The sequence below is a fragment of the Monodelphis domestica genome, chromosome 4 (assembly GCF_027887165.1).
Source record: "Monodelphis domestica isolate mMonDom1 chromosome 4, mMonDom1.pri, whole genome shotgun sequence".
NCBI classification, from domain to species: Eukaryota; Metazoa; Chordata; class Mammalia; order Didelphimorphia; family Didelphidae; genus Monodelphis; species Monodelphis domestica.
This window is the reverse complement of record NC_077230.1, coordinates 279361467-279505645: the sequence shown is the minus strand read 5'-3', so window position 1 is coordinate 279505645 and position 144179 is coordinate 279361467. Positions and strand designations below refer to the sequence as shown.

The 144179-nt window shown below is 39.0% G+C and overlaps 1 protein-coding gene and 3 long non-coding RNA genes across 5 annotated transcripts; 2 read left to right on the top strand and 2 right to left on the bottom strand.

The window, feature by feature from the left end:
- Window positions 1–35259: 35259 nt before the first annotated feature.
- LOC130458887 (uncharacterized) lies at window positions 35260–45642 on the bottom strand. The gene is made up of 2 exons (XR_008918256.1): window positions 45405–45642; window positions 35260–35835 (listed from the first exon to the last, which is right to left on the bottom strand). It is a non-coding gene; the product is annotated as an uncharacterized LOC130458887 (long non-coding RNA).
- Window positions 45643–83734: 38092 nt separating this feature from the next.
- On the top strand, window positions 83735–90896 carry LOC107648971 (uncharacterized). The gene is made up of 3 exons (XR_001622163.2): window positions 83735–83827; window positions 83961–84037; window positions 89183–90896. It is a non-coding gene; the product is annotated as an uncharacterized LOC107648971 (long non-coding RNA).
- Window positions 84590–132677, bottom strand: KCNJ5 (potassium inwardly rectifying channel subfamily J member 5). Of its 2 annotated transcripts, XM_007495120.2 has the most exons (4): window positions 132134–132488; window positions 129569–129661; window positions 91014–91957; window positions 84590–85626 (listed from the first exon to the last, which is right to left on the bottom strand). In XM_007495120.2, exons 3-4 carry the CDS (start codon window positions 91948–91950, stop codon window positions 85307–85309), a joined length of 1257 nt encoding a protein of 418 aa, XP_007495182.1. In that variant the 5' UTR covers window positions 91951–91957; window positions 129569–129661; window positions 132134–132488; the 3' UTR covers window positions 84590–85306. The 2 variants fall into 2 exon arrangements, with proteins under 2 accessions (XP_007495182.1, XP_001373231.1); XM_001373194.3 differs by lacking the exon at window positions 129569–129661 and having other exon boundaries at window positions 132134–132677.
- A 45-nt stretch (window positions 132678–132722) lies between these two features.
- On the top strand, window positions 132723–142739 carry LOC103093586 (uncharacterized). Its single transcript, XR_008911356.1, has 3 exons — window positions 132723–137325; window positions 141501–141554; window positions 141696–142739. It is a non-coding gene; the product is annotated as an uncharacterized LOC103093586 (long non-coding RNA).
- The last annotated feature ends 1440 nt before the right edge of the window (window positions 142740–144179 follow it).

Genomic DNA, 144179 nt, shown 5'->3' with positions numbered 1-144179 from the left:
CTCATCATTGTAATTTTCTTCATGAAATTATTAATTGTTTCTATGATTTGTTCTTTGACTAACTGGTTTTGGAGAATTGTATTGTTTAATTTCCAATTAATTTTTGATTTGCCTCTCTATGTACCCTTACTAATTGTTATTTTCATTGTATTGTGATCTGCGAAGGTTGCATTTATTATTTCTGCTCTTTTGCATGTGTTTGCAATATTTTTATGCCCTAATACATGGTCATTTTTTGTGACTATACCATGTGCTGCTGAAAAGAAGGTGTATTCCTTTTTCTCCCTATTTATTTTTCTCCACATATCTACTAACTCTAATTTTTCTTTTTTTTTTTAATATATTTTATTTTATCATTTCCAAGCATTATTCGTTAAAGGCATAGATAATTTTCTTTTCCTCCCCCCCCCACCCCCCATAGCCAACGCGTAAGTCCACTGGGCATTAGATGTTTTCTTGATTTGAACCCATTGCTTTGTTGATAGTATTTGCATTAGAGTGTTCATTTAGAGTCTATCCTCTGTCATGTCCCCTCAACCTCTGTATTCAGGCAGTTGCTTTTTCTCGGTGTTTCCACTCCCATAGTTTATCCTTTGCTTATGAATGGTGTTTTTTTCTCCTGGATCCCTGCAAGTTGTTCAGGGACATTACACCGCCACTAATGGAGAAGTCCATTACGTTCGATTATACCACAGTGTATTAGTCTCTGTGTACAATGTTCTCCTGGTTCTGCTCCTCTGGCTCTGCATCACTTCCTGGAGGTTGTTCCAGTCTCCATGGAACTTCTCCACTTTATTATTCCTTTTAGCACAATAGTATTCCATCACCAACATATACCACAGTTTGTTCAGCCATTCCCCAATTGATGGGCATCCCCTTGTTTTCCAGTTTTGGGCCACCACAAAGAGCGCAGCTATGAATATTTTTGTACAAGTCTTTGTGTCCATTATCTCTTTGGGGTACAGACCCAGCAGTGCTATGGCTGGGTCAAAGGGTAGATATTCTTTTGTTGCTCTTTGGGCATAGTTCCAAATTGCCCTCCAGAATGGTTGGATCATTTCACAGCTCCACCAGCAATGAATTAATGTCCCTATTTTGCCACATCCCCTCCAGCATTCATTACTTTCCTTTGCTGTTATGTTAGCCAATCTGCTAGGTGTGAGGTGATACCTCAGAGTTGTTTTGATTTGCATCTCTCTGATTATAAGAGATGTAGAACACTTCTTCATGTGCTTGTTAATAGTTTTGATTTCTTTATCTGAGAACTGCGTATCCATTTCCCTTGCCCATTTATCAATTGGAGAATGGCTTGATTTTTTGTACAATTGATTTAGCTCATTATAAATATGAGTAATTAAACCTTTGTCAGAGGTTTCTATGAAGATTTTTTCCCAATTTGTTGTTTCCCTTCTGATTTTAGTTATATTGGTTTTGTTTGTACAAAAGCTTTTTAGTTTGATGTAGTCAAAATTATTTATTTTACATTTTGTGATTCTTTCTATATCTTGCTTGGTTTTAAAGCCTTTCCCCTCCCAAAGGTCTGACATGTATACTATTCTATGTTTACCCAATTTACTTATGGTTTCCTTCTTTATGTTTAAGTCACTCACCCATTTTGAATTTATCTTGGTGTAGGGTGTGAGGTGTTGATCTATTCCTAGTCTCTCCCACACTGTCTTCCAATTTTCCCAGCAGTTTTTATCGAATAGTGGATTTTTGTCCCAAAAGCTGGGATCTTTGGGTTTATCGTATACTGTCTTGCTGAGGTCGCTTTTCCCCAGTCTATTCCACTGATCTTCCTTTCTGTTTCTTAGCCAGTACCAAATTGTTTTGATGACTCCTGCTTTGTAATATAGTTTTAGGTCAGGGACTGCAAGGCCCCCATCATATGTGTTTTTTTTCATTATTTCCCTGGATATCCTTGATCTTTTGTTCTTCCAAATGAACTTTGTTATGGTTTTTTCTAAATCAGTGAAGAAGTATTTTGGTAGTTCAATGGGTATGGCACTAAATAGATAAATAAGTTTGGGTAGGATGGTCATTTTTATTATATTGGCTTGTCCTATCCATGAGCAGTTAATGTTTTTCCATTTGTTCAAGTCTAGTTTTAGTTGTGTGGCGAGTGTTTTGTAGTTGTGTTCATATAGTTCCTGTGTTTGTCTTGGGAGATAGATTCCTAGGTATTTTATTTTGTCTAAGGTGATTTTGAATGGGATTTCTCTTTCTAGTTCTTGCTGCTGAGCTGTGTTGGAGATATATAGAAAAGCTGATGATTTATGTGGGTTTATTTTGTATCCTGCAACTTTGCTAAAGTTGTTGATTATTTCAATTAGCTTTTTGGTTGAATCTCTAGGATTCTTTAAGTAGACCATCATGTCATCCGCAAAGAGTGATAACTTGGTCTCCTCCTTGCCTATTTTGATGCCTTCAATTCCTTTATCTTCTCTAATTGCTACTGCTAGTGTTTCTAGTACAATGTCAAATAGTAGAGGTGATAATGGGCATCCTTGTTTCACTCCTGATCTTATTGGGAATGCATCTAGTTTATCCCCATTGCAGATGATATTAGCTGTTGGTTTTAGATATATACTGTTTATTATTTTTAGGAATGACCCTTCTATTCCTATGCTTTCTAGTGTTTTTAATAGGAATGGGTGTTGTATTTTATCAAAGGCTTTTTCTGCATCTATTGAGATAATCATGTGGTTCTTGCTAGTTTGCTTGTTGATGTGGTCAATTATGTGGATGGTTTTCCTAATGTTGAACCAGCCCTGCATCCCTGGTATGAATCCTACTTGATCATGGTGAATGATCCTTCTGATCACTTGCTGGAGTCTTTTTGCTAGTATCCTATTTAAGATTTTTGCATCTATATTCATTAGGGAGATTGGCCTATAGTTTTCTTTCTCTGTTTTTGACCTGCCTGGTTTTGGAATCAGTACCATGTTTGTGTCGTAAAAGGAGTTTGGTAGAACTCCCTCTTTGCTTATTATGTCAAATAGTTTGTGTAGTATTGGGATTAACTGTTCTCTGAATGTTTGATAGAATTCACAGGTGAATCCATCAGGCCCTGGGGATTTTTTCTTAGGAAGTTCTTTGATGGCTTGTTGGATTTCAATTTCTGATATGGGATTATTTAGGAATTCTATTTCCTCTTCTGTTAGTCTAGGCAGTTTGTATTTTTGTATATATTCATCCATTTCTCCTAAATTGGTGTATTTATTGCCATATAATTGGGCAAAGTAATTTCTAATGATTGCCTTAATTTCCTCTTCATCAGAGGTGCTGTCCCCCTTTTCATCTTTAATGCTGTGAATTTGCTTTTCTTCCTTCCTTTTTTTAATTAGATTGACCAGTACCTTGTCTATTTTGTTTGTTTTTTCAAAGTACCAGCTTCTTGTCTCATTTATTAAATCAATAGGTCTATCACTTTCGATTTTATTAATTTCTCCCTTAATTTTTAGGATTTCTAATTTGGTTTTCTGCTGGGGGTTTTTAATTTGATCGCTTTCCAGTTTTTTCATTTGCATTTCCAATTGATTGATCTCTGCTCTCCCTTGTTTGTTAATATAAGCATTCAGGGATATGAATTTACCTCTGATTACTGCTTTGGCTGCATCCCAAAAGGTTTGAAAGGATGTTTCACCATTGTCATTTTCCTCGATGAAATTATTAATTGTTTCTATGATTTCTTCTTTAACTAAACGGTTTTGGAGTATCATATTGTTTAATTTCCAATTGGTTTTAGATTTGGTTTTCCATGTACCATTACTAATCATTATTTTTATTGCCTTGTGATCTGAGAAGGCTGCATTCATTATTTCTGCTTTTCTGCATTTGTGTGCTATGTTTCTGTGACCTAATGAATGGTCAATTTTTGTGAATGTGCCATGTGGTGCTGAGAAGAAGGTGTATTCCTCTTTATCCCTATTTATTTTTCTCCATATGTCTATTAATTCTAATTTTTCTAAGATTTCATTCACTTCTTTTACCTCTTTCTTATTTATTTTTTGATTTGATTTATCTAAATTTGATAATGGTTGGTTTAAGTCTCCCACTAGTATGGTTTTATTGTCTATTTCTTCCTTCAATTCTCCTAGTTTCTCCATTAGAAATTTGGGTGCTATATTATTTGGTGCATACATATTGATTAATGATATTTCCTCATTGTCTATAGTCCCTTTTAACAAAATATAATTACCTTCCCTATCCCTTTTGATCAGGTCTATTTTTGCATTGGCTTTATCGGATATCATGATTACCACTCCTGCCTTCTTTCTATCAGTTGAAGCCCAGAAGGTCTTACTCCATCCTTTAATTCTGACCTTGTGGGTGTCAACACGCCTCATGTGTGTTTCTTGAAGACAACATATGGTAGGGTTTTGGATTCTAATCCATTCTGCTATTCGTCTACGTTTTATGGGTGAGTTCATCCCATTCACGTTCAAAGTTATGATTGTCATTTGTGGACTCCCTGGCATTTTGATTGCCTTCCCTAATTCTAACCTATTCTTCTTCGGCTCTACCTTTTAGTCCAGTGATTTACTTTGAAACAGTCCCCCTTGTCCCCTCCCTTGATGTTTCCCTTTTTAGTCCCTCCCTTTTTGTTCCCTCCCCTTCCCCCCTCTCTTTCCCTCCCTTTTTGTTCTCCCTCTCCCCCTCCCCCCCTTGGTTTTCCCTTCTCCTTACCCTTGTTGGGTAAGATAGAATTCAAGATCCCAATGGATCTGGATGTTTTTCCCTCTCAGAGTTGATTTCCCTGAGATTGAGGTTTAAGTAAACCCCCCCCCCTCTCTTCCTCTCCTTCTTATAGGAGTTTTCTTCCCCTCCCCTTCCCATATGAATCTTTGTGTGAGAATGATTATTCTATTTGGTCTTTCTTTACCCCCTATTTATACATTACATTTTCCCCACATATTAGTATACATAGGTTGATATAAATGTAGTCCTTATAGAAGAGAGTTTGAGTAAAAGAAGAAGATAACATTTTCCCCTTTCCTTAATATTTACCTTTTCAGGTATTCCTTGCTCTTTGATTTTCGGTATCAAACTTTCCACAGAGCTCTGGTCTTTTCTTTGCAAAAAGTTGGAAGTCTTCTATTTTGTTGAATGCCCATACTTTCCCTTGGAAGTATATAGTCAGTTTTGCTGGGTAGCTGATTCTTGGTTGGAGACCCAGCTCTCTTGCCTTTCTGAAGATCATGTTCCATGCCTTACGATCATTCAGAGTAGAACTTGCAAGGTCTTGTGTGACCCTGATTGGCATTCCTTTATATCTAAATTGTCTTTTTCTGGCTTCCTGTAGGATTTTTTCTTTTGTTTGATAGCTTTGGAATTTGGCAATTACATTCCTGGGAGTTGTCTTTTGGGGGTTTAGTGTAGAAGGTGTTCTGTGAGCTCTGTCAGTGGCTGTATTGCTCCCTTGTTCTAGAATCTCTGGGCAATTTTCTTTGATTATATTTTGTATCACCATGTCCAGTTTGGTGTTTATTTCTGGCTTTTCTGGGAGTCCAATTATTCTTAAATTATCCCTTCTCCCCCTATTTTCCAGATCTATCACCTTGTCGGTGAGATATTTTATGTTCTCTTCTAATTTCTTGGTATTTTGGCTTTGCTTTATTAATTCTTGCTCTTTTACACGATCGTTGTCTTCCAGCTGCCTGATTCTGGCCTTTAAAGCCTGGTTTTCCTTTTCAGTTTCATCATACCGGTTTTGTAGATGCGTGAATTTCTTTTGCATTATTTCCAACTTTTCCTCCCAGAAGGCTTCCATCTTTTTGGTCATTTCTGATTCAAATTCTTCATAGGTTTGTGGAGAGTTTCCATTTCCTTTGGAAGGTTTTGGAGCATTTTCTTTTATATTATCTTCTATCTGCTCTGTATTTTGTATTTTGGCTCCATAGAATGTGTCCAAAGTCGCCCCTTTCTTCTTATTTTTCTTGGTATTTTGGGGCTTCTGTGCTTCTGTGGAGTTTTCCATCTCTGAATGTGGAGGATTGGCTTTTCTTGTCTCTGTCTGGTGTTCAGAGGCTTTAGTTCTGGGCAGATGGTTCTATGACTTTCCCTGGGTTAAACTGAATATGCCTCACTGGAACTGGAATGGAAGGGTCGGACCACGTTGCTTTCAGGAAGTTGCCTTCAGAATCGCTGGCCGTGAGGCTGTTTCGTTGGCCTGCTGGGGGATGGGCTGCAGCTAACCCAAGCTCCGAGAGCAAGGACTTTCACTGAGACTTGGATAGCAGGATCCAGCCTGTGAGGCTGTCTTGCCCGCCCTGAGGGTTGCTGTTGTTTCGACCAGCTCTCTGTAGCGGGAGCCCCAGGCAGTAACTTTCACTGGGACTCGGGTAGAAGGCCCTGAGGGTTCTGCTCTCTGAGCTGGGCCGGGCTGCGGCTTCTGGGAGCCTTGGACTCTGCGCTCCTACCCCTGAGGTCCGAGTGATCTCGGGTTCTGGCTTTTGAGGGGAGCCGTACCTTTTGAACCGGGTCCAGGTCCAGGAGGAGGGTTCCCAGGGTCTGTGCTGTTGATCGTTTTGAATTTCGGCGCCTTAGGAGCTTATCGTTTGAGATCGGTCGGGAAGGGTTTTCCGGAGATCTGAACTTGAGCTTTCTCTAAGCCGCCATCTTAACCGGAAGTCTGCCCCCTAACTCTAATTTTTCTAAGATTTCATTCACTTCTCTTACATCTTTCTTATTGATTTTAAGGTTTGATTTATCTAGTTAGGATAGAGGAAGGTTCAGGTCTCCTACTAGTATAGTTTTTCTATCTATTTCATCCTTGAGATCCATTAGTTTCTCCTTTAGAAATCTGAATGGTATGCCATTTGATGCATACATGTTGAGTACTGATATTTCTTCATTGTCTATACTGCCTTTTATCAGGATGTAATTACCTTCTTTATCTCTTTTAACTAGAGTTATTTTTACTTTGGCTTTGTCAGATATCATTATTGTGACTCCTGCCTTCTTTTTATCAGTTGATGCCCAATAGATTTGCCTCCATCCTCTTACTTTCACCCTATGTGTATCTACCTTCCTCATGTGAGTTTCTTATAGAAAGCATATGGCAGAGTTTTGGATTCTAATCCACTCTGCTATTCACTTGAGTTTTATGGGTGAGATCATTCCATTCACATTCAGAGTTAAGATTACCAGCTTTATATTTCCCAGCATTTTGATTTCTACTCCTAGTCCTGCCTTTTCTTCTGTCACTATTTCCTTCTACACCAATGTTTTGGTTTTAATCAGTCCCCCTAATTCCCACCCTTATTTTGGTTCCCATTTTACTACTTCTCTTCTTATTCCCTCCTTATTTTCTTTACAGTATTTTTAAACCACCCCCACCCTCTCCCTCCCTTATACTGCTTCCCTCCCCACCCATCAGTTTATTACCCTTCTACTTCCCTTTAGGGTATAAATCAATTCTGTTCTAATGGATTGGATTGTTCTTCCCTCCTCGGGTCAATTTCAATGCAGGTCAGAGTTGAATATTTCCTATCTCCCACTTCTTTACCCTTCCAGTATATTGATGTTCTCCCCCCTCCTGCTATGAGCTTCTTTGTGACATATAAATTTATCCCCTTTTGTTTCTTTTCCCATTTATTTTTGTATTAACCTCTTTTTAGCTCTAGTTATATATATATACATATATATATATATATATACACACACATATATTTGTATTTATGCATGCTTATATCTGAATACATTTGTATGTCTTGATATTTCATCCTATACAGTTTGTCACTGTTCCCTCTATGTGTAATTCTTCTAGTTGCCCAGGTGATAATATGATTTTTAAGTTACCAATGACCTCTTTTCTCATAGGGATACACATTTTAACTTATTGGGTTTCTTTAAAAAATGTTGTTTGTTTTGTTTTGTTTTTCTTTTTTCCCCTCTTTCTTAATTACCTTTTGATGATTATCTTGAGATCTGTGCTTGGACATCAAATTTTCTGTTCAGGTCTGGTCTTTTCCTTACAAATGCTTGGAATTCTTCAATTTTATTGAATGACCATACTTTCCCCTGTAAGAATATAGTCAATTTTTCTGGGTAATTAATTCTTGGTTGTAGACCTAGTTCCCTTGCTTTCCAGAATATCATATTCCATGCCTTTTGGTCCTTCAGGTAGATGCAGCCAGATCCTGTGTTATCCTCACTGTAGTTCCATGGTATCTGAATGACTTCTTAGCAGCTTGTAATATTTTCTCCTTGGTGTGATAGTTCTTGAATTTGGCTATAACATTCCTGGGTGCTGTCAGTTGGGGATTAAGTACAGGAGGTGATCTGTGGATTCTATCAATCTCCACTTTTCCCTCTTGTTCTAGAATATCAAGGCAATTTTCTTAGATAATTTCCTGTAGTATAATGTCCAGGCTTTTTCTTTTGTCGTGGTCTTCTGGTTGACCAATGATTCTTTAGTTATCTCTCCTGGAATGATTTTCTAAATATTCTGTTTTTTTAATGAGGTGCTTCATATTTTCCTCAATTTTTCATTGTTTTGGTTTTATTTTATTGTGTCTTTCTGCCTTGTGAAGTCACTTGATTGTAGTTGTTGTATTCTGTTTCTTAAAGACTAGACTTAATCCCTGTCTTTTTTGGTTATCCTTCTCTTTCTGTTCTGATTTTATTTGGAGGTCATCTTTCATCTTCTTTGCCTCATCTTTCATCTCCTTTGCTTCATTTTTAAGCTGATTGATTTTGGCTTTGAAGACACTATTTTCCTGTTTTAGTTCAAGCCTCTGTTTCCATATGATTTATCTTAGTTTTTAAGTTCTTTTCCCTGTTGTCTTCAGCCTTTCTTAATTGTGTTTTGAATTGTATTTTGAGTTCTTTCAAAGCCTGTATCCAATTCGCTGGGGGTTTTGTTGTTTTACTTTGAGTTCCCTCACCCTTCTCTGTTCCATTTGCTTTTTGCTCATTGCCTGTATAGAAGCTGTTGATTGCAATTTCTTTTTTCTTTTTCTGTTGTTTGCTCATATTTACCCTTCTTTACTCCCTGCTGTTGCCTGAGTTCTTGCTCCTCTCATTTTTGTGTGTGTGGTTTTGGTCTTTTCTTTCCATCATCACCCTTGGCACTTTGTAAATATCTCAGTGCAGTCTGTGGGGGAGGGTTGTTGGAGCTTGAGCTTCCCTGCCCTCTGGAGGCTTTGATGGGATTAAGTCCAGCTGGGTTGCTGAATGTGCCCTGAGGCCAAAACCTTGGGAAGGGGGGCAATATGGAGTGTTTCCACTGATGCAACTATGCCTCCTACTCTGTGCTCTGCGTTTCTTCTCTAACTGCTTCCCCACTGCCTGTGTTGGACGCTCTAAGTCTGGCACAGCTTTGCCCACAAGGTACTTCCTCAGGCCAGCCCCTTTGCTCACCCAGAGGTTCCAGCTGCTATGGGAGGCTTAGAGCTCTAGGTAGGAGAGGGTTCCTGGGGCCTTTCTTCTTCCTTCCCCTTATACTGGAGTGCTCTCTAATTCTGGCTTTTGGGGTCATACCTTTTAAGTTGAGTCCAGCAGGAGTGTTTCTTGGCTCTGTCTTGTTGTTAGGTTTGATTTTCAGTCCCCTAGGAACATTTAGTTTGTAATTGATAAGGAAGGTTTTTCAGATGTCTGAACTTTTGCTGCCTGTATGCCGATATCTTGACTCCATTAGTGCAAGATTTTGAAATTTTTATATAATCAAAATTCTCATAAGTCCCTCAGAATTGTCCTGGATAATTACATTGCTGCTAGTAGAGAAATCCATTACATTCGATTGTGCTAGAATGTATCAATGTTTGTGTATAATGTTCTGGTTCTGCTCCTTTCACTCTGCATCACTTCCTAGAGGTCATTCCAGTTCACATGGAATCCCTGCAGTTCATCATTCCTTTGAGAACAATAGTATTCCATCCCCATCAGATACCACAATTTGTTCAGCCATTCCCCAATTGAAGGGCATCTCCTCATTTTCCAGTTTTTTTGCCACCACAAAGAGTACAGTTATGAATATTCTTGTACAAGTCTTTTCCCCTATGATCTCTTTGGTGGGAGGGGCCTTAGGATAGGGAAAGCTTCTCAGAAGAAGAAATGAAAACTTCAGGGTTGAATGAAAAATGCTCCAAATCCCCATTGGTTAGAGAGATGCAAATGAAAACAACCGTGACCTGCCACCTCACTCATGCCTATCAGATTGGCCAAAATGACCAGGAATGATCAGAGGGAAAATTGGGACACTGGGACACTGCCAGTGAAGCTGTAAATGGATACAATCATTCTAGAGCATAATATAGAACCAGGCACAAAGGGCCCTAAAACCATGCATTACCACCGATCACTGGCTCTATATACCCACGAGATTAGAGAGAGGGGAAAGGAGGGCCTTTCTTGTACATTTCTAGCTGCTTCTTTTGTAGGGGCATAGAATTGGAAACTGAGGAATGTCCATCACTTAGGAAAGGCTCAACGAGTTGTGGAATAACGTTGTCATAAAATGTTATTTCATAGTAAGAAATGAAGAGGGGGATGAGCTCAGAAAAACCTGGAAAGAAAACCCGCAGACAGGAGCGATCCCAGCTATAGCCAGCCACATGCAAAGTGAAATGAGCAGAGCCAGGAGAAGAGTGTATACAGAACAGAAAAATTGTGCAGCACTCCACAGCTCTTCTCAACAAAGCAAATTTCCAAGATGTCCACAAGGGGGCCGAATGGGAAAAGCTCTTTGCAGCTAAAAAAGGAACTCTTGGGTCTGAATGCAGATAAAGCCTGCCACTGCCCACCTTCCTGCATTTCTTACTGTAGGTGTCATCTGTATCTTCCAGCTTAGCAGGAACAGTAGGGAAATAGGCACTGTGTAGGGGTAACTGCCCCGGGAGGGAGAGAATCCGAATTGTAAAATGGCAGAAAACTAATTGAAAAAAATGTAAAGTAAAAAAACCCCAACATACTGTGTCAGACATGGGAGGGGCCTTAGGACAAGGGAAATGTATTGGTAGAGGCCAGTCTGACTACATCTAGAACAGAGAAAAGCAGAGCCAGAAGGAAGCCGAATCCTAAAAGGGCGGTCTGGGGCTGGAAGGGAAAATGGCCCAGCGAGAGTGGGGGATGGGGAATGAAGGTCTAAAGTGGAGTCCATGCAGCCTCCTTTCAGAGAAGCTGGATGGCCCTCAGCCATTTTGGCACAAACCCCAGTACCGAAAGCTGATCAAGGAGCCCAAAGACACTGCAACCTGGCTGGTCTGGACCGCCAGTGCAGCCTCCGCAGTGGACATCCAAAATTGTTCATTTTACCATTTGTGATCCTTTCTATCTCTTGTTTGATGATAAACTCTCCCCAGTACCTGGGTCTAACAAGTAACTTCCTTGCTCCTCTATTTGTTTATGACATCACATTTTATGTCTGAGGCACGCACCCATTTGGAGCTTCTGTTGGTAGGTCTCTATCTAGTTTCTGCTCCTCTGCTTTCTAGTATTCTCAATAGATTTTGTATAATAGTGATTTCTTTTCTTGGGAGCTGGGATCTCTGATTTTGTCAAACACTAAAATAGTTGTGTTCATTTACTTCTCTATCTTATGTATCTTATCTGTTCCACTAATCAGCATCTCTATTTTGTAGTCAGTACCAAAGTATTTTATTGGTCACTGCCTTGAAGTATATTTTGAGATCTTGTTCTGCTAAGACCCTAACCTTCCCACATTTTTTCATTAATTCTCCTAATAGTTTTTATTTTTGGTTCTGATATAACTGTTGGCTTTCAGGGGATGGGTTTGGATAAAAATTTAGGCCAGTAACCTGTTTTGGGAAGGCCATTCAAGCCCAGTGCAGGCAGAGCCAAACCCTGAGATCACACACACACACACACACACACACACACACACACACACACACACACACACACACACACACACACAAACACACACACACAGAACTCTAGGTTATAAATTACAGGCTTTTAATATGAAGATAGGTTGGAAGGAATTTGGATATATCTTACACTATTATAAATATCTATACCTCCCCAGATCTACAAATCTCTCCACAGAGATTGCTTCTGAATGGTTCCCTACTCTATTCCCCATACTCACTATATAAACCCCAAATTACTAAACTTAACTAAGCTAATGCTAACCTCCCTTGGATAATATAAAAGTTTAAGCTCTGTGTGCAAGTCTGACATGGCCCAACAATGGTCTCACAATCAGTTGTTAGTTGTCACAGTACAGGAACTCAGTAGGTGTCAAAAGACCAACAGGTACAGGATAATCCAAATGCAGTAAGATGTGATGAACAAGCAGTCAAAATGCGACAAGGAAAAGCTAATTCTCCTCACGTCCACCCAGAGGGGAAAAAAACACAGCCCTAGACTTAACTGTCACTCTCCAATAGCAGCTGCTCTTTCAGAATTCCAGAACTCTGCCCTTTGCTGTCAGTCTGCAAACTCACTATATTTAACTTTTACTCATAACAGTTCCTACAGATGAATTCTGTTAATAGTTTTCTAGTTCTATGAATTAGTACTTTGGTAGTTTGATTGGTATGTCACTCAATAAGAAAATTAATTTAGGTAGCATTACCATTTTTAAAATTATATTAGTTTGACCTACTATGAGCAATTAACATTTCTCTAGTTATTTAGATTTTTATTTGGGTAAGAGTATTTGGAAATTGTGTTCAATTCCCAAATATTTTATACTTTCAGTGGTCATATTAAATGGTTCTTTCTTTCCCTTCCTTTGGGTTTTATTGGTAATATATGGAAGTGCTGGTGAGTTATGTGAGTGTACTTTATATTCTAATTAGTTTTTTACAGTTCTCTAAGTAAAACATATTTGCAAGAAATGATAATTTTGTTTCTTCTTTTGCCTATGTTTTTTCCCTCAGTTTCTTTTTCTTATCTTTTTGCTATAAATAGTTTTTCTAGCATTATTTTGAACAGTGATGATGATAATAGATTATTTTTGCTTTGCTTTTAGTTTTATTGGAAAGTCCTCACATTTATTGCCATGGAAGATAATACTTTTTCTTTGTTTTAGATGAGGAAAGATCCATTTAGTCTTATGATTTTACAAGTTTTTAAGAGTTGTTTTATATATGCCAAAATTTTTTCTCAATATATATATATATATAAAATATATAATTTTTTTTGCTACTAACATAATCAATTGTATGCATAATTTTACCAATATTGAATCAGTCCTATATTTCCTGATATAAATCCAGCTTGGTATTGGTGTATAATCTCTCTGATATGTTGCTATAGTATCCATACTAAAATTTTATTTAACGTTTTTGCATCAATATTAATTAAAGGGGAAAGCTAGGTGGCTCGATGGATTGAGAGTCAGTCCCAGAGATAGGAGTCCTGGGTAAAAATCTGTTTAATTTTTTTTCTAGGATTACATTTTAAAATTTCTCTATTTTCTATTCTACTAACATGAACATTTTATATTCTTATAAATATTAATCTGTCTCACTTAAATGATTATTTTATTAGCACATGACAGAAAAATAATTTGAGGTAATTTATTTCATATTTATTGATTCTGTATTTGTCTTTTCCATTTTTGATATGGATTTACCATTCTTCTTTGTTTTTAAAAAGCAAGTTAAGGAACAGTTAAAAAACTACCTCCTAGTTTTATGTATCAAATCAACATTTTTTGCTTAATATCTTCTTAAATTTTCATGATTTATGTTTTGTTTTTTAATGGGGAGAGTTTGAATTTGTTGGTTTTACTGTTTAATTATTTTTAGTTGCAAGCCCAATTCATTTCTTTTATTACTGAAATGGTTTGGAGATATAAGATTTCCCTTAAGAACTGTGTTTTATGCATCCCCCCCCCGACCTCATTTAGGTAGATTTTCTCATTATTTTCATTCTATTTATTGAAATTATTGACTTTCTTAGTCATTCTTCAGGCTAAGTTATATAGTCTCTAACTGGTTTTAATATTTCCTTCAAAGACACTTTATTGAAAATAATTTTATTGGGGCTAGGTAGGTGACTCAGTTGATTGCGAGCCGGGCCTACAGAGAGGAAGTCCTGGTTTCAAATCTGATATGCGATAGCTGTGTGACCCTGGACAAGTCATCAACTCCCATTGCTAGCCCTTACCACTCTCCTGCCTTAGAACAAATATACAGTATTGATCCTAAGACAGAAGGTAAAGGTCTAAAAATTAATTTTATTATACTATGATGTGCAAAAACTTAACATTTATGGTTTTTTTGTCTCTGTTTATAGGGTTTTTATGCCTTATAACATAGTCCATTTTTGTGAAGATGTCATGCAGGATTAAGAAATATGTATACTGGTTTCTATTTCCATTCAATAATCCCCCAAAGCCCAAGCTTTAAGATGAAAGTCACTCTGTATATGGTATCATATTTGATCCATACAACTGTCTTGTGAGGTAAATACTATTATTATCTCCCTTTATAGATGAAGAAATTGATAACCAGAGAGATTGAGCTATTTATCCATCTCTATAAATCTGGATTCAAATTCAAATCTTCCTCATTCCAAATTCAAGATTCAAAGTCAGGGGAGGAGGTAGGACAATTAATGGAACAAGATCCTGAAGGAGACAAAAAAGATTGGGATTAAAAGCACAAGTAAAAAGTTTGTCTTCAGGATGACAAAAACCAGCTACTTTCCCCCTTAGAAATAGTAGTGTAAGGGGGACTTCCGGTCAAGATGGCGGTTTAGAGGCAGCAAAAGTTCAGACCTCTGAAAACCCTTCCTTACCAATCACAAACTGTATGCTCCTAGGGGACTGAAATTCAAACTTAACAACAGGACAGAGCCAGGGAACCCTCCTTCTGCACTCGGATCAAAAGGTACACCCCCCCAAAAGCCAGAATCCTAGATCACTTGGGTCTAAGGGGAAGGCAGAAGGAAGGTTCCAAGACCCCTCCCCCCCAACCCAGAGAGCCAAGACTGCGGCAGCAGGGGGAACCTCAGGGCCAGCTGTTCTGAAGGGCACACCTTGAAAGCAACCTGGGCCAGTCTTGGGGTGTCCAACACAGATGGCAGAGAAAGCAGCCTGAGAGAGACAGGGGGAGCCTGTAGCCCCCTGGCTGGGTCCTTCCATTGGAGTCTCACCAAAGGTTTTTGCCTTGGAGCACATCTAGACCAACCCAGCTGAACATAATCCCATCAGGAGTCCTCAGAGCTCAGGGAGGCCAGGACCCCTTCCCCCTTAGAGTGCAGGGCCCTCTGAAAGGACAGGAACCTCAGGGCCGGCACTGAGGTACCTTGTGGACAGTGCTGGGATTCCCTGGGAAGATAGCACAGCTGCAGAGAATGGACAATTTGCCTGGGGCTAAAGCCTCAGACCATCAGACAGATACACTAAGAGCCAGTACTCCTCACTCAGATTTCTTACTGGAAAGGGGAAGAAAAACCAGAGATGGCAAACAGTACAAAAGTGCAAAACCTCCAAACACCAAGAAAAGCAAGAAGAAGGGGGGTGACTTTGGACACATTTTATGGAGCAAAAATACAAAATACAGAGGAGATAGAAGAGGAAACACAAACAAATGCTTCAAAACCTTCCAAAGGAAATGGAAATTCTCCACAAACTCTTGAAGAATTTAAATCAGAAATTATCAAAAAGATGGAAGCCTTCTGGCAGGAAAAATGGGAAACAATGCAAAAGGAACTCAGCAATCTGAGAGACCAAAATATGCAAATACAGAAACAGTTCGAATCCCCAAAAAACAGGTCAGACCAAACTGAAAAGGAAAACCAGTCTTTAAAGGTCAGAATCAGGCAAGTGGAAGACAGTGATCTTGCAAAAGAGCAAGAATTAATAAAGCAAAGTCAAAAGACTAAAGAATTAGAAGATAACATAAAATATCTCACTGACAAGGTGACAGACCTGGAAAACAGAGGAAGGAGAGATAATCTGAGAATCATTGGTCTACCAGAAAAGCCAGAAATAAATAGTAATCTTGATATCATAATACATGATATCATCAAAGAAAACTGCCCAGAGATTCTAGAACAAGAGGACAAAATATGCATTGAAAGAGTTCACAGAATACCCTCTACACTAAATCCCTGAAAGACAACTCCCAGGAATGTAATTGCCAAATTCCAAAGCTTCCAAGCAAAAAAAAAATCTTACAATAAGCCAGAAAAAGACAATTTAGATTTAAAGGAACACCAATCAGGTTCACACAGGACCTAGCAATTTCCAGTCTGAACATGTAAGGCATGGGACACGATATTCAGAAAAGCAAGAGAGCTGGGTCTTCAACCAAAAATCAGCTATCCATCAAAACTGACTATATACTTCCAGGGGGAAGTATGGGCATTCCACAAAATACAAGATTTCCAAGCATTCCACAAAATACAAGATTTCCAAGATTTCTTTGTAAAGAAAAGACCAGAAATCTGTAGAAAGTTTGACATCCAAACACAAAGAGCAAGAGAAACATGAAAAGGTAAATATGAAGGAAAGGGAAAAGGAGAAAAATGTTATCTTTTTCTTTTAATTGAACTCTCTTCTATAAGGACTACATTTATATCAAATTATATATATTAATATGTGGGGAAAATGTAATGTATAACTCTCAAAAATTGTATGCATCATGAGAGTAGAAAGAAGAATCACACATAAGGAAAGTTTGGGGCATCAAGACGATATGGAGAAAGGGGGGATTGAAAGAAAAAGGGTGAGGGGAATCATTGATGGTACTAAGATATACTCAAAGAAATAGAAAAAAAACTAAATAGAAGAATCTTTCTCACACAATGATACACATGGGAAGGGGAGGGGAAAAATTCTCCTATAAGAAGGAGAGGAAGAGAGTTTTTACTTAAACCTTACTCTCAGTGAAATCAACTCTGAAATGGAAGAACATCCAGATCCATTGGGATCTTGAATTTTATCTTATCCAACAGGGTAAGGGAGAAGGGAAAACCAAGGGGTTTAGGGGGGTAGGGAACACAAAAAGGGAGGGAAGGAGAGGCAGGAGGGGAAGGGAACAAAAAGAGAGGGGCTAGAAAGGGAAACAGGTCAAGGGAGGGGACTAGGGGGACTGATTTTAAGTAAATCACTGGCTTAAAAGGTTATAGCTAAAAGAGAAAGGTCAGAATTAGGGGAGGATATCAAAATGCAAGGGAGTCCACAAGTGACAATCATAACTTTGAACGTGAATGGGATGAACTCACCCATAAAACGTACACGAATAGCAGAATGAATTAGAATCCAAAACCCTACCATATGTTGTCTTCAAGAAACACACATGAGGTGGGTAGACACTCACAAGGACAGGATTAAAGGATGGAGTAAGACCTTCTGGGCCTCAACTGATAGAAAGAAGGCAGCAGTTGCAATCATGATATCTGACAAAGCCAAAGCAAAAATAGACCTGATTAAAAGAGATAGGGAAGGTAAATATATTTTGTTAAAAGGGACTATAGAAAATGAGGAAATATCACTAAACAACATGTATGCACCAAATGGTATAGCACACACATTTCTAATGGAGAAAGTAGGAGAATTGAAGGAGAAAATAGACAGTAAAACCATATTAGTGGGAGATTTGAACCAACCACTATCAAATTTAGATAAATCAAATAAAAAATAAATAAGAAAGAGGTAGAAGAAGTAAATGAAATCTTAGAAAAATTAGAGTTAATAGACATATGGAGAAAAATAAATAGGGATAAAAAGGAGTACACCTTCTTCTCAGCACCACATGGCACATTCACAAAGACTGACCATACACTAGGTCACAGAAACATGGCATACAAGTGCAGAAAAGCAGAAATAATAAATGCAACCTTTTCAGTTCATAAGGCAATAAAAATATTGATCAGTAAGGGTACATGGAGAACCAAATAAAAAATTAATTGGAAATTAAATAATATACTCCAAAATCAGTTAGTTAGAGAACAAATCATAGAAACAATTAATAATTTCATCGAGGAAAATGACAATGGTGAGACATCCTTTCAAACCTTATGGGATGCAGCCAAAACAGTAATCTGAGGAAAATTCATATCCCTGAGTACATATATTAACAAACTAGGGAGGGCAGAGATCAGTGAATTGGAAATGCAAATAAAAAAACTTGAAAGTGAACAAATTAACCCCCCCCCCCAGAAGAAAACCAAACTAGAGATCCTAAAAATTAAGGGAGAAATTAATACAATTGAAAGTGATAGAACTATTGAACTAATAAATAAGACTAGAAGCTGGTACTTTGAAAATAAACAAACAAAATGGACAAAGTACTGGTCAATCTAATTAAGAAAAGGAAAGAAGAAAAGCAAATTAACAGCATCAAAGATGAAAAAGGGGGACATCACCTCCAATGAAGAGGAAATTAAGGCAATCATTAAAAATTACTTTGCCCAATTATATGGCAATAAAATACCAATTTAGGCAATATGGACGAATAGTTATAAAAATATATACTGCCTGGACTAACAGAAGAAGAAATAGAATTCTTAAATAATCCCATATCAGAAAATGAAATCCAAAAGGCCGTCAAAGAACTCCCTAAGAAAAAATCCCCAGAGCCTGATGGATTCACAAGTGAATTCTATCAAACATTCAAAGAACAGCTAATCCCAATACTATACAAACTATTTGACATAATAAGCAAAGAGGGAGTTCTACCAAATTCCTTTTATGACACAAACATGGTACTGATTCCAAAACCAGGCAGGTCAAAAACAGAGAAAGAAAACTATAGACCAATCTCCCTAATGAATATAGATGCAAAAATCTTAAATAGGATACTAGCAAAAAGACTCCAGCAAGTGATAAGAAGGGTCATCCACCATGATCAGGTAGGATTTATACCAGGGATGCAAGACTGGTTCAATATTAGGAAAACCATTCACATAATTGACCATATCAATAAGCAAACCAACAAAAATCACATGATTATTTCAAAAGATGCAAAAGAAAGCCTTTGATAATATACAACACCCATTCCTATTAAAAACACTTGAAAGCATAGGAATAGAAGGGTCATTCCTAAAGATAATAAACAGTATATATCTAAACCCATCAGCTAATATCATCTGCAATGGGGAAAAACTAGATGCATTCCCAATAAGATCAGGAGGGAAACAAGGATGCCCATTATTACCTCTATTATTTGACATTTTACTAGAAACACTAGGAGTAGCAATTAGAGAAGAAAAAGAAATTGAAGGCATTAAAATAGGCAAGGAGGAGACCAAGTTATCGCTCTTTGCAGATGACATGATGGTCTACTTAAAGAATCCTAGAGATTCAACCAAAAAGCTAATCGAAATATTTATTTATCTATTTAGTGCCATACCCATTGAACTTCTAAAAAATTTCTTTACTGAATTAGAAAAAACTATAACAAAGTTCATTTGGAAGAGCAAAAGATCAAGGATATCCAGGGAAATCATGAAAAAAAAATAAAAAGGAAGGGGGCCTTGCAGTCCCAGATCTCAAACTATATTATAAAGCAGCGGTCATCAATACAATTTGGTACTGGCTAAGAGACAGAAAGGAGGATCAGTTGAATAGACTTGGGGCAAGTGACCTCAACAAGAGAGTATATGATAAACCCAAAGAGCCCAGCTTTTGGGACAAAAATTCACTATTTGATAAAAAAAAAACTGCTGGGATAATTGGAAGACAGTGTGAGAGAGATTAGGTTTGGATCAACACCTCACACCCTACCTCAAAATAAATTCAAAATGGGTGAAGGACTTGAACATAAAGAAGGAAACTATAAGTAAATTAGGCAAACACAGAATAGTATACATGTCAGACCTTTGGGAAGAGAAAGATTTTAAAACCAAGCAAGACTTAGAGTCACAAAATGTAAAATAAATAATTTTGATTACATCAAATTAAAAAGCTTTTGTACAAACATAACCAATATAATTAAAATCAGAAGGGAAGCAAAAAATTGGGAAACAATCTTCATAAAAACCTCTGACAAAGGTTTAATTACTCAAATTTACAAAGCTAAATCAATTGTACAAAAAATCAAGCTATTCTATTGATAAATGGGCAAGGGACACAAATAGGCAGTTTTCAGACAAAGAAATCAAAACTATTAATAAGCACATGAAAAAGTGTTCTAAATCTCTTATAATCAGAGAGATGCAAATCAAAACAACTCTGAGGTATCAGCTCACACATAGCAGATTGGTTAACATGACAGCAAAGGAAAGTAATGAATGCTGGAGGGGATGTGGCAAAGTTGGGACATTAATGCATTGCTGGTGGAGTTGTGAATTAATTCAACCATTTTGGAGGGCAATTTGGAACTATGCCCAAAGGGTGCAAAAAGACTGTCTGCACTTTGATCCAGCCATAGCACTGCTGGGTTTGTACCTCAAAGAAATAATAAGGAAGAAGATTTGTACAAGAATATTCATAGTTGCGCTCTTTGTGGTGGCCAAAAATTGGAAAATGATGGGATGCCCTTCAATTGGGAAATGGCTAAACAAATTGTGGTATATGTTGGTGATGGAATACTATTGTGCTAAAAGGAATAATAAAGTGGAGGAATTCCATGGAGACTGGAACAACCTCCAGGAAGTGATAGAGAGCAAAAGGAGCAGAACCAGGAAAACATTGCACACAAAGACTGATACCTTGTGGTACAATCGAACGTAATGGAATTCTCCATTAGTGTCAATGCAATGTCCCTATATAATCTGCAGGGATCTAGGAGAAAAAATACTATCCACAAGCAGAGGACAAACTGTGGGAGCAAAAACACTCAGGAAAAGCAACTGCTTGACTACAGGGATTGAGGGGATATGTCTGAGGAGAGCCTCTAAATGAACACTCTAATGCAAATACCAACAACATGGAAGTGGGTTTGAATCAAGAACACATGTGATACCCAGTGGAATCACGCGTTGGCTATGGGAGAGGTGGGGGGTGGGGGGAAGGAAAAGAAAATGATCTTTGTCTCCAATGAATAATGTTTGGAAATGACCAAATAAAACAATGTTAAAAAAAGGAAATATAAGTGTAAAAGGTGGATATAGGTGTGAAATTGAAGTAGTGGATGAGGAGATGACATTTGGGTCTTGAAGAGAGTAGAAAATTTTGGCAGAGACAGCTAGGTTTATTGTATATTCATTGTATATTTATAGTATTTATTAGCTATAGTATAGTGACCATTGGAAGTTTTATTTGAGCCAACATTCCAAGCCATTTCTGAACTGCTAGGAGCTGAGGGGGAAGGCCCAAAAGAATTCTGAGGGCTTGGTTTGCCAAGGGAGTCATTTTGATCGCACCATGTGCTCCTGGCAGCCATCTTGGAGTGGCCATTTTAGAGAAACTGTTTTCTTTTTTTAATTTTGAAAAATTGTAACAACTTGTTCATTTTATGTATAAAGGACATTGTAATAACATTGTATATAATTCTTTTATAACAATGGATATAAACATGTCATCAGGTATGTTAAGCAATATATTGTTTATGATATGGGAATATATAATGTATATACCTTATGCTATATTTGTAAATTTCCCAAACTTTTGTCACTTTGTATTTGAAATGGAATGTATTAAACCTGTAATGGATATTATGTTACTTGATATAATGGCCCATGTTCCCCAACTGTAATATGTGGGTATGTCTTGTACAAGTCTCATGCCTCTTTCTGTGTTTGTGGAAATCAGCTAAAGGAACTAATTGCTTGGTTTAAAAAGAATTCTGACTTGAAAATTATGGTAATACACATGAAACAACAACTTGATACAATGGAGCACTTTATGAATAACATAACTATAAACCTGGGTTGTGGAAACATTGCTGGTAATGATAACAGCAATATTAGCAATAATGGTAAAAGGCTAAATAGATTGGAACAGGAAGAAGCAACTAGAATAGTGAATCTCTATCCCCTTAGAGACTTGCCAGTGGTTACAAAGAATGAGGTGCATTAAGTTAGAACTCACAAAATATTTTCCCTGGAGGGCCTTGAATCTATTAAAAGGAGAACCCCAAATTTTAGTGATGAGCCCAATAAAGTTATTAAGGAGATGTGAAGGGCAATTGAATTGTATGACCCTGATTTTAATGATTTTGCTCTCCTAATCAAAGAGGTCCTAACTAAGAGAGAAATAAGTTCATAAAAGAGATAAGATCACACCCTCTGTTACAATCATGGCCAGAGAATTTAAAATAGGATACTGCAGATGATGGGGTATATGAGATATTTATTGAATCAAGGGATGCAATACTGGAAGTTATGGGGAGATATACAAAGAGTCCCAATGCTTGGTCCAAGTTTGAGGTCATAAAGCAGAAAATGTCTGAAGCACCTGAAGTTTTCCTGGAAAGTATAACCAAGGCAGCTGAAACTCTTTTGGGAATAGATGCACTCGAAGGCACTATTGCCCACATCAAGCATATATTTGTGAAAAATGCAAGTCCAAGGGTCAGACAATTCTTTAAGTCAAATTACCCAGATTGGGAAGAGCTTGATCTGGAGGAATTAAGGAGAAAGGCTACTCATTTAATGAATGATCCAGAAGAAAAAGCTGATGATAGAGATTCCATTGTTGTAGATTTAAAAAGAAAACTAAGGGAAGCTAAATTGAAAGCAAAGGAAAGTGAAATTAAGGAAGTAAAGGCAGTAGCTGCTTTGAAATCTGTGCAGCCAAAATATAATAATAATAACTATAGGCCTAGTGAAAGGAGATTAGGTCCTAGGTGCTATTTCCTTTGCGACCAGATCTATACAGAGAATGCATGTTCAGAAACCAAGTCAGAAGTCAAATTAATAGGAATGGTAGTTTTAATAGACAATACAATAATAATTGAAGTAACAATTATAATAATTATAATAACAACAGATGGAATAACAATAATAACAATAATAATAATAACACATATGTTAATCAATGTCAAAATGCCTGCTGACAGGGCCAACAAAAAACAGATCTAGATACTATGCAATCATGGGTAAATTATGGACCTAGGCCAAAGTACAGCCAGGTAGTAAAAGGTGACCAGAGTAAGGGAGTCTGTAGCTTATGAAGATTACCCCAAGGGACATATGAAAATGAATCAAGAAATTAGTGTAGTATAAATGAAAATATGTTGAAGATAAATGAAATTGAGTGTAATTAAAATAAAATAGATTGTGACACAAATAAATTATTTGAATCAAAGGAGGATATAATTAATATAAATAATTGTACAGAGGAAAAACATTGTAAAATGAATTTAATAGAAAATCCTAATGAACATAGAATAAGAGAAATTAATGAAGAAGATAAACTAAATAATAATAATAATGGAATTGTAAATGAGAACAATGATAATAAAATGGAGAATTTAAGGACCAATGAGAACAATATAAAAGCTGATGATATAAAATCCTGGGAAAGTCATGTAATTCAATCAGATGTAGGCTTGGATGGACAGGAAATGACTGAGCTTTGTACTGATGTTACTATGCTTACACCAATTCTTGAAACCTTCCAACCTCCAAATAGCACTGAACTCTATGTTTCTGTAACTATAGGAGATCAGATATATGATCTTTTGGTTGATACTGGAGCCAGTAGATCAGTTTTGAAAAGTCTTCCTCAAGATTGTAAAGCTGTTGGTACTATGCAAGTGATTGGAGCTACTGTAAAACCAAAGAGAGTAGCAAAATTACAATCTAAAATGATACCTTTAGGACTTTTATCTGTGGAACATGCATTTCTTTGTATGCCAGAATGTCCAATGAACCTTCTCGGGAGAGAACTTGCTTTGTAAATTACAGGCAATGATTCAATGTACTGACACTGGGGATATATCATTACAACTCCCAGAAGAATCTCTGAAAGCTTTTCCATTGCTGTTCTTAGATTCAGTTTGCGCAGAGAATAAGTTGGATTCCATCTATTCTATTCCTGAGGATATACCAGAAGATTTATGGTCAAATTCTTCCACAGACCTATTGAAATCAGCTACTCCAGTAAGAGTGTGAACCAAGGATGGACCAGTTCCTTGTGTTCCTCAATACCCTTTGAGTAAAGAAGCTATAGAAGGGATAAGACCTATCATTGAGTCCCTAATTCAACAAGGGATCATAATACTGTGCTTCTCAGAATACAATACGCCCAAAACTCCAATATAAAAACCAAAGCTAGATTAATTTGGCAAAATAATATACAGATTCATCCAGGATTTGAAAGCTGTAAACAATCATGTAATAAAGACACATCCTATAGTACCAAGCCCAGATGATATAATTTCATACCTCCCAAGTCAAGCAAGATATTTCACTGTGGTAGATTTATGTTTAGGGTTTTTCTTGATTCCAATTCATGAGGATTCTCAAAAGATATTTGTTTTCACATGGGAGAAAACATAATGGTCTTGGATGTATCTCCCACAAGGATTTTGTGATTCTCAATTCTCACAAATTTTGAACACAGACCTTGAAACAATAACATTTAAGGAGAGTAAAATAGTACATTTTGTTGATGATATCCTCCTAGCATCTCCATCTACTAAAGTGTGTTTAAGGGATAGCAAGATTCTTTTATATATAAATGTGGACATAAAATCTCCAAGGCAAAACTTCAGTGGGTATTGCCTCTTGTTGAATATCTTGGTTTTGTGTTGTCAGAGGGTTCCGGAAGTATCACTCAAAAAAGAATAGCTGATATCCAGAAACTGAGTGCACCTAAGACCAAGAAGCAACTCAGAGCTGTTCTTGGAACAACTGGTTTCTGGAGGCAATGGATACATGGGTATAGTGAAATTACTAAATATTTAACAGATCTAACCAGGAATATAGAACCAGAACCTCTGAAACTCAAACATGAACATATGCAAGCCTTAAGTAAGCTTAAAGAAGTGATTTTGTCTACACCAGCTCTTGGAATCGCAGACTATACTAAACCTTTTCAATTATTTGTAAATGAGACCAAAGAAATTGCATCTGGTGTACTGACACAGACTTTAGGATGAAGTTATCATCCAATTGGATACTATAGTTGTCAGCTAGATCCAATTGCTGTAGGTGCAGTTCCTTGTTTAAGGGGTATAGCTGCTGCAGCTGTGTTAGTTCAAAAGTCATCAGATTTAGTTTTGGGATGTCCATTGATGGTATTTTGTTCACATCAAATAGAAGCACTAATGAGGACATTTCATACTCAAGCTTTTTCTGACCAACAAATATCTAAGTATGATATTATACTTCTAGGTAGTGAAAACATCGAATTGAAGAGAAATAGTGTATTAAATCCTGCTACAGTTCTTCCTAATTTGCCAAATAACGGTGAACCATTACAGGAATGTGTAGAAGTAGTAGATCTAGTGGATATGTCAAGGATGGATTTAAAAGACACTCCTATTGAAAATCCAGATTTGGTTTTATTCACAGATGGTTCTTCATATTTGTGTAATGGAATTTGATATACAGGTACTGCAGTTGTCACAGAATTTGAGACAGTGTGGTATGGATCATTACCTAGTAGCATTAGTGCTCATTTTGCAGAGTTGGTTGCTTTAAAGTAAGCATCTCTTCTGGCTGATAGTAAAAGTGCAAATGTGTATACAGACTCCCATTATGCTTTTTCAGTGTGTCATGCTACAGGAAAGATTTGGAAATATTGGGAAAGCCAATTGCTCATGCAGAAATAATAACTGAGTTGTTGGATGTTATCCAGAAGCCTAAAGAGCTAGTGGTAATCCATTGTAGAAGTCATACTAATAGCAGACATTCATTTGCTAAAGGAAATCATAGAGCTGTGTGAAGATTGGATTTAGCTATTTCCTGATTATAATAATGAAGATACTTAGCTCTTCCTTTATTGTGAAAATTAAATTGTAACCCCCTGATTGTAGCATTGAAGATACTTAGCTCTTCCTTTATTGGGAATATTGAATTGTAATCCACCATATATTTTTAGATTTTAATCCTCAAAAAGTGATAACTCAGTATTTTAAGTAGATCTGCCCATTTTAACTACAAAAGGTGTTAAGTAACTACAAGAGATGAACTAATCAAAAAAGGTGTTAAGTAACCCAAAAAGGTATAATCTAACCAAAGAAGGTGTGAACTAAAGAGTGAGCAGTCCTGGAGAAAAGCGTCTGCTGTGATTGGTAGAGGTGATATTTAGGGAGATGACACAAGAGAAAAAGATCTTTAAAAAGAGGATCAGAGGCTAGAAGACATATTCAAATCGAGATTTGATTTGAGGAGATCAAAGAGCTCTCTGACTTAGAGGAGAGACTGGAAGACAGACATTTGAGGAGCAATCTGAAGATAGACACTCAGGCTTCTTTCCAATTAGACAGTCACTGTTGGTGAGTGAAAGGCTGACTTAGGAACCCTGCCTTTCTTGGAGGTGTAGAACCTCTGAGAAAGGTCCATATCTTGAGATTCTTTTCCCTGATTAGGACCTTAGAATTTCTACCTGGCTCAGAGGAAGCCAGAGTTTCCTTTCTCTTTCTCTCATTCCTTAATATCTTCCCTCTATTGTAAATAAACTACCATAAATTCTATTTACTTTAGTAATTCATTTTGGGATTTAGAAATTAAATCCCTGGCGACCATCTACATAAATATTCAGAGTCCAACTACAGATTAAATTTAACAGCTGATATAACTGTGAAATTTGCTGCCAGAAATGCTCCAGTGTATGTCATGAACTTATCAACTATAGAATCTGATGATCTAGAAAAAGCTTATATATACTCAGAAATACAAAAATGGAAGGAGTCGTTTGGAGCAAGAAAAAAACATGGTATATGTTTAGCAGATACTGGAAAGCCACTGTTACCAAAAGACCTGAATACCTATTTGTGTCAAGCCATCCAGACAAAAGGTCAGTTTGGTACTCAAGTTGTAATTGACACCAAAAGAGACAATGGGTAGCTCCTGGAATAATCACTGTAGAAAATGAGATCTCCTCAAGCTGTTCTGTTTCCCAAAAACTCAATCAAGGGGCATTGAGACAGAAAGATTTAGGTGGTAGACCTTAAGCATATTGACCATTTGAGAGTATGCAAATTGATTACATCAGCATGCCAAAAGCTGGAAGACACAAGTTTTTCTTGGTAATTGTTGACAGATTGACCACAAACACAGCTAGCTTTGTGGTAAAAGTATTGATTAAGGAAATTCTACCTAGATTTGGAGTACCACTAACCATAAACTCTGATAAGGGATTGCATTTTACTCAAGACATCCTGAAAGAGATTCTTCCCATAGCTTTGTTTTACCTAGGTACGAGACCAAGAGCAGATTTACATATATCATCCTATGAAATGCTCTTTGGACATGCTCCACTATAGACAAAAACTCTTAAGACAGCCTATACATCTCTCTTAGGAAGAGATTATCAACTTGACTCTTACTAAAGTGCTTTACAACAAAGACTAAAAAGAATTACATGATATGGGAGTATTAATTCAAACTGGTCCTTTCCTGTGACAAAATAAACATTCCCTAGTCTCTTTCTGCACAGGTCTTGTCTTGTAACTTGGTATCTTTTGGGAACTAGGTTTTGTGTATGTCCTAACCGTGTTCAGATTTTTAATTTCTTCAATTTCCTTTTGTTTCAAATCATTCTCAGTCCTCTCTTACTTATTTTTCAGGTCTTGAACTTGCTTGGTTTGATCTGAATTGTTTTCAAATAGGCAACTTGCGGTGTCTCTCAATTCAATCAGGTAAACTGAGTTGTATTTAGGGAAATAGTTTTTGAAAAATACTTTTAAATTGGGTGTGCATCCCCTCAGAAATTGTCTATGGATGTGTCCAGCTGTATCTTCAGTATTGGCTTCTAGACCTAAGATTGACTCTGTCATCTCTGACAGACGGTCTATGTATGTGGCAGGATGTTCCCCTTTATCCTGCCTGATCTTGTCAAACTTGGCCCATGCATTTGGTTTAGGACAGCATTGCTTAATGGCATGTATTAAATCCTCCCTGCACCTTTTCAGGTAGGACATGCAGGTGGGATTTGAAAAGTCCATGTCCACCCTTTGCTCTACAGTTGACCAGCTAGTCAAATTGCTGTCAGATCTAGTTTTCTCCAAAAATTGTCTCTGTTCATGGGGGCTGAACAGTTCTGACAATAAGAACTTGACATCTTCAAAATCCAGATCAAAGATCCAAAGGAGTTTAAGCTCCTTTTGGGATTTAAAAGGATTGTCCACAAGTTTTGGGAAATGGTGCTTTATGGATTCCAGTTCTTGTGGAGAATTGTCTATGAATTTTTGAGTGTATCACAACAGCATTACTAGTAAGCTTGGTGACCTCCTTCAATGGACAGATTTTCTCAGGGTCACTAGCAGCCTGGTTCTCATTTTGATTGCCACCTTCAGTTTCCTGAGGTACATTCTTTGTTTGCCCATTGTCCTTGCCCATAACTATAACTAGTCATTTTTCTTTAATCAGTTGTTCAAATACAGCCTTAATCATGCCTTCTAAGTTGGTATCAATGGCCATAATCTTCTCTGCCTTAAGGAGTACTACAAAACTGAATACTTTTCTCACTTGGGTTAGAGTCCACAACATAGCCATAAAGAGTACATATACTTGTGCCAGGACTTTCCAGAGAACTAATTCATGTTGAAATGGCAATTGTAAAACAGTCAGTGTAACATTACCAATGTAATCCAGAGTCTCCACTACCATATGGGTTAGTTTGCTATATACAATGTGGTAAACCCAAAAGCAGGCAATTGCTGCCACAATCACAATTCCAAAAACAATTTGTCTGAACATTTTTGTTTTTGTTCCTTAACTACCCTGCCTGTAAGGAATGTGGGTACAGTCAGACTTGAGGTGCCAAATGAAATAGAAAATGTTAATCTGTTGTGAATTATTTCTTGTTGTTGCAATGGTACTCTGACAGACTAGAGAGCTGCTTGCAGGTATGGGGACACACCTGAGGGTTGCATAGTTACAATGGTGGAGATAGAAGTACTTCAGAGATGGAGATAGAGATGCTGCCACAGGGGAATGCTCTGGAGTTTGCCTATTGATCTCTACTGATGACTAATGGATCAATATTTTCCTAACCTCCTCCAACCCTCTTCCTCCCTCCCTCCCTCCCTCTCTTAAACAGCCATTTCTGGAAGCCTTTCGGTTTCCTCCCTCCCCCTTGAGTGGACTATAAAGATACTCTTTTTCCTTTCTCAGTAAGGGGTTTATTGGGAACAACAGGATGGGAAACTGAGGAAAGAGGGATGAGGGTTTCCCTAATCTATAATGAGGGAAAATTTGAGGGTTTGGGAAAGTAGTCTAGTCACAACTGTGACAGAGGGACAGTTAGAGAGATGGATGGATAACAACTGTTTAAAATCTTCTTTCTTCTTCACAAAGCCACCAAGGTCTCTCAGCATAATTTCAGAAGCCACCCTCAAGGGTCCTTCAGCCTGGGACAAAAGCTGACAATATCAGTTCAGGGCTTCTCTCCTTCAGCCAGCCACCAAGAAAAGTATCTCCTTCAGCCTGACTTTCCTCCAACTCTTGGTCAGTAAAATCCCAGAGAGAGCATAGGTCTCTCTCTTGGTCAGAGAGCCCAAAGCCAAGCCAGCCTCCCAAGGGTCCTTCAGCCAGCTTCAACTCTCAGCACCCGAGACTCAGTTCTTCCCCCTCCAGCTTCAACTGCCTCTTCTGGGAACATTCCGTTTGGAACCTTCTTCTTGATTGACAGACAGGTCCCCAACCTTGGTTCTTGCATCTTGGCTTGTCCTGCAAAACCTCTCTCTCTTCAAGTCTCTACCACAGTACTAACAATGTTGTAATTATCTCTAGATAAGTTAGTTACTAACAAAATGTAGTTAGATACTTAGATTTAGTTTAAGTATAGAAATCTAGTTAGAATAACTTTAAAGATAGGGATTAGTTAGGTAGGATTAAGTAGATAAGATAAGAAAATTAGGTACTGACTTGTACTACATCATACATTACACAACACAAACAACATATGACATTACATATCAAACAAAATTGTAAATAAATATGTAAATATACATAAATAGTCTGTATAATAGGACTATAAATTAATTGTATTATAGTGTATGTAAATGTGCAAAATATATGTAAATATGAAGTGTACATAAGTGTATATATGTACGTATGTATAGCATGTGTGTATATATATTGTATGTATGTAATATATGCATATATATTATGTACATAGCTCACTTATATATATTGTTACATGGATTTGCATAAGTGAGTTTAATGTTTGGTTTTGATTTTCAGTGTAAAACTTATGCAATGTTGTGTTTATTATAATTTTCAAAATTTTTCTCTAAGTTGAATGTTAATGTACTGCAATAGTAGCACAATGTTCTATATTAGCTGATAAGAGTATTTTGAGTTTGATGTTTGCACGGAAGTTATACTCATCTTTTGTTTGATGTTATTTGCTGTTTTGCTTTTGTTTGACATTTGTACTTGTTCATTAGTGAATTCCTTTTCCTCTTTCCTTGTTCAATTCCCTAGAATAGGTTAGTACTAGTTAGAGTAAGATAGTTGAGTATAGGTTGTTTGTTATTTTGGGTAGATAGCTTAGTTTAAGTAATTGGTAAATATTTTAGATTGTGCACAAATTCCAACACGATTTTTGCTTCATGCAAAAGGGGGGATGTAATAGGAAAAGGAAGTTTGCAAAAGGACTTTGCAATGTAAACTTCCAAGTGATTGACAGGGGCATGTGATAGAGAGTCACATAGGAGCCTGGGGTCAAAGATCTGGGTGAAGGTTCCACAATTCCAATTGAAGAAAGCTCTCTATCCTGAAGGAGGTTTGGAAATTGGAGGTTTTTCCATCCACATACCAGATTTCTGGCCTTTTTGGTGATACCAGCTGAAGAGAGAGGGATCTTGCTTGGACTGGCTGCTGGCAGCTAGACAGAGGACTAAAGACCCAATTCTCTACTGAACAGTTTTATCTGAAGATATTGGCTCAATATATTGGACTCCGTTTGTGAGATTTGTGTTGGGGAAAATTATTATTTTAGTTTAGATAAGTTATGTTTAAAATAGCAATTAATTTTGGGACTAATTATAATAGTTTTCCTTACTTTTTTCCCTCTTCCCCTCTCAACCTTCCCCAAAATAAACCTGATTATTTAGATGTTTCCTTCTTGTTCTTTCTCCTAACAAATCCCACTATAACAGAAAAGATATAGAGAATGTGATGAAGTCAACAAAAGTTAATTAAAAAGCATATTTTAGCAGCAAAGGTCCAGTTAAGTTTTCATAATTTGCATGTTTTTGGAAACTTAATCAATATAGTTCTTTCTACAATACAATACAATACTTTCTCAAATACCACTTAGCAGCCAAGAAATAAAATAGATGAAGTACGTATTTCCTCAGAGAGTGTTTCCAAAGCCAAAGAACTAAGAGGTTGTATACTAGTGAATTCTTCCTGGAATGGCAAATGACCAAGTTACAGGTTAGTTAGGCAGGCAAGTCAAGTCAAAAGAAAGGTAATGGAGCAACAGAATCCAGAGGCATCTAGATACAGGAAGTCATGAAGAAAATGAATAAGGGAATAAAAGAAAGAAGGGAAACAAGCTATGTTTGTAAAGGGAAATTTTAGCATTTAAGTTTTTTTGGGCTGAAGTTATTCCTCTTGATGCTGAGATCCTATCTGCAGCTCTGTTTGTGATTGAAGCACAGTAAAGAAGAAGTTTCTTGGTGCTTGGGCTAGGAAACCATGGAGTGAGAATGAAGGGACGTTGACGTTGAGGTCAATGAGGCAAAAGCATAGTGTTGGGGAGGTACATAAACTAGAGGCTAAAGACATCGAGGAAAGGAACATGTAGTTTAGACAGTGTTCTTTTTATACAAAAAAGAGCTTCAGTATACAACACTAATCTGGAAGCAGCAGCGCCAAAGAGGAGTGAACCTAACTGAAGGGAAATAGTTTTTGTCATAGGAAAGCAAGGATTCAGGTAAATCCCAGTGGTGAGGATATTGCTAGTGTAGAAGGTTATGTTGGAGCATTTGCTCTCAATAGAATAAGGGATTCTTAGGGCAGAATGGAAGAAGTAATAAAGGAGCAGATGAAGATACCACCTGAAGACTGAGTTGGATTGAGATTAGAAGGGGAGAGGAGAGAGTAATGGAATTAATTGGTTTCTAAAGAATGTGGATGACATGGATGATGGATTAAGAAGGTTGGAGGGGTCTTTTAGGGATAGGGAAGGAGAATGAACAAAAACTACCCAATGACACTTAACCTCTGCAGAGAAATTTCTCAGTCTCTGAAGTTTCCTAGAAATGCCACTTTAGGACAAAAGAACAGTACTTGCACCTAGGGGTTCACTTCCTACTTTTTTTGCTGTAAGCCACATTTTCCTTTCAAACAAGGACTATCTCTTCATTGAGACTAATTTAATCAACCTGACTCTTAGTGTTCATTAAAATATCTGTGGATCTTTTACCTAAATATGTGTATTTAGGCACATATATGCATATGCAGACATACATATGTATATATGTGTGTATGTTAGTGTGTATAGAAGTATCTGTGGTATCCACCAATACTTCTACCTTTATATTCTACCTTTAACCTAAATATCAAAACTAAAACCTTTCAGGTGGGTTATGAACAAGCTTGCATATTCAAGTTCCCCACATGTATTGGGCATTTTTATTGTACTCTGTTCTTCACTATATTCTCTTTTGACTACTCTGTTTGATAGCTGTTCAGTTGTCCAGGATGAGTACCTTGTTCTTAAGGTTTGGCTGTATATTTTGATGAGGGGAAGAACTCTAGTCAGTTTTATAATGTATAATAGAATTCTGGAATCCTAAGGCTAGAAGTGATTATCTTATCCATCCTTCTAGCCTCAGGTAGGACTACTTTATGAGTTCTATTTTATTACCAAATCTTTTTACCTTAAGTCTCTCCAAACTCCAATCCATCATCTACACAGGTGTCCAAGTGAATATCTTAAAGTGTAGGTATGACCATCTCAACCCACTATTCAATAAACTCCAATGGCTCCTCATTACCTAAGCAGTGATGGCAAACCTTTTAGAGACCAAGAGTCCAAACTGAAACCCTCACCCCACATGTGAGCTCCCTACTTTACCTCAGACAGGGGAGGGAAGAAGCACTCCCATTGGGCTGCTGGGTAGAGGGGTGGGTGATGTGAGAAATGTTCTTAGGCTCAGGTGGAGGGGGGAAGGGAGCAGTTCCTCTGGCATATTCTGGCACACATGCCATAGATTTGCCAAAAAGGACCTATAGGATCAAATAGAAATTCCTCTGTGACATTAATGCCCTTCATAGTCTAGCTTCATTCTATCTTTCCAGCCTTGATATAAATTACTTATGTTGACATGTAGTATGATCAAATCAAACTAGCCATCTATGTGTTCTTCATAGATGACACTCTACATCTTTTTGAGTTTTCCCTGGCTGACATACCTCATCCTCCCCGTTATACATTCCCTCTCTATCTCTGCTTCTTTGAATCCCTCATTTCCTTCAGGATTCAGTCCAAGTGCCATCTTCTATATGGTCCCCCCAATTATTAATACCTTTATCCCCAAGTTATTTTGTATCTAACATTTATTATGTATAGACTTATACATATGCACACATTTCTACAATTTATGCTTACATTTCTACATTGTAAGCTTCTCAATGGCAGGAGTTATTTGATTTTTTTTCTTTGTTTCTTGTATTCCTAACATAGTGTCTGGCACATCATAGGCACCTAATAAGTTTGATTGAGATGGCCTTATGTTGTTTTTAAAGCCTCCAGCAAAAAAAAAAATTCTATAAATCCCTTTCGTCATTCTTATTAGTAGCTAATAATGGATGTCCAATGTCAGAAATGTCTACCTCAGGTGTAATATCAACTTTTCCTGTGGCAGCTTAATTTCAATTTCAATTCAAGTCAACAAATATTTACTGAATACCTGTTAGGTATCCAGTGCCATGAGAGAATACAGAAACATATTAAGATTTCTTTGATGGAGTTTCTGGATTGGTAGATCAAATTTCACCTAGATTAAAAAAAATTTGACAAAAAATTTCTCATACTATTCTTGCCAAGAGGAATATGGGCTAGACTATAAAATAATTAGGCAATTTCAAAACTTGTTGAATAACCAGACTCACAGAAATTTAAAGGTCACTATTTTGAGATAAACTAAGAATAGCTTAGTGGAGTATCTCAGGGGTCTGTGCTTGACCCTGTGCTGATCAGCAATTATATCAATGTCTGGGGGATACACATAGATGGCATGTTTATCAAATTTGTAGATGATAGAAAGTAGTGAGGGATAGCTAACCTATTGGAGGCTGTCAGGATCCAGATTAATGTTGATGGAGCAGAGCAAGAGTCTGCAAATTATGACCCAGTAGGTCAAAATTGGCTTTCCACTTGTTTTTTTGTGCAGTCCAAGAGCTAAGAATTGTTTCCATTCTACCTTTAGAGTAAATTGGGCTAAATTTAGTAAAATATATTGGGTTAAAACTAGGAAAATGCATTTTAATGGTGAACAATATAAAGTCTTACAGTTGAGTTAAAAAAAAAAAAACTTCATAGGTATGAATTAGAGGAGACCATTAGACAGGAGTTTGTCTGAAAAAGAAAAAGATCTGAGTGTTTCAGTTTACTGTGAGATCTGTATGAAAAATGGCAACCAGAACATTTTAATATAATCTGAAGCTTCCCTGAGAGGGTGCTAGCTATACTCTGTCTTAGGGAGACCACATCTGGAATATTATATTCTGTTTTAGAGACATACATAATAATTATATATAACATTATTCCAGATATATAACATACTATAACAATATATAATCGAATATTTTAGAATTAGAAAGTCATCATCACAGAAGTGCAATGAGGATGGTGAGGAGGCCAAAGATTGTATCATCCAGGGGAAAGTTGAAGGAATTAGGGAGGTTTAGGCTAGAAAAGAAAGAATATAGAGGAGATAGAATAGCTTTTTCAAGTATTAGAGGTATTTTATAGAAAAGAGATTAGAGAGACTACACAAAGGGAAGAAGACAAAGATAGGACATAGAGACATCAGGAAATAGAGGCAGAAATTCAAAGCTGAACTCAGGTACTTAACAGTCATATAATGCTGGGCAAGCCACTTAACTTCTATATGCCTCAGTTTCTTCATTTGTAAAAAAGGGGATAATAATAACACCCGCTTCCCCAAATGATGAGGATCAAATGAGATATTTATAAAATATGTTGTGAATCATAAAGTTGCTAAATATATTATAACTTCTATTATTAATATTTGACACTGTTATTATTGATATTACTATTATTGTTGCTTAAAGGAACTTTGGAAACATAAGACCACAGTCAGGAATTTAATGGGAATCATAAAGAATTTTCTAGCTTTTTCAGATAGCTGTTTGGGAACAACAGACCTTGGGTCAGCACCAGACAAAAGGAATAAAAAGAACAAAGCATTCTTACAGGAGGCATTCTGATAATTCTTGTTGCCTCTCTCCCTAGGTGTCATAAGCCAAAGCCTTGGATGAGCACTGAAATCGATGAGCTGGCCTCAAGCCACTGCCCACTGAAGCAGAGAATAGATGGACCTGAAGGGCTCTCTGTGATCCAGGAGGTGGCAGCAGAAAGCATGTCACTATCTAGAAGATTAAAACTGATGCTTGGGAGAGACCGTGCTAACCTAGTCTGGAGAGGGGACATAATACAGAACAGGGGAGAACAGAATCATGACCTAACCGGATGATTTTAACAGTTCATCAGGGAGAGAGATTTGAAGGATGCTGGCCCTACTTGTCCCTATTTGTCTCCTCTTCAGGTTCATGTGTCTCCTCCATGGGTGCCTTTCATTTGTTTTCTTGTCCCACATTTCCTGGTCATGCACACTATTTGCCCTTTTCCTCTGCTGATGTGGGAACCTATGGGAGAGAAGAAGATCATTTTTATCCCAGAGTTGTTTGATGAAGTCTTTTGGTTTTAAAAAAAAAAAAGAGCATTCATCTTGGTGGACTTGCCCCTATTACTAAGTCACAGTGGATGGAAATTGTAGCTAGGTTGCACATAAGAAACAATTTCCTAATGGGGGTATGTAAAAGTGGGAATGGGCTGTCCTTGATGGCAATGAGTTCTGCCATCTTTGGAGCACATCAGAGATTCCTTTTCATAAATGGTTTGAATGCAATGATCCTAGAGGGTCCTTTATAATTCTTAGATTGTGTTGTTGCATGAATGTTTCAGATCATCCCTGAGGTTATTTCCATCTCTGAAAATCAATTATTCTGTAGATATTCCACCATAAATTATTCACACATTCTGAGAGAGCAGGGGCTGTCCATGTGATTCTCTTTGGAGATTACTTAATATAGTGCCACATATAGGCTTAAATGCTTTTTGATAGTGATTGGGATGATTACATAAGACCATTTTGTTTTGTAATTACTTCTTCAGCCTGAATCAAACTTTTTTATCTTTTCATATGATTATGCATCTGCAATGTTTCTCATATTCCTTCTCTCCTCTCTATTTATCCTGCCAGCACCCTAGCACAAGTCCTTGTTATCCACTTGCTTTTCAGTCATGACCTCATTGGGGGTTTTCTTGGCAAAGACTCTGGAGTAGTTTGCCATTTCCTTTTCCAGCTCATTTTACAGATGAGGAAACCAAGGCAAACACCTAACAATCTTGCTTTCTTTCACAGTTGTATTCTTCCCCATTTTTAATTTGATGATATCCAACTCAAATGGGGGCCACTAAATTGTAAATAAGCATACCCATTGACTTAAAAAAACACATTAACATTATCTATATTCTATTAAAATTTCATATTTGTTTATTTATTTTGTTCAATATTTCCCAAACAAACAATGGATATGAAACATACTTTAAGACTTAACTAGTTCAATTTTCAGCAGCATTGATTAAAAAAAAAACCTAGAAGGAGGGAGATTGTCATGTTCGGTAGCTAGATGGTGAAGGGATCTTCCTGAGTTCAAATCTGTTCTCAGACACATACTAGCTGTATGACCTCAGTCTTGCTACTAAACCCTGTTGGCCTCAGTTTCCTCATATATAAAATGAGCTGGAGAAGGAAATGGCAAACCACTCCATTATCTTTGCCAAAAAATCCCAAACGGCATCATGAAATGTTAGATACAATTGAGAGGAATGAACAACAATAAATTCTATTGTCATCAGGTCATTTCTGTATCATGTTCAGTTCCAGATGCCATTTGCCAGTGATGCTTAATTCTTGTTCAAGTAGCAGGGAGGCCTCTGAGTGAGAGTTTATGATCATTACTGGAGAGGAGCCATTTTTTCCTGTTCTCAGGAACAAATGAAAGCAGGTATTAATGAACAGCATCCTCTATATGATAATTGTCTCCATTTAGAGACATCTCAATTTAGGAAGGAAAGCATTGACTCTGGAGGTGGAGGGTTTGGGTTTGAATCTTGTCTCTTATGTTTACTACCTCTGTGATATTGAGTACATTCTTAACTTCCCTCAGCCTCAGGCTTTTCATTTGTGTAAAATGAAGGTGTTGGACTAGATGGCCTCTGTACAGTAGGGAGCAGCCTCCTCCATTTGGGTGAAAGGCCAGAAAAAATGGTTTTCCTACTTGTTTATCCTGAAACCCCTACCTGACTTTTCTGCTGATCATCCACAGCTACGTAGGCCAGTTGGAAGAGAAGGAGAAAAGGTTTGGGTGGGAGCAGAGGGAGAAGAAGTGGAGAGAAGGGAAGAGAGGAAGAGAGATGAGAAGGGATGAAAAGGGAATCCCCAGCCTTCTTTTACTGTCTTCAGATCCGAGGAGGCATTTTCTGATAAGACTCACATTGCTCAATATCTGAAAAGCTCTACATTTCTAAAACTTAGTTTTTTCTCTTCTAGTCAGCTCTAAAGCTCTGATCCAATATATGTTGCAAATGGAGGTAGGAAACTGCTCTTTGTACCAGTTTAGCCTATAGAACAAAGCCAGAAGGAGCCTTCTTGATCCCTTGAAGTCAGTGCTCTTGCTGGTGGGCCAGCTTTATCTAGGGAACTAATGCCTCTTCTTTTACCTACGGTGGGGTTGAGAGGTAAATAATCACAAATAATCACCTAAGGTATACACCAGGCTATTTGAGGCTAGCAAGCTAATCCTTTAAGCAGGGGCAGGATGCTGAGGAAATACATAAGCAGCTCACCAGAGACATTTCCTGTGTCTTTATAGCATATCTCACTGTACTTTAGCTGCTTTGATGACCTGACAAAAAGCCAGACAGGGAGCCAGAGAAATGGAAATGAGCCATGGGGAGCACAGCTTTCAGTGGCCCTGTGGGGATGAGGATGAAGCCTTCAACTCTTAACCTCCCTGACTTCTGTTCTTCAGGCTTCAGGGAAGATGACAGCCCAATCAATTCTAGGCTTCTTGCATTGATCCAAAAGGGGGGCAACTGAATCAAAACCAAGGAGGAACAGAATGCACTTGGAAACTTCCTAGGGAAAACTACTCAGAGTCTACATTTCTGCTCATTACTGAATTGCTGGTATCAAAGACTGAGCCTTTTGCAGAGGTAGAGGAAGAACAATAATCATGGCAGGAACATCAGAACCTTCATCCAGGACAGGAATATTTAGAGGAAACTAATAGCTATGAAACTCCTCTGGAGTCAGTACTAGTTGCTTTGTAAAGGTGGAGCCTGGTGGCAGGATGAAGAGAACATTTGAGAAACAGGTACCTATGGGCATACCTTGGGCTCTTTTTGCTTGGAAAAAATTGCTTTCGTATCTTTCCAGGGGAAATGACCTTGAGACCAAGGAAAGGATGAAAAATTCTCCTTCTCTGAACCTGTCAGGCTGTTTCTCAAGTCCTCTAAATTCTATCCAATACTTTGACACATTTTTATCGACAGGATATATGACAGGAACTGCTAAGCACTGGGGATACAAATAAGAAAAAGATAGTTCCTGCTTTCAAGGAACTTATAATCGAATGAGGAAAGACAATATATGAAAGGAAACTGGAAAGGAGAAAAGAGGAGAAACAGAAGATCAAGTATATGAGGGCATCTTGTTCATTGGAATTCGAACTAAGGAGAGCTTCAAATGTAAAGTGGAGAGTAGGTTGGAAAATTCATATCCCTGTCCCCTCTAAAGGAAGGTGTTGGGTGGAATTTTGTGTTCTACCCTCCAGCTCTCCAGTTAAAGGAGAGAGGAGACTGAGGGAGCTAGATGGTGTTGAGTATGTGAAGCTGAATTAAACCTCATGATGGAGATTTTAGGTAATTGGCTTATCCAAGACTGGCATCTTGTTACTTGGTGAGACCAGTGGTTGGTGATTGGGGTCTAGTGTCTACTGGGGTATCTGGGCATATCTCATAAAACAATTTACTAACAGAACTGGAAAAAGCAGTGGACCTGAAATCAAAGGAGCTAGATTTTGGTCTCTACTCTGACCTTTACTGTGGGCATTTGTTTGTCAGTCAACAAACTTATTAAGGGCTTATTATGTTAAAAATGGTAGAAAATCAAAGAAAAGCAAAAATGCTGTCCCTGCTCTCAAGGCTCTCTTGTTCTGATGGGGGACATAACATTCAAACAACTGTATGCCTATCAGAGATATGGGGGGTATACTTTGGGGGTAATCTCAGAGGGAAGAAGTGATAAGGAAGAGGATCAATAGAAGCTTACTGAAGAAAGTGGGATTTGTGCAGTCCTTGAGGAAGGTGGGGAGACCAGTCGGCAGTGGTGAAGATAGAGAACGTTTCAAGGAATGGACATAGCCTTTGAAAAAAAGTCAGGAAATGGACAATGAGATGCAAAGACCAGCAAGGAGGCAAATTTTGTTCATAGTCAAGCATAGAGTAGGAAGTAAGGTATAAGAAGCCTGGAAAGGCAGGAAAGGGCCAGGTTCATGGGTCTTTAAAAGTCAGACAGAGGATTTCATATTTGATCCTGGAGGTAACAGGGAGCCTCTGGAATTTACTGAGTATGAGGGAAGATGATATCATTTCCTCTTCTGTAAAATGAGACTATTGGATCTTGAGTTTGGGTGAGAGAATCAAATGTAAAAGAAGGGAATCATTCAGCAGCTGGGAAGTTTGAAAACTGGAGGTAATTGTTGAAGGAGTCTATAGAAAAATGAGAAGGTGCACCAGAGGGCAACAAGGTTGGGAATGAGAAGAGATTTTCTCTCCTCTTTCTATATGCCAACTTTGTCTTTAGAAGAATCAGACAAGTTGGAGAGGTTTGCATCCATCTGGGAACACACTCCAGACCAATATGGATCCAGAAAGGCAGTCACTGATAGGAGGAAGTTGCTTCAAAAACCATGATCCCTAGAAATTAAGGACAGTTAGCTATGAAGAATACTAGACCCTAGGAACTCAACATAAGGAACCCAGAAAGGAAGAAAAGAATTCTAGACCCAGTAGCACCAGGAGTTATGAATTTCCTTTGCCACACATGAATCCTACTTGGTATAATTACCATTGTAATCTCAATTCTAGCCCACTCTTCCTGTGGACATTGTGTGTATTTGTGGGAGAGCGTGTCTCAGGAAGGAATGTTTTCTGATTGTTGTTATTGCTGTGCCATTTGAGCAAATGCCTTTGTTAAGAGCTAAAATAAAGAAATATAAATAAAAATGAGAGAGCTGAACATTTCCCACCTAATTGTACTTCTCTAGATTTCTCCATCATGTCTCAGGAACATTATAATCCTAAAGATCACCAAAACCCTGGAACCCACACCTAAGTATGTAGCAGTGCCCACAGACGTCTCTGCCCCTTCCCAGCTAAATAGCCCCTTCTATTGACCTAATACTAATATGTCCTAAAGAAATAAGTAAGGAATAATTCAGGGAGGCAGGGAGGCAGGGAACTGTGCTCTGCTTTGAGAGTCCAATAAACTCCCTTCAGGGATCTGAGATGGTTTGCTGCAGGTGGAGGGAAGCAATAGTTGTGTATCTGGTGAGAGAATAGCAATGCTTGGAGAAAGAAGTAGGGTCTTCATGGGTGGCTTCAGGGATCCTTAAGCCTTCCCCAAAACTGGACTTTTTAGCTTCAGATCCCAAGGCAGAAGACCAAGAGGTTCTCCAGAATCTTCTCAGTCAACTGTTTTCCTCCCAGAAGTCTCTCCTCCTCAAATGTCACTCAACTTCTTTTAGTGCCCATCTAAAAAAAAAAATTCCAAATCTCCCTGCCGCCATCCTAACAAGTAGTATTCACTGTTCTCTCTCTTATTGGAGGATAGAACAAGGTGGCATAGTGGATAGAATACTGGGACTGAATACAGGAAGATCTAAGTTCAAATCTAATCTCAAACATTTATTAACTGTGTGACTTCGGCAAGTCCCTTAACCTCATTTTGCCTCAGTTTTCTCATCTGTAAAATGAAGATTGAAAATTGAGCCTACTTCCCAGGTTTATTATAAGGATCAGGATAATAGAAAAGTTCCTAGCTCAGGATCTGGTACACAATAAATGCTATATAAATGTTAAATATTATCATTATCCTTCCAGAACCTTCATTTAAGGAGAATTCTCTGGCCAGCTATCTCATTATTCCCTATCTGACCACTCTTCTCTGGACTTCTCCATCATGCTCTGTTGCTGAGTACCTTTCCCATTTCTTCAGATTCTTTTCATGTATTATCTTCCCTCATGAGAATGTAAGCTCCTTGAACGGAGGAATGACTTTTCTTTTTGTTTTTTAGTTGTATTCTCAGCACTTAGCCTAGTATCTAGAACATAGTAAGCACTTAAATACTTGTTGACAACTTGATCAAGGTAAATTTTAAGGTTCCTTCCAGTTTTTAATAGTTTGTGAGTCCATGAGATTTATTTGGCACCAATTCTTTTTTACTGTCATTTTCTTTATTTTTTAAATTCTATTTTAATCAAACCACAAAAGTAGCATGCATTTCTGACCTCCATCAGTTTAGTATTAGTTTTCTTCTGAAAATTTTTGTATTATGTTTTTCCAATTATGTGTAATGACAATTTTAACATTCTTAGAAAAAAAAGTTGAGTTCCAAATTCTTTCCCTCCCTCCCTCCTTTCCTCCTCTTCTTCTTTCATGAGAAGGTAAGTTATTTGATATCAATTATACATATGCACTCATACAAAACATTTCCATATTACCCATGTTGAGAAAGAAAATACAGAACTGCCTCTTAAAAGCAAGAAAAAGAAAGCTAAAAAATGTATGCTTCAATTTTTATTCAGAAACCATTAACATTTTATCTTTTGATAGCATTTTTCATCTTAAGTCCTTTGGAATTGTCTGGATTATTGTATTGCAGAGGATAGCTAAATTATTCACAGTTGATCATCATACAATTTTGCTATTACTATATGCAATGTTCTCCTGCTTCTACTCACTTCACTCTTCATCAGTTCACATAAATCTTCCCAGTTTTTTTTTTTAAGCCACCTTGTTCTTCTTAAAGCACAATAGTATTCCATCAGAACGAGTACTGTCCAATTGGTGGGTGTAAGGGGCAGAAATGTAAGGGGTTGGACTACATTATTTAAGAGGATGGTTGCCAGGAATTTAATCAATTCCAAATAATTTTTTACTAATTTATTTATAAAATATAGAAAGAGTGAAAGTAAGAAAATCAGAGAGAGGATAGTGTAAGATATCTAACCTACACACTAAGTATTTTGCTCCAGCCCCTGACTCAACCCAGGCAGAAATAATTAGTCCTCAGCCAGAGGGGCTCAGCCTTGAGCCCAGGTCTGGGAGATGAATAAACAAGAACTTCAGTCATGAAGCCTCTCTCAAGAGGGGAAGCCTCTCCTGAGGCTACTCCCTTCAGAAAATCTGGGAAAGGAGTCAGCCTTTTTCACTCACCCCATGAGGTAGTTCAAAGGGAGGGATTTAAGAACAGTCTCACCAAGTCTAAGGTCTTAGGTCCAGTAAGTTGATTCTTCACCAGCCTCCAATTCGAAATCAGAACTCCAAAGTATGAAGAACCCCTCACAGGAAGTTGTAACTCCTTTTAAAGATGCCTCTTCGCGTCACTTCCCATGTCTTCCGCTACTTTTCCCTGGACAAATTAGAGTCTATAGTTTTGCTTAGGACTGCCTGGGGCCAGTGAGTGGTTTCTGATTCATCACCCACTTTCACACATGTGGGTCACAGACCTCCCCCACTCAAGGGTAAGTGGGGTATATATGCTTTTGGTGATTAAATCTAAAAATGGACAGGGGAGAGTTAATCCCATCTTCACATGGGTCTCCATTTAATTTCCTATTCTTTGCCTCCATAAAAAGATCTACTACAAATATTTTTGTATAGATGGGTCCTTTTCCCTTTGACTCAAATTCTTCCAGAAATTAAAGTTGAGTTGAAATAAGTTCACCTTCCCTTGTGACCATGGTCAAGTTGATTTCCCCTTCAGGGCCTCAATTTCCTTCTTTGTAAAATGGAATTGGGTTAGATTTTTCTCTAGGGTCTCATCCAGTTCTAACATTGTCATCATATTTTGGCCTGGGATGGGGAGAAGTGATTTTATGCCCTCTTTTAGTCTTCCAGAATCTATCTGTTTGTAATAGGGGCTACCTTTCTACCCCAATCAGACAGGCTTGTTAAATGCTAAGTGTGAAGATAAAACTGATATTATCACCAAGTTAAAATAAGCAACTGTCAGATGGTCTGCTTTCTCTACCATGGGGGCATCTGCCCCCCTTTTGGTGGCTCAAGATCTTTTCCCAGGAGAGCTATATCCTATGGCCTCTGTACCCTTATTCCCTTGGGGCAATATTCACTCCACTTCCTCAGGAGACCTTTTGGGTCATTTACATAAATGAAAAAGCCTTTTAGTTATGACTCTGTATAAAGACAAGTCAGAGAAAGGGGGGCAGTGAGAAGAAAATTTAACTGTCTTTGTCTTCCTCCAGCTGGAGATGATCTCCTCAAATTTTCTTGCCTAACTCTATACCTTTCCTTTTTTAAAAAATATATTCTACCTTGTTTAAATTTATGTAAATGTCCAAATCCCCCTATTAGACTATAAGCTTTTGGAAGGCAGGGACTATGTTGGGTTTTACTTTTGTATCACTAGCACCTGTCTCTCCCAGATCCTATCTCTTTTACCACCCACAAACCTTCTCCATTACACTTTGCACCATTGCCTTACTAGAGGCATGGAGATGGGCATTATCAGCTTTTGAAGGTTGTTTCTAATCCTATTATCCCATTAGCATTTTGCCTCTGGATGTTGCCTGTATTATTATTTTTTTTTAAATTAGAAAAACTTCCTTACTTTCTTAGAATTGATACTAAATATCTGTTCCAAGGAAGAAGAATAGAAGAACTAGATAACTGGGGTTAAGTGACTTGCCCAGGGTCACACTGCTAGGAAGTATCTAAGGCCACATTTGAACCCAAATGCCTCCTGTCTCAATGGTTGACTCTATCCACTGAGCTACATAGCTGCTCATGTTGCCTATTTTCTTTAGGACCTCTAATGGTTTCTTCCTACAACTTCACTGATGGGTGGGGCACTTCTTTGGATGTGTGATGCCTGCACAGCATTAGACAGCCTCTACAAGCTTTGAAGACAGGCTCTAAGCAGTTAAGACAAGAGGTTTGTGACCTCACAGACCTTGGTACCTCACCATCTGCAAGAAAGATGTGGGTACTGGCTTAGAACAACTCCCTAGGGTTATGGGCTTACAGTTGCATCTACATAGAAGAGATAACAGGAGAAGGAAGGAATTGATGAGGCAAGAAGCAGACAGCTTGACAGAGGTGCTAAGGGGTGCTAAGCTGAAGAAGTATTTTTAGACCCTTGGTATGAAGCAGAAGAAGGGTGGAGATTATTATGAATTATTTCTCAATGGAAATTGTATTAACATTGGAGCCACATGAAGTCAGTCATTCATCCATTCATCCCTTTCCTACATTGTCCAACTCTTGCCTGGTTTTATCAGGAAATCTGCTCTCAGAGACTTCCTGGAGGAGAAAGGTCAGAATACAAAGCCCTGAGGAGGAAGATCTGAGTTGTTGCTGAACACAGTTGAACATAATCTTTTTCACAAAAAGATACACATGGGAAAGGGAGGGGAAGAATACTCTCATAAGAAGGAGAGGAAGAGAGTGCTAATAGGTAATACTTAAACCTTACTCTCAGTGAAATCAACACTGAGAGGGAAGAGCATCTAGATACATTGGGATCCTGAATTCCATCTTATCCTACAGGGTAATGGAGAAGGGGAAACTAAGGGGGGTGGGTTAGGGGTGAGGGTGTACAAAAAGGGAGTGAAGGAGAGGGGGGAGGGAACTTAACAGACCCTAAAAAAAAGAAGGGAACAAAAAGGGAGGGACCAGAAAAGGAAGCATATCAAGAGAGGGGATTAGGGGGATTGGTTAAAAGTAAACCACTGGTTTCAAAGGATATAGCAAAAGAAGAAAGGACAGAACTAGGATAGGATATCAAAATGCTAGGGAATTCACAAGTGACAATCATAACTTTGAACATGAATTGGTTGAACTCACCCATAAAACGTAGATGAATAGGAGAGTGGATTAGGATAGAAAATCCTACCATATGTTGTCTACAAGAAAGAAATATACTGTTCTTCAGAGGGAGGGTCTAGTCCCTTGGTGACCTGCCTTTGACATTCTGAGTGCTGTTTGATATGGGCTAGATCTTAGGTAAACCACTCTACCTCTATGTCCTCATGTTGTTTATCTGTATAATAAGGGGGTTAGACTTCATGACTTCTAAGCCTCTTCTAACTCACAGACTCCATAGTCTTAATGTGGGCAGATCATGGTGTAGCTCTTCCTCTCATAAACACTGTCATGAAAACTTGATGGGATTGGATTGCTATGGATATGCATGTACTATCAAGCTTGGTAATATTTTTGCTAGTAATTTGGACTTTTAGTAATTGAAACAACCCATGGAATAATGCTTTTTTTTAATTGAAAAAATATTTAATTAAGAATATTTTTCCATGGTTACATGATTCATGTTCCTTCCCTCCCTTCCTACCTCCTTGCCCCCAGTCAAGGCACAATTCCCCTGGGTTTTACCTGTGTCACTGATCAAGACCTATTTCCATATCTTGATATTTGCACTAGAGTGATTGCCTAGGGTCTACATGGAATGATGTTTTTAACTGTATGTTGTTTTTTTAAATTTTTAACCAATTTTTTCTTTTTTATTCTAAGCTTAAGGAATATCAAATAGAATGAAGACTTTCAATGGAAAAAATAGTATAGAAAAAGGGATTTACACATGAAAATGCAAATTTCTATTATTTACTACTTACCTACTGCATATAATTTTAATGGGAATTTGATGTTAATAGTACTACTAGATAATTACTTGTGATGTTAGGATAACCATTTTTTCTGTGTAGTGTACTGGTATTCATTATATTACTTATGATGCATATTTGTAAATATTATGTATCCCTCAAATGATTTTACCTGGTAAGCAAAATTTTTGGCTGCAAGGAGAAATGCAACTTCCTGCTCTTGGAGATGTTGCCAGGGAAATATGGCCAGTTTGTGTTGGGATGGGGGAAAGTTAGTGTCTGTATGAAGGTATATTATTTTTTTGCCCAGAGTTCTCCAAGCTTTTATTTTAAACCTTGGGCAGAGTTTCCTTCTGCTGACAAACTATACAGATAAAATGCAGAGAAGCCATATGGAAAAGTGGGGAAAGATGTGATTGGTCAGGATAATGATAGTGGCTTGGAGCAAAGAGCTTACTGGGAATCAGAAGCTTCAGAGTAAGACTGCTGGCATTTGGTCTACAGCATTTTTCCTCCCCCTATTTCCCTAGAGTGGACAAACCTTACTTTCTGGCTATTTACTTCCCATTTCTTTTAGCAGTAAAAGTAGAAAGTCATCATACTACACCACCATGACCTACAAATAGAAGCCTCTTCCTTCAGTTGTTCATTTGCATTTTTTAAGAAAATATTTTATTTTCCCAAATTACACAAAAAAACAATTTTCAACATGTTTTCCAAACTTATAAGATCCAAATTATCTTCCTCCCTCTTTCTCCTCCCCTTCTCCTGGAGAGGGGGGTAATTTGATATGGGTTATACATGTATTACATAATAATATTGGCCATTGTTGTAAGAGAATACTCATATAAAACCAAACCCCCCAATAAATACACAAAATAAATGAAAAGTTGTATACTTTAATCTATATTTCAACTTCAACAGTTCTTCCCCTGGAGGTGAACCTTGTACTAAATCTTTCATAATTGTCCTGGATCATTGAATTGCTGAGAATAGTCAAGTTTTTCACTGGTGATCATTGTACATTATTGCTGTTACTGTGTACAATGTTCTCCTAGTTCTCATTTGCATTTCCATTTTACTGAAATGGTGAGTTGAAATGTCAACTAAAGCCTATGGCCATTTATTATGATTTGTGTTGAAGCATCTATATGCATGGTTTGGGACTGAGAGAGGGATAGTAGCCCAAAAGGGAGAGAAGATCTTTAGTTGGGGATGAGACAGAGCAAGGGCCTCCTAGGGAGGGAATCTCTTAAATATTAATCACCTCTGAGGTATTCATGCAACAAACTACTTATGAAACCAGGGGTAAATAATTTACCAATGAGACATCAATAATAGTAAGATATGGAGGCTGATGTTTCTTTTCAGGTGTATTACATTTGTCATACAGCATCAAGTCAATGACCCATTTGGGCTACAATATTTTAGGGGTTTCCCACATTAGAGGAAACAGGGAGCCAGGTGACCATTAGCAACCTGGGCTCTTACAAAAACATGTAGACATAAGGAAATGCTGGGTTCTTTTCCCAAAAACATCAGTATAAAGAGTTTTTAGTGTGGGCTTTAAAAAGTGATTCCTGAAATGTGTGGATGTAATTCAAATATAGGAGTACTAACCTGGTCAGGAAGACTCATCAGGGACAACAGAATTTATTTCCTCTTGGTACCCTTAGTCCTAAAACCAGAGAAAGCCAGACATAATCTCAACTCTGAACCTTGAAAAAAATAGCCCTTTAAGATCTGGTCCCACTGAAAAATTGTGGTAGAATAGAAAGGGCACTGGATTTTTAGTCAGAGGATCTGGGTTGAAATTCTGACTCCACCATTTACTAATTATATGATCTTGGGTAAGTCACTTCACTTTGATGTATCTCATGTTCCTAATCTGTAAAATGAGCTATCAGCTCTCAATCCCATGTTCCAAATCCCCAACAAATGGTGGGATTATTGTCCAATCATCTCCCCCTTTTCTCCAGTGAAGATTTTTGCCCATTTGGGCCCTTCTGAGATATCACAGTTTTAGATGAACAGAGGATCCAGATGGCAGAGCCCGGATGGAGTTGCATTGAGATGAGTCTGGGCTTGTGGAAAGCCTACCACCTCTGGAGGCCAATCTCTAGTTGGCTCATTCTCAACTGGAGATGAAGCCAGAACCAGATAGATCCTGATAATCAACAAGGGAGGAATTGGCTAATCTTTACCTACTCACTCCAGGGAGAACTCTACTCTCACCAAAATGTGTAGTGCTGTTGAAGGGATTCCCCATATGTCATAAACTTAACTTGATTCAGTGACAGAACATTGGCTTCTAAAGTTCAGATGATTTGTTCCCAGCTGTGGGAGCCAAAGAGAAATTGTGAACAGTGGCTGACAGATTGCCTCCAAAGTGACTTTCCAGTCCACCTCCTCAAGAGTTTCCCCCTACTCCTGAAGGTTTTTCTTCTTGCTGAAATGACATAAATATGGGAGAATATTATCTTTCAGGGAAAGGAAAAAAGCAGTAAATTGCAGAAGTCATGGTTGGGTTTTCACCAGGAAAACCTAAACAGAAAAATTAATAAACCAAACATTTAGGGAAAATGACCAGTAGAGAGAGTTCTGGCCAGGATATGGGAGACATGTTGCCCTTTAAGTTTGGCCTGAAGGCTAAGAAGATCAAAGTTGAGAACATCTGTCCTGCATCTGTTTCTGCTTCTGTCTCTGTTGCTGCCTGTCACATTGATTCCATTTCTTTGTGAGGGTCAACCTCAAAGCAAGACTGCGGTGAAACCATTTCTAGGATGTCAGTGCCTTTATTTTAAGAGCGAGTGGTATAAATAATCAATATAAGACAGAGATAAGGAGAGTGTCTGCGGGAATGAGAATGAGGGGGATTGTCTACAGCCTCTGTCCTGCCCTGTTCTCTTGTGTATCCAACTTGATTAAAATCTGAGGAGGGAATAGGAAATGAATTAATGTCTGTTTTATTAGGAATGACCAGCATTCTTGGGGATATGAATTCTGTGCGGCATAAGACTCTATGAGAGGAAGCTAGGTGGCTCAATGGATTGAGAGCCAGGTCTAAATATGGGAGGTCCTGGGTTCAAATGTGGCCTCAGGCATTTCCTAGCTGTGTGACTCTGGTCAAGTCACTTATCCCTGCCTAGCCCTTACCACTCTTCTTCTTTTGAAACACAACATAATATTGATTCTAAGACTGAAAGTAAGGGTTTTTAAAAAAAGACCATATACACTATCCCCAACAGCAGAGGGGTTCCTGTGATCCCTATTCTTCCTGTCTCCCCAATTCTACCTAGGAAATCCTTCCTGGCACCTTTTCTTAATTTATTGTTTTTCTACAAGCATCTCTTTATCTGGCATTACATTAAGGAGGTCAAGTAGCATTCCCATTTAACGGATGAGATCACAGAGGCATGGAAGGGAAAGCATTTTGCCCAGAGTTGCTCAGCAAGTCACTGGCACAATGATTACTGAAATTTGGGTCTCCTGATTTACATAAAGTTCCAGGCTATTTGTTGTGAGATCTTACTGCTTCTTATGAATCTTTCTCTTCTCTATGGATGGCACAGCTCACAGAGTGGGTGACCCTAGGGATGTAGTTTACAACTCAGTCCAATTTGTTCGATAGGCATGTTTTAGTGCCTGGCATATAGTAGGAGCTTTAAAATGCTTATTAATTCATGGACCATTATCAACAACAACATTTGACTATTTAGGCATAGTTTCTTTTATAAATGTATTTTTTATTTCCTTAAATATTTTCCAATTATGTGTGAAAGATATTTAATGATCATTTAAAAAAATTTGAGTTTCAACTCTTCTCCTTTCTTCCCATCTTCCTCGTTGAGAAAAGAAATTTGACATAAGTTATACATGTAAAGTCATACAAAACATATGCCATATTAGCCAAAAGAAAACAGACAAAAAAATTAAACAAGAAAAATAAAGAAAGTGAAAAAAGTATGCTTCAATCTATATTCACAGTTCCTCAGTTTTCTCTCTGGAGGTGGACAGGATTTTTCCTCTTGGATCTCTGGGAATTGCCTTGATCAGAGTAGATAAGGCTTTCACAGTTGATCATTGTTACAATATTGCTGTTACTGAACTAGAAGGTACCACAGAGTCACCTAGTTCTACCCCTTATTTTTCATTTGAGGAACTGGAACCTACTGAAGTTAAATGACTTTCCCAAGGTCATACATGGAGTAAGTAGTCAGGTCATATTTGAACCCAGGTCTTCTGATTCCAAATCATAGTGCTAGTAAAGTTAAGTCAGAGAAGTAAAGAGTTTGTTCTTTTGAATTTCTCCCATCAGCAAGGTTCTTCTGTCAAGTGAGGTGTTGAATTGATAATCTCCAAGCTCTGATCCAGCTCTGATTTTCAGTAAATCTACAATTCTGCAGGTCAAGGTGACCTAGGATAACAGTATTCATATGGGAAAGGACTTTGTGCTGGAGGGGAAGGGGTAGGAGAAGGGCCAGAGGAGACTATGAGTACGGTTGCTATGTATTTGCTCACTGTCTCCTTTGCACTGGTGACCTTCAACAGCCTTTTGTTCCTTCTGTTCCAGTTTGGTTTCCATGGGAACCGGGATGGCAGCGTCATCGCTCTGGTGATGTCCCTGGGATGTCACAAATACCTAGGGGAGAAGATATTAGAGAGAGCCAATGAAGCCTGGCACAGAAGTGACGCTGCAGGGCACTAAATGCTGTTTTTCACTGTTCCTGAACAATATCAGGCTTTTAGCCTTGTTTCTCCAACTAGATTGTAAGCTCCTGGAGCACAGGGGATGTCCTTACATTCATTTGATTATCCCCTCAGTGCCTGCATGGTGATAGATGCATTCACACAAATAGGAACTTAATCGATCATTGCTGAAAGAATGTCTAAATAGGGAGAGAGGGAAAAGGCTGTTAGAAGAGATGGGTGGTCTCCCTCCTAAATAAGCCCAAGCTTATTTAGAAAATTTTTAATTTAGCCCTTTGAGCTTTAGCAGTAGGGCACCCTGGGCAAATGACTCAACCTCACCAAGATTCAGTTTCCACAGCTGTAAAAAGAAGGGGAATTATAATAACCCCTATTTCCCAGGATTGATGTGCCAAAAAAGAGCAATTAAAGTGCATTATATATATTTTGGTAGTCTTATGGCAATTCTTATTGTTAGAGAGAATTTTCCCTATTGTTCACTTGTGTCCCATTCTTTGTTTTTTTTGGGACTCCACGGACTATACCTGTCCATGATGTTTTCTTGGCAAAGATACTGGAATGGTTTACCATTGCCTTCTCCAGGGGATCCTTCTGTCAGGTAATCAGAGTTAAGTGACTTGCTCAGGGTACTCAGCTCTTCCTGACTTGTGCTCTGTCCACTGAAAAAAACCTACCCAAAATCAAGTTCTTAAAAAAGTAGCATAATATAGAGACAATTATGAGGCTATTTAGAGTAACTAAAAGTATACCCCCAAAACCTTAATTCTAGCTTTTTCTTTGGTTAAGCAAAACTCCCAAATTCTCTCTCTAACTTTCTCTCTTTCTGTCTCTGTCTCCTTCCCTCCTTCTGTCTCTCTGTCTCTCTGTCCCTCTGTCTCTCTGTCTCTCTGTCTCTGTCTCTCTTTCTCTCTCTCTCTCCCTTCTTGCTCTATCTTTCTCTGTCTCTCCCTCTGTCTCTCTGTCTCTGTCTCTCTTCCCCCCTCTTCCCCCTCAATTAACCCAGACCTTCCATATTGGCCCAAAGGCCAATGGTAAGGGCTAGGCAATGGGGATTTTGTGACTTGCCCAGGGTCACATAGCTAGGAAGTATCTGAGGTCATATTTGAACTCAGGTCCTCCTGACTCCAGAACTGGCTCTCTATTCACTGAACTCATTCTTAATGGTTGTAATGAGTTTTGAGGAGGTGTTCATGAATATTTGAGCAGTCTTTTAGTGTGTTGACTGTTCAAGGCAAACCCAACGGCGTTCTTTGGTTGGCTCCAGCTTTTGGGAGTGGGGTAAGGGGTAGTTAAGGTAGGTGGAGGGATTGACGATTGGCTGCTTCCTCTGCTTCTTTTGTGCTTGCACATGTTCAACAGAAATTTCCTGAGAGGCTATTATGTGCAAGGCACTATGGTTTTTCTGACAGAGGATAGAAGAGTAGTCTTGCTTCCATTTCCCTTCCCTTACTGTACTTTAATGGTACTTAACTGGCATGGGGGCCCTCTATGAGCTTAGTATTGAGGTCTTAGTAAACATCATTAAGGACTATTGCCAAGGATCTTTGGATTTCTGGATCACATGACCATTCTACACTGTCCTTTGGGGAAGCAAAGATGAAAAAAAAAAATCACCTCTACTCTAGGAGCCTGTCAGGAGGATACTAGCAAGTACAAATGATAAAGTAGAAGGAAATTGTGATGAGCCATAGGAAAGTACAAATCGTATATTATTAGAGAGAGGCAGAAGAGGGCAAGAGAATTTCCTCAAAGTCAATAAATGCTCCATTCAATTTAATAAGCATTTATTAAGCACCTACTTTGTGTGAGAGACTACTAAGTGCTGGGGATCAAAAGACAAAAATGAAATGTATTCTTACTGTCAAGGAACTTAATTGTTATTACATTCTCCAGGAAGTAATTTTTTTTTCATCTGGGGTAGGATGGCAACAAGTGTAAATAGGGAAGGGATTGTGGTTGAGGAGAAAAAGGTGAATACATTCCGGGCAGATGGAACAGCATGAGGAAAAGTTTGAAGGAAGGAGAGGAGGAGTGCACTCAGTGGATGGTGAGTAACTCAGTTTGGCTGGAGAATGTGGTGTGGTACATTAGAAAGGTTATTCAGGTATACACACAGAATGGGTTGGAGTGGGAAAAGAGACTAGACATGGGAGACCAATTAAGAAACTGTTGTATCACCAGCAAAGGATAATGAGTTAAAGAAGCCTTTTTATTTCTTTATACTAGATTTCTTTGTCTTGTATTATATATATTATGTCATATGTATTTTATATAATATATGCATTTCATATAATACATATATTACATAAATAGTCATATCTCTGGTCCTTAGTTTCCTCACTTGAGGAAGTTGGCCTATATGATTTCTAGGGTCTCTTCAAGCTCTAACTCTATAATCCTGTGATTCTCTATGGGTCTTTGCAACACTAAAATAATAAATGCTTCTGAACCAGAAAACAATATCCATAATAACTATATTGATGCCAATGAAATTAACAGTAAGAGGCAGCTGAAAAAAGATCAATAACAATGAATAATCTGGTTCCAGAAAACAGATGATACATCACACTTCCTTCCTTCCTTATTGGAGAGATGGGAGGGTCATGGGAGGAAAAGCATTGTATATACCATCAGACAGGGATGTTTTTACTTAACTTTTTTATTGTTGCTGTTAGAAGGGAGGGCTTATTGGTGGGGTATGTTTCAGGAAATTATTGTGATATAAAAAACAAAATGAGACAATAAACTTCAAAAATTTTAATTAATGCTTTTCTACCAGATGGCAGTGTGTAACCATGTTTTGTCACAGGTTGGGGTACTCTTCTCTCCTTATGCTGACATGATTTGGGTTAGGAAAAAAGTTCTTAATCATCCCCAGGATGTACTTGATGGCAATATAAATCCTCAATTTATTTTTTGTAGATTTAGCCCCTTTTACCTGTGTTCATCCTTTCCCTGTCTCAGGCACTCCCATTCCTTCCTCCTTATTAAAACCAATTTTCTGGAAAATATGACTAGATCATTTATAAGTTAGAGATCATAGGATCAGTGATTTAGAACTAGAAGAAACCCAAGAGGTCATCTAGTTCAACCTCTATATAGTTTTACAAAATTATTTTATTTATGTTTATATGTACACTTATTTTTAAAATTAGTTTTATTGTTTTGTTTTTTAGGTCATCATAATTTCCTTCAGTATTCCTCCCCTTCTCAGAGAACCATCCTGTAGAACAAATATTCATTTGTTTTTATAAGCATTTAATATCTTTTCCTCCCACTCTCTTCACCCTGTCACCCTACTCCCCCAGAAAACCTTTAAAAACAAACATCCATAGTCCAACAAAATAAATTCCCACATTGGTCATTTTTGGAAATGTTTGTCTCATTCCGGATTTTAAGTATATCACCTCTCCAGAAGGAGGTGGGTAGCATGATTCATCGTCATTATTCTAGACTTATAGCTTATTATTGCATTAATCAGAGTTGTTTTTCTCAATAATATGAAAATTGTTCTCCTGATTCTACTCACTTTGCTCTGCATTAGTTCATAGGGGTAATATCAATGAACCATGAAACTATCCTTTGATAATTTCTTATGACACAACAATCCTCCATTATTGCTAGATCATAATTTGTTTAGATACTCCCCAATAAGTGGATATCCCCTTAGATATCAGTTTGGGGTTACTATAGAAATAGTTGGTATAAATACAATTGTACATAAAGATCCTTTTTTCCTCTTTTTTTTTTGACCACTTTTGGGAGATTGTCCTAGACACAGTAAAGTTGTGTTAAAGAGTATGCAGTTTATTAACTTTGGGAGCATAGTATCAATTTTTTTTCCCAGAATGGCTGGGTCAATTAAAAGATCTACCAATGATGCATCAGTGTGCCTGTTTTTCTGCAGCCCATTCAAAATTTGCCATTTTTCTTTTTTGTCATCTTTGCCAATCTTTGCTTGGATTTTAGGTGAACCTTCAGAATTTCTTTAATATATATTTCTTTAATTATTAATGATTTGAAGAATTTTTCATATATAATTGATATTTGATTAGATTTCTTCCTTTGAAAAACTGGCTACTGGTATCCTTTGATCATTTATCTATTGGGGAATAGCTCTTAGTCTTAAACATTTAAACCAATCCGTTATTTATATTGGATATGAAAATTTTATCAGAGAAACCTACTACAACAATTTTCCCCACTTAAATGTTTCTATTTTAATTTAAAGACATTACATTCATATGTGCAGAAATTGCCCACTTTTCTGTGATTTGGTTGTGTTTTTTTTAATCACTTCTTTTATCTAGGTAATTTCTTCCTAGCTCTTCTTATCTGCTTTTGATGTCACTTTTTATTTCAAAGTCTGTGTCCTTCTGAAATTTAAGTTAGCATATGGCATGAAATGTTGGTCATTTCTGCCAGACTTATTTAAAGTTTTCCCAGTGGTTTTTGTTAAACAGTGAGTCCTTACTTCAGTAAGTGGAATCTTTGAGTTTATTGGACACTATGCTACTGTATTCACCTGCATTTAAAATATCTACAGGATCAAAAAATGTCTATGGAACCTCCAGTTGGAGATATTTAATAGGCAGATAGAAATATGAGACTGAAAAGTCAGAAGAGAGATTAGAGATGGATAAATCTGAAAATCATTAGCATAGAGATGATAATGGAATCCATGGGAACTAATGACATTTAAAAGTAAAATTGTATAGTGTGGAAAGGAAAACTAAAGCAAGTTCTGGACTTTCTGCCACTCAGTTGGAACCAACAGCAGTTGGAGTATGTGATATGGAAATCACTTTAAAAGACTGATATATATCAATTTAAGGTCTCCAAGGAATTCAGCTATGTAATTCCTAAATGAAAACTCAAGTGAGCTGCCAACCTTTTTTTATGTGTTTTAATTACAAACAGGAGGAAGAAAGTATTAGAGGGAGAGAAAGAGAGAGGGAAAGGGGAGAGAAGGAAATAGGGCTTTAATACCCACTCTGCTTAGGCTGAGCCAAAGCGGGCCCAAGGCCCTGGATAGCCAAGGCAAAGAAAGAGATCAGTCCCTATCACTCACGTGACCAAAATAGAGAAACAGTCTGTGGGCTCCTCCAACTCCAAACACCAGGCTCCAACCACCTCTCTCCCTCCTCACAGGAAGTCACGAGAACTCCTGAGCTGTCCTCTACCTCACTTCCTGTGTCTCACATGTGCCAATGGTGGCTCTAGCTTGACCTAGGACCTCCCAGAGGTCTGTCCTTTTTGCACATGTCTGTTGAAGGCCTGCCTTTGATGTTTCCTTCACTGTGTCTCTGAACTGGTTCTATTTCTCGGTTGAGCTTCCAGTGAGTGGTCCCTTGGCAGACAGCTTGTTGTCCAGGCAGGACTGGAATGTTTGCAAATAAGATGGACATTGTAAAATGCGCGAACTGTCTGGGCATGTTTTGGATGGTGAGGCGAAATGCGCATTTGAAGAGTCACTCTAACCAATCTGGGGGGTCTGTCCAGCATTCAGCTACTCTCATAGCTCTGGTGATCTTTACATCCTGGATGTCTCGCCGGCATACAATGATGTAGTCAATGAGATGCCACTGTTTTGATCGTGGATGCATCCATGTTGTTTTATATTTATTCGCCATTCTGAAATTTGTCCGCCATTCAAAGGCAGTCCTAGGCCCCAAACAACGCAACCACCAGGACTGGTTCGACAAGAAAAACACTGCTATTGAAGACCTATTGAGCAAAAAGAACAAAACCTTTATGGAGTGGCAAAATAACCCAAATTCTGCTCCTAAAAAGGACAGATTCAAGTCTCTCCAAGCCATGGCGCAGCATGAGATCAGGAAGATGCAAGACCGATGGAGGGAAAAAAAGGCAGAAGAAATCCAGCTTTTTGCTGATACGAAAAACTATAAACAATTTTTCAGTGCCCTCAAGACTGTCTATGGGTCATTAAAACCCACCACCACTCCCTTGCTATCCTCTGATGTTGACACTCTCATAAAAGATAAAAAAAGGCATCAGCAACAGGTGGAAAGAACACTTCAGTCAGCTTCTCAACCGACCCTCTTCAGTCAACCAAAGCGCCCTTGACCAGATCCCCCAAAACTGCACCATTAAACGACAACTTGACGTCCCTCCTTCAATAGAAGAAGTCCAAAAAGCCATTAAACAAATGAGTGCAGGCAAGGCACCCAGTAAAGACGGGATCCCAACTGAGGTGTATAAGGCCTTAAATGGAAAGGTGGTCCAGGCATTCCACATAGTGCTGACCAGCATATGGGAAGAGGAAGACATGCCCCCAGAACTCAGAGATGCCTCCATCATAGCCCTATACAAGAACAAAAGCTCACGAGCAGCCTGTGACAACTCCAGAGGCATCTCACTACTCTCCACTGCTGGAAAGATCCTCACCTGTGTTATACTCAACAGACTCCTGTCATCTGTTTCAGAGCAGAACCTGCCTGAATCACAATGTGGCTTCCGACCAGATTGTAGCACCATCAACATGGTCTTCACGGTGAGGCAAATGCAGGAAAAATGCCTTGAGCAGAACCTAAGTCTCTACATTGTCTTCATAGACCTGACAAAGGCGTTCGACATAGTGAACAGGGATGCATTGTGGGTGATCCTCAGCAAGCTCAGTTGCCCAGCAAAATTCGTCAAACCGATCCAGCTCTTTCATGTCGACATGACAGGGGAAGTCCTATCTGGTGGAGAGACTTCCGATCGCTTCAACATCTCCAATGGCATGAAACAAGGCTGCGTCCTTACTCTGGTGCTATTCAACCTATTTTTCACCCAAGTATTTTGACATGCAGTGATGGATCTAGACCTGGGCGTCTACATCAAATACTGACTGGATGACTCACTATTCGATCTTAGCCGCCTGACTGCAAAAACAAAGACAACAGAGAGACTCATCCTGGAAGCTCTCTTCTCAGATGACTGTGCTCTCATGGCCCACCAAGAAAATAATCTCCAAACCATTGTGGACAGGTTCTCCACTGCAACAAAACTGTTTGGCCTGACTATCAGCCTTAGCAAAACAGAGGTGCTGTTCCAACCTGCATCAGGGAGGCCAACTAACCAGCCATGCATAACTATAGATGGCACGCAGCTTTCTAATGTCAACACTTTCAAGTACCTAGGCAGCACCATCGCCAACGACGGGTCCCTAGACCATGAGATCAATGCCAGGATCCAAAAGGCCAGTCAGGCACTCGGGCGGCTGTGCTGCAAAGTCCTCCAACACAGAGGTTTAAGCACTGCGACGAAGCTCAAAGTGTATAATGCAGTGGTCCTCAGCTCGCTCCTGTACAGTTGCAAGACATGGACACTGTACCAGAAGCACATGAAGCAGTTAGAGCAATTACACCAATGCTCCCTCCGGTCAATCATGAGGATCTGATGGCAGGACAGAATCACCAATCAGGAAATCCTCGACAGAGCCAACTCCACCAGCATCGAAGTGATGGTCCTCAAAACCCAGCTACGATGGTCTGGACACGTCATCCGCATGGACCCACAGCAAATACCAAGACAAGTATTCTATGGTGAACTGTCAGCTGGACTCAGGAAACAAGGCCGACCAAAGAAAAGATTCAAGGATCAGCTAAAGTCCAACTTGAAGTGGGCTGGCATGACACCAAAGCAACTAGAACTCGCTGCCTCTGACAGAAGCAGCTGACGAACCCACATTTACCATGCTGCCACCACCTTTGAAGATGAGCGACGTCAACGTCTTGCTGCTGCGCGTGAATGCCGACACCAGGCCACAACCGCACCTCCCGTAACAACTGGCGTCCCATGCCCCATGTGCCACAAACTGTGCGCCTCAGTCTTTGGACTCCAAAGCCACATGAGGGTACACCGTAGATGAAACTGCACATAGACAATAGTTATTCTTGGTCACTGAGAGACTACCACTGTTGAAGGCCATATTCTCAAATAATTAAATCTTGAGTTTTTGCTGCAGCCCTTCCTAATCTTGTTACCCTGAGTAGGGTGGAGATTATAGTTTCCAAGACCTGATTCTGTTATTCCAAGTATCTCTATTGTTATTGATCAGGAAATAGCTAAATCCTATCTTCTAAAGAATGGTCTGAATAGGGTTGAGTAGTTTTGAAATTCACAAGTATTAGAGAGAAGATTTTGACAAGACTGATAGTTGGTGGGGGAAGGGGCAGCTGGGAGTGGCAGTTGGTCTTGTGACTAGCACTTCCTTCCTGGCCCTAGAACTGGAAGCGGTCTCTCTCTCTCTCTGTCTCTGGATAGAAGTGCCTATATTCCTGAATTTTCCAACTGTGTGCTCTACCTGGATCCCTGTGATCATGTTAATTGGACAGAAGGACTTAAGGGAAGCAGTTTGGACTATAAGGCCGGTCTTTCAGGCATCAGCCTGAAGAGGCAGGACCAACCAGCTCTGAAGATCAGAACTTTCTTCCTCTTGCTGTCTATTGCTAAGACTTTAAACCTAAGAAAATTAGCACAGATTAACATAGACAGGAATAACAGAAACCCTCCACCAGCCTGTGAGGCCTGGCCTCAGCTTAAAAGCTGAGAGAGACTCAAACCTTATCTAAGGAAATCCCTCTTCCACCTTCCCTGATACCTCCCCAATCCAAACTTGTTATTAAAATTTATCTTTATTTGAATATCACAGTCAGATAAGAGGACTATTATTTCAGGGGACATAAAGGGAGCTGAACCTCAGGACAGCCATTCAACTATAAATGGTCCTTATTGGACCCCTGATGGGTGACCTTGGTCTGGGGGGTGGCTTGTCCCTCAGGAGGGTCCGTGCTTACCTGCTCTGGGGTATCTGCAATATTAATCTATAGAGATAGCCCTCAGGCTATCATAAGTGGCCCATTTCTCAGGAACACCATTTTTTCAAAAATAGCCTCTCAGCAGGGGGCATCTCTCTCCTTTTACCTCACTGACAGTTATATTCCCTCTCTCCCTTCAACTCCTCATTTCTGTGTTACAAAAGCTTCCATATCTACCTGCTCCTCAATCCCCCCATTTTCCCAATAAATATTACAATACAGGAAGGAGAGGGGAGGGTCAAGTTGGGGGTATATAATATAAATTTTTAGTGTACCCATGGTTTTGTGATTTTCTCTAGTTTCATTAAAGAGCATGTGTATGGGATTGAAAGAAGGAAATGAACATTTATTAAGTGCCTTCTTTGGGCCAGGCATTGGGCTAATTGCTTTACAAATATTATCTCATTTGATCCTCACAAGAATATGGGGTGGGTGCCCTGTTATTGCCTCCATTTTACAGTTGAGCAAACTGAGCTGGATAGAGAAGACATGACTTGCCTAGGGTCATGTGGTTAAGTGTCTGAGGCTGGATTTGAACTCAGGCTTCTTGACTACAGTTCCACTGGGCCACCTCAACAGTGGATGGTGGTGGTTAGCCAACACTGAGGCTTATCAGGATGAGATTAAAGATAAAATAAGGAGGTAAAGGACCAAGACCAGAGAATAGTGTTGAGTTGAACAGGTCCCCAGAGGAGTAAAGATGGGGAAAGGAGAACGTAGGTGGTGAAGGATGGATGGCCTGGGAAATAGCTGAGTGGTCAAGAGATTGGAAGTCTTTGTGTGGTCTGAGAACAGAATGTGGGGTTGGAAAGCAGAGGGAGAAGTGGAAATCTTTTCTGGGGGAGATGGATCAGATGAGACAAATGGATCTCTAACCTTCCTTCGAGGCTTGCCCTCACTAGAATCCAAGAAGGCAGATGTTTCAACTGGGCATTTGAACTCTGCAAAAAGTATAAGGTGAAAATTGCCTTGCTGTGTCTCTGGGTGAAAGCGCCGACCAAACAGGGCCTGATTATCACTCTCCCACCTGCTATTTTTACTGAGTGACTGATTAAATCTCTTGTTTTGGGTTTGCTTGCCCGTTCTCAGGAGCCTTCCCTCCTAATTTGCTCTTAGCACCTCTTAATAGCTTCTGAGACTGGCTCCTAATATAGCCTGACCTCTTCAATAGAAGTATGTGTTTGCAGGGGGAGGGTTAGGTGTGTTACAGTAACCAGAGTTGTTGTCAGCAGCTCAGGCCCTTGGTCAGTTGACCGTTCTTTCTTCTCCTTTTCAATCTTCCAAAATTGATAACTTTGGGGATCAACACCTTGTTTTCTTGAGAACTAGACCTTGCAGGGCATCCTCTCAGACCTTAAGCTTTGAAACGAATGCTTAACTAACTCCCTGTGAAAATAAAAATGGGACTACAAATTGTCTTTCCTCTGGACCTGATTCCTCTCTGGAAGCAGTTGTACCCATTTTTGTTTGGTTTGTTTTCCCTGAGCAATTGAATTAATGAGTCAACAGATATTTAGAACCTACTTTGAGCAAGGCACTCTTTTGGGAATTATGGGTAATGCAAATAAAAAGAAAATAGTCCCTGTCGTCAGGGAGTAATTATGAGTAATTGGCAAGGTAAGATCTCAATACCCATACATGGAGACTCAATACCCATACTATGAAACTGTAAGTTCCCTGAGGGAGGGACTCAGGTCTTATTTATGTATAGGTATCTCCTGGTCATGCAATGGCTTTTCTTTCCTTGACTCTCTCCCTGCTCCAACTCGTGCACAGCTGTCAAAGTGCCTTATCTATAGTAAATTATATGTAAATGATAAAGTTCTGCAATATTTGTGGAATAAATGAAAGGTTGAGCATATAAAAAGACAGCCAATGAGAATAATACAGGTAGAAAATTGGTCAGGGAAAAGGAAGATCATTGTGGATGCACTGGGAAGGCCTAATAAGTGAGGTGGGAGCTGAACTAAGGCCAGAAGATTAGGCAATATTCAGCAAAGGTGAAAAAGGATTTCATGTGAGGAAACTGTGTAATCAAAGATGCAGTGACAGGATAGTAGAGCATTCTGAGATAGAGCAGAAGGTCTATGTTGGGGATAAGACTAAAAGACAAATTAAGTTTGGATTGCAGAAGGTCTATTGGTAGTTATTGGATTAAGAGATTCAGCCTTGATTCAGCTCCTAATGGGGAGCTGAAAAGGGGTCTCCTTGGATGATAGTGTATGTAACTGTTGCTTTTTACTCTTGAACACCCTCCAGATGTCATGTCCCCAAGCAAAAATTCTTGGCACAAATGGTCATACCTCTTGCTGATTACATTTGGCTGCAAGTTGACACAGCCTATAAATAAACATTTAATTTTTCTTCCCTCTCTAATATCGGTTTTGCTTCTCCTCATATAAAACTTAGATCTAAGGTTGAGATTCATGTAACCAACAATTTAGAGCTTGAAGGTGCCTCAGAAACCATTTATAGTCCAATCTCCTCATTTGACAGACACAGAAACTGAGGCAGAGAGAAGCAAAGTGACTTAAGTAATAAAAAATTCAGTTAGAATTCAAGCCATGTCCTCTGACTCTTGAGCAGAAAAGGCAACACACAATAGACTGGGCTACAACACTTGCAGGGGTGGTCCACCTAGTGCAAATATCAATAATATGGAAATAGATCTTGACCAAAGACACATGTAAAACCCAATGGAATTGTGCATTAGATATGGGAGGGAGTTGGTGGGAGGGGAGGGAAAGAACATGATTTTTGTAATCCTGGAAAAATGCTCTAAATTAATCAGTTAAATAAAATTAAAAAGTATAATTGAGAAATATTTAGGTAACTAAAAATAGATAAAATTATATTTAATACTATGTAAAATGCAATAGATAATAATACATAGATAATATGTTTTAAATCTAAGTGACAATAAAGCTTACAGGAATCCTTATGTTAGAGGCTCCTATCTCTTTTTGAATTTGACACCACTGTTCTAGGCAATTGCCCTCTTTCCACTGAACCAGGCTATAGTGACTGGCATTTAGTAGGTGCTTAATAAATATTTGTTGGTTTCATGACTATAATTATTTGCTTCTCTGAATACTTGGAACTTTCCTTTGTAAAGACATGGACTTTTTAACCAGTTGGGCATCAAGAAGACATACTGACTTTGGTGGGAATAGAATTTAATTCAGTAAATGTATTCACTTCTATTCTGCACAAGACTCTAAGCTAGGCACAGGACGTGTAAAATGAAAATTACAAGTAAAGATTCCTCAGTAATTTCATTAGCTCCCATGGCTTCAGCAATCTTGTCTATACAGATGATTCTGAAGACTAGTTTTCCATCTCCAGGTACTGCCTTTTGGACAGCTCTGTGTCATCTCTTTTAGACATCTCACATTCAATATGTCCAAAATGGAGTTCATCATCTTTCATCCTAAACTCACCCTTACGCAAAGTTTTCTCATTTCTGTTGGCCTCAGATACATACTAGATGTGTGACCCTAAGTAAGTCACTCAACTCTGTTTGACTCAGTTTATCCAACTGTCAAATGAGCTGGAGGAAGAAATGGCAAAGCATTTAGTATATTGCCAAGAAAACCTCAAATGGAGCCATGAAGAGTTAGATATGACTGAAAAACAGCTACCAATGTTCTAGTCAACCAAGTTTCAGAGCCCTCCTTGAATGTTCCCTCTTTTTTACCACCCCCTTCCCCAAACACTTCCAGTCAGTTGTCCCACCTTATAAAGTCCATTTCCACAATGTCTCTCACATATGTCCTCTTCACTCACAAGGGTCCGATTCTAGTCCAAACCCTCATTCCATTTCAACTATTTATTTCAGTAGCCCCCTAATTGGTTTCCTTGTCTCATCTTTCCAGTTCATGCTACATAGAGCTACCAAAAGAATTAACATTCCTAAAGTATAGATCTGATTTCGTCACCCTCTTACTCAACAATCTACAATAGCTCCCAATTACCTTCAAGATAAAATAGAAAATTCTCTTCCTGTCATTTAAAACCTTCCATAGCATGATTTCTTTCTAGTTTTATTTCCCATTCCTCACTTTTTCATAGAATTTTTCTTTTGAAAGTGGCAGCTGGTGTAATGTACAGAGAGACACAGCTTACATCATGCAGAGAATGTAAAAAGAGGAAAGAGGAAAGCTAACACGTGGTTAGAAATAACAAGTAAGCAGAATATGCTTGGGATCAACATTTAGGGTAGACACCAAACTGGAGATTATCTAGCTTGGCAGTGCCTAAAACAGGATCACACTCAACAGGCTCTGTAATATTTAGAAATCTGTCAAAAGGTAGTTACTGCATGACTCTTGCAATGCTGGGTACTACTCCTGGCTTTCAGTGAAGGGTCGTGAAAAGCATCCAAAGACCAGAAGTACAGAAGGAACAAGACTCAGAGCTGGTAAACTGGAGCTACTAGAATGAATGGTAATCACAATGCTCTAGATTTAGATCTAGAATGAACAATTGCCTTTTGTGTATGTCACCTATCCCTGTCCCCTCCAAGAAACTCAGGAGCCCAGGGTACTCCTGCAGTGCACAGGTGTTTCTCTTTTCCTTCATTAGATATGCCTCCTACAGGAGGATTCTTACAACTGAGAGCAGATCAGCCTCAGTAAAGAGGTAGGTGACAGGGCGACAGACAGATTCAGTCGGTGAAACCAGCCTGTCTCTCCTTTCAGGATCCTCACTTAATTTACAACCATTTACAACTTCACTATAATCATTATCAAATAGCATTTATGAAGTAGATGGCTCTGAACCAAATTCTGAACCAAGAGAATTACATAAACATGGTCCCTGACCTCCAGGAGGTCACACTGATGCAGACAATAAATAAAATTTAGACAATGTTAATAAGTCCGTCTTGTATTTTACTACATATGTGATTTCCTTTGTCCTTCAGAGTTTGTGCTCTTGATCTAGCCTACTCTTGCATCTCCTCTTGGAGGTTGCTTTTCCTCTCCCCAATCTCCAATATTTAGTCTCTCCTCATCTATCATCTCCTTTCCTGCTGCCTACAAAGATGCCCAGGTTTCACCAATCCTTAAAGCAAAACAAAACAAAACGAAAAAAACCTCCTCTTGACTATAGGAATCTCTCAAACTAGTAGCCAATATCTCTCATGTCCATTATGGTAAAATTGGCTCCCATCATTTTCTCTCTTCTCCTCTCGCTTACTTCTCAATCCTAGTTCAATATATCTTGCAATCCCATCCCTCAGCTGGAGATTGCCCCTCTGAGAATACCAGGGATTTCTTAGTTGGTAAATCACATGACCTTTTCTCAATCATTGTTCTTGATCACACTGCAGCTTCTGACACTACAGACCACTTTCTCTTAATGAATACTTATTTCTTAATGCATTCTCATTTCTCTTCTCAATATCTCCTTTGTGACCATGTTATCTCCTGGTTCTCCCCCTATTTGTCTGATACCTCCTCCGTCTCTTTGGAGGATCATGAGAAAACAATTCCCTACCTAAAAGGAGTTTGCATGCTGATGGGGGAGAGAATAATGTCATATTGTAAATATATACAATATCTATAAAGAGAATAAATAAAAATAGTTGCGAAGTAGTTAAATACAAAACAGTATGAGAGGAAGGACACTAGAGGTTTAGAACAGGAAGGTAGACAGTGGTGCTTGACATATATCATGAAAGAAGGGAGGGATTATAAGGAGTAGAAGTGAGGAGGGAGTGCATTCTAAGCCTTGGAGAGAGCCAGTACAAAGGTACAGAGAGCATTTGAAGTTTAACATACTAAAACCAGAACTCGTCTTTTACCCTAAACCCATCTCTAAACTTTCCTATTATTGTGTAGAGGAGCACCATCTTCCTGATAGCCTGGACTTAAAACCTTGGCATCATTCTCAACTCTTCACTCTCACTTCATGTTTTCAATTACTTGCTAAGTCATCATTTCTACCTTCACAATATCACTGGCATATGTTCCCTTCTCTCCCCCTCAGAGCTACTATGCTAGTTTCATCCTTAGCATCTCTCTTTTTTTTATTAAAACCCTCACCTTCCATCTTGAAATCAATACTGTAATGATTCCAAGGCAGAAGAGTGGTAAGGGCTAGGCAATGGGGGTCAAGTGACTTGCCCAGGGTCACACAGATGGGAAGTGTCTGAGGTCAGAGGTGAACCCAGGACCTCTTATCTCTAGGCCTGGCTTTCATTCCACTGAGCTACCCAGCTGCCCACCCCCCCATCCTTAGCATCTCTTGCCTGGTCTCCCTGACTCTTTACATCCCAATTCATCTTCCTCTACATTGCCATGATTGATCTGGAGATCCAGGGTTCCATATCAACAACTACTTATTGGACATCTCAGCAGAATGTCCATAGGTATTTCAAATTCAACATGTTCAAAATGGAGCTCACTGTCCTTCTACCCAAACTCCTAATTTTTTAAATTGAAGACAACACCATCCTTCAAGCTTCCCAAATTTGTAATCTCAAAGTTTTCTTTGACTCTTTACTTGCCCTCATTCCACATATGTTCAAATAAGTAGCTAAGTCTTGCAGATTTACCTTTATATTATTTTGTGAACTTGACCCCATCTCTGTGCTCACTCAACAACCATCCTAGTTCAGGTCCTCATTATTGTTCAACCCAGCCTCAACTTTGCAATAAACTCCTGGTTTCACAGAATTCATTCTTTCCCCTCTCTGTTCCATTCTTCAGGTATCAACCAAACTGACATTTTTAAAACATAGGTTTGACCATGTCCCCCCTTTCTTATGAAATGACACTAGTTCCCTATTGCCTCTAGGATATCACTTTGGCATTTAAAGCTCTCCATAATCTGATTGTGACATATCTTTTTATTTTTTTCTAAAACCCTTACGTTCCATCTTGTAATCAACCCTGTGTATTGGCTCCAAGGCAGAAGAGTGGTAAGGGCTAGGCAATGGGGGTCAAGTGACTTGCCCAGGGTCACACAGCTGGGAAGTGTCTGAGGCCAGAATTAAACCCAGGACCTCCCATCTCTAGGCCTGGCTCTCAATCCACTGAGCTACCTTAGCCGCCCCTTGACATATCTTTTTAGACAGATTTATCATAACTACAACCTCATACACTCTGTTATAGCCAGACTAGCCTTTCCATGTCTTGCCTCCTTGCCCTTATGAAGAGCTTTCCCCATGCCCAGAATTCATTCCCTTTATGATTCTGTCTTTTAGAATTCTTCAGTCCCTTCATGATTTAATTCAAGTTCCCTATTCTACATGAGCTCTTTCCTGATATTTTAAAAAACATCAGTGCCTCTTCTGTCCTTCTTTCCCCTCCTCTCCCTCATTGCTCAGGACATGTTCTGTGCATATTATCATTGCCTCACGAGGACACATAAATCCTTTCTTCCCTAATCTACACTGTGGTCTGTAAGCCTGAGGGCAGGAAATGTTTCATTTTTTACATTTGCTTTTCCATCACTTTGTATATAGTATAAAGAAGGTACTTAATAAATGCTTGTTGAGTTAAATCAGGTTATCAGCTTCTTTTCTCAATGAAAGGAACAGTATAACTACTTTGATAACTTTGGAGGTAGATAAGCATTCAAATTGGGAGTATAAAGCATAAACAGGGGAAATGGAAGGAGCAAAGTGACAGAGGCCAAACTTACCTAATTCCTCTAATTTGTCTCACAAGAGCCCTGAGGGTTGACCACTTTTTTTTTTTTTGCTAGTCGTGGAGAGAATGGTAATATGGCAAATATTATTGAACTTGAAGTCACAGCAAAAAAGTGGCTTGGTCAGGCCACTTATCCTTTCTGGGCCTCAGTTTCTCATCTGTAAAATGAAGGATTTGGACTAGATGACCTCTGAGGTCTTGTTGGCTCTGAGCCTTTGACTCTATGTGCCTGCATCACAAAGTGTCTTTACTCAGGTTAAGAAGCTGCTAGTCATCTGAGGGGTTTTGATGAATTCTATCCTTAGAAAACCAGCCACTCAACTGAATCAGGGACTTGTCAGTAGGATGCTTTGAAATGTGTTCTTTTTATTTTGGTATTTGTGAAGAGTCTGTCTTGCACATGGCATTGCATGGGCAGAAGAAAGAAAAACATGTTAACTCCTACTCAAAACAAGGGCTCTAACACCCCAAAGCTAGTATGAATGTGGAGAGCCTGGTTGGATAAAGGCCTGTGTGCATTGTATTGGGTTATGAAGATGGACTGCAACAATCATCTCAGAGCTGGGCTTGGATGCTTGGCCTTGGGATGCGTGAAAATAAAAGGAGATCGGCATTGGAAGAAGGAAATCACTTCCTATTCTGACTCTCCCTCAACACCATCGCTGCAGAGTCTAGATGCAAGTGGGAACTGGCCAAGGGTGAGAATGTAGCTTTGAAGATGGGTAAGGGCTAACTGGACTGTAGGTCTCCATAGATTCTGCTCTAATTTGTTGTGCCCACCACAAGAGCAATGCAGGCTTGTTTTTCTTTCCCTGAAGACAACCAAGAGGAAGATTTACTTCTTTGTTTTCTGGTGTTTTTTTAGGAAAATATTCTCTGTATGTGGAATAACAGGATCATTGAATGCCAGAGCTAGAAGGACTCTTGGGATTATCTCTTTCATTTTTTGGAGGGGCAAACTGACCCCATAATTCATCTGGAGAGTCTAGGGAACAATTAGGATGTGATGTTAGACCAATTAATATACAGTTAAAATGCTAAAATCTATCTGCAAGATGAGGTGATTATTTTATTATTTTGTCACATTACAACAGTAGAGACACAGGATGGATGTGAGCAGACTGCAATATCTCCCATGCCTAAAATGCACTCCTTCCTTCCTTTTTCCTCTTAGTCCCTGCTTTCTTTTCAAGTGTCTCTCCAACCTCATAGCCTACACAAAGCTCAACTCCTTGCTTGATTCCTCAAAAGAATATGATTCCTAATTCTCAAGAGTTAGTAAAGTAAGGATCACTTCCTTCTTTGTACTAGCATTCACAGCCCCCAGTATCATGCCTAGCATCTTGTGGATACTTTAAAAATTGTCAGTCACTGAATCAGTCATTCAGTAAATATTTACTCTGCACCCACCCTCAAAATCCTCCATTTAAGAGAAGAGTTTAACTCAAACATCTTCCCATTTCTCAATTAGCTACACTACTCTGGGCTTCCCTTACTTCTTCACCATGTCCCAGGAATCTTATTATCATTATCCTGCAAGATCCCATCAGCCTTGGTACTCCATCTCATGACTCTTCTTCAATTGGAGGATAAAGTAATGAACTCCAAAACTTCCCATTTAAAAAAGATTGGTTGAAATGAGGAGTTATGCAGGAGAAGTGGTTTAAAAATATAAACCCAGTAAAATAAATAGATGATATGTAGAGTAAGAACAGATAAGCAAAAAATAGATTTTGGTATCCATACAATGTGAAGAGAATGAAATGAAGAGCCCCCAATACATTGAGTGGAAACCCTGTGGTTAACTTATGGGAAGACATGAATGAGATTTTCATGTTGGGTGAGTTGAGATATCATTATAGGGAACATTCATAAGGATTTGATCACAGAGTATTGGAATGTAATGGTAGAAACATTATAGTCTGCTGTGATATAGAATAACTTGTAATGGACATCTGTTTTGGTGTATTTTTCCAAGTATTTCTTTCCACTAGATTTAAATAACCCCAATGAGGTCCTGAACAAATTAAGCTGGTTATCAAAATAGCCAGAGAAAGAGGAATGCAGTAGTAGACAGAGCTCTAGGTTTGAGTTCAGAAGAATTAAGTATTTGCTATGTGACTTTTGTGAACCTCAGAATCTTTTTTTTATAAAACAAAGGGGTTGAATTATCTGATTCTCCAATTTCTAGGATTCTTTGGTTCTAGGGGAGGAATTCATAGTCTTTTTGTGTGTGTTATGGACCCTTTAGTGTTCTGGTGAAGATTATAGACCTCTTTTTAGAATAATTTTAAATGGTTGAAACAAAATGCATCACTATACAAAGGAAACCAACTGTATTGAAATACAGTTATCAAAATATATTTTAAAAAAAGCACACAGACCCTTGAGAAGGAACCTCTGCTAAAGGTCTATTCAGCTTTTTAAGAATCACTTTGGTCCATCCAATACAGGGTATGCTGACCATTCACAGATTTTAGGGAGAAGGGGATATCTGTTCCACTTTTACAGAAGCTTCTTCCTTAGAGTCAGCTATATGGCACAATGGAGAGAGTGCCAGACTTGGATTCAGGAAGACCTGGGTTCAAATCTAGACTCAGACACTTACTACCTCTGTGCCCTTCACCAAATTATACAATCTCTGCCTCAATTTCCTTAACTATAAAATGTGGACACTAATGGAATCTTTTCCTCAGGGTTGTTGTGAGAATCAAATGAGATGATATTTGTAAAGTGCTGACTGCAGTGCCTGGAACATAATATTGCTTAGTCAATATTTACTTCTCTCCTTCCTTCCTTCCTTCCTTCCTTCCTTCCTTCCTTCCTTCCTTCCTTCCTTCCTTCCTTCCTTCCTTCCTTCCTTCCTTCCTTCCTTCCTTCCTTCCTTCCTTCCTTCTGAATTGGTGAGTATGGGAATAGAAGAAATTGAACTGGGTAAAGTGTTTTCCAGTATTCGTTACCCTATTGAGGGAGAATCTGTATACAGAGAATAACTTCCCTTTTATTCCATGCACATAATATGTAATTCTACATGAAAACCTGCTATTCACATAATGAATAAAAACACTGCTCCATTTGTGCCCTCAGAGCCCAGAGGTGAAAGGTATTTTTTTGTTGTTGTTTTTACCAGGGAGAAGAGAGAGAGAATTAAGGTTTGATATAGGTTCTGAAGAAGGCAAATCTGGGGCAGCTGCAGTGTTCAGTGATAGAGAACCAGACCTGGAGACAGGAGCTCCTGGGTTCAAATCTGGCTTCAGACATTTTCTAGCCATGCCATTGGGCAAAACCTCAATTGCCTAGAGCTTACAATGCTTCTGCCTTAGAACTGATACTAATTTTAAGACAGAAGCTAAAGTTTAAAAAATAAAGAAGGAAAAGGACACAGAAGGTAGAGAAGAGGAAGGGGAATAGTACTGCAGAAAGATATTTGAAGTTGAGGTCAAGTGACACTTGGGGGCTCAATTTCTGGCTCTAATAGTTACTAGCTTTGGAGTCACAGCCAAGTCCCTTTGCCTTTATCTCTATCTTATTTTCCATATCTATAAAACAGGGCTAGGAATACTTGCAGAGAAAAATCAATGAATAGTTGTTTGGTAGTTGGGTTGTTTAGTGATAGGATAGAGCTGAACTCTACTGTTTCCCTCTGTTCCATCATCTTGGTTCTCTGGTTAGAGAGAGGACTTTGGGGTCAGAAGTTCAAGACTTGTTTTCGACTTTTCTTCTTGCTTTTTGACATTCTGGCTTTGTAATCGTAGCAAATGACTTAACCTTACAGTACCAAAAGTAAATGCTTTAGACAATAATTTGCAAATAGTTGCAGATGTATATTTGGAGGGAGTTTCTATATCATTAAACTCCCATGCCAGAGAATTCACAGATTCCAATATCAACAAAAATATTTTCGACACTCACCTTACAGAACTGTTATCCTTGTAAGGATGCATTTTGAAAAATTTAAAATGATAGAGAAATGTAAATAATCACCAACTATGAGGAGACATGCACAAGAATGGAATCCACAAACTAAAACATCAAGTCAATAAGAATATGAATCATGTTCAGGGGACAGGAATCAGATTAGTTCATCCTGAAGTTAATTTTCCTGAAGACCCTTGAAGGAAAGTATCTGGATAGAAAAAAGGTGAGTATTGTGAGACATTGGGGCAAAGGGAATAGAACTGGTTGAAATAAGGGGAAGAGAGACCAGGCTGACAGCTTTGTATATGAGACTAGGTGAAGGGCAGAGCACAAGGAAAGAGATGATTCTTTTCTCTGCACCTGAGTACCACATGTTTCTCAATTCAAAAGCAAAGAAGCACTTGGGCCTGAAGAAGCTAAGACACAGAGGATATGGAAAATCAAAGGAGAGCTACAGTAATACAGAATTTCCTGCCTTTCTTTCCTGATTTCTTCCTCACCTGCCTTCTGGTAAACTGTTCCACAGGAGGCAATTGCCTTTTCTTTAGCAAGTTGGAAAATGCAAATCTGCTTAAAAAGAAACATGAAAATAGATTCTTCTAAGTAAAATGCAAGACAAACATTACAATAGAAATGAAAGAGATGACAAGAAGTATAAAGCAAAGCTTCAGAAATGCATATAGAACACTTAAAGGGCAGTAAAGACACTGAATTACAAATTTTCATTGTTAGAGGAATTAATTAATAATACTTAGAGCAAAAACTTCCCCTCTCCCTCTATTTCCATTGGGCTATGAGATTACTTAAAGAATACTAATGAAAATGAAAAATGGAAATAGCTATGTAAATGAACTCAAGAGAGATATATTTTAGTGTAATGTAAGAATATGAGGAGGTTGCCTTGTTTCTTTAGATCCTCAGAACTTGGTCTCAAAGTAGGATAAATATGGTTGGGCGCAACCAGAAAGTCACATTTGTGTTACTTAGAATCATAGAAACATTAGAATGTTATGGCTGAATGTGACTTAGAGATCATCTTCTCTAATAACTCATTTATAGATGAGGAAATTTAGGTCTAGAAATGTAAAGTGACTTGCCCAAAATTGTACTGTTAGTTAACTGAAATTCTGGTTTGCGAACCAAAGCCTTCTGATTCTCAGTAGAGTGTGCTAGGAATCCCAATGGTGTATAAGTCAATTATTTCTCTAATCCAGTTGGGTTCAGACACTAGCTGTGTGAACCTGTGCAAGTCACTTAACTTCTACCTGCCTTATTTACTACAGCTGTGAGATGAGAACAATAATAGCATCTCACAGGGCTATTGTGATGATCAGCTCAAACAACATTTGTAAATATTTAGCACAGTACCTGGAACATAGAAGGTACTTAATAAATTCAGTCCCTCCTCTTCTCTTCCCTTTTAATCTTTTCCACCTCTTAACTCTACTGAGGGTCCCCTTAACTCTTGTTCTCCATCATCCTTTAATGACAAAATCTCTTCAAGTAGAAAACTGCTCCAAATAGCATTTCTGGGAGAAGAGGAGTAGAGTCAGAAGGGTAACTGGAGAAAGATAAGGAGGCAAGACAGCAACCATTATGTGGTTCCTTAGCAACCCTTCCCCTGTGGGTCATGAGCTTCAGATTGAAAAATGCTGCCTAATACTGATATACTGCCAAACTACAGACAATAGAGGTTGGGAGGGGGAGGGGCATTATGGAAAGACTAGGGGTCAATGGTCAGTTAGGGTGAAGATTTTCATGTAGGACTTTTATTCCAGCCAAGATTCACCTTTTTACAAAATGCAAAAACAGAGAACTGGATCTTTAGCTGTAAGGGTTGAGAAGGACTTAGTGTATTTTTTTTTCTTATAAAACCAATTTACTATCTAGAAAAACCCCTACGCATTATTCTCAATAAAATTTTTGAACCTGATGAATGATCATAATCAATGCTCTCTTAAGACTGACTGAGTGCAGACCGCAATAGGTTGCTTGGCTTCAGCAGCTGTCCGTGGTACTATAAACACAAACAGAGTACAATGGAGCCAACAATAGGGGTTTGAAAGTGCTCAGATGCAATGGAACAGGCAGTCTTTAACTGATCTTTACTCCATATTTTAATATGCTATCTTTGGAATATGAACATGATATTGACAACCCCAGACTAATAGGTAAATCATGTATTTTATGGAGTCAGGAAAACTGCCACCAACACTTATCAGCTATGTGATCATAGACAAGTCACTTAACCTCTGCCTCACTTTCATCATCTGCAAAATGGTAATAATAAGAGAACTTATATTTCAAGGATGTGCTGAGAATAAAATGAGATATTTTAAAGTACTTTGCTAATCTTAAAGATTAATGCAAAAACTATTATTAGGTAGCTATTATTATTTTTCCAGTCATGACAAGGGATTTGCTCTAATTCACCCAAATATTAATACTATTAACAGTTAGCATTTATGTGGTGTTTAATGTTTGAAAAATACTTGTACATATCTATACAATATACATAATATATATTATATTTTTGTATTTTATCCTCACAACTTTAGAAAGTAAGGGCTATTATTATTCCCATTTTGTGAATGAGGAAACTGAAGCAAACTGCATTTAAATGATTGGTTCAGGGTCATACATCTAGTAAATGTATAAAGCTAGATTAGAACTCAGGTCTTCTGACTTCAGGTTTCTTCTCACTGTGCCACTAAGTTGCTCCATATTATCATCCCATTATGACTAATAAAGTATGTTAAATGATTATTGGAAAATGTGTGATCATGGAACATAGTAAAAAGCTAATTAACTCATGAGGATGATCCTCAAGATAAACTGAAAAACATTACTGGACTATTATTTGCATTATAATAGAGTGGTTTTTTTCCTTGAGAAATCTATGGAGAAAAATCCAATTATCCTAAAAACCCAACTTCTCCCCCCTAAAAAAACTACTGATATTATTTGACAAAGGATATTATTTGACAAAGCTAAAATGCATCTGTTGAAGATGGTCAGGTTGGCAGTGAAGGGATTTGAAACTAGGTCATATGAGAGTTGCTTTAAAAAAACTGGAATGTTTAACCCAAAGATGTTCCTTATATTTTCTTCATGTGGAAAATCACATTTATTTGAAAAAGTAGGATTATTATGGGCATACTACAGAAGACTTTACAGGAAATTATTATTATATCTTATTATTAATTATTAATAATATTATTGCTTTTTATATTATATTATTAATATTATGATTATCTTATTATCAGTATTATATCTGAAGGGTTATTAGGTGAAAGAGAGATTAGATTTATTTTATTTGGCCCTTTAAATGAGAACTTGGGACCAATGGGAATCAACTCAATATAGAGAAAAGCTCCCTAACAGTGTTTACTGTCCCAAGATAGAATGAACTGTCTCTACAGCTGCTGAATTACTGAAGATGTGAATTAACTGGCTGATCATTTATCAAGGCTGTCAAAGATGGGTTAGACTAGATGCTCTTGGAACTCCTTTCTGGTTCCTGTTGTTGTTAGTCTCTTTCCTTGAAGATTGTTTTCCATTTACTCTTTATACTTGTATATAGTTCTTGTCTGTCTTGTACTTGGTCCTTTGCTGACTGTCACCTCAATTAGAATGTAAGCTCCTTGAGAATTGCCATTCTTTCTATCTCCAGTGGTCAACACAGTGATTAATTAGCATACAGTAAGTGTTTAATAACTTCATCTTTCCACTTCTAAGATACTATAGTTTTCTGATCTGTCCTATCCTGAAATGTAGATTTATCTTAAAATGGATACAAATTTAATATATTCAGAAAGTGGTCACTAGTCTAATTTGACTTGGGATTAATCTTCCTAAAGATTTATATGAATAAAAAAATACAATAGGACTGTGATATGGAGATATAGTTGAAAGGGGGTGAAAGATGGTTGGCCAGTCTGGAAGTTTTGTATTGAAATAGAGTGAAGATGGGGCAGCTAGGTTGCTCAGTGGATAGAAAGTCAGACTTGGTGATGGGAAGTCCAGGGCCTCAAAAACTTCCTAACTATGTGACCCTGGGCAAGTCACTTAACCACAACCTCCTATCCCTTACTATTCTCCTCCCTTGGAACTGATGCTTAATATCAATTCCAAAATGGAAGATAAGGGTTTTTAAAAAAGAAAGAAAGAGATAGAGTGAAGGGAGAACATGAGTATAGAATAGGATGGGTAAAAAAGCTTCTTTATCAGCACCTGGAGAGCATATGCCATGCAGTAGTAGTGGAATTTTTGTGGATGCCTCACACAGCCATCCTACATTTCAGGAAATGCATTATATACTCAGAATGAACAGTGCCTCAAAGAATAAATGTTCCCATTTATCATGAAAAAAAAAAAACCCAAAGAGCTTTGAAAAGAGGCCGACTCTTTGAGATGTTGCATCAAAATACTCCTTATGTTTTGGAAGAGGAAAAAATGCTGTCTTTTTGAAATGTGCATACTGTCAAGGTTACTCAAGTGTAGCAGCAGGAGCCCTTTTCTTCATCAAATAGCTGGTGTAAAGCCTGGTTACAGTTGTAGCTACTTGTCTAAGTCTATTCACTTAGTGCAGATGAAGAGCCCAGCATGGAAAAGCCTGGCACAGTTTGGAGAACAGCAAGGTTCCTTGTGCCGTCTGCTCATCTGCATTGAATGACTTTAGGATGGTCCTATTCTTCCAATTTGAGGAGATGTTAGCAGTCCCTAGACAGTGAATTTGGAGTTATTTCCTATTTTTTAAGTGCAAGATTTGGTGGAACCCAATCCAGCTTAGGTAACAGGTGTCTCTGGACATCAATTACCCTTAGGAAGGCAGACTGTTGGAGGCATCTGGATTAATTTCCTTATTTTATAGTAGGAAGAAGAGGCCAATAAGGTTTTCCTGAAATCATATATAGTAGGGTCTTCATGATTGCAGTAATGTGGAAAACTCCAAGGTGGGAAGTCAGAGAAGAGCATATTACTTACCTGGGGCTAGGGATTTCTGTTTGCCATAAGGTCTAATCTGAAATGCCAGTCTGAGTGGTCACTAGAGGGCTGGTAGATCATCACTATTCAAGAAACTCAAATGAATGGACAAACTAGTTCCTGATTGGAGCTGCAGAAATCTATAAATTAGGGAGCCAAAATTACCTGAATTTTTAGAGAATTAGTGGTTTGTCTAACTCCACTTGATTCCCTAAAAGCTTCACTGTTTTTGTTTATTGTAGTGCCTTGCAAGCAAATCCCCTGTTACCACTGATGTGCCCATGGGGTCCTGGGTAGGACCCAACACATCTTCTTTTGACCTAGCATTAACAGTGGGCCTTAGGAAAGTATGGACCACCATTGATGAATGAACTATGAGAGTATAAATTCTTGTCACTATTAGCTCTGGTATTTGAGGAGGGTTGGATTAATCTCCACAAAATGAGTTAGATGAATGCCTGTGATACCATTCATCACTCCAACATTCCAGGTCTTCAGGCTAATGTTGCTATCCTTGCCCTCCTCTGGAGAAAGCATAAAGTTTAGGTCCATTCCAGGTCAGTGGATTATTTTTTTTTTAACCTGACCTTGAATGCAAGTGGTAGGATATGCCTTTAATTAGGGTAGGATATTCATTGGAATTGGGAAATAACAACTGAGAAAACTGGTAGATTTTGGGGGGTGGGAAGAATGGAATAATAAAAGAGCTTCTCTCAGTCCACTCACTGAATAGAAATGATGGGGGCAAACCACCCAGTAAAATGTCAACTATTTGAGGGTAGAGATGATAGTCTTTTTTGTCTTTTTACCCTTAGGATCCAGTTCAGTTCTTTGTACATAGTAGGCACTTCATAAATGTTTGTTGAATAGAAATTAATTGAACCAAATAGCCAGTTTTCTAACCTTAAGGGTTGAGTGGGCAAAGCTCTTTGGTCTGGACCCAGCATCTGGCATTTTCCTCTCCCTTCTTTGTCTGGGAGGGCCAGACACAGCTGAGCTCTCATGCGTGAGGGGAAACAGATGGTGTGTGAACTCATGAATGACTATTGGCTCAATTTTGAAGCAACTGCACTGTTTAGGGAGGGGACTGTTACTCCAGCAGGGCATCAAATCAGGCAGAGAGAAATGCTAATCTCTTACCTTAGCATCATATTTTATTTCAATGGTAGCTTTGAATATGACAGTGACATTTGCTTTCCATTTCATGGAGACAAATGTATTGTAAACACACAGAGGACAAGACTACTTTCTATCTGATTGCATCATTACCCCCCAATGAAGTTTGAGTCTCTGAATTTACCTTCTTTCAAACTAGGCCTCTGATTATGGAGTAATATAGGTCATGGTCCTTAGAAACCGCTTGAAAAAGACTCTAAACAAGTCTATTTTAGAAAGAACATTTTGGATTTCCTCACTAATGTTGCCAAAGAGTCAGTGACTTTTCCTTCAGTGAATTGAGCTTTTTTGCATCTTGGGGATGGGGAAAAATTTCTTTTAGAGAACATGGTCTAACATTTGGAAAGGACATTAGATTTGGAATCAGAAAGACGTGGGTTGACTCTGCATCAAGCACTTGTGACTTAGGGCAACTTCTTGTTTTATGACCATGGGCAACTTCTCTGAGTCATTTTCTTTATTTTTCAAATGGAATCAGCCTGATCTAGTGGAAAAGGTTCTATGTCAGCCTACAGGAGTCTTAGATTTTAAATCTGGCCTGGTGTGTGATCTTAATAGTTCTTTTACCTTTCTGAATCTCATTTTCATCTTGTCTGAAATGAGGGGTTGGATTAGGTGGTTTCTAAAGTCTTTTCTAGCTTATCTATCTATCTATCTATCTATCTATCTATCTATCTATCTATCTATCTATCTGCCTATCTGTATATCCATTCATCCATCCTTTCATCCATCTATTTATCCATCTATGTATCTATCTATGTATCTATGTATGTATCTATCTATCAATCTATCTACCTACCTATCTACGTATCCATGTATCTGTCTGTCTGTCTGTCTGTCTGTCCGTCTATCTATCTATCTATCTATCTATCTATCTATCTATCTATCTATCTATCTATCTATCTTTGATACTTTTATTATCTTGGAGGATTGCCATGAGGCTATGAGGCTCAGGGGAATCAATTTCTATAAAATGTCTTGTTAATGTAAAGGGCTACATATACATTATTTTAATGACAGCTTCAGTCTTGGAGAGTTAACGACTAATTGTGGTATAAAGTCTTTGAAATGAGACTAGAATTCAGTCAATGAATTCTCCAGGGGTCATGTGTGTCTATTCTATTGCGCTTTGGGTATTTTTCTTCAGTGTATCTAGCTTCATTGGGACCCAGTGAAATTCATTCTATGTTCAGTAACACAGTTAGGAGTCAGTGTACCAAGAGTCCTATTTTTTTCTTCCCCCCTCCCCCCACTTGGCCATTGATTGCAATGAACTGTGTGGAACTCTATGAGAGGTCTAGGGGGCCCTAGGGAATACCAATGTCTGTTGTAGGAAAACAGATGGCTGCTTGCTTAGCTTTCTGTTTCTTTAACTAGGCCTTGCATGCTCACCTCCAGGAAGGCCATTTCCTCTCCAATATTATTCCTGTGTTTGTCTAGTGTTAATTTAAAGATCTCCACCTGCTTTCAGCCCATGCTAGGTGTGCCAATATGTGTGTGAATCAAATGTTGTCCATTTATACTGAGTTGATAGTGGGGAGAAAGGGCGTAGTTGAACCAGACACTGGAAATTGTCCAGGTATCAGGGAAGGTCTGGTTCTTTGCAACTTAAAAAGTATTCATTACCCCCCCCCTTCCCATTTTTCTACTTTAAAAGGACCAGGCCAGACTAATTAACTTATTGAAAAGGTGTCTAGTTTTGGTGCCATTTAAATAGTGCTCTTTTGTAACTTAGTCTTTTGTAAACCTGAGCTTTTAAATTTGCCTTTGCACAGCAATAGTAAATTAAAAAGACAATCTCACATTCTCTCCTGCTGGTGACATTTTCCACATGAACTTTTGGTCTTAACCTGGAGAATCTCCAAGCACTTTGCAAATGTTAAGTCTCCCAGTCTCCTTAATGAGCTTGGTACTAGTGATCATTTTGCTGAAAGAAAAGATAAGATAAGTCAAAATGAAGGGAAGAGTTGATGATCTTATAGATAATTTCAATAACATAGAAAGTCAATCTAGATTATTTTTAAAGCTTTTTTTGTGACTCTGGACCCCTTGGGAAATCTGGTTAAGTCTATTGACTTCTTAGAATCATGCTTTGAAATGCATAAAATAAAATACAAAAAATTACAAGGTTAAGTGAAAATAACGATATATCTTTTTCCCTAACCAAGTTCATAGAACTCCTGGAAGTGATCTTTGAATTTCAGACTGAGAATCTCTGCTTTTTCAGGGCATAGAGAGCTAGGCCTGGAGATGGGAGGTCTGAGGGGTCAAACCTGGCCTCAGACACTTCCTAGATGTGTGACTCTGGGTAAGTCACTTAACCCCAATTTCCTAGTCCTCATCATTATTCTTCTTTGGAACCAATATTTATATTGATTCTAAGACAGAAAGTAAGGGTTAAAAAAATCCCAAGATAGAAAGTAAGTCTCTGTAAAAAAATAATCCTTGTCTTATTTAGAAAGTTTCCTACAGGTGCAGCTGGGATAGAGAGCCAGGCCTGATGACCAGAGGTCTTTGGTTGAAATCTGGACTCAGACATACTAGTTGTGTACCCTCAGCCAAGTTACTTAAACCTCATTGCCTAGTCCTTACTGCTTTTGTGCCTTTGAACCAATTCAGAATATTGATTTTAAGATGGAAGGTAATGGTTTAAAATTTTTGCTTAAGGTACTGAGATATTAAGTGACTTGTTTATGGTTATATAGCCAGTATGTCCCAGAGGCCAAGGGGGTGAACCCAGGTCTTCCTGGGTCCTCCCTCTATCCATTTTATAACACTGCCTTTCTCTTTAGGCAACTCTTTCTTCTAGACTATCTGCGAAGAGGATTTTTCATTTCATAGAATTATCTAATTTTTCCATTTTTCATCATAATCTGCATCAATTAGTTATTTGCTACTCTTTAGTGAACAGATTAGTTTCAAATATGTGAGGTCTCTTGAAGTGAATTTTTCCTATGAATTATCTTATCCAGTGAAATTGATTATTTTTAAGATTATATGATCAAAGAATTCTGTTTACTAGCAATGATCCTTTGCATATTTAGGGAAGTTAGCCCTTAGAAAGCATCCCAGTCCCAGAGTTGTAAAATCTGCCAGTGCTTACATCTTTGAAGAATTCGGGGGTACTTCCATGACATAATGAAGATTTGTGGTTGGGCTTTTCACCCCACTGTATGTATTATCTCCAAAGTTATTGACACTCCTTTTTATTTTCTGTACAAAAGCTAAACTTTGACCCAACACCAGCTTCAAAGCTGTATCCAATCTCTCACTCCGTGACTATGTTAATCACTAGCTCCTTCCTTCATTCATTTCCTTAACCTCTTTCTAATCTTAGTTTTATAGTAGAGCTATTCTCACTGACTTTTTTTCTTTAGATGATTAAAAGAGCAAGAGCATTAAGTCTCTCTGACATGTTGGAGTTGATATGTAATGCAAGTGGATGTCTGTTTATAACAAGAAATAGTTTTGGCAAATCAGATCCACTTCATCGTGAAGGATTTTCAGCCAACAGAATGGCATTTTCTTTCTTTAATAAGCAAGCTGAAAAATCTTATGTAGACAGAGCATCAGTTTCAGTGACTTCTTCAGCAAAAAACCAAGTCAGATAGGATGGCTGACTCCTTCCCCAGCAAGCCATTCTTTCCCATCTAATTGCTTTTCACAAATCATTAATTCCCCAGAGACTAGAAAAAATAGGTATTTCCCAATTATCCTGCCGCAGGGAGAACATTGCAGGTAGATCGAAACTGTGGCTCAATAAAAATGACCGACTTAATTGGAGCTTCCTAATCATAAGCCATGAACTCCTTTTATTCCTGACCTTACATGATACCCAACCCATTAGTTTTCTATGCCATTCTCTAGGTATGTGTCCATGATTCTTGGGCTGGGGTCGAGATTGTCTCTGGGTTTAAGGGTATGTTTGGATGATTTCTGCATGTAATTAAGTCCTTGTGACTTTAATCTCATACCATAGAATTCTAGGACATGGTGTGGTAGAAGGACATTGTGTAGCAGAAAGGGTTGTGGGTGGTAGATCTGGTGCTACCAGATCATGAACATATCTGAGTGAATATCCATTTTCGATCTAGTGTTACTTGACAAAATGATAAGGAGTTTTCCCACTTGGATCTGTTCAACATAAGTACAGCATGATCTTTCTCTTCTCTAATTTTCCATTTTGTCTGTCTCTCCTTTTTTTAAAAAAGTCTAAATCACTCCCTATCTTCTATCATATTTATTGGTCTATGTATCGTATTTTCTCTGTTAGACTAATCTCTTTGAAGGAAAAGTCAACCTTATTTCTGAATTCCATGCTGTTACAGCAGACATGTTATAAGTTTTTATTAAGGGCGGCCAGCTGTGTGGCTCAGCGAATTAAGAGTCAGGTCTAGAGATGGGAAATCCTGGGTTCAAATTTGACCTCAGACACTTCCTATCTATGTGATCCTGGACAAATCGCTTAACCCCTATTGCCTAGCTCATACTGCTTTTCTTCCTTGGAACCAATATACAGTATTGATTTTAAGGTAGAAGGTAAGGGTTTAAATATATATATTTGTTAATAGTATTTGTGTTACTAACATTATATGTGAAGCTACTGAATGTGAGAGTATTCTTTAACTCTTCAGGAACATAGAATGTGCAATCTTGAAAGGATTCTCTCACTTTACAAATGAGGAAGCCAATGTCCAGGGACTTGGAGTAATTTGCCCAAGATCATATCAGTAGCAATTAATAAAGTTATATATCAAACCCAAGGCATAAGATGTAGAGGCATCAAACTTACAAGTCTTTAGAACTCCTGAGGGTGGTCTACCCAGTTTAAAATGTCACTTGGAAATGTTTAATAAAATAAATAAAAATACATTGCAAAATAGATGATACTGGCTTCACCCCTGATAAGACAGATCAGAGACCTAGAACAAAATGATGCCTCAAATGCTCTCTAGTCTAATCTCTTATTTTATAAATAAGGAAACTGGGAGCAGAGGGAAGATAAGGAATATTCTGCTTCTTCAGAAAATATTTGAAAAAATATCCCACCCCTTTACCACTGGCAATACCTTTTGTTATCACAGGTAATTTCCAATATACAGAAGCTGAGGCCAGGGATTAGCTTCTGAAACTTTAAGAATGTAATAAGCTGGGTAATGTCTTGGGATCATGGAAATATTGAAATCCATTGTTTGTGTCTGGAAAGCCACAGACCTATTACCGAAAGCTGCATTCTCTGCATTCTCTCAGTTTTGATGCTAGGAGGACAAAGTGTCATATCTGAGCTGTGAACGTACAAGATTTTCTGTTTGGTGAGAGTGAGAGGGTGGGGGTAGGGGTAAGAGTTTGGCCTTGTCAAAGGCTATGTTGCCCTCAGCATGCCTTCTCTTCTCAATGGCTCCCCTATTTTATGTCCCATTTTTCAGGAAAGAGTCCTAGGGCTTTTCCCAGATATTTGCAGTCATTTTCACAATGCTTCCATGGAGACAGGTAACAAAGATCAGAGAGCCCTGGACTTAGTTCATAGGGTTTTGGTGAATTGTAAGACTTGAAGTAGTCTGTCTGTAACTATGATTTGTTATTATTTTTGTCCTAGGGAGACTGAGGACAATTTCCACATTACCGGCATTGGGTTTCATTGAGGGTGTCCCAGCAGCATATCATCACATACACAGGGTATGGGATCTGGCCCATGGTCTGAGGGCACTCTAGGGTCTAGTAAGGGAACTTATTGTTCTCCTTTTTCTTTACTGAGAGGAGAGGTTTGTTCAGAGTCCCTGACAAGCTAGAAGCAGAGCTGAGCGGACCCAGAGAAGTATCAGAACTGGGAAGAAAGAAAAGGCTACATATTCCAAGGCCATAAGTGGGGGGCTAGCTAAGAGGGGAGCAGCATCATTGGCCACCTGGAAAACAGGCAGATAAAATCATAGTTTAGGTCTAATAGAAATCAGGCATTACATGTAAGAGAAATTGAATCTCTTGTGCCTCACTTTCTTTCTGCTCCATTTTGGCTCAATTTTCACAGACTCTTTAAAAAGGAACTCTGGCTTTACAAGATGTCTGAATTTCTAGAGCTTGGTGGTAAAAGAATGCTAAGAAGAGGAGGAGATGGCTTAACAAGGTGGTGGGTGACAAGTGGAGACCAAAGAGAATTCTGAAGCTCCCTCTCTTTGAAAAACATTCTTCTAAGTCTGCTTTAGCCAATTAGAATTCCCCCCCTCCAACCAGTAGCAAATATTAGACATAAGGTTAGATGGGCAGAAATCATGCCTTCTCTCTCCCTTTCTAGGCTTCATCTGCTGAATAATCTCTGTGAGTTATGCATCGATCTGCATTCTCTCCTTACTGTCAGATGGAAAATAGCTAAATTCTTACAAACGGTAACTTTTTTTTTGAGATTCCCCCCTCTGTTTATATCTCCTCACCTCCCATGGATCTCTAATTCTTCACACATTTCCCATGGGGGGGAGGAGGAAGAATAAGAGAGTGAGCCCTGTTCCTCTTCTTTCATAGGGGTTTCTTGCAACTCCCTGAAGGCAATGGGACTCCCAATCAACAAGCTACAAATTCTCTTGAGAATGAAGCCTGAGGTTAGTTTCTGAAATCAAATGGGCACACAGTATTTCCACTTGCTTCCTTTGTAGGACCATTGCTGAAATTCTAGAATTCTTTCACACTGTCAAAACTTAAAACTGGGCCATTTGGCTCACCCTGGAGATATTAATTGCTTCGGTGAAAAGGTTTCCTCTGACTATCTCTTTGCATGTCATGACTGGCCCTAAAAATAGGAGGACTGTTGAATTGAGAATCAAGAGAGCCTGGAAATTAATAGTTGCAGAGGATCGTTAAAAAAAAATCCATAGTTTCTTCTCTTTCCCTTGTCCCTCTATCCCCTTTCATCTCTCCCCTCTGGTCCTCACAAAGTCTGCAAACCTCACTTTCTGTTGCTCCTTCCCTAGGCTCATTCTGGTATATGAAAGAAAAATCAGGTGAAGTTTAGACGTGCTTTGAGTTCCTTAGGCAAATGTTTTCTATGACAAAACCAGTGCTGGTGTTCCTTGACCTGCAGGTGTTTTGAGGAGCATAGCACAGCATGATAAAGAATATGCTTTTTTAAATGCTAATAAAAAACAAACTTCAACTGACAGTCCTCATCAGTTTTTACTAGGACACAGGTCAAGGTTTTAAGAGTAACTTCTAAGAGAGCAAATAAGCTACATTTCAAAAATAAACCCCAACCCAACCCACTAGCAGCTATGATCTCAGACAATATTCTTTCTTCAATGGCAGCCACACTGGCTGGCAAATGTCCCCAAATGAAGCATGCTTCCTCCAGTGAGCAGAGGTGATATCTTCTTCTGGAGTCTTCTGCAAGGTCCGATGAGCCTCCCGGAAGATCTGCCCCTTCCTCTCCAGCCCATGCCCTCCCTCTACCTCAACCCTTCCACAACTCCTGCATCCTTTTATGGGGGCTGCACAGACACCAAGTTCAGGGGAAAGTGTCAGGGTCAGCAGGAAGAGAAATGAGGGGCTGAGAACTGCAAAAAACAGAAAGCCCAACTTCCATGTTATCCCCTAGATGCCATTCAGGTGGGACAAGATGGGAGGGACAGAGCAATGAACCCCACAGTATAAGGAACAGCATCGTCTTTACAGGCAGGGTTATGGGTCATTGTGCACAGGACGGCATCACATCGGGAAAGGGGAAGAGTTTGCTAAAATATCTATCAGTTCAGAGTCTCTTCCAGGACCACCCAAATAATCCATCTCAGTTAGTTTGCCTCCTTGGGTTAATTTAGGGTTTCTGACTGGAGAGAAACCATTCGGAGGATATGTTCCATCCACTTGGGGCACTGGACTCACACAGAGCTACTACTCTCCCTGGCTCCACTCAGCCCCTCCGCTTCTTCTTCTCCTTCTTCCACCTTTTGGCCCAACCCCTCCTTGGTGTAGCCTCCTAGCAGTGTGGGACTGGAGAGGTACTGAAGGAGCCGCCCTTCACGTTGGGCTTCTGCCAGTTCCTTGGCACAACAGGTAGGGGTGTTGGTCTCGTAGGTATCATGGAAGGTGTTGTAGTCTACCTCGTAGAAGCCCTTCTCTAGAGTGAGGACAGGAGTGAAGCGGTGACCCCAGAGAACCTCAGTGTCCATATAAGAGCTGCGGGCCTGGCAAGTCATGCCTAGAGGACAGAGGAAAGAGAATTAGATACCCACAGGTATATGTCTATTCACATCAATAAATGTTTGTTGATTGACTGGTGTGTGTCCATAGGAGCTGGCAACATCTGTGTGATCATGCATCCCTGACCTTTACTGGGACTCTTTCACACACATACACATGCATGAAGCCATATCCATATGGAGACACACACACACATATACACCCTCTTGGAATTGAAACAGCCAGTTGGTGAACATTTTGTCATCATCTATTATGTGCCAGGCATAGTACTAAGTGAAGAGGTAATAGACAGGGTCTTTGTCTTGGGATATTCTGTTCCTCTGCTGGTTACTTTAATAAAAGATTGCACTTAGTCATACTACAAGGCAACACTATTTGCCCAGGGAAAAGTTGTTCTACCACAATGGCCAATACTTGCAATTCCATTTGGTTGGCTTAACATGTGCTATTGGTTACAAGGTAGTTGGGTTGAGAGAGTATGGATGGCTCAGTACAACCTTTCTCCACTTCTGGGAAAAAAGAATGTGTACAACCTACTGAGGATGGATCAATAGAATTATACATCTGTACTTCAAAGATTCATGATTTTATTGACGTTGGTACTCCCTCTGTAGACGCAAATAGCAGCTTCCTCAGTCTGAATGCCGACAGCTAATATTTATATAGTGTTTTAAGATTAAGGGTGCTTTTATAGAGATTATCTCATCTGACCCATGCAACAATCCTGTAAGATAGATACAATAAAGTCTCTCCATTTTACAGATGAGGAAACTGAGGCTGAAAAGGGTTAAATGAGTTGCCCAGGATCACATAGCTAATGTCTGAGGCTGGATTTGAACCCAGGTCTTCCTGACTCCAAGTCCAGCATCCTTTATCCACTGCACCTTTTTGGATGGTCTTCATGGATTTCCATTACTGAAGAGGAATTGTTCAAGGAATACAGGGTTTTATACCCAAACCTCTTTTTAAAAAATTCTTCATTGTATACCAAAATGTTAATGTTTGTTATTAATTGTTAGGTTCAGAGCAAAAAGGAAAGAAAAGAAAAAAGACATGCATTATTTGGTAGACAGCCCAGCGATAGACTTCTCTAAAATTAGCAAGTATGGCCCTAGGATGAAGGGCATATCATTGTTGCCAGCCTGTAATCAAAATCTTGGTTGGACCTACCAGAACTTGGGCTCCCCTGGCATTGCCTCTAAGAATCCTGGTTCCCCTCCAGACCCCAATAAGGTATCAGAGAAAGACTTCAGTGGAGTAGCCTCATGGCCATATATATCAAAAAAGAGGACTACTGTTATTATCAATAATTACTAGTCACCTCCCTAATCTGTATATTTGAATATACATTTTCTTTTAAAAGAAAGAAATATGCACACCCACACATCCTTGATCCTTTGCCAAAGGACACTAAATACTTCATCACCTCTTATTCACCATCAACATAACTCTGGCCCTCTTAGACTTTCTGTGCTCTCAGTATTGGTATTTTTAGATTTGGACTTCCCCCCAGAGAGGGAGGGAAGCTCTGTTTTATGGATGAGGAAGGCTCTATATTTTGGAATACAGAATACAGAATATAGAAAAGTAACCATTCAGCTCTCCATTTCTTTGGATTGAGGAAAAGTACTCTTCTGAGCATGGAAAAGAAATGGTTTTTGCTTGCCTGGTATCCCGATGGGACCTTGCATCAAGGGGATCTGGTTTAAAATCTGTTTTTTTGTTTGTTTTCTTGTGTGGTTTTTTTTTTTTTGCCAATTTGGATTTTCCTACATTATCCAGACCATTCAGGGTCCCAGGCCATGTGCTATCTTCTCTAAGAAACTGCTTTCCTGGGACAGGTCTCTTTCACTGGGATAAACATTGCCATGTTGGTTGCTGAACAAGTTGGAGGCAGGCTGACCGAGGACTCACCAAGAAAGAAAAGAATGATCGGAAGTGGCCCATGGCTTACTTGGTGTCTCATTATTTCTCTCTCTCAGCTTCTAGATCTCTTTTGGATCTGGTTCTTCACACTGGACTTTGGCCATTCCTACATGGACATTTGGGGGAAGTGGTCTTTCTTCAACCTTTTAAAATTCCATTTGGGCTATCTATTGTCTTGCTAGGCCAGACTGATATTGCTTAAGTGCTTCTTGGTGTGACTGTCCTAGAGGAAAGGTGTTAAGCTGCCTTGATGGGATGCCTTATACCCAACCTTGGTGGTGTCTGGGATTCTTGTTAACTCTGGTGCTATGTATTAGCTAAGTGGCACAGCAGATGGGAATCTTGGGAAGCTTGGAATTGGGAAGAATTAAATTAAAATTCTGCCTTAGACTTACCAGTTATGTTAACAATGGCAGGGCATGAGCCATCTCAGGCTCACTTCCTTCATCTCTAAAATGAGGATAATAACAGCACCTACTTTACAGAATTATGAGGGTCTAATAAAATTACATATATGTTGATCTTTGCAAACCTTAAGGCACTATATAAATGCTAGCCATTATTTTCTGTTGGTCAACATTTTACAGATTGAGTCTTCTTGTCTTCAAGTCCAGCACTCTTACCTATTGTGCTCCCTAGCTGCCTCTTATGACAACATGTCAATTGTATTTTTATAGCACTTCCCCAAATTCTTTTCAAAATACTTTCTTAAATGATAGTTCATTTGATCCTCATGACAATCCTACAAGGTGAAAAAGGTATGTAAGTATCCCTGAAAAATGTGTAGGAAGGAATGTAAGGAAAATACTAATTGCCACCCAGATAAAAGAGTCCTAAGAAATCTGCCAGAGAATGGCATGGCAACCTTAAAGTTTAAGCAGGTTCCATTTTTTTCTTAGTAACCATTTATCACTATCATCAAAACAATTTTTAATCCATTTAAAAATAGAGCCAATTGGGGAAATGAGCTCCAGGAAATCTATTATTCACTATCAGAGTACCATTTCCTGTAGCATAGGGAATCACGCAGGACCACAAACAAATGCTTTATGTTCCCTTTCAAAGATTGTTGAGTCTTGACTTAAGATGAACCCTCATCTGCACAATTAGGCTAATAGGGTTTTATTGTCCTATTGTTTGGAAGACTTCTGCATTGAGTCAAGAATGTAGCATTTTGTCACTATAGCAAAAATGAATAATGTGGAAATAGGTATAAAGTGATAACATTTGTACAACCCAGTGGACCTGCTTGTTGGCTTTGGGATGGGACAGAGAAGAGGGGAAGGAAAGAAAATGAGTCATGTAAATATGGAAAAATATTTAAAAATAAAAAAAATAAATTCATCTAGGGGAAAAAGAATGTAACATTTTGAGTAGTAAAGGAATCACGCTTGTCTTTCTTGGGTGACTTTGTAGATGCACCTTTAAAGGCGGAACCAAAGGGAGTTTGTAGGGGATCTCCCTTCCTACCTGCTACTCCCCTGGGAGGAGGCTGGTATGGTGCTGGGACTCTTTATGATGTCTTTGGAAAAAATAAGGGGATTGAGGTTGACTTGCCTTTACTACCTCCCTTTGGATAAAAAGGCTGATGGGGAGGAATATTATTCCCACATATTCTATTTTTTCAGGGAGAGAGAAGAGAAACATCCATCATTTGTCTGACTGGTATCTTCTAACACCTGTGATTATGTGTGCCCCCACTGGTTCCTGGGGCCACCACCATGTCACTTGGCATTTCACCACAACTCCAATGAGACGTTCAAGCTTGGGTAATTATATGGCCACAGAGTAAATCACGAGAGAGGTCCCATTCCAGCAGCCCCTGATACTCTGCCTGCCTGCCTGCCTATTATTCCACGTTTGGACTTGAAATATCTCTAGACCCAACTCCAAAGTCAGGAGGACTTGGGAATGGAAGCTTTTGTTGAGTTTCTTCCCCTCCTAGAGGAATTTCTATCCATTCATCCAGATCCAGCCTTACTCTCAGGTGATACCTTGGGTAGGTTTGGTCCCTTTCCTGATATCCTCAAATCAGGCACAGCAAGTGGGAAAAGGAAGAGAGTTGAGCTATGAGACAAAAAAAATCAGCGGTGGGAAAGGGGAGCGCAAGGGTTATTGGAATTTAGAATCCTAGGGCCTAAGTTTGAAACCTTTCTCAGCTACCCATTCTCTGGGTAAACTTGGATAAGATACAATCTCTCCCAGGTCTCAGTGACCTCATTTATAAAAATGAGTTGGTTAGGTTAGATGTCCTGAGATGTCATTTTTAGCTCTAAACTTCTGATCCTGTGAATCCTTATGATTCTCTGCTAGATGAAGAGGGGAAAGAGACTCTGGGGTCACTGGGGAAATGAGAGAGGAAAGAGTCAAGAACCATGAGCTGGTTTTTAAGCCATTGTCTTTTAAAAACTAAGTTGAGAGTGTGCTACATTGGCACAAGAACCAAGGACACTCATTGTCATCAAGTGTCTCTGAGCAGCAGCAGCAGCCCTAGGCTGAGGTGCCAGGCCAAGATACGAGGATGCTTTTCAATGGCACCTCTGGGTATTTATGTCTCATCTAGGATGCAGTGTTATGTGCAAGAGAAGAATAATGAATTTCCTGCTGCTTACTGAATAGGTAAACAGGCAAGCTTCTAGGAGCATTTAGGTAGGGTCCCATTTGGTGGTAGGAGGAGAGACTAAATCATACCTATAAACACTCTAATTTCTATAGCATTTTATGGGTTACACATGAGATTCCATTACAACCATCCTGCAAGGGAGGGGTACAAGTATACTCTTCCCAACCCTGTCTCCAATTTCTAGATGAGGAATCTGAAAGTCAGAGAGGTGAGATGATATACACAAGCTAGTTGGTATTAGGGGTGGGGTGCTAATCCCACTTTCTTTATCTCAAGTGCCACGTTCTTTCCATTATATCAAGGACTCTATGGATTTTAGTCCATATAACCTTTTTTGTTTCCTGCTCTTTGGCATTCTCAGAATAATGCTTTTTAGGTGAATAAAACAGAATAAAACTGGGATTAAAAGTAAACCAATTACACTGCAATACACGTATCAAAGTGTTTTTTTAATGGACTTCAGATTAAGAACTCCTGATTTAGTTCCTCCTTTCTCTGATGTGCTGAGATGTTTTAAAAATATAATTAAACTTCATAATCTGCGGTACAATAAGTTATGAGCTCTCCCAAGGACCTGGACTTAAAATTTTTATGTGGAGACTGACTTTCATGGACAAGGAATATAGTGACTGAGTAACACTATAGAGTTTTAGATTTAAAATATTTTTATGGTGACTGAATCCAAATTCTTCATTTTATAGAGGACAAAACTGAATCACAGAGAGATGAAATCACAACAGGTCCATACAGGTAGTATGTGGCAGAGCCAGGACATAGGAAAGTGACCTTAAAATAAGCTGCTTTATGGACTTTGAGGACAATTGGTAATATCTTACCTGTAGCTTCTACCATGCCTTCTAAGATGACTACCACCTCAAACTCTTCCTGATTCAACTGTGCCCGGGACATCTCCCAGAAAGGGCTCTTCTCATTGATTTCATGAGAGATGATGAGTGGTGACACCAGGAAGAGGCGGTCATCTCCAGTGTCAAAACCCACATTAATATCTGTCTGATTTAGGGGAATGAACTCCCCTTCTTTGGTCTGCCTGGACTTGATGAGCTTGGCTCGGATGGAGGCCTCTACGATGTGAGAATTGCGGAGGTCACCTACTCGGAACATGAGGCAAAGCTTCTCATCCCGCATAGAAATGACAGCATTGTTAGAAAACATGAGAGTCTCTGCCCTCTTCTTGGGTTGACTGATCTTGACAAACATGCAGCCCACCATGAAAGCATTGACTATGGAACCTAGGATGGCTTGGACCAATAGAAGGATGATCCCCTCTGGACACTTCTCTGTGATGACCCGAAAGCCATATCCAATGGTAGTCTCTGTCTCAATGGAAAACAGAAAGGCGGAGACAAAGCCACTGAGATTCTCAACACAAGGAACCCAGTTTTTGTCCCCAACATGGTCCAGGTCTCCCCGGATGTATGCAATGAGCCACCAAATAAATCCAAAGAATAACCATGTAATGGTGTACACCATGGTGAAGACAAGAAGATTGAAGCGCCACTTCAGATCCACCAGTGTTGTGAAAAGGTCACTCAGGTAACGATAGGTTTCCTGGACGTTACCATGATGTACGTTACACTTGCCACTTTTCTCCATGTAACGCTGGCGAGGCTTTTTGGCTTCTGCCAGGAGACGGGTCCGATCAGTAGTGATTGGGACATAGTCACGGGCCTGTTTGGGAATCTTCCTGGGGTCTCTGGGGGTGGTTCCAATCTCCATGTCTTGATTCATGGAATTCCTAGAATCTCCAGCCATAGTTTGGCTAGTTTGGGGTAAAAGAGACATATATCAGTGATACTAAGTTTTCTGTTTCAACTGAGTATTCCCTAAGTGGAGAAACCTAGCAAAATCTAGGGAAATGTGGAATTATAGTGACGAAAGGCATTTATATTATTATATGTAATATTATAAAATATTAAAATATTTTATATTTATATAAAAATATAATAACCCAACCCCCTCCATCTTTGCATATGGAGAACCTGAGACAAAGTGACTTGTCCAATTTTACTTACTGGCAGAGTTATACATAGAACCTAGTTCTCCTGACTCATGATTCTACCTCAAGACAACAGTTTTTATCTGTGTGGAGCAATTCAATTCCATAAACTTGTATTAAAGGCCTACTTTGTGGACATTATAGAAGGCATCATTGAAGTAAAGATACAGGTTTAGAGGTCCCTGCCCTCCTAGAGCTTTCATTCTATATAAATATGTAAAATGAATATAAATGTATATAAATGTATATAAATATATGTACACACATACCATGTAACTATGAAACAAAATAGCATGTAACTATAAACTATGAAACAAAGTAATACATGATACATGATACAGAATACATGAAACAAAATAATACAATTAGAGAGGTGTAAAATACTATGTAAAGTGCAAGAGAAGGTGGTATATGAGCAAGGCTTTAAAAGGAATTCCAAAGACAAATATTCCAATTTCAGGGTACTGTATGAGCAAAGGCTTGGAAATCATGTTCATGGATAAAGAGTGGTTGGGTTTAGCTGGAGAAAAACATAAGCGGCTGGGATTGGTGGGGGGAAACAGATATGGTGTTGCCAGGTTGTGCCAGGTCTAATGCTTAGCAAAAGTGTTTAAACATTAGTGGGTAGGCAATAGGAGACCACTGAAGATTTTTGATTAGAGGGGCAAACAGTAGGACATATACATAAGAAAGATTATTCTGGCAATGGTATAAAGGATGGATTGAAGGAGGAAGAGAATGAAGGCTGGAAGATCTGTTCAGTGGCTATTCTAATAGGAAGATGGTGAATAGGTGCTAGGGTGACTGGGGGTAGCACTACAGAGTTTTAGATTACATTGTGTCTGAGGCCAAATTTGAACCTATCTGCTAGGGTTGTGGCCATGGCAATAGATAGCAGGCAATGACATGACATATTAAAAATTAAAATTATAGAAATTCTAGAAAAATAAAAAATAGAGAATAACATGGAATGATAAATCAGCCCAAAAGTTTGAATACATCATAAAAGATGCCTATATATAGTCCTTATCACCACTACTACCACCACCAAAATGCCACATGCATGAGTGTAACCTTGCTTGACCTGCTCTTTAAAGATGCCCCAGATACAGTCCCTGCCTTCTAAGAGCTTGTGAACAACAACAACATATGGCAGGATGTTCATCAAATCACAGACTTGTAGTTCTGGAAATGACCTGAGAAATCCTTTAGAATGCCATGTTCTCAATATCTTTCAAATAGGATCAGATAACTTTGAAATGGGGTACATATTTCACCCAGCTAGCTTCATAGATATGAATGGCACCCCCTTTTCTGCAGCTTCCTAACCTAGGGAGCTTACAAGACCATTTCACATGTCACTGGAAAGAAATGATATTTCTACTATGATGCTGATCAAGAATATGAGGAGCTAGCTAAGTAGTCCATGATTTATATTTTGACTATTTAAGCTGCCCCCTCCAGGAAGTACATCAAATTTAATGTCACCTCAGGGGAAACAAGTCATTTAGACCCTTTGTCATTTTTATGAGCAGCCTTTTCTTGATTTTATAGACAGTCATCTCACTGAAGAATCAAGGCCTTTGTTTAAATAAATGCAAAGCATCCTTCATAAATCTACCAGCACATAAATCCATCAGTCTTTCCTGGATGTCATCCTACTATACCAGGCCCCTGACATCGTCTTCTTTTATCTCCTCTTGGACCAAGCCTAGCAAGTTCATGATGGCCTTCCCAAATTAAATGATGGGGTCATCCAAGAAACTATTTGCTTTGTACCTTCAGTGCACATGTCCTACTCTTTACCTGGCAGGCCTCTTACAAGGATAAATGAGACAATGTGATTGAAGGGCATAGAGTCTCTGCAGAAAAGGTGAATATCAAGTCTAGGCCTGAATGTAACTATTTGTGAATGATATTATCCTTTCATCAGAATCATTTGTTTGTTCAATTAGTATTATAAAGCACCCCTACTCTGCCAGAAATTGTACCTGGATATAACCAATGAAATAGTCCTTGACTCCAAGGGAGCTTACATTTGTGGAAGAACAGGCTGAAGGTAGAAATCCTGCTTTTCTGAAATAAAAGATGCTTAGGGATGGGCCAGACTTTTGACTCCAAAATAGATTTGATTCTGAACAATCCAAATGCTAGAACTTTAATTGGACAGTATTATGGAAATTTTAAATACTGGGATCTGGGATGCACTTTGTGTATAATGGTACACAGCTTTAGGAAGTACTTAGGAAAAGAGAGGACTTTGGTCTAACCCCCTCACTATGGGATGCTTTATGCTTATTTTTTGTTTCCTTCTTCTTATCCAAGTAACTCTTACCCCAAATTGCAAGATAAATCTTATGATATGTTTCAAAAAAATAAAAAGTTTTCTAGGCATTAACACACATATTTGAAATTTTCCTAAGGAAGGATTGCAAAGGAGTATTTTGATTATTAGTTGGCATTTTATAGCAGTTTGTATTTTCCAAGATACTCTATAATCACCTTCATTAATTATTACAATGACTTGATTTTATAATAATGAAGCTTATTGAGTGCTTTCCATACTATATATATATATATATATATATATATATACATATATATATATATATTAAAAAAAACAAAGAAACCCCTTACCTTCTGTCTTAGAAATAATATTGTCTATTAGTTCCAAGGCAGAGGAATGGTAAAGGCTAGGCTATGGGGGTTAAATGACTTACCTAAGGTTGCATACCTGGGAAGTGTATGAAGCCAAATTTGAATCCAGCACCTCCTATCTCTAGGCCTGGCTCTCAGTCCACTAAGCCACTTGGCTGCCTCCTACACCATATAGTATTTAAAATATATCAAATAAATATAAATATATATAATAGTAAGGTAAGTCATGCCACTATTTCTGCTCCCAATTTATATATAATAAAACTAAGACTTTGAAGAGTGATGTCTTACCCATAGCCATCCATCTAGTTAAGAGTTGGACCTCTAATTCCAATTCAGGTCTGATTTTCGGTTGATTCAACTATACCATGCTGCCTCTGTTCCTCAAAGCAATAGTCACAGAGTCCTTGCCCTGTTCCACAATTGACTTTTTCACTAACCTTGGGAAATCCCTTTATCACCTCAGTGCTTCAGTTGGCCCAACTATAAAGGAGGGATCAAAATAGCTGCCTTATAATGCTGTGATGAGGACCAAAAGAAACTATAAAGTTCTTTTCAATTTTAGGAAGCATTGAAAATGTAAGCGATCAGCTTTATTTTAGAAATGAAGACAGTGAGGCAAGGAAAGCCCAAATAATGTACCTAAAGTTAACTTATATATTATTCAGTCTGACAAGTGTTTTTTATAGCACTTACTAAATGCAAAGTGCTAGAGACAAAGCTAAAAATGGAAAACAAGCCCCTGCCTTCTAGGAGCTCACATTCTAGAGCTGGAATATATCTGGTGTTCAGCCTAAGACAAACCATGCCTTAGGTCTCTGAATTCTCTTGTTTCTCTTTAAGGATTTGCAAAAATTCTCATTCCAAAAGATTGGACCCTCAGAACTGAGTCTCCCTAAGGTCAAAAAGGTCAGCAGGGACCCTTCAAAACTCAGAATATTCTCTTTGGACTTGGGGGCTTTGATAAATTCTCCTCTAGAGAGATGTAGGGAAAGTGTCTGGTACATTATCAGCTTCCAGGGTCTTCTAGCTGAAGGATGCAGACTAAGACAATGACCTTAGCAAATCTTATTAAAATCTAAGCAAGCCCATTAGGGCTTTCTAGCTTTAATCTTCTTTTGAAGGTGAATGAGGAATGGTGCATAAATGTGATTAAAGTTCTAGAGAAAGGCAAAGTTTAAAGATCCAACAAAGCAACTTAATCTCTTTGATATAGCATAAAAAACCAAAGGGCAGACATAGGTAGGCAAAGGGAAAAGAGACTACATCTAAGCTGATTCACCAGTGAATCATAGTTTCTGGTTATTGGGCATAATGAACCTCTGTTTAAATGCCTCCCAGGACTATAGGATTCATCCATCCTGAAGTATGGATATTCCTATATAAGTTGTAGCTGCAGGAAGTTAGCTTAAAACAAATAGAGATGAGAGATTTTTTTTAAGTGTGTGCTAGATGTAAGGTGAATGGAGAGGGAAGTTCCATAGAAGGTATGTTGGAGCACAGGGTGAGAAAGCTATTGTACTGGGTACTGGGAGGTGGCCTTGATGTCCAGCCCAGAAAGGTGAAATGGGAGTTCAAGGCTTGGGTATACAAGTTCAATAAAGATAAACTATAATGGATTGCTGTGGCCTAACATGGTACTTCTGAAGTTATACTTTTATGAATAATCCTAGTATAGCATGTATCATTATTGTGTCTCTCAATCTATAAAAGTCAGGTTGATCATAGATTTGGAGGTGGAAGGGACTTGAAAGGCCATCTATTCCATCCTTCTCATTTTATAGAAGAGAAACAGAGGTTAAGTGACTTAGCCAAGATCATGGAGTGGCAAAGTTGGGATGTGAACCTAGCTCTGTTGACTCCAAATTCAGCCCTCTTACCATATACGACATACCCTCCCAACACATCTCACCACATATTTCTCTTGTGGGACTTGTTGACCACCATCTCTCCTTGGACTCTGATGGGGATAGCACAGGACCCTGGAACCAAGAGCCTTTGGAATATCAGTGCTGCCAGCCCTGTGCCTACAGTCATCATCCTTGGAAGCAAACCCAATGAAGATGCAGCTCCTTCATGTACTGTAGCCACCTTTACTGACAACCCAGAAAAAGTTGATGTCTTTGGCATTGTCAAGTGGTTTAACTTCAGAAACTGATATGTGGGATCATATTGTTGTGAGAATTATCAGGGTCTTTACTAGCTGCTGCCCAGATTAGCCAGCACAGGATACAGACAGACAGTTTATTTCTTTAGTCAAGAGTGTGACACACACCATCAGTAGGTGATGGAAATGTGTGTATGTTCACTTGGCAGATGACATCACCAAAGCTATGTGAGTCAGAAAGAGTGGCAAAAAAAGGAAAATGGGCTTTTTTCCCCCAAAAGCAGGTTGGAATTATGTTTAAACTTACAAAGAAAACCTCCCACAATTTTCTGCATTTTCAGGCCTGCTTGACCTCCTAACATCCATCTTTTGACACATTGGTTTGACTCTAAGATTGAATCCAGTTCAATACATTTCATTTCATTTAAATCCAAGTTAGCAAGCATTTATTAAGCACTTACAATGGTTTGTGGACAGCTAGGTAGGACAGTGGATAGAGTACTGGGCTTGCAGTCTGGAAGATTCATCTTCCTGGGTTCAAATCTGGTCTCAGGAACAAATTATCTGTGTGACCTAAAGAAAGTCACTTAACCCTGTTTGCTTCAGCTTCCTCATTATAAAATGAGCTGGAGAAAGAAATGGCAAAGTACTCCAGTATCTTTGCCAAGAAATTTCCAAAATGGGGTAGTGAAAAGTCAGACATGACTGAATGGCAACAGTGTGATGTGCCACGAAGTATTAGTACAGCAGAAAAAGTGTTAGACTCAGAAACAGGAAGATCTGAGTTCAAATCCAGCCTCTGATACACCCTGTTAGTTGATCCAGAGCAAGTTATTTAACTTCTCAATGGCCTAGACAACTTTCTTTTCTTTAAAAAACAAAACAAAACAAAAACAACCCCAAACCTCTTATCTTCTGTCTTATTATCAATTCTAAAGCAGAAGAATGGCAAGGGCTAGGCAATTGGAGTTAAGTGACTTGCCCTGGGTCACAAAGCTAGAAAGTGTCTGTGGTTGGATTTGAACCCAGGTCCTCCTAGCTCCAGGTCTAGCAATCTATCCATTTTGCTCCCAAGCGTGCCTCTAGATAACTTTCTCAGACTATAGATTGCAGAAAAGGGGGCCAGTGTGCACTGAGAGAGGAGTTTCACCCCTGGGAAGAGCTTAAGACCCTAGATCCTAGAGCTTGGAGAATAGTCGGGTCTACCCCTAACAAGATACCAGACCTACTTCCAGCCCAACCCTCACAGACATCATCTGAAGAAGCAACTCCTGCAGAGAAAAGGGCAGCCACCCAGGTCACCTGCCATATGCAAGTCAGACAAGCCAGCCTAGCTGAAGTAAGGAGGCATTCTGAGTAAGAGAGAGGAGGTACCATTTACTATATAAGTCAAAGCACTACCACCTTATTGACCACCATCTTCCCTCAGACCCTAATGGGAACAGCACAGGACCCTGGACCCAAGAGCCTTTGGAATATCAGTGCTTCCAGCCCTGTGCCTACAGTCATCATCCTTGGAAGCAAAGCCAGTGAAGATACAGTTCCTTCATGTACTGTAGCCACCTCTGCTGAACAATCCAGAAAGGAAAGTCCTTGCTACCAATGTCTTTGGCATTGCCAAATGGTTTAATTTCAGAAACTGATATGGTTTTATCAGTAGAAATGGCATTAAAGAAGAGGGACTATTATCTGTTTATCTGCTATACCCTAAGGACACTGGGATCTTTCCATCTGACTTTTGAGGGGGGTCTTTCTTTGCATCCCCAGGTTTTAGCATAGTCCTTACCACATAAATACTAGTTGACTGACTGACTGACTGATTGACTGGCTTGCAGTTGAAACCTTCCATTTAATTAGTCTCCCTCCACCTCCCACTAGAATGGGATCTCCTTGATTGCAGATTGCTTAGTAAAAGCATCGTTCATTCATTTGTTTCCTGCATCAGGATAAGGAGTGTCCTCATTTTTGTCATTCTTATTCTAAAGAAATCATAGATCTAGTCTGTGTGCCAGGCATGAGAGAAAAATCCAAACGGTCTTTCCCCTCACATGTTTCACAGGAGCAAGGGAGATGCTGCAAACTCTTTTTGTGTAATCTAGACCTTAGAATCCCCCTCACCTTGAATGCCATCTAGCTCAATTACCTGATTTTACAGATGAGGAAGAAGAAGCTCAAGGAGCCTTTCCCTCAGTCTAACAAGCAATGAGTGGGAAATCCTCTGACTCAAATCCCAGGGCTCTTCCCACTAGCCTCCCTGTCTCCTTCAGGGCTTACAGCTGTCCATAGCAGCTGCCTATTACTAACGACATTGTCTGCTCACAGCACCCAAGTTTGAGGTGGGGGGGGGGGCCTGAGAAGTAATTGGAAAAACAGAGATGGTCAAGTACTGGAGGGGAGGAGGGAGGGTAGAGAGAGAGGGTGCAGGAGAGGCTCGTGGCCTTGAAAGATCACACACAGACGTAAAATATCCTTGTGTTTTCAGTGCAGCAAGCATACCAAAGCAATTAGCTTGAGCAGGCAGGCTCCTCACGAAGAGATGGCACTACAAATTCAATTAAGGCATTGGGACTTTTTGTGAATTCCTTCTCCTCAGCAGGCTGCCTCAGGACATCCTGACTGGTGTTTTCAAACACTTTTCATGTCTCTTGCCTGGATTCTGGTCCCCTGACGGCCACCTGCTTTGAGCCAGAAACATAAAAAGTGAGGCACCGCTCTTATCATGGCCCAGGCTTCCCTTCTGCATCTGGATGCAAAAATAGCACTCTCCTGGTAGCAACCACCAGGCAGCTCAAAGAGGCCAGGAAAGGGAGCTCAGAGGCTAAATGGTCTCCCTCTCTCCCCTGGGAACTAAGGGAACATGGAAAGCCAGAGTGGTTCAAAGGTGATGATGAGTTCAGTCCATTAATCCTGAGTCTATTTGGGACCCTGGTACCTAAGAGGTTGCTGCTTGGCTGTCTGTGTTCCCAAGCTAGAGGTACACCTGTTCAGATTGTCAGCTAGGAGGAGGAAGCTGGGGGCTCCATCCCTCTCGCCAAGGGCATCCCCAGAGCTAGCCTCTTCATTTAATAGATCAGAAAATGGCTCAGAAGGTAATACTATTTACTCAAGGGACATAAGCTAGGTCCAATATGAACTCAGGCTGTTTACTTCCAGCCTCAGGTCTCTTTCCACTGTTTTCTTTTATCTCTGGGTGCTTCTTTTTTAAACTTGCCTGCTTGCTACAGCTTTTTAAACACACAATTAACTTTTGCTCCTTTGAAAAATGAATTTTGTCATTTTGCCCTCAATTTCTCCCAGACCTATTTATGTGACACCTTTGGGGAAGGGCATTTGTGACCTAGGATAAGGAACGGAATGAATGGAAAGGTTCGAGTTCCTATATCTCCTGGGCCGACCTGGAGATGTTGATCTGAACTCTGTCACTCAACTCTGTCACAACTTCCCTGATTCTAAATTGGAAACCACCATGCCTATTAGGTTATGAGTTCCTTGAGGGCAGGGATTGTCTTTTACCTTTTATATCCCCAGCACTTAGCACAGTGCCTGGCCCATAGTAGGTGCTTAATAAATATTTATTGAATTGAGCCTAGAGTGATAATGATAATGCTGCTGCTGCTGCTAGGGGTAGTACATTTGTCATGTCACCAAAAATGTTCTGTCCTAACAAAATAGGGTTGTGATCATGAGATAAAGTCATTTGGAATCACAGAATGTCAGAGATAGAAGGAACCTTCAAGATCCCCTTCATTTTCTAGATAAGGAAACAGAGATGCTGAGAGGTGTAGTCATCTGTCCAAGGTCACACAAATTATTTAGGAATAGATTTGGGTCTTGTGACACCATGGCTGGTATTCTTCCCCTCGTACAGCCTTGCCATATCAGTCACTTAGGCAATAAATAATCAATAACAACATTAAGTGGCCACTATGTGCCAAGCACTATGCTAAGCCCCAGGGATACAGAGAGAGGCAAAAGAGAGTCTTTGCTCCAAAGGAGTAATAATAATGATGATAAATTGTATTTCTCTAGTCCTTTTCTTTCTAAAGTGCTTGACTTATATTACTGAGTCCTCACCATTGGCCTATGATAGAAGGAGGAAACAGTTATTTCATTATTAGTCCCTTTTCCAAAAAGGGAAACTGAGGTCTACATAGGTGAAATGGCTTGCCTTAGACCAAGTCACTGAATCCTGTTTACTAGGAAGAGGGGATGAATCTGTACTCAAATTGTGGAAGATTTTGCAGCAAAAACAAACACAGAAAGCCTATAAACTATGATGTAACTGATGGCTCAGGCCCCAGATTAGGATGAAATGATCTCAAAGGTCTCTTTCAGCTCTGAATGTTATAAACTCCCATCCTGCCACCTCCAGAGTCCCATGCATCATTTTGACATGGCTTTATTTTTGTTTTTAATTTTTGCAGTTTTTTGGGGAAGGGCAGTGTTTGCCATACCCAAAGCTTAATGGCACAGAGCCTGAGTGATAATATATTTTTTAAACATCATCCTCTTCTCTTTCCTGGAAAACAAAAAATCCTTTAGAATCTAAAAATTCCCACTCTTTCAATATTTGTTCAATTTAATTAAACAGTCATTGAGTACCCATTATGTGCAAGGTACTGTCCTTGAAGAGGAGGATAAAATATTTATTATTAAACATTTATTAATATTGTTTGAACCAGCCTTATGAAGCTAGAAAGTTATCTCACCCAAAAGCTTACTGTAAACATCAACTGACCTCAGAGCTATCATGGCTTAGATCCCACCCAGGTCTTACTCTAGGTCCACGCAAAGCTCATGTTTGGGGCTCCCCAAATTAGATTGATTTACTTGCTGATTACACCATAAACTGCCTTTCTAGAGGCTACTTATTGCCTCATGAGGTCAATCAGGCAAATACCTGTATGTCTTTGTCTGAACTCTATAGACTATAACCTCAGAAAGACTCAAGAGGGAGGCACACCTTCTTTCCTGCTCTCTCCCTACAGAACAATCTAATATGTTCCTAAAACTTTTTCAGATTTTGGGTTCGTTCCTGCCAACAACCAATGGGATGGGACAAGAGGAGACATGGGTTCGTTCCTGCCAACAACCAATGGGATGGGACAAGGGAAAGAGGGAGAATCAAGGATGGATTAGAATCAGTCTAGTCATTAAGGGCCATACTCTTTTCAAAGAGGGATGGAATAAGTCAACAGAATGTAAAACAGCATATCTGTAATACCATCAGAACTCAATTAGTCTAACCCTATCCTTTTACAAAGCTCAGGGATGCAAAGTCAAGGGCACATAGAGAGTAAGCCACTGAGGCAGGATTTGAACCCAGACCCTTTCATTGAACCATAGTCATGAAGGCCAACTAACCTCAAGAAGTTACTAATTGTGTGACTTTGGTGAAGTTATTGAATTTATCTTGGACTTGCTTTCTTCATTTATAAGATGAAAGTTAACTTGACCTCTATTTTTCCTTCCTCATGCCTTATTAATTAGGTCATAATGCCCCCCATAGAAGTGAGAATGGGTATTTATGGAGCAACCCACATTCTCACACTGTCTTCCTATGGCCCAAGAAGGACATGGAGGTTGTTGGAGGATGGGGAATGCTATTTGTAGTTACTAATGCACAGCTGAAGGGCCCCAATGATGCAGAGAGGTGATGGTGGCCCAATTGATATCATGACCACAAAGTGCTCCCTCAGAAGGGATTCTAAGGACACCCTGGGACCTGAGCATTTGCAGGTCCTTCTAAGTGCTTGTATAGACTTGAGTTCCCAAAGGAACAGCATAAAACCTCAGGAGATAAGGCAGAAAGTAAGCATGAAAGCTAGTAAGAGGCCAGATCCAAATCCATCATAACCCAAGCAACTTTGATTAGAAAACCTAGTCTTTTGTACCACCTTTGGGATACTTCTTAAGCTACCTGAATTCTGCCATGGACACAATTATTCTGCGATATAGTCTAGTTATTTATCTTATTCCTTTCCTCTGTTATGCTAGCAAAGTCCTTGAAGGGAGGACTGGCTTTCATTTCACCATCTTCCCCCAGAATGCTAAAGAAAGTGCCTTACAAATAGTAGCTCTTTACTATTTGTTGAATTGCACTGAATAAATAATTACAAAATAGTAGAGATTTTTCTAAATTCTGAAGGATATTTTTATTTTCCAGGGCAAAGCTATGATTTTTTTCCTATTAAAAATGGATCATGAAATGAAAGGAATTGAAATCAAAGGATCTTGGTTCAAATGTCACCTTTAGAGATTACTACCTATGTGACTTTGGGCCTTAATTTCCAACTGCATGTTAATGGCTACAAATAGCATCCTCCATCCTCCAGCAACATGTGTGGCCATTTTTGGCCACAGGAGAATCAAGGGAGAATGTGGGTTTCTCCAGAAATATCTATCTCCACTACTACAGGGAGAGCACAGGAAAGAAAAATAGGGGTCAAGACCAACTCCTTCATTTTACAAATGAAGAAATCTCTCAAAGGATGGGGTTGAACTAGGTGGCCCCTTCCTTCTCTAGAACTGATACAACGAAGTCATTTTCCTTAAACCTCAGTTTCCTCAACCATAAAATGGGACAATAATACCTTTAACACATACCTCACAGAATTGTTATAATTATCAACTAGGAAAATAAACGTAAAACATTACATAAATCTTAAAGTAAAAGTCAGTTGTTATTATGATTGACACTAAGGAAACAGCTCAAAGAGATGGATGCCTGGTGTCATATTTGTCAATAAAAGAAAACATTCATCTGGTTTCTTAGGAGCTTGGAGATATAGGGAGAAATCAAGTTATTTTATAGAAGGGTGAAATTTAGGCATGGCCATGGTTACTCCAGCCCCAAACCCAGGTTTTCACTTCCCAGTCATCTATCAGAGATCTTCCAGAATAGCTGCCCTATCTGCTCTCTTGGATAGAACTGATCCATCTTAGAGAAGATGAAATTCAATAATACCTCAAATGCTTACAATGGAGGCTGCTCATGTCTGGTATGTAATTGGAGGACCGCAGACCTCCTGGATGGTTGCCTGGTTAAATGACCTCACCAGGAACAATGTTCTCCTAGTAACTTTATCACTTTCTTGGAGGGAACTCTTCAGCTATCAAGAACAGAGATGGATGGAGGTAACTGAAGTGGCTTGCAAGGCATGTAAACAGTGGAGAACAGGTCCCAAAAAGGCTGAGATGACTCTGTGCTCACAGACTAACTAACCAGCTCTCAGGGAGCCTGAGCCCTCTGGGACCAGTTCAGAGAGAGGATGGTCAGCTCTAGAGGTAACTGCCCAAGCTCACATACAAATCTAATGTGTATAAGAAATGATGTTTTGGTACTTTATTTCAATACTTGAGCAGCTATGTGATTTTGCTGGGATGTGTATAGCTTCAATTAACCTAGCTGCAACCCTTCTGTGCCTTCAGAGAGGGACATCAAGATGAATAGTCGGAGTCTAAAAACCTCAGCCTTGAGTGGATGACCTCCCAAAGTCATGAGCCTTTCTGAATTTAGCTAGGCTGGTCCTGGAGTGACAGTGATCTAGTCTGTCAACAGACCCATACTTAAGACCTTTCCAATGTGGTAAGCCCTGCTAGATCTTTATTTACTTATCTGTAAAATGAGGAGGTTGAACTAAATGGTTGCCAAGGTCCTTGCCAGGTCTAGAGTGATAGTCATATGGCATGAAGTATCTCTTTTGTGGTAGGTTGAAATATATTTGTTTTCCAGCTCAAAGGTCTGCCAGGAATGACACATGGGGGAGGGGGGGAATCAAATTTTAAATCTTGCCCAGGGCTTATAAATGCCTAGCTCTAGTTCTGGCCTCTAGAACTAGTCCCTCTTGGAACATAGAGTGACCCTCACAATGAATGAGCCAACCAGGAGCCAACTTAGGTCCTCCTAGAGAGAAAGGGAAGAGGGAGAGACCTTCTATTAGGGAGAGAGAGGGTCAGAGGGAAGTCTATATTTCTTGACAAAACCTATGTACAATTCTATTTTGTTGTATATTGAAATAAATGAAAGCAAAATGATTAAATGTAATATTAATATAAAAAACTGTTGTGGTTGCTGTCTGTAAAATTAACTCTTAAATTGGGAGTCAGTTAGTAGCTCTTAACAATTAAGTTTTGAATAAAAATAGAGATATAGAAAAAAGGGAAATGTAGGAAAGGGAGAGAAAATTTCACCTAGCTAAATCAGGAAGCCTGCCAAAATAAAAAATCCTTCAATGCACATCAGGCACCAGAGCTCCCACTCAAGATTATCTTCCACTGTAGCACCAACCCCAAGAGAGTGACCTCTCCTCACGCACCATCCCTTTTTACTTCTCTCCCCCTCCATCATGCAAAGCACATGTGTAAAATGGGATGCAGGGTAGGACACACTTAGGGAGTGGTTTCTATGTACACAGTATTGAATATGGTATTGAGAGGAAATGTGACACAGTGAAAAGAAAATTGGACTCAGAAACAGGAAAACCTAAATTTAAATCCTATTTCTGACATATCTTAACTGTGGGGCATTAGGCAAATGACTTACCTTCTCAGTCACCCCAGTCTGCTCTCTAATATTAGGAGGTAGAAAATACTTTCTTTGGCATTGGTAGAGGGAGTTTCCATGCCCAAAGTTCACTACACCAATGGATGGATATGGACCAAAAAAAAAAATTTCTGGCATTGGGGTGATGGGGGAGCAGTAAAATTCCCAGTAAACTGCTTCTGTTTCTGCCACAACCATTCTAAGGGGTCTATTATAAATGGTGTCAATGGATTTACCTTAGTAAATTGAACCCCAGAAAGGTACATCCCTATGCGTATGCTTGTATGGGGGTTGTGGGTAGGGGAGAGAGGGAGGAAGATGGGAAGAGGATCACAGAGGCAGTCAGTTGAACCTAATTTTATACGAATAAGTGAAAGAATTTTTTTTCCTTCAGCTTGGAGTTGAGGAATGGCTGTCAGCTGGAGCCATTGCCTGTTTCCATTGGCCTCTATCTTCCCTGCACTGGTGGTGGCTGTCATGCTCCCCTTTTATGTGGAAGGGGCTTCTCTCTCTGCCCTCGTTCTCTTCCTTATCCAGGAATGCCAAGTCAGTGCTGCCAAGGAGCTGCTTGCTGTGAGTTGGCTACTCTCTAAGTACAAGTGCCCTGGCTCTAATGGACCTGGTACAGAATGTATTAGGAATGATGGGTCCTCTCAATCTTACCCTCACCCTATGCCAATCAGGAATCAGTCACATTTATTGGAAGACAGTGTGGCACAGTGGATAGAGAGCTGGCCTCAGGAAGAAAGATCCAGGTATAAATCTTGTCAGGACACCCAGGTCGTAGAGTGGATAGAGTGCCAGGTTTAGAGTCAGGAATATTTGATTTCAAATCTAAGCTTAGACACTACCTGTGTGATCCTAGGCAAGTCACTTGACCTCTGTTTACCTTAGTTTCTTCAGCTATAAAATGGGAATAATAACATATTATTATATAATATAATAATATATAATAACAATAATAACCTACTTTTGCATAACTGTTTTGAGTATTAAATGAGATAATATTTGTAAAAAGCATTTAACACAGTGCCTGGTTCAAAATAGGTATTATATAAAAGCTTAAACCTTTCCCTTTCCCACCACACTCCCAATATTGATTATATTACCTTGGGTAAGTCATGCAACCTTAGTGCCCCAGGAAACTCTCTCAGACTATAATTTGCAGGTCAGTTACTGATCTGTGTTGGTGAGGAAGTCTCTCACAAGGAACCCCTTGTACCAATAAAATTCTAGATCTGATGAAACAAATATACAACAAAAGCCCTGTGCAGAGCTCTGGATTAAACAGAAAATAGTGATACAAATGAAATAAGAAGGAAAGGGAACCCCAAGCAAAGAGGAAAAATAACCCCCAAATATGGGCTGGGAATACAAAAGCCAGCATAAGCTATGCAAGGTGTACACACACTCTGTGTGTGCCTGCTGGGATGGGGGAATATCATGCTGAGGGCATCCACAGTTAGGAGAAGGAAGGGAAGGCTTAAATTGCTTTACTCTTCTGGATCTAGTGACCTTGCCTGGGGCAGCATGCAGTAATTAACTGGAATTTCCAAATGACCATTCCAGTATCTGGGGGTAGCATGCCTTGACATCTTCTTGAATGGCCTCCCACACCACTCACTAGGATCACATTGTGCTAGGTGACATGTCATTAGCTGAGGCATTGGGCTCCCAGGAACAAGATAAAAAAGGTTTCTCTTATCCTGGGGGAACTCTCAGTAAGAACAGAATTCCTAAAATGCAATGCCTGCCCTCCTTTCCAGCCAAGAATGAATAATTTCTTCCCAGCAGACCAGAAAAATAACAGCCATGCCAGACCTGTGAATAGATTCCCCAGGTTTCACAGATGAGATTAATTTTTGGTTGAGAAGGCTGTCCACATAATTTAGAATTCTGTGTCTGACAGTTGGCACTGAGACATTTTGGGGAAGGGCAAGTTTATCTCTCCTGATGTCAACCACAATATACTGAATTCAATTCATCAAACATGTAGGAGGCATCCATTGTACTAAGGAAGCAAAAATGAAAAAAAATGACTCAATTCCTGACCTCAAAAAGCTTACATTCTATTACATTTATAATCCTGAAACATGCTCTTTCACACAATCATGCATTAATTTAGGTTTTCTTTAAAATCTATTCAATACTGTCAGCCTAAGTTATGAGTCCCACAAGTTAGATACTTGGCCAAGATGGTTTTATTTGATTAAGAATCTAATAATACAACTCTTTATTATCAGTTTTACTAGCCTCCCTGGTATGGAAGTGAGATTGCATAGGTTATGCATATGGAGCCTTCTCTAGGTGGGGGAATCCAAGCAAAACCCACCAATTTTTCTGGCCCAGGAGCTAGATTATCTGTAAGGGAAGATTAAACATTTCTATCAAAGTTCCAGCTTAATCTTGCCATTTTTTTTAAAATTCCTGTGTTGCTGTTGACATCTAGTTCCAGGGAGCAAAATTTAAATTGATTAGGTTCAGAACAAAAGCATTGGTCTGAGAGATGGGAGACCATGATTCTAGTCCTAGCTCAGGTAATTTTAGCCCTCTAAACTCTGGGGTAAAATCATTTCACATTCTCCTCAATTTCCACAACTCTAAAAATAAGGGAGTTGGGCTGGATGACCTCTGGGATCTCTTCCAACTCTGAGTTCATGATTCTATGGTCTTAAAAAATTCCACCTAGCTCTAAAACCGTATCAGTCTATTGTGTACTTTCCCCACTATTTGATTTGGCATATTTTTGTTTCAAAAAATATTAAGAGAGTCAGAATCCAAAGTTTTCCTTAGAAAAGACCCAGGCAAAGAATCTGTTCAGTCATATCCCTACTTTTAATTTTCATCTCTGAGCCTTTTCATCAAGAGCCTTGAGGATATTTTATATCTCCCCCCATCCCCATCCTATTATCCAGTGCTTATACTCATTTATTAATTTTATAATTAATAATGACTTATTTATTTCTCCCTATGCTTACCTATTTATTAAATTTTATTAATAATAATATCAGCATATTTCTCTCCATTCTCACCTATTTGTTAAATTTTAACTAATAATAATATGGAGATATTTTCTCTCTCCTTTCCCATTTTATTGTCTAATGCCTTGTACTTATTTGTTAAATATGTTATTGTTACTATCACAACGAATAATAATGATATAGATGTAGCACGGTCTAGTGGAACAAGAACCTAGGTTCAAGTTTCTAACACAAATTGGTTGTATGAGTCACAAGTCACAACTTTTTAGTACTTTAGGCAACTCTGAATTGTCAAATTGCAATAAATTGAAAAGAAGGTACTGGTCTTCATTGGTAAGGAAATCACAGGTTTATGCCTTATTTCTAATGATGATATGCTGGTGATGGGAATGATGATAGTAAAGATGCTGGTGATGGTGATGGTGATGATGGTGATGATGGTGATGATGATGATGATGATGATGATGATGATGATGATGGTGGTGGTGGTGGTGGTGATGGTGATGAATATTTACATAGCACTTTGAAGTTGAATAAACCAAATGGTCTTAATGATTCTCTAGTATGCATCCTTTCTTTGATATATTTTGGCATTGGATTGCCTTTTAAAGTAGTAATAAAATTCTTCTTTGCCCTCATCAATTTCTAATTTGCCACTGACTTTCCAAACTGAGCCTTATATAAAAATTTGAAGCTTGTTTTGGTACTATCCCAAGTGCCATTCTGTGCCTGTCCTTTTCCTTCTGATGCCAATATCTAGAAGGCTCTGTTCCTAAGACTGGTTTCCTAAGACTAGCTAGCTGTCCAGATTTCCTGACCTTATGTAGCACCTTATGTGCCCTCCCCCAGGTGCCACTCATTCCAAATGACCTACTGCTTGCCTCAAATTCTTATTCTCTTAGTTCTGATTGATTCTCTGGAATAAGAAGAAAATAGCTGGAGTGTGGTAGAAAGAACACTGGATTTGGAGTTAAAGGATCGTAGATTTAGAGCTGGAAAAGATTTGCAAAGTTTTCTTGTCTAAGTCCTTACCTTTATACCTGAGGAAACTGAGCATATGGCCAGAGTTTAATAAATTCTTGTTGACTAACTACGAAAATCACAGTTGAATTAAGTAGGACGTTGTTCAGTTATTTCAGTCAAGTCTGACTCTTTTGATGCCATTTGTGATGCCAAGTTTTCTTGACAAAGACAGTGGGAGTGGTTTGCCATTTCTTTTTCCAGCTCATTTTACAGATGAAGAAAGTGAGGTCAACAAGGTTATGTGACTTGCCCAGGGTCATACAGCTAGTGTCTGAGACAAATTTGAACTGAGGAAGCTGAGCCTTCCTGAGTTTAAGCCTGCTGTTTTATCCACTGTATTACCTAGCGTGGTACAATCGCAAGCTCTTTAGATTTTGAAGGCTATGTCCTAGATTTGAATTCTGACCCTATCATTTACCACCTCTGTCACTTTGGTCCAGTCACATCACTTTCTGTAGACCTCAACTTACTCATCCATAAAATGAATGGGTTGGATGATGATATCTAAGGTTCTTCCCAGCTCCAAATCTATGATACTATTATATATTTCAAAGTGAAGTGTGAATGACCTAAACATTTTCAGTAGTTCATACAATTAAAAAAACATAATTCTAGATTTAACAAAAAAAACCCTTTTATATACAGAGTGGAACCAAAAAATGTTCTGTGAAAACTCAAACCTCTCAAGTAATTCTTGTTTTTAATGAATATATAATTTCAACATATAACTTTCAATGCTATTCTGCTTGTGTTCTTTTCTGAATTTCCTTCTGTTTTCTTCTATGCATTTTTTTAATTTTAGAAATCTTTACCTTCCATCTTAGAATCAATAACATGTACTGTTTCCAGGGCAGAAGAGTGGTAAGGGCTAGGCAATGGGACTTAAGTGACTTGCACAGGGTCACACAGCTAGGAAGTATTTGAGGTCAGATTTCAACCCAGGACCTCCCAAATCTAGGCCTGGCTCTCCATCCACTGAGCCACCCTGCTGCCCCCTTCTATGCATTTTAATAAGTGCTTTAGTGACCCTTTCTTCTTTTTTTTGGATGCAACCCATCAATAGATCCTTTCTCCCCATCTTCAAATCCTATGAACCCAAATAAAGAGGGAAAAATATAATCTTTTTAAAAAATACACATTGTCAAACAAAATAAATCCACCCATTTGCCATGTCCATAAAAACCTCTCTCATCCCGTTTATTGTATATAAGCATTTTTTCAAAGGGTTTGTTAACCAAAATGAATTGTTAACTGGTGGATTTGCAAGTAGCATGACAAAATAAAATAAACTTATGCAATTTGGGGAAAATAGTTTTGGTTTGGGGACTCTCTAGCACCCTTCAATGACATCAGGGAAGACTTATTTGGTAAAAAGAGTCCTGACCTGGGGGTGAGAAGATTTGGGCCTAATGCTGGATTTTGGAGCCTCAAGTTTAGGCCTGAGCTCTTACCTTATTAACTATATAGCCTTGGACAAGTCCCATAAGCTCCGTTCAGTCCTCAGTTTCCTTAATATGACATGACAATAATTAAAAATTATTATGAGGAAAGGACGTTGCAAACTTCCCAATGCCATATAAATGAAAACTACGGTTACTTTCAAATATCATTATGATTACTCTCCATGTCCATAAGCCTGGTTCTTCTTCCATACTTCTTTAGTTCATTCAACAAGCATTTAATAAGTCCTTACTATTGTAAACCTCAAAATTCCTTAGACTTATAAATGTTGGAAATTTCACCATTGGGATATTTCATACTTGGAAAATTTCTTACTGATAGTCTAAAGTAATCTTAAGAAGGGAAGAGAAGGAACCTCCCATGCCAATGGGGTTCCCATTCCAATAGACTATCAGTAAGAAATTTTCCAAGTATGAAATATCCCAATGGTGAAATTTCCAACATTTATAAGTCTAAGGAATTTTGAGGTTTACACTTTGTAGTAGGGGAGATAGAAAGACAATCCTGGAAGTTAGAATATAGTAAAGGGATAAACTCAACAACCAAGATAATGATAATGTGATACTACATAATATTGAATGATGAAGACATTTTCCAAATTAATCCATAGTGCTAACAGATTTAGAGCAGGTAGGTGGCTCAGTGAATAGTGCCAGGCTTGGAGTCAGGAAGACCTGAGTTCAAATGTGACCCGAGATACTAATTAGCTATGTGATCCTGGACAGGTCACTCATCCTCATCTGCCAAATGAGCTGGAGAAGGAAATGGTAAATCTCCAGTATCTTTGTCGAGAAAATCCTAAATGGGGATATGAAGTGTCAGACACAAAAGAAAAATAACTACACACACACACACACACACACACACACACACACACACAATATAAATGCTTTTTTGTAGTAGCAATAGTGTTTTTATAATGGCACTAGAACTGGAGATTAAGGGGATGCCCATCAGTTTGGCAAGAGCAGGACAAATTCTGGCATTTATGAATGTGTTGGGGATTTTGCTGCGCTGTAAGAAAGGATAAAAAGGGATAGTTTCAGAGGAACCTCATAAAATTTGTATGAACTGATGCAGAGTGAAAGCACGGAAACCAGGAGAACAATTTATACAGTAACAAAAACATTGTGAAGAAAAGATTTCCTATCAATGCAACAATAAACTATGATTCCCGAAGGCTGATGATAGTAATGGATTCAAGATGCAGAATGAGATATACTTTTTTGGATGTTGAGAATGTGGGAATTTGCTTGGTTAGGTATATTATCTTTTTTTTTTTTGCAGTGGTGAAATGAGAGGGAGAGAAAATAAATGCTTTGAAGTGAATAAAATTTAATTTAATTTAAACAAAAAGTGTATTATCCCCTTACAAAACCAAGTGCTACCATGATGTCAGGGTCAGGGATGGGGAGGAGCAAGCTATTACCAACTAGGAAGATAAAGAAAAGCTTCCTAGACAAGATAATATTTGAATTGACCTTCAAAGAATGTACAAGGATTCATTAAGCAAGGAAAGTGAGAGAAAATGGGGAATCTTCCCACCACTTATATATTGTGTGTGTCCCTGCTCTCTTAGGGGCATTTTTCCATTCCAGAAGAGATTGTTTTTGAACTTGTGATGCCTTTCTTTGCCTGGTAAGTTAACTTATTTTAATACTAAGAGATATTATCTCCTTCAATGTAGATCCCAACTCCTTTTAACTTTATTTGATGGTCTTTGGGAGCTTCTCAAGATGAACGAATTCAGTTCACTATGCAGGTTGTTGCTGGGAGAATCCTACATAACTACTATCCCATCCTAAGGAGATGAGGCAGCTTAAGGGACCTCCAGCCAATGACTCCATTCCCCAGTCTCTTCTGGAATAGCTGAACCTACTTATCTTCAGTTCCTCTCTGGCTAAGCCATCAAATGGTCTCTTTTCTTTCTTGATGTCCCCTAAGAAGGCTGGCGTCTTGTCCCAATTTTATAGGCTCAGACACTGACACAATTGTGGGACCCATCTCCAAAGGCAGAAATTCAGATAAAGCTTCCCACTTCTGCTCAGGGTACATCCAGAAAGTTTGTTACTGGGAGTGATGCCTAGGCAGTGAATGTGGGAATGGACTTGGAGGTTTGGGACCAATTATTCTTGCCAGCAGCCTCAAAGGCATTACAGGAGAGTCACACTGGCTTACTGGTTGGACTGACCATGACCATTTTTGGTTAAATAGAGCAATGAGCTTGTGGAATTGGACTGAAATGTAATACAAAGAGACATCTGGGACTCATGAGTTATCAGAAGGCTTTTCCTACCTTCCACCTGGGATGACTGAATGGGGAAGAGGATAACATTGGAGCAAATCACAAAGTCAATATTTAGGACAATGAGTTCTTAGTAATAAGATGCTTTGGTGTTTCTGATAAGGAAAGAAACATGGGTTTAAATTGCCAGAGGGATTATAAGAGTGCTTGTAAACATTTTAAGGAAGCTGTAAAAAATGTCTTCCCTGCAGAGCTATAAGAACAGAATAAACAGTGGGTAGTGACAGTAGGAGGATGGACTTATTGACCTCTGGCACTCCCTTCTGATTCAGTGATTCTGTGGAAACTTGTTTCTGACTAATAAACAGGAAATCAGAATATTGACACTATTAAGTATCTCAGCAAATTAATCACACAATTACAGAATATCAGCATTGGAAGACAAGTCAGAAATCACCTAGTCTAATCAATACCTTAAAAAGGAATTCCTTTGACATATCCTGTTGGTCAAACAACCACCTTTTGAATATCTCCTGATATGGGGAACTCAGTATCTTAGGAGGTAATCTATTACATTTTTTGAGAGTTTTAGCTATTAAGATGGTTTTCCTTCCTTCTGTCTAAATCTGTGTCTTTGCAACTTCTATTCATTGTTCTAGTGTTCTCCTGTAGTGCCCAAGAGAATAGGGCTTCAGAACTAAAACTAGAAATTCTGGTTGGGAGTAGGCAGGCACTGACAGTACAGAGAATTGTCTAATTTAGGGTGTGGGCTTACCAGGAGAGGGAATGCTCTGTCTCCCAGAGTCTAATGTGCATCCCTTCAAAGGATGATGGGGAAGGAGGACCTTAGGAGGGGGTACCCATAGTGATGGGGGTCACATTATATCACAGGATATCAAAAGTCTGACAAGTGAGGTTCAGGGAAGAAACATGGCCCATTCAGACATGGCTAGTGTGTTTGTTTTGTGTGACTAGAGTTATTTGTTATAAGTAAGTACTTCTTTATTTGAAGGCAGGGGTGGAAGTTAATGATAGTGATACAAAAAAGAAGAGTATCGGTGAACCATTAAAAAACAAGAAAGTAGAAGGAAATTCAGAAGGGGACAAGCCAGAGAGGGGATGTTACTATAATTTTAAATTTAATATACACTTTAAAAACCTTCAAGCTTTATAAATTCACAGTTTCACACATAACCTTCTTTATTCTCGATATATTGAAATGTTCCTGATGTTGTTCATTAGTCACATAATAAAAAATGGAATCATGTTTCTGAGAAAGAAATGTCCCTTTCTCCATGGAAGAAGTTGCCTCTTCTGTCCCTCCCTGTTGACACCCTGGGGCAAAGTCTTGATTGTGCCATGCTAATTTTTATCAATCATAATCCCTCTTTCCAAAGATAATCTCAGAAATACTTGAAACCAGCTATCATGTCCCCTGTTCTCCATGCAAGTCTTATTTTTTTAGGCTAATTACACCCAGTTCCTTCAATGAGATGGTATAGCCTATTAGCCTCTTGCTGTTCTAATGTGCTCAGGTTTGTCAATGTCTCTCCAAAAATGTGGTCCCTAGAATTGTACATAATATTTTAGATGTAACCTGCCCAGAATAAATGCAGCAGAAACATACCATGCCTAATTGTAGACCCTGTGTTTGTGCACTAATATTTTTGTGGCTGATAAATTGACCTGTTCATCTTGCTGTCCACTTCAATTTTTTTAATATGTTGTCTAATCATTCCTTCCCCATTCTATAGTTTTTCAAGAAATTAAAAAAATCTTCAACAACCTCCTCATTACATTTTGTCTTAATAGATTTGGCACATCATTCTAACCTGACAGGATTTTTTAGAATCCTGATCCTGTTATTCTATGTGTTCCTCATCTGCCCAAGCTCCTACCTGTTATCTACATATTTGAAAAGCATGCCTTCTGGGACTTTATCTAAGGCATTGATAAAAATATTGAACAGTGATCCCTGGGACATTGCAATAGAGACATCTCTCCAAGTCAATAAGCTTAGATCTCCAGCACCGAGCTTTAAAAGTTCACATAGCTTTTTATTATGCCACCCAACAGTCTTGAAGCTGCCTCTCTTTGCCATTAATTGGTATGGACTTGGGAAATTCAAATTCATTTTTACATAACAGTCTTAATAGAAGGTCCTTAGCCGGTTAAATCCCCCCACTTGCAATATATCATGGAAAGGACTTTTGGACTATCCTAGCAGTTTCTCCCTCTTTTTAGTGTTGGTACACGAGAGCTGATTATCTATCCATGCTCTGTATTGCAGTTTGCAAGAAATTTAAAATGTGTCTATGGTTGTGTAGGAGAATGATGCTGTCTCATGAGCTGACTGAGATCTGCATTGAAGCTGAGGAATAGAGAGAACGCAGATCCCTTTTATTAAAGAGGCCTCAGAATAAAGTATGTCTGATGGATTCTATTCATTACTACAGAGCTGTCCCCCTAAGAGATATTCTCCAATTGTCAAGATAATAAGTGGTCCACAAAGAGGCGATGCTTTGTAAATGCTAATGATGAATCTTCCAGACTGAAGGAAAATGAAAGCCTGGATTTCTCTGCAGCTCAGCTCGGTCTGTTTCTTTCCTGATGAGATGCCACAAACACCAGAGCTTTGGATCCCCTTTGATTTAGAATAGACTGGGTCATCCTTCTGAGAGCCTTTCCCCTTTCCTTATAGGAGATGGTCCAGCAACATAAAAGATAAAGCCCAAGCAGCTCTGTTCTTTTGGAATTGCTAGGAAAGTTTATACCATTCTCTGGAACCAAGTTCACTTTTGGATTGGGGCATAGGACAGATTTTTTCTAGACTAGACGACTCAGAGAAATGCTTTGAGGGAAATAAACTATTTGGTGTTCTCATGTCTGACCTCTACTAATTGGCAAGAACCTTCCTTGGAAGTCACTTATTTTAAAATTTTCATTTTACAGATGAGGGAACTGAGGCTATTATTATTACTATTTAGTTTCTGTTATTCTTATCCTCAAGCCCCAGTTCTAAGGCTTTTAATCTCTATCCCTCCTTTAAGGCTTTCATCTGTAGACTGTTAGATATGAAAGACACATTAGAGATCAATAATCCAATACTCTTGTTTTTAGATGAGGATACTGAGCCTCCAGATTATTTATTTTGTTGACCATGAATGAATGGAAAACATTTATTAAGTACTTACTACAAGCTAATACTATGCTTAATGCTGAGGATAGAAATACCAGCAAGACAGTCTCTGAGCTTAACAAGTTTATATTCTAGTAGGGGAAGAAAGTACATAAGGGGGAGCTAGAAAAGAGGTTGGCATCGTGATTTGGTTCCTGGCAAAATAAGACAAAAACTGGCCTGAGAGGGTTGAGGAGGATGGCCAGACTATAGGCCACCTGGTTTAGAAATGCCTGGGAAGTAGTATGGTTGTTCTAGAAATAAGGCTCACCAGCAGAGCCCAGCATGCAAGTTTCTTGGAGAGGGATGAGGGCTGTGGCTTTCAAAGCTCTTTATAGCCCTAGAGCTGTGATCCTATGATCAGGCTAGTTATCCAGGTTCACAATTTGAAATCACTCTGGACATTTAATTCTCCTTTGCTTGTTCACATCTAATCAGTTGATAATTCTAGTCAATTCTAGTTCCATATTTTTTGGAAGAGAATCTGCATTGAAAGCACTGGTATAACCTGCATCAGACTATTTACCATCTTAGAGACTGGGACTGGGGTGAGAAGGGGAAGAGGGGGATAATTCAGAGAATTTGAATTGTAAAATCTCACAAAACAGTTGTCAAAAATTGTTTCTATTTGTAACTGGGGAAAAAAAAGGGGAAAAAAGAGAATCTCCATGATGATGTACTAGATAGAAAGTCAGCCTCAAAGCCAGGAAAACCAAGGTTGAAATCTACCTCTGATACATATGGGCTGTGTGACTCTGGGCAGGTCACTCAACTACTTAATGGTCTAGGCCAAAGATTTCAGATACCCAGTGGAACTTCCCAGTGTGGCCTGAACCAGACTAACTGGGAAATATTTAACAAAACTTTAAAAAAATACAATAAAACTGTTATAATGTCAATATGTGATTTTCCAAGTCAATATGTAGCCTGAAGGGATTCTTATATGTAGTTTTAATGACCTTCTATCATTTTGAGGGCTTCACTCACATAGGCAACCCTCTAAAATACTTAGTTTCAGAAAAGAGACTCATCTTCATTGGCAGAGAGATTAATTTCCTGGGAATCTGCTTTACCTATGAAATCACAGAACAAATTTCTATCCTAATCCTCGATATCTTTTTCATCCATCTCCTTTTTTTCTCACATGACTAGTGCCTTAATTCAGGCCCTTACCCTTTCTCTCCTGGACTCTCAGAGTGCCACCTAATTGGTCTCTCCATTTCCAGTATCTCCCTCCTATGATCACAACTCCAAGCAGTTGACCAAAAAAAAAAAAAAGTCTTCCCTAAGTTCAAATCTGACCATTATTAGTCCCTTGAGCAATAGTCTCTCAGGGATTCCTTGTTATCTGCAGGATAAAACTCAAACACAACTGTTTTATATTTATTGTTTTATATATATGGTTTTATTTTTATACTTTCAATCTGCTCCCATCTACCTTTCCATGATTTCCTTTTACCTTTTCCATGTTTCAAATAAACCAGGCTGCTTGCTGTACCCAGAGCTCAGCATTTCCTCTTCTTCCCTGTCATTGTTTGGGCTGCTCCCAGTGGACTGAATACACAACTCTACAAATGCAAGACCTTGAACAAAATGAAAGTAATTGATGCAAATGTTGAATAGCATGGGGCCAAAATCAGGTCCCAATGGGATGAGGATACCAGATCAGTTAACCCTGTCCCTAAGGATATGACTTTGACCCTGTGCTGCTCAATATTATCACCATTATTAATAGCTAGCTTTATATAACATTTTAAAGTTTCCAAAATGTTTTACATAAATTAGCTCATTTGATCATGACACAACCTAGGAGGTAGGAGCTATTATTATTATTATTATTATTCCCAATTTACAGATGAGGACTTTAGGCTGAGAGAGATTAAGTTATTTAACCAGGACAATACAGCTAGTTAAGAGTAGGAGGCAGTATTTGATCCTAGATCTTCCTGGGTTCAAGAGTACCACTGAATCCTCTGGCTGCCTCTCCCAATCCTAAACTAAATTTGGTCCCAGAGTATGGGATGAATTTTCCTAGCAATTCCAAAAGAACAAAGCTGCTCAGGCTTTCTCTTTTATGTCAATGGACCATCCTCCACAAAGAAAAGGGGAAGGCTCTCAGATGGATGACTCAGTCTATTCTAGATCAAAGAGGATCCAAAGGGCTGGTGTTTGTGGCATCTCATGAGAAAAGAAACAGGCTGCCTGCGATGGCTTTTACCTTGGCAAGATCATGCAGTTGGCAAATGGTAAAGTTAGGACTAGAACTCAAGTCTTCCTATTCCAAGAACAGTGCTCTTTCCATCTTGTAATCTTTCTGCCTTTAACGAAATATCCTGTGTGCTAAAATATTAATAATGATGATGATTATAATAGTAATAATAATAATAGGTATGCTGATTTTATTTTTAAAGCACCTGAATTATTTCAATGAGTTCATTATTAGCCTCATTTCCTAAATGAAGACACTGAGGCCAAGAGAAATCTGATCCAACAGGAACTTATTCACTGCTATATTCATGGGGTCTTAAGCTAGGTGCTAAAGATACAAAGATAAAAGGGGAAAAAACCCCATTGTTTTCCTCAAGGAGTTTTCTTTCTCTTAGATGCCATATGGTTTATTTTCTGGGGTAAAGGGAGGAAGATGGGTGAAAACCAACTAACCCACAGAACATTTTAGATTACAAATCCTGAAAACTCTGGTTTTCAAAATCCTTTAAGTTCTGATGTTTAAAAAACTTTAACTCTTGACTCTGGAGCCAGATGAAGGGAAGAGAGTTCTTGGGGAATGGGGAGGACAGAGGCTAGGGGAAGGAGGTAGGCTGCTGCCAGAAGACTCAACCAAGACTCTGCTTGTCTTGTGGCTGCCAGGATACTGCTTTAGCCTTTCCCAGGTTTCAGTATGACAGATGCCCCAGGCTAATTGGCTACTCATTTGGACTGCATCCTTTGAGGATTCCCCCTCACAGGGATGAGGAAATAATAAAGCCTCATGCATTATTTTTTTGGTATCTGGAGAGAAACAAGTTCCCTATTAGAAGAACTGTGGCTAAATCCCATAGTTTTTCATTAAAAAAAGAAAGAAGGAAAACAGCCAAGCAGAGTTTCAACTAAAGTTAAAAACAAATAGAAAATACAATTAAATGGTGTCTGTTTTTAGTGGAAGGTCAAGATCACTACACAGTGTCTGATAAGAAGCTGGAGGAGTTGTTCTTTCCTATGGAAGTTTTCTCTTTGGAAAAAGTCAGGAACAAAAGCATTCTTCATTTGAATGAAGTTTTCAATATCCATTTGAATAAATTAGCAATTCAAAATGAAATAGATGCTGAGAACAAATTACTGATAGAGAGTATGGATTTTCAAAGGTCTGGTGTGTTTGTCTTTCTCTCAACAAAGATAGAACAGAGTTTGCTAAGCAATATCATTGCCCAGGAGGATGGAAGGCTGGGGCTTTTCTTCTATTCTGGATAGATTTGCTTCCCCAACAAAATCCAAAGAGCAGGTAGTCCTCAGAGCTGAGAGGCTGACAAGGTCCACTTCTTTGGGCTCTCTAAATCGAAATCAAGCAAAATCTAAATTTCACTTGACATTTTACTGTGTGTTACCTGAGGATAAACAGCTTATATTCTCCAGAATTATGGAGAAAGTATATTCCTATTATTTCTTTGGATATTATTATTATTATTATTATTATATACATCTGAAAATCTGCATGTGTGTTGATCCTATGCCAGGACCCATACCCATCTTTGAGATGACTGGAAATGAAGATGAAATGATCTGAGAAGGAGGGGAACAGATCACATAAAAAGAACAAGAGATTTTTAGAGGGATAGTTCTAGTGCTGAGTCCTTGGAGAATGTTAGGCATGACAGGTAAGAAGAGTAGCAATAAAGGAGGAGCCCAGGAACACTCAGAAGAAAGAGAAAAGTGACAGAGAAAGCAGCTAAAAACAAAAGACATGTCTATAGATATCTCTGCACTGCTGCATGCATGCAACATGGTGACAGTACAGCAAATGGGATGATGCTCCATTGGTATCCACAAACTAAGTAACGAGCTAGACCTTCCAAGCACTGGGGAGTTGGGTCTTCTGTGGAAGATTGAATGGTCCCAGATCAGGAAGAGAGGTGAAGTTGTTATCTGTATCCTGGAGGGGAGTTTCTCCTTGGATGGATCACACTAAAGCATCAAAGCATTTCTTTATACCTGGGAGCTATGTGTTTTCATCTCATCTGTGTTCTAATATATAAATATGTAATATATATACACATATATTCTATCTACACATACATATATACCTGTATTTCTATATACTTCACCTATATTGAAATATATGATTATGTATACACATGTATATCTATACATATGCATAAGTATATATTATTACCATTATCTTGAAAATGAATGAATGAGACTCAGAAAGGTAACATGCCATTGTACATAAGGATCCCTGCAAATAGAGGCTCAGAAATGGGCTATCTAGGTGGCACAGTCCATAGAGCACTAGATCTGGAGTTAGAAAGACCTGAGTTCAAATCCAGCCTCAGACATTTACTGGCTATTTGAACTTGGGTAAATCACTTGTTTGCCTCAATTTCCTCATCGACCAAATGGATTGGAAAAGCAAACAGCAAACCACTGGAGTATCTTTGCCAACAAAACCCCAGATGGGGTCATAAAGAATCAGGCATGCCTAAATAATAGTAATAACAACATGGACCTAGAAAATCATATATCAACACTACCTACATTCTATTGTATTTTTATTTGTTTTGTTAAATATTTTAATTTTATTTTTATCTATTTTAATTTAATTTTTTAATTTAAATTTATTTTATTTTTTATTTATATTTATTTAATTTTATTAGAATTCTGGAAGTATGTTTGACAGTTCTACCTTAAGTCACAGGGCTGGAAAGTGACAGATTTTCTAAATGCAAAGAAAAATTCCCTTTCCATTACAGCATATGTTTGCAAATATATGCCCATACATGTACATATACAGACTCACTGCATGCATTATGACACATGCACATGTATATCTGGGCAAGTTACAGTGCATATATAGATTCACACCTGTGATTACACACAAGCATGTGTACACACTTACATGTGCACGTCACATACCATATGTGTCATAATGATATCATGCCCATATATATTTATTTATATGCAGATATCTATGCACATACACATTCAGTATAATAGAATAAGCATTGATCTGGATTTAGAAGACCTAAGTTTGAATTCCAGTTTTGCCACTTAGAAGTCCCATGACTTATTTCTCTAAGCTTCAGTTTCTTCATTTGCAAATTGGGGTTCATAATACTGAAAACATGGGGCTGTTGTAAGAATAAAAGAAGACAACTTAGAGAAGGCCTTTGTAGACCATCAACTACTATATAAATGTCAGCTATATTATGGATGTATCATTAAATGACAAAGGGGCTTAATAATTAAATCAAAATGGAAAACCATGGCATCTTCTAGATGTCCCAAGGGACAGATTCCCTGGGCAGGTGCCAGCTCACCAGTGAGAACAGGAGATTGTAAGAGAGGAGAGAAGAAGGGTGTCAAAGGGGCAGAGTGAAGGAGATGAAGAGAAACTATGAATACATGAGAAAATATGAACAATCATACATGAACTCCGGCAGGAGCCAAGGAAAGCAATGCTAGGTAAACAAGCAAACTGAGAAGCAAGTACCAGAGTGAGATAGCCGGAGGCGAAGCCGAAGAGTAAAAATTAGATCCTTAGAGAGTGGATGAGATGGCAATAGACATTAATCCTGGAGATTGATAGAAGGGAATGAAAGGGAATAAGAACAAGCAAATACAGGAGTCAGACAATGAGTGAGGCAGGGCGAGCCAGAGAAAATGGAGCCTTAGAAAGAAAGACAGTGGGTGGTAAAATGAAAAGAGCACTACTGGCCTTGGAACAGGCATTCTGTGCCTGTTCTATAGTTGTGCCATTCACGGTTTACTTAAAAAATATTAAATATCTGTATTTCAACATAAATGCTTTCTATTATAATTCTATGTAGTTAATTTTATGCATTCAGAAATCTTATTCTCAGAAGGGACCTCTAGGCTTAACCAGACTGACAAAGGGGATCCAGGACAAAGAAAAGGGTAAAAAATTCTGCCTTAGAATCACAAATCCTGGCTCTGCCATTTATTAATTATGGTCCTTGGGTAAATCACTTCATCAAATCTGGACTTTCATTGTCTTTTGAGTAAAATGAGGGGTGGAACCAGCCAATATCTAAGATTAATAGTAATAATGGCACAAAGTATTGTAACACATCCCTGCAAGTTGCAAAAACTGAGCACCCACTGAATATCTAGCATAGCATGATCTGGTGGGTAGAATTATGCACCAGGATCTCTCTATCTTAAATAAATTAACAGAAAACAAAAATGCAAATCTCCTTGAAAATGCAAAATAAATTATACTAAAACTAGCATTATCATAGGGAAAAAACCCCAAACAAATATAAAAACCATGTTTCCTACCAACTCTAGTACATAACAAGGACCCATAACAACTCAGAAACAACATTTTTAGTAGATGTTGTCATACAAAATACTCCCAGCTACATGGAACCCAAAGGGAAAAAAGTCAAAATATAAGTACCTAGTGGAGGAAATAAAAACTGTGGTGGGAACAAGAAGAGGTACATATCATCCCAATTGTCTTGTCTACTTCTAGAGTGGTACAAAGGATGCTCTCAGGGATGCTACAGAGAATGTGTTTATACTCCAATAATTTTACTAAATTACAAAAAGCAGTTATTTTATTCACCTGTGCAACAGCCCACAAAGGATTAAATATAAAAGAATAACAGCAGACTAACCACTTGTTGCAGGATCATTTGTACCTAAACTCCATCAAAAAGAGATAATAATAATAACTGCAAAACCACCATCCTAATGCTTTTTATGCAGCTACAAAAAGCAGTTATTTTATCTCTCTTAGAAAGAATCTGGAGAGCATAAAATATAAAATAATCCTCAAATGATGCATGCAGAATCAGTGACAAAATAGCACAAGGGAATCTATGTTAGCCAAAGGTGGAAGGAATTATTTGAGCAGCCCCAAGACAGCTATACCATTGAGTGAGTCATCTGAGAGCTGCCCAAAGCACTAGCCTTCCTCAGTAGGATGCCAGAACCATTAGTTAAACCATAATTTAAAGGCTTTCAGGATTTGAGATACAAAGTATTTTACAAGTTAGTTGGTTTTCTCCATCTCTTATCTGAGCCAAACTTTTAAAAAAGATGAGAACATGGTACTATTTATTACTATAAATACTATACTATAAAATATAAATATTAATATTATACTTTTAGATTTGTACAGCACTTTACACAAATCATCTCACTTGATGATAGAACATTAAAGCTGGAAGAAACCTTTGAATCCAAGGAGTATAGACCTTTTTGTGTGTCCTATACCCCTCTGACAGTATGGTGAATGAAGGCTATGAGCTCCTACAGAGAATAACTTTTTTAAATGCATAAAATAAAAGGTATAGATTACAAAGGAAAGAAGTTATATCGAAATCCACTGACTTTCAAGTTAAAAACTCTTGTTCTAATTAAACTTCTCACTTTGCAGAAGGGGAAAGAGAATGACTTATCTAAGGTCTACAAAATCAAGATGCAAATCCAGAACCACTGACTCATCCAAGGAAACTTTGCACTATTCCCTCTAAAATAAGAGAATGTACTAAAGAGAACTGTTAGGGGATACCATTGATAAGACTAAGCAATAAAGAAAGTCAGAAAATCAGAAGAGTGAAAAAGTAAAAGGATCAGCAGATCTGGGTTAGGAGTTGGAAGAATAATTGGACCACTCAGCCCAAGCATGAGAACAGGAGGGTTGTCACAGGACAGAAGCAGACCAATGAATTGAAAATCAGAGATGAATACAGGGTGCCATTTGGAGGAAGGAATTGAGCAGACTTGGTTACTGACTGGGTGTCAGAGAAGGACTCCAAGGTTTTCAAGCTTGGCACCTGAAATATGAAATAACATATTGTTATAGTCAGAGCTAAGGAAATCAGGAGAGGGAATTGGTTTTCGTGACACAAATGGCAAGCTTAACTTTGGACAAGTCGTGTTTTTGATTCTGACATGTATTCAAGTAGAAATGTACAGTGGGTGGCTAGAGACACATGATTGGATCTCAGGTAAAGAGTTTATGATGACAAATAAAGATCGGGGAGTTTGAAGGAAGCAGCACATCTCTCCATCTAAAAAGCTCCTTGGGTTCCTGTTGAAATGCACTTAAAAATTCCCATCCTAACAATATACGACTGTGATAATGTGTTGGGCTCCAATCCATTCAAATTGTAAAATTTCAAGTCTTTCTTTAAAGCTTTTACTTTTCTGAGGATGAAGGGCTTGGCTCCACTGAAAAATCAGAAGCAGACTTGCCAGAAGCCTCTGGCAGCAGCAGGCGGGCTACAGAATCACAGGCATCTGCTGATTCATGCTGTAACAGGTGAGGACACCCATGGAAACCATGGGAAGAAAGTGAAAGGCATTGATATATGTGATATATTTTTTAATGTCTTCTTCCAGTTAAAGGCTTGCAACTCTGGAAGCCAAATAAGGATGGCACGAAGTGAGCAGCTGGGCATGCAGATGGTATCAAAGAACAAGATTAGGTTTTCTGGACCATGGCTTAAGAATGATCAGCTCTTCACAAGGATAGGAGTTCAAGACTCGCCTCATGAAGATGAGGAAAAATAGCTTTAGCTATTAAGCTATTTAGCTTACCAGCCTGACTGAGAGGACTTTAAAATAGAAATTTCCGAGAGAGATGGCAAGAAAATGTCCAGATACAATGGCAAACACTATGGTCAATATCTGGTGTGAAAGAGAAGAAGAATAGCAAAAGATTGTAGAATCACAAACTTAGAGATAGAAGGGATTTCAGAGAGAAGAAACCTGGAAAGTTTCAGAAGAAAGTATCAGAAGAAAGGGCTGAGAATAATCTAGATGCTTTTATATATTTCTGGACCAGTGCAGAGACTATGGATAGAGAACTTGGATTTTTTTTTCTATTAGCACAATAGCTCTCTAATTTGAGCTGGCACATATACAAGCTTCAATAATCCAATATAAAAGGGAAGATAAAAGGTTTCTTAAAAATTCTTAAAAAGAACAGGAGCAACAGCTAGATAGCTCAGTGGATAGAGGGCCAGGTCGGGGTTCAAATGTGACCTCAGATACTTCCTAGCTGTGTGACCCTGGGTAAGTCACTTAACCCCCATTGCCTAACCCTTACTGCTCTTGTCTTAGACCCAAAACATAGTATTCTAAGATGGGAGGTAAGGGTTTTCTTTTTCTTTTTAAAGGATAAGAGATTCTCAACACTGAAATTCTGACAATGAAATTGCAAATTAAAGTGACCTTAAAGAAAAGGGAGGTGAAATAATTCCTTCTAGAAACCAGTGTGGCTGCACAAGAAGCTCTCTAATTTAAAAAGAGAACATTTCAAGTTTATCTTTGGTTAACTTCCTTCCTACAAAGAATGGAAGGAAGCTAACCGAAGATAAACCTGAAAGTTTAAAAATATAAGAAGAGGAACAGAAGGATATTCTTCTTAGTCAAGGGACAGTTAATTCTATTCCACAAATTCTGAGATGTTATGATTCTAATGCTAAAGTCCAGGGTGAGCTAATGCCAGTAAAAATGAAAAAAAAAAGGGCATTTAATTTTATCAAAAAAAAAAAACCCTATTACCTTCTGTCTTACAATCAATCCTAAGCATCTATTCCAAGGCAGAAAAATGGTAAGGGCTAGGCAGTTGGAGGGAGGGAGGGGAGATTAAGTGATTTGCCCAGGCTTATAAAGTTACAAAGTGTCTGAGGTCACATTTGAACCCAGGGCCTCCCATCTCCAGGCCTGGCTCTCTATCCACTGAACTACCCTGCTGTCACCAAAGAAGCATTTTAAAGCATATAATATGGCAAGAAAAAGAAGGAAAGGATAGAACCACTGTTTGGTGCAGATACTTGATGCTTAGTAGGTGCTTAATAAATGAGTCGTCATAAATGATTATCAAAGAACAGAACTACAAAATTCCTATTTTGTGTCTATCTTCTATATGAAAGATAATGACTTTTGAATCAGAAAGGTTAGGCCAAAGATAGTTAAGGGGAAACTGGAATTTAACAACTTATATTAATAGAATGTTTTCAGGTTTGTGAAGCACTATTCTCAGAACTCTGTGAGAAAAGTATTACAAATGGCATTATTCCCATTTTATAGATGAGGACACTGAGGCAATGCATGGTGAGAGAATGGTACTACTAGCTAGCAAACATCTGAGGTAAAATTTAAATTCATGTTCTTTATCTCAAGTCCAGTAATCTATTGATTTATACCATGCTCGATTTCAAAATAAATAAGGAAATGGCAAAAAGAGATTCTGATTATCCTCAGTGAGTTCAAATCATCTGGTCCGAATGCTGGGAGGACTGGATTCTTAAGTCAAGGTCCTGCCACAACCTAGCCGTGAGGCTGGACAGGTGACTTTCCCTTTGTGGGACTCAGTTGTGCCATCTGTAAATTGGGAGAATTGGGTTAGTGGCTCCCTTCCATATTTAGCTGTCTCTGAAGTGTAATTAGGAGAGACGGTTCTATTTTGTCTGAAGTAGCTTACAGTCTAGGTAGGGAATCAATTGTATATGAAATAATAAATCAAATAATTACCTCCAATATGTCGGGCATTGCACTAGAGGCTGAGGTCCTAAAGCAAAAGCGAAACAATTCTTGCCCATCAGGAAGCTTCTATTCTAGCCAGAAAAACAACACGTCATACAGAAGGAGGTAAAGCATGTGGACTAGATAAGGTGGGCAGCCCAGGTCAGTTAGGAAGACTCAATTTCCTCAAAGAGAGAGAGAGATTTTCCCCCTCTCCTTGCATGTTGGTGGCCACTTGTGTGGCTGTCTAGTGGCTTGACAGATCATTCTTGTTTCTTTCCTCCCCTTCATTACAGAGATAATGAACCAGCCTCCAGGGCCATGTGTTACAAGTCTGGTTCAGACTCTTAACTTGCAGCAAAAATCTGTGCAAAGTTATCTGCCCCTCAGGACCGCTGTTTACTAGAATAGCCTGCTTATCAGAATGCCAAGGTGGGAGGAGCTAAAAAAAATCAGGCTGGGAAGAATTTAGTCTCTATCAAGGTCCCTAGGCAGACCTAGATCAAAGCTCTCCCCAAAGCTCCTTAGCTTCCAAGGTCTCTTGAGGAGCCCCCCACAGTGTCCTTGCTGAGTTCTAGGGTCCTTTGCTGAGGCTATCTTCAGTCTGACATTGTTCACCCATCACCCTAACCATCCTTAGAAATGCAGCTACCTCTTGGATTTTTTTTTCAGTTAAATGGAATAAATATTTATCTGAAGGTCCATTATTTACAGTTGTTCAATCATTTTCAGTCACACCTGATTCTTTGTGATCCCACGTAGAGTTTTCTTGGCAAAGATACCAGCGTGATTTGTCATTTGGTCTCCTTCATTGTACAGATGAGGTACCTGATGCAAATGAATTTAAGTGACTTGCCCAGGGTCATGTAGCTAGCAAATAAGTATCTGAGGCCAGAGATGAGTCTTCCTGACTGCAGGCACAGCATTCTCTTCACTATCATCTACAATAAACTTTTAATTGGCTTCCCTAGATCACTTAGTTAGCCCAGTTCCTTGTTCTTCCCTTCCTCCAATTTTCTCTTTCACCAAAATACCCCGACAACATTTGATCAGGGAATGCAACACATTTTAACTTATTAAGCAAAACATAATTAGAAATATAAATTTGCTGCCAAGATGATCCCATAATACACTCCAAGGCCACATAGACAATTCTTTGTCATTGTTCCCCTCCACCAGCACAGAGACTCCGAAGTTAATCCATATGGGAGAATATGAAAATTGTTTCTGATAGGCTTTGAGAAGCCTTATGGGATTACAGTCAGGGAATTAGAGAAAGGATGGAGCTGATTCATTTTCTGAATAGTCTCTAGTTTAGAACTATGAGTTGGCTTCCCCCAAACACTCAAATTTAACAGTCCTGAAGCATAATGGAGGATACAATTAAAGATTTCCCATGGCTTCTCCATAGTATAGTACAATGAAATTGGGGGTCAGAAGATTTAGATTTGAATCATGGTTTAAACTATTAACACTTAAAACTGCACTAAGACCTTTGGGACACTCCCCTCCTACCAACCCCTCCCTCCTTCCCATTTGAACTCCACAACAATTTTACAATCTTGTTAAATAAGTTCTATAGATATTATTGGGCAGTTATATGGTGTGGTGGATAGAGCACTAAGCTTGGAATCAAGGAAGAGACCTGAGTTCAAATTTGACCTCAGACATTTACTAGTTGTATGATTCTGGGTAAGTCCCTTAACTCTATTTGCTCCAGTTTCCTCATATGTAAAATGAGTTAGATAAGGACATGGCAAATCATTCCAGTTTTTTTTTCTTTGCCAAAAAAAAAAAAATCCCAAACCCAAGTGAGGTAATGAAGAATTGGATGTGCTTGAACAACATCAAACAGATATTATTCCCATTTTACAGATGAGGAAATAAAAGGTCAAAGAGTTAAATGCTTTTATCAGTCATCACAGAATGGAGATTGGAGGTGTGATTTGAACCTCAATTTTGCTTCACTTTAAGTCAAACATTCTTTCCACCATACTACTTAGTGTATATGAACTAATTGATTACTTTTTGGACCTTCGGCTAGTCATATAACTGCTTGAGCCCTCAGTTTCCTCATTTATAAAGTAAGGGGCCCTATCTAGATGATTTCTAAGGACACTTATTCTCCGAAAACCAGTAACATGCACAGTGGGCCATTCACAGTTGGGATACTGAGGCTTCATTTGCTGGTGGAGACACTAAGATGCTGGGAGATCCAAAGATGAAAGCCAGTGGAGGAGAATAATTATGTCCCACTCTAGTGCCCTGGATCCATGCAGGAACAACATAGTCTCTAGACTAACAACAAATAGGTCATGGATGTCTTTCCACTATGTAGAGTGTATTTGGCTCCCCATGAGCCATTACAAACATAAGGGTCAGGAAGACTTTCAGGGAAAGCAGAGGAAATGAAAACTGGTGAATGGGAATTACCATCGGTCTTCCCTGCTGTTTAGTTACCTTCATCACATATAGATTGAAGCAGCCATAAGAATCCCCAGACCAGAGTTCATGCCAGGCACAGCAGAAATCTTCTGGGGCTAAGGGGAGCATCTGTGGGGATAACAAAGGGATTCAGTCTGATTGATGTGAGTGCAGCGGGCAGCTGGGGAATCATGGAGGAACTGCTGTTTGTGACTGAGCTGAGTTGATGTCTCTGCTGGGCTCCATGGTAGGACAGGCTCTGAACTACCCAGGACACTCTGGGCAGGATTTGCAAGGCACAATTTGGTAGAAAGTTTTATTGGGGAACTGTGACTTTGATAGTCATGCCCCACAGAGCTCTTTACCCACAGGAAGCTATTGAGGCCATTCCTCTTCTTTCCTTAATCTTCCTGACTAATGCTGCCATTTTCTCTCTTCTAGTTTGGGCACCCTGGACCCTCATGGACCCATCTCTAGAAAGGTAGACATGCTTCAATGGGGACAGAAACTTGGTAAGAAATACCTGGTTGGGACCCATCCATAATTCCTAGCAGGTACATCCAGTTATTTTCAGATTTCAAAGGATATGAGAAGGATTTGGGTCTGACCTGGGATATTGAGAAGAGATGGATGATCCCTCTTGTGGGTATAGAGTATTGTTCTGGGGAAGCCCAGTTCTGATGTGTTTGTGCACACAATGGCTGTGAGCCCTGTTTTATTCCTTCTCTACCATTTGTCCTGGACCTAACTTTTCCATCCTCCCCCTTTCCCCTTCCTCTACTCTGCCCCCCCTCCCAGGGCCAGTTCTATTACATTATACCTGTAAGTGGAATGATGTCATTACTTCTTGGAGTGACAGTTTCTCTTTGCTGTTTACCACACATCCCCACACACTCCTCATACCAGATATCTTCCTATTATTTTCAAAGTGTTATAATGGTGGGTCTAGAGCTGTGCTAGAGAATGCAAATTTCCTCTATAAACTCTCTCATTACCAAGTCTTTTCCACTTATTCAGTTTTTTTTTAAGGAGCTGGGGGGCTGTATTCATACTAGTTAGTGAGCTATGAAATGGTACCAAAAAGTATGTATTTGGTAATGCAAGGCCCTTATGAAAGGCTAGCTTACCCTTCTGCCCTTGATGCTTGGATGAGTCTCTCTGGTGTAGTTCCTGAGCTTGTCCTACCCAATCTGGAATCTAGGAGAGCTCTTAGAACTTTTGATCACTTGAGGCAAGGGGAGAGGTGGGTATGAACACAGGAACCTGACCCCACCTCAAAATCCAAACCAAAGAATTCCCACAGATAGGAGGCAAAGCCAAGTCCTAAGGATCCTTCACTGGGGCATTACCCTGTCTTGGAGAAAAACTCCATACAGCTTACAAAGTTTCTCCATGAGGAGATAAAGGATTCAGTGGGGCTAAGTATGAATTTAAAGGATTTAGAACTGGAAGAGACTTCATAGATCTTCTAACATGGGGCTCTTAACTTTTTTTATAGACCCCATTGGCAGTTTGATGAAGCCTTTTCTCAGAATGTTTGTTGCCTACATTAATAATTGAAGGAAATGTTAAATATCAATTAGAGGTAAATGGACAAAAAGATATACTTTTATAGACAAGGAAACTGAGGCACAGGAAATTAAGTGACTTTCCTTGTACCACACAACTGGTAAATTACAAATTCAGGATTCCAACCCAGGTCCTCAGAGCCCAGATGGATTTTCCACTATATTATTGCCTCCTTCTGACTTGCCAGGAGCCCTGACCACAAGGTTTATTGAACAATATTGCAAAATGTTTTAAGAAACTGGGAAGCTAGATAGACAGAATATATACATAGTGGAAAATCAGTTAGGGGATAGAGGATCTGGATTCAGATTCAGACTCTGCCATTTACTAGCCATGCGGACTTGGGCTAGTCATTTTAATGTTTGGGGTTCTCACCAAATGAAATAAAATGAAGGAGTTGGCCTAGATTACCTTTAAGGTTTCACTTATATAGAACAAAACCCAAGAAAGGGAAAAATAATGAAGCCTGCTTGGCTTTAAAAGAGAAAACAAGGTTAAGATGAAGATTTATGGCAAGCAGAGCCCTCAAGCGGTCCTACATGGCTGCCCCATCACACACACTTTTGAAGTGGCTAGTGCCACAGAAATTTCCCTTTCCACCTAATAGCTAGCTAGACCTCTCGATTCCTCTTCCTTTATCTCCTCCATCCTTATCTCCATCCCTACCCCAGAACAGAGAGCCTCATTACCATTGCAGAAGCCTTCCTAATAGCCCGAGGGCTGGCACTAACCAAGGGAAAACAATAATAATTCCTCAAGCTAAAATCCTGAAGACTCCACGGGTTCCGGTAGCGAGAAGGTCTCCCAGTTTCCTGGCTGAACTTTTAACCCCACCCCGATCCCAGTCTGATCCTTCCGCGGCAGGTGCCCTTTGGCAGGACGGCCACCTGCTGAATTTGGCAAGCACATTCATCCCCCGGGACGCCTCCTCCTGCTCTACCTCAAGGGCTCTCTCAGTTCACCAACTCCCCTGATCACTCCCGGCTCTCCCCGACTGCTAAATAGAGGACAAAGAAAAAGAAGACAACTTACTTGCTGAGAGGATTGCTTCCTGTGTCCAGATGACAGCAACTTTGGGGGCAACTGGTCAAGGCAGCTCTGGGACCACAGTCAAGGATTCCCTCAGGGACTCTCCAATCTGAGCCATTACCAGCGCACGGATGGCTTCCGTCTCCGGAGCTCAGGGTTTCTTAACCTCTTCCTACCTGTTCCTGTCCTTGCCTTGGGGCTATGTGGGTGGAAGCTGGATAGTGCCATCCTGTTCCCTCTTCTGCCTGTTCAATCACTCTCCCCTCTCCCTCCCCTCCCTTGCTTTTTGACTAGCGCTCTCTCTCTCTCTCTCTCTCTCTCTCTCTCTCTCTCTCTCTCTCTCTCTCTCTCTCTCTCTCTCTCTCCACTCTCCCCCACCCCTATTTCTCTCTCTTTGCAACAAATGAATTCTCTCTATAACAAAGCTATTTAAAGGGCCAGGAGAAGAGGGGGTTAGAAAGCCAAAGATAGAGAAAGACCGAGAGCGAGACAGAGAGCAAGAGTAATCCCATGCGATCTGGGAACATCTCTCTGAATGAATAGAGGAAAGGTTGGGGAAAGGAGAGGAGAAAACCGTTTCCTCTGGGAGTGAGTAAGAGATCTTGGGAGAAAAAAAAAAAAACATCCCTGGCTCTTTCCCTCGTGCCCTGCCCTCCCCCACTTTGCCTATAGCCATCCTGTGTATTCCCTCTCCCTGGTTCCTACCAGATGCTGAAAATACACAGTTGATAAATTTCCCTAGATGTGCTGGGTTGTCACCTCTGATCTCCAAGACTTCCTCTTATCACAAAGATGCAAATAGGGAGAGAGAAAATGGGAGAAGGGTGATTATAGAAGAAAGAAGGAAGAAAACCAGGAATCAAAGAAAGGAATCTCACAGTGGGCTGAAAAATGATAATCATCTTCAATAAGCCAATCTATCAATCTAAGAACATTTATTAAGCACCTAATATGTGCTAGGCATTATGCTAGGTACCAGAGATAAAAAGACAAAGAATGAAATATGAACTGCCTTCATGGAATCTGTATTCTATTAGCACATATATAAGCATATAGAGACTAACAAAAAATAAATATGGGGTATTTTAGGGAGTGAAAACATAAGTGGTTAAGAGTGTATCAAGAAAGACTTTGCATAGAAAATAATGCTTAAGCTGTGTCTTGGAAAACCCTGAAGTCTCCACCAGTTCTGGTAGCAAGACTACATAAAATGTGATAGGGTGTAGATCTGAATTCTAGCCGTGTGACCTTGGGCAAGTCACAACCATTCCAGGGCTCAGTTCCTGCATGAAATGAAGAGGTTAAGACTTAGTAGCTGCTAAGGTGCCTCATATTTCTAAATCCTTAATTATTTTAAGTAGAGTCTAGTCCTCTGTTCAAATATCAACCCCATATCCAGACTTTCAGAGATGCCAGTGGTGGTATCTCAGTGGTACCAGTGGTCTTCTTACTTAAGAAGAGTATCCTGGGCCCTCCTTGTAAGGCAATGACAACATAGATATTAGAAAGCTACTGGAAATAAGGAAAATTGTTAAGTCTAAATTGGGTAATGGAATAAAGAAGCAACTTTTCCAGGATTCATAAACTGGTCTTCCTTACTATCCCTCCCTGTTACCTCCTCAATTCAGAAATGTGTAAGGGTAAAGTGTAAATGGAACCCATCATCATTATTATTGTCATTTGTGGTAGAAATGACCAGGGAGATTTGATTCCTAGCCACTAGGAGCTTGAGATACTTCAGAGATGTTGAACACATTTTTAAAAATGGCATTCAAGTAGCTGAGCAAAAGAACCAAGGCTTGGTATAAATTCAGGCATATAGGAAAAGATTTTCTGTTGTCTCAGTTCCATATTGACCCTTCCACTGAATTCCTTTTCCATATCCTGTACCACTTCAACCAAATTTGTTTTCCCTCCAAGTTGATCTAAGGGATTTTCTAACAATAGCTGCTGTATATTTAATGATTTATCTGCATCATCTCATTTGATACTCAAAAAGACCCTGTGAGGTAGGTGCTATTATTATCCTCATTTTACATATCCAGAAATTGAAGTTCAAAACAGGTAAGTGACTTGTCCACTGATAAGAAATTAGTGTTTACAGGTAGAAGGTAAAGGTCTGAACTCACCCCTGTGACTCCCCAATCATCTCCTCTCTTTAGTGTTCAATCTCTCCCTGTCAACTAACTCCCCACCCTGCTATCTACAAATTTGGTCAGGCCTCCTGTATCCTTCAAAAAAAATCTCTTGGCCTTATTATTCCCTTAAAGTAGCATCCAATGTATTTTCTGCATTTCATAGCCAAATTCCTTGAAAAAGCTGTCTATTCTCTTTGCTTCCACTTCCTCTCCTCTCACTAGAATCTTAACACTTTGCAATCTGGCTTCCAAAAGTTGTCTCTAAAGTTACCAATGGATTCCTAATTTCCAAAACCATTCGTCTAAAAGATCACTGACAAAATTTCTCTATAAGGGTATACCAGGGCTCTGTGGGAATAAGCAGGGTCCTAGAGGGCTAAATTGGGCTTTTCCCTTTGCTCATCCTGATTGACCTATCAGTATCATTTGGCACATCAATCTTCTCCACTTAATCGTTCCCTCCTCTTTGGGTTCTGGTGACATTGCTCATTTTTGGTTCTCCTTCTTGGTTTATCTACTCCTCCTCAGTCCATTTGGGTGATTCTCTCCTGGATCATCTATGTCTTGTCTCCTAACTATAAGTATACCCTAAGATTGACCAGAACCCTCTTTTCTCTTTTCTCTGCTATGGTGATCTCAACTGTTTCTTTGGGTTCAACTATCATCTCTTAAGCAAACAATTATCTGATTCATATAACCAGGACAAATCGGTCTCCTGAGCTCCAGTCATATATCCTCAATTGCTTGGACATTTCTTCCATGATTTCCCATAAACATCAACATAATTCAAACAGAAGTCATTATCTTTCACTCCAACTATACCCCTTCTCCTAGCTTCCCTATTTCTGTTGGGGAGATCAATTATTTTAGTCAGTCAGATGCACAACCTCAAAAATATCCTTGATATTTAATTCTCCTATATCTACCATATTCAATCATTTGTGAAGCCATGACTTCTACTTTCCCAACTTTGCAACATCCATTCTTTTTTCCCACTCACATGACAACCACCTTATTTAGGCTCTCAGCATTTCTAACAGAGACTATTGCACTAACCTCCAAATTGTTTCCCCTTATTGATTCACCTCTTTCCAGTCTATCCATCTGCCTAGGTGTGAAATTAATATCCATAAGGCAGACCTCTGACACCATGTCATGACCCTACTCAAAAAAATTCCAGTAGCTCCTGATTGCTTTTAAGATCAAATGCAAATTTCTTTTTGGCATTCTTAGCCCTTCACAGCATGACTCCAGCCTACTTTTCCAGGTACTATTCATATCCAACTCTCTATGATCCCATGGACTATACTGTCCACTTTTTTTGGCAAAGATTCGCCATTTCCTTCTTCAGTAGATTAAGGCAAACAGAGGTTAAGTGACTTGCCCAAGATCACACACATAGTAAGTATATGAGGCTGGATTTGGAGTCCCCAATGTTACTAGTGGAAAACACAGATGTCTGAAATTATTTATTGTATATTCTCTCTGCATGGTGTACTTGATAAAGAGTAGTTTTTGATAAAGAGGCTGACAGGGGTGGGAAGCTAGGTGTCTCAATGATAGAGAACCCCTGGAGATAGAGTTCTTGGGTTCAAATCTGATCTCAGATAATTCCTAGCTATGTGATCCTCAGCAAGTCACTTAATCCCAATTGTCTAGCCCTTACCTCTCTTCACCTAGGAACCCCAAAATACTTAGACTCAATTAGAAGACAGAGGTAAAGGGTTAAAAAAAAAGAATAGTCTTTGGAGTTGTGAAGATAGGATTAACTCTCCCCTTGCCTATTTTTAGCTAATCAAATCAAAAAATTTAAGTACCCCTACTTGACATTAAGTTAGATTTCTCAAGTCACTTGCTAAAGTGGGTGACAACTCCAGAGGCTACTGCCCAGCCCTTGGTGTTTTTGTCAAAACTAAAGCTTGTATTGATAAGCTAAAGCTGTTATAACTATAAATGAACTAAGGTTGGTACTGAGTATTGCTAGATGGATGATAATGCCAAGCTGTTACAGTAAACTAAAGCTGTCAGGGTTAAACTAACTTGTGGGCAGTGGATGGAAGGCTGGAAACAGTTGAATACAACCCTTATTTATTTTCTTCTATGGGAAGAGGTAGGGAGAGGAAATAGAAGGATAGAAATTAGGATTTGGGACTAAGATAGGAAATCTCGTAACCTTATACTAAAATCTCTAAATAGAACCTCCCTGCCCCCCAAAAAACCAACTAGCTGATTTCTTTGCAGCCTCTTCTTTGCCTGCAAGCAGGCCACCTTAGACTATTCTCTCTAAACTAAAATTAAATTCTGTCTTACTACCCTATGCTAAATGATGAACCTTAAATTAATAATGAACTCCTTAAAGTAACCCCAAAGCTGCCAGAACCAACTGTCAGAGTGACCTCTTGACAGAGAGTGAACCTGAACAGCTCAGGACTCCTCTTCCCTCAAATCCAAATGGCAGACAGTCCAGCTGTTCTGTCCATTCTGAAAAGAACAGACCTCCCAGTCACTGTCTTCTTCCCAACTCTGTATTGCAGACAAAATCTAAACCTTCACTGCCAGATTCTCCTGATGTAGAGAGAAATCTGATCCAGCACCTTCCAACTCCACTCAGCCAAGGCCAGAGCAAAATGGAGTGTCTAACTGACCTTATTCCCTGGTTTTATGCTTTTCTCTTAAAGGACCAGAAGCAAGATCTGTCTTTTCTATCTCTTAAAGGAGACAGCATACAAATAAAAAAAAAAAACACCTTTCTCTGACCTAAACTTCTGCTCCTAATGAGACAGAATACACTAAATAAAACTCCTTATAACATTGGGCAATGCTAAGCAAATTGAAAGACTGTGATTGGTTCCCATAAAGTGGGGAAGGGACAGGAAGTGACATGGAAAAAAGACTATTAAAAAGTCCTGAACTTCCTGTCCAAGGGTCTTCTCCTTTGGACTTCTCCTTTGAACTTATTCTCCTTTGTAGTTCATCTTTGGAGACTCTGCAACTCTGCATCAGTGAGCTGGACTGATAGAGGTGACTCTTTCCCTGGATCCTGTGTCAGATTGCTGGGTAAGTAGTGAAGTAGTATACTGAAATTTTATATCTATATCTATATATATATGTATATATATATACACACACATATATATATAACTAAACTAAAACAATTGTTTATTTAGATAAGGGAGGAAGGGAAAGGAATTGGGATGATCTATCTAAAACTATAAATAACATTTCCCCCCCAAATTAAGTTGATAACCTATACTATTTAATACTTCTCTGCCTACAAATCTAATTCCTACAATTAGCTAAATTAACCCCCCTATTTAATATATAAAAGTGGTAAGGAATTGAAGATAGCAGGAACAAGGCTCAAAGGAAAGGTCTCACTGGCAGATAGCACTTGGATGTCTTGAGCAGATTTGTTGGAACTCATTCTCAGCATCAACAGGATCCATAGGAACAGGCTGGATCACAAGGAAAGCCACAGGAGAGAGAATAGCTCTCTAGGTCTACCGAAGGAGACTAGGCAGAAACTCTTCTTCCTGTCTGCTTAATTGTCCCTCTGAGAAGCAGTGCCAGCCCTGTCACTTCTCCAGAGTCCTGGAACCTTCCTCTTTGCCTTGCAGGATCTGCTGCTCCTGCTTTCCTTATAACAGTAGCTGGCCTTCCTTTCCTGGCTTCTGGAGAGATTGGTTCCAGAGAGGCCTTCCTTTCCTGGAGGAGGCTGCCTTGGTGGAACTCTTGCTGAAGACTCCACCAAGACTCCTGGCTTAAGAGACTACCACGACTCCATGTGGAGATCCGGACTTAAAAACCCTTGCTGGGTGATAAGTTGGACAGAAATTACAGGGTATCTAGGTAGGCAATCCTTTCTATTTCTGCCCTATATTTCTCTCTTTTACTATATCTCTATTAAACTACATTGTTAAGAGAGGCTAACAGACTCGTGACTTAACAGTTAATTTTTTAAATCGGTGACCACAATATTACTTTAGAACTTTCATATTTGGCATAAAACCTAAACTTTAAATTCTTACAGAGTCCGGAAGACACGGATTCAAATCCTATCTCTGAAACATACTAAGTGATTACAGGCAAGTCAAATGACCCCTTGGTAGATCCTCAATTCTCTTAAACTATAAGTTATTGAAGTGCTGCCAAGCTGCATAGGTGAATAAACTTTCTACATTAGGAGAGTTTCCTTTACAAGCACAATCACCAGTTCCCATCCCTCTTCTTCCCCTCTGCCCCCCCCAAAAAGGTGAAGGGATGAATAATTTATGTACAAAGAAAAGTTATAGATCCAGAACTTCAGAACTGGAAAGGACCCATTACCTCATTTGTTTTACTTATTATTGTTGATTCCTATCCAATTCTTTGTTTTCTTGGCAAATATATGGGAGTAGTTTGCTATTTCCTTCTTCAGTGGCAAATGAAGGTTATGTGACTTGCCCAAGGTCATACAACTAAGAAGTTTCTGAGACGATTTGGTTGTCCTAAATTAAAATCCAGCCTCAGACATTTACTGGCTGGGTAATGATGGGCAAGTTCCTTAACCCCATTTGCCTTAGTTTTTTGCATCTATAAAATGAGTGGAGAAGAAAATGGCAACCCACTCCAGTATCTTTGCCAAGAAACCCCAAATGGGTTATGAGAAATTGGACATTACTGAAATGAGTGAACATCAACTTTCTGAACCAACTGAAGCACCCTGCTACCTCTAAATAATGTTGCTAGGAACTGGGAAACAGAAAACCGGATTTAATTCCCAGTAGTCCGGGACAGAAAATGAAAACATTGGTGATTCTAGTGCTAGTTTGTGAGAATTAGGCAAATTACTTAACTGTTTGCTCCAGCTTCCATTTTTCCAATCAGAAGATGCTAATAGCTGAGATAATAGCTAGAATACTCTTTGGAACAAAGGTGTTAAGTATATCCTTCAAAGGCTGAAAATTGATGAGGAGCTTAAAAGCAGCTGAGAATTGTATGTGTTTTCCTTGATAATTAGAGATCAGAGACCTATCTTACCTTTCCTTATTTACCTGCTTTAATCCTCTTAACCAAACCATAGATACATTTTCAGAGCTGTTTTTATTTCTCATGTATACCCTGGGAACCTGGGCTGTACAACCTATGCCAAGAGATTATCATGATTTTTACACTACTGAAAAGTTTGATTAATAATACTTGTAAGTATTTACATCTGGGGGTGTTGTTAGGTTCAAATGAGACAATGTCTCTGAGCACTTTGCAAACTTTAAAGCCTATGTAAATATTAGTTGTTTTAAAAATTACATTTCTATTATTTATTTTTATTATATTTTGTCATTTTATTATCCTTTTGTTAGGAATCCTAGTTAAATGTTTCACTGTGACATGGATGTGACCCTGGATTCTCACACACCATGCCTCTGGAGTATAATTTCTGACATGTTTGATTATGATGGAAAGGCTCTGAAGACAGATTTGGCAATAGAGAACATTGGATCATATCATTCCCTGCTCAATATACTCCAGTGGCTCCTTATCACTATGATTAAATAGAAATTCCTTTGTTTGGAATTTAAAGGCTATCACAGCTTGGCCTCTTCCTACCTTTCTAGTCTTCTTAAACATTATAGTCTTCTACACACTCATTCTACTGTCCATCCATACTGACCTACTTGCCTTTCCTCATACATGACCTCCCATCTCCTATTTCCATGCCTTTGTCGTAGCTATCTCATGGCTGAAATGTTCACTTTTCTCATCCTTGCCTCTTAGTTTCCCTGACTTCCTTCAAGTGTCAGTTCAAATGGTCTTCTAGAAAATGGTCCCCATCCCATTCTCAAACTCTGGCTCCTGGTGCCTTCCTCATTAGGCTCACCTTCCATTTAATCATCTGTATACATCTTGTATGTGCCTATGTACAAACATTTGTCTCACCTCTCAGAATGTTGGGAGAGTACTAGGTCCTGAAATCTGGAATATTGACCATCCCTTCTGCTCCTGCCTTCTCTCAATTCTGTGCCTTTTTGTTCATCATCCTCTCTAGCTGTAATGATCTCCCCAAACAGCTGCCCCCTTTGAAATTCTCCTCTCCCTCCAAGTCCCAGCTCAGTTCTCCCATCTCAATGGATCCTCACCCAACTCCTCCATCCATGAGCAATTGATTCTTTGTCCAAAGCTCTAAGACTACTGTTTGGCAATCTTATATATATGCATAAAACCTTTACTTTCCATATGAAAATCAATACTACAGATTGGCTCAAAGGGAGAAGAGTGGTAAGGGTTAGGCAATAGGGACTAAATGCCCAGGGTCACACAGCTAGGAAGTGAGACCAGATTTGAATCTTACCTCCAAGCCTGGATCTCTATCTGCTGAACCACTAAGCTGCCCTCAATCTCATAGTCTTTTAACTCGTATTGGAGTAGCTTGTGTATTTTGTCCTATCTGTAGTTCCTGGCTACCAGATTATAAACCTCTTTAAGACAGAGATTGTTGCTTTTGCCAGTCTTTTTAACACCAGAATTTGGTTTGGTAGCCTGGTAATAATAATGACGATAATAATAAAGCAAATTAGTAAATATTTTCTGTAGTACTTGATGGCTTATAAGATACCTTACAACATATTCTTTCATGTGATCCTTACAACAAATAGAAAGGTAGCTACTTTTTAGAAGATGTAGAAGCGGGTATTTGAAGAGAAGTTAAGTGACTTACCTTGGCAGCTAGTCAGAAATACTCATCTTTTTTGAGTTCAAAACCAGCATTAGACATTTAGTAGCTATATAACTCTGGTCAAGTCACTTAAACCTGTTTCCTCAGTTTTCTCATCTGCAAAATGAACTGGAGAAGGAAATGGAAAACTGTTCCAGTATCTTTGCCAAGAACACTCCAAATGGGATCATAAAGAGTCAGGCCCAACTGAACAACAACAAAAGTGGCCCATGATCATGTAGATAATAAGTATCTGAAGCAAGATTTGAACACAGGTTTTGCTGACTCCAAGTCCTGGACTATTAGATTGTTTATTTTAATTCATTGTCCAACTTTTCTGTTAGAAATATATCACTTTTGGAAATTATTTTTTCTTTGATATTTATAGACATTACTTTTGTATTTATGAAGCTGGTAATGTCTCATAAATATTTACAGCATGATGAAATATTAATTAAAACATAGTAGATTTATAGGCTGTATTCCCAGCTAAATCTTTTGCAGTCTGAACATGACAAATGTTTTAAACTTTTCCTCCTAGGTCACTAGTTGCCCCTGCCAACTCAAGCAGAGCCTGGTGATCATCTATAAGTAGGTATGTCTAAATAATGTGGCATAATTAATTGAATATTGAACTTGAGTCAGAAATGCCTGGGCTCAGGACACCTGATAGTTATATGACCTTTGTCAAGTCAGTAAACTTCAGATTAAATCACTTCTCTTTTCTCAACCTCAGTTTCCTCATCTGTCAAATGAGCTGGAGAAGGAAATGGCAAACCACTCCAGTATATTTGCCAAGAAAATCCCACTTGGAGTCATGAAGAGTCAGATGTGACTGGACAACAATAACAATCGTGGAGAACTGTGGGCCTAAAAGACAACTCGATTTGAAGTCAAAAGATACTACTTGTGTGAGGAGCAAGTCACCTCTCCTTTGGGGGCCTTAGTTTTCTTGTCTGAAAATGAGAGGATTGGACTAAATTAACAGTTTTAAGATCTAAAGTCTAAAAAACCTTTTATACTCTTAATAATCATTGAGGATTCTCAAAGAACTTTTGCTCATGTGAGTTAAATCTACCTATGTTAACTATAAAGAAATGAAAACCAAACCAAAACAAAACAAAACAAATGAAAACATCTTAGCATTATTACAAAAATAGTTTTGACTTCATTGACTCCCCTAAAGGGCTATAAGGATCCTGAAGGGTCTTCATACCACATTGAAAACCTTTGGAGCTGACAACCTCTGAGATCTTTACCAGCTATAAATCTATGCTCCTATTGTCCTAAATCTATGACTATGCCACTTGAATTACATGGTAATTGAGAAGAAAAGACTGACGTGAAAATTATTGCTAAAGAAAAAAGGATGTGATTTGGGGATTAAAATTGAGGAAGGACGAATAAAAAATGACAAATATTTGGGATTTTCTTTTGGTGGAAAATATGACTCACCAACCAAAATAAGGATATCAGAAGGGAGAGCTGATTTTGAGGAAAAGGTGAGTAATTAAATTATATTTTTCAAGGATCTCTGATTTGGAGGAAGTAATCTCTGCCATGCAATCCCCATAGGTCTGAATAGATGATCCTTAGGAGTTTCCTTGTCCCTGATAAGAATTTTATAATCCTGTGGTCACCTTGGGATGAGCCTCTTGGGAATCAGCTTGGCTGGTTCTAAGCATACACCTTCACCAGCAAGCCCATCCTTATGAGACCAAGGCTGCCTAAGCAACTTGGAGCTCTAGTGCCTATTCTCAGTAGAGAGGGAATAGGGAGAAGAGAGGGTTAGTGGAAAGGAGAGGGAGAGGGAGAGGGAGAGGGAGAGGAAGACAGCCTTTCCACTCTGCTACAATAGCCTTTGAGAACCCGGCATCATTGAGCCTTTGGTACAATCAGGTTCTCAGGAAGGACTTCAGTGGAAGATTCTATTCCTGTTTCAAAAAGAAAACTCAAAGGTTTCTTGTTTATGAAATCAGTCTCACTATTGTGGTGCCTCCCACCTCAAGCTGCCAGACAGTCTTTGAGCCTGTAGCTCCAGGACCCAAAACAGAATTTTAATTCATGAAGAAGGAACTGAGGGAGCTTCACAGTGCAAGCCACAGATCAGTTTGGTCTTTCTGCCTCCCTCTGCCAAGCTTTTCATTCCTTATTTTTCTCTCTTCTCCATTCAGGTGCCCAAGTACGGGACAAAGACATTTACTACAATGAATTGGAAATCTGACATATAAATGCTGGGCAGTGCAGTGAAGTGGGTAAAAAATCAGTCTTGAATCCAGCAGATCTGGATTACAGACCTATCTCTGATATATATATGTATGTACATATACATGCACACATAGAAATATATACATACACACATGTATGTATATATACATGCATATAATACATGCCTCTACATATATACACACATGTATGTATGCATGTGTATATGTATGTTGCATGATCCTGGGCATTTTCTAAGAGTATGATTTGTGGAGTTTCCTCTCAGGTATTTCTTATTCCAATGAAATCACAGCTCTCTCCCCATCTCCCACTCCCTCTCCTTGATCTTTTCCCATTCCTTCTCTCTACTCATTTCCCTCTCCCTCTCTTCTTCTGCCCTCCTCCCCTCCTTCTTCCTGTCCCCTTTCTCAGTCCTTCTCTCTCTCTCTCTCTCTCTCTCTCTCTCTCTCTCTCTCTCTCTCTCTCTCTCTCTCTCTCTCTCTCCCTCCGTCTCTCTCTCTGTCTCTGTCTCTCTGTCTCTGTCTCTGTCTCTCTGTCTCTGTCTCTCTCTCTCTCTCTGTCTCTCTCTCTCTCTCATTCCCTCCTCTTCTCCCTATGGCCCTCTTTGTCCTCCCCTCCCATTTTCCCTTCTCCTCTCTCATCTTCTTCCTCCTCTCCCTCTCCTTTTATATCGCTCTCCTTCTTACCCTGCTCTTTGCCCATCCTCTACTCTTTAAAGAGCTGCACTGCACACTTGGAAGGTCTTGGTTTCATAAGACCATCCACACAGAGATGGATAGGGCCTTAGAGACCTTCTAGTCCAGCTTTCTTGTTTTGTAGATGAGGAAACCTAGACCAGAGAATTTAAGAGACTTCCCAATATCATGGAAGCTAATACGGGTAAGGGATTTTAAACTAGGATTTAAAACTAGGCACATTAAACCCAGTTTTCTTTCTATCAGAATGGCTGACGTTTTGGTTTATGTTGCTCGGTGACCCTTTGGCAAATTTCCTT

What these genes read in the sequence shown, in the direction of transcription:
- KCNJ5 (XM_001373194.3), bottom strand. Translation starts at nt 91,950, where the DNA reads ATGGCTGGAGATTCTAGGAATTCCATGAATCAAGACATGGAGATTGGA. An exon ending in AGGCATGGTAGAAGCTACAG is followed by an intron (nt 85,627 to 91,013) that starts GTAAGATATTAC and finishes TCTGTCCTCTAG; the next exon opens with GCATGACTTGCCAGGCCCGC.